This window comes from Pleurodeles waltl, chromosome 1_2 (assembly GCF_031143425.1).
Source record: "Pleurodeles waltl isolate 20211129_DDA chromosome 1_2, aPleWal1.hap1.20221129, whole genome shotgun sequence".
In the NCBI taxonomy this organism is placed as follows: Eukaryota; Metazoa; Chordata; class Amphibia; order Caudata; family Salamandridae; genus Pleurodeles; species Pleurodeles waltl.
The window spans coordinates 1,192,556,622-1,192,700,800 of NC_090437.1; the positions used below are offsets into that span (position 1 = coordinate 1,192,556,622).

General features: G+C 43.4%; 1 protein-coding gene across 1 annotated transcript; it reads right to left on the minus strand.

Annotated features, from left to right (window-relative positions):
- Positions 1-21,720: 21,720 nt before the first annotated feature.
- MSANTD1 (Myb/SANT DNA binding domain containing 1) lies at positions 21,721-107,156 on the minus strand. Its single transcript, XM_069203491.1, has 3 exons — positions 106,721-107,156; positions 61,669-61,953; positions 21,721-25,151 (listed from the first exon to the last, which is right to left on the minus strand). The coding sequence occupies exons 1-3, from the start codon at positions 106,972-106,974 to the stop codon at positions 24,911-24,913; spliced, it is 780 nt and encodes a 259-aa protein (XP_069059592.1). The 5' UTR covers positions 106,975-107,156; the 3' UTR covers positions 21,721-24,910.
- Positions 107,157-144,179: the final 37,023 nt, after the last annotated feature.

A 144,179-nucleotide genomic window follows, 5' to 3' on the forward strand; every position in this document is an offset into this window, starting at 1 on the left:
CAACGGATGCGAGTCGCAAACGGGTCCCATCGCTTTTTGCAAGTCGGAAATTGGCTTTTTGCATCCCATTTCCGATTTTGCACTGTCGCAAATAGCGATTCGTCCCATTTGCGACTCGCAAAACTTTGCTACATCTGGCCCTAGATTACTTATAGGCAGCCCCCCAACCAGTTGTAAGCGTACACTATATATATATATATATATACACATACACACACACACACACACATATATACACAGACACACAATAGCAATCATATATTAGCATAGAAACAACAAGCATTGGCAAGAATTGTAGAAAAAAGTGGTGGCCCTAGGGAAGGGTCAAGTCATAAACAAAATAGTGGAATGCGAAGTGAAGTCCCTCACCCAAAGGTATGGAGTAGTTAGAGGGGAGCTGGGAGAACTCGGGATCCCAAGATGTGAGTACCCTAATGACCCCCAGAGACCAGGAAAGCAGAGGTAAGTACCTGGTTTTCCCAAGGACTAACAAGAGGATTTAGAAAATGGATTCAGAAAATGGATTGTGCAAGAGCAGGACCAGACCAGCTGAGCCCAAAAGTGGATTCTGGAAGAAGAGGACCTGCAAAAGAATGGGACAGAGTCCAGTCCATGATGGAGCTTCCAGTTCGGGCAGGAGCCACTACTCACCCTTTTGTAGATGAAGATCCGGGTGGACAGGGTAAGAAGAAGACCAGCTGAGGAACCCAGGAGCAGCAAAGGAGTCCTTGGAGAAGTGCAGATGGTGTCCCATGCCGGTCGCAGGAGAACCACCAACAAGCCTTGGCAAATGCAAGAGGAGGCAAAAGAAAAGTTGCAAGGCTGAAGAGGACCAGCAAGGTCCAGAAGACTCGACCCTTGGAGGGCAGTCCAGGGTGACCCTCAGAAGTCAGAAGAGTCAGATGAAGCAGTCACAGCCCCCACCGGCAACCCACTGGCAGCAGGCACAGTAAGTTGCAGTAAGGCCCAATCAGCACACCTGGAAAGGAGTCACATGTTGCTGGAGCAGCAGAGAGGAGACTGTCCTTGGAAGGGTGAAGTGCTGGGGGCCAGAGCTACTCAGAGCCTGAAGATCCCTTGGAGCAGGAGACAACAAGCCTTGGTTGCTGCAAGAGTTGCGGTGCACAGGGGTACTGCAAGGAGCGGCAAGGGCTCATTGTCTCCCAAGGAAGTGTGAGCTGGAAAATTAATCTGATCCAGGGCAATTGCAAGCAAAGCCTGTGGCATTAATGGCTTTCCTGTAGACAGCTGTCTATATGCTAGGATGCTCCCAGACTGCAGGCACCCGCTATTTTCCCATAACTGCTTTTCATGTGATAACGCAGCTTCCTGTAGTTCCCTCAGGTGTAACCTTGCTGACTCAGTGTAATGGGGTGTGTCCTTGTCTGTGGTAGTCTTTTCTTCGGCCTCCACAGGTGGAGCAGTCTGAGCCACCAGGACAGGGGCAGGTTGTAAGTCTGATGATACCTTTGGGGGCATACGTCTGGTTGCATCCTTAGCTGCCTGACCCACCAGCGCATTACACTGGGACACAAAATTCTGTCTGTTTGTGTGCACTGCATTTCACAACTGCCACAGCCTGCAGTAGCACCAATGCCTTTATTAGCGCTTCCAAGAGTTCTCTCTGCATCATAGGACTACCATCTAATTTAACCTCACCTACTCCATCTCATGATACTGGAGTGTACAGTGGTTGTTTTGTATGCTGAGTCTCAGTATATTGCAACGATTTTTCCCGCTCCTGACTTAAGGGCCGCTATTAATGCTGTTAGCTCTGCTGCCTGTGCTTAATAGTGTGCGGCCAAGGGTAATTGTTCTATGTCCTGTAGTGTATCCAAGGAGCCATGTCGTTGAGCCCTGACTACCGCTGCCTCATCCCTATTTCTTGGTGAATTGTGGTGGAAAGGGGCACAAAATAGGCAACACTGTCTGGTATGGGGTCCTTTATGCCTTGACTGTGTTCATCCTCCTCAGTGTTTAATACCGGGTATGTGAAGAATGTTGCAGGATTGACCTATGAACCTTCACAATCTTCAAGGACGGTAGTGACAGTATGACCTCATCCTTACACTCTCTGAGTAGTCAGAGTGGTCTTGGCCTTCTGGATTATAGTGAACAGTGCATGTTCTGCATAGAGTGTCATTGATGCCCCCATAACTATAGGTGTGTTTTTCTGTACTGCAAATGATGCAGTGGCCAGGGCTTGTTCAAAGGGATGGTGTCCCTTCTTGATCGAGTCCAGCAGCCCACTGAAGTATGCGATTGGTTTGTGTCCTAGAGGGCATTTCCATGTGAGAATGGCTGTCAGCACTTGACCACTGCAGTGGCAGAATAGGTAGAACTAATCTGGAGTTCCCAGGAAAGGAGCATTTGTTATCTTATCCTTATCAGTTTTTTTTAAGTTTCCCTCATTTCTGGTGTCCAAATTATCTTATCCTCCCTATCTCTTGCCTGTTTGATGGCCGTCAACAATGGTTCTATTAGAGTGCTATAATCGAATACCTATTGTCTCACATAGTTACAGAGGCCCAGAAACCTCTGCATTCCCCTCACCGTTTTGGGCTCTGACATTTGCCAAATGGAGGCTGCTCTTTCAGGTGTTACACATCTGCCAGATGCTGACAGTAATTGTCCTAAATATTAGACTTCTTCCTTGTAGTACTGAATGTTCCCCTTCTCCACTTTATATCCTCTCTGAGCGAGAGTGGGTAGAAGAGATATATCATTATGAACCCACGCCCGCCATATGACCGCCAGTGTTGGCGGTCTGAAGACCGTCATATTATGAATGCTGGCTGCTCTCCGCCACAATTTGGGCGGAAAACTGCCAGCAGCCATACTCGTGTTCGGCGGTCTAGTGGAGGTTGCTCCACCACCACCACCACAAAACCACAACACCACCCGCCGTAAACGCTGTAAACGGCGTGGCGGTGTTGTAAACGGTGTGGCGGTGTTGTGTTGGCAGGGCGCTGGCAGAGGAGCAAGCATCATGGAACCCGTTCCCTCCCGGACGACCACTGCGACCAGCAGGTAAGGTGATCGCCTGAAAGGGGAGGGGGTTGGTGTTGAGTGTTGGCTGCATGAATGGGGGTGTGTGTGTGAATGGAGGAGGGTGGGGAGGTTGTGTATGTTTGTGTGCATGTGTGTGCAAGTGTCTGTGTGAATGTGTGTATGCGGGGGTGGGGTGAGTATGAATGCATGCTTGCAAGGGGTGGGGGGAGTATGAGTGCGTGTATGTGGGGGGGGTGTTGTGGCCGTGTGTGTATGTGTGTATGAATGAGTGAGCATGGATGTGTGCGTGTATGTATGTAAGTATAGTGTGTGCATGCGTGGATCAGAGGGTGTGGAGGGGGATCAATACAGGGACCGGGGGGGCTTCGCTGCTTGGGGGGGGAGTTTGAGGGCCTGTGATGGGGTCAGGGGTGTTGGGGAGTCCTGTTATGGCGACAGGAATTTGAATTCCAGGTGCCAGCATCCTTTCCGCCAGGGATTTAGTGGCGGGGCTTAATTTGACAGATCATGTTTATTGCTCTGTTGAACACACTGGGGGATTTGCAATATCCTTGAGGCAAAGGAGAGTATAAATACTGGGTCCCACGATATGAGAAAACTGTCATATAGTGACTACCTGGGTGGAGAGGAATGCTAAAGAAGGCCTTTTTAAGATCGATAACTGAAAGTACCTGGTGTCCTGCGGGATGTTTGTGAAGGTGGCGGAGGTGTCCGGGACAATTGGGAATTCGGGTAACACAATATTATTCAGTGGGCGCAGGTCTTAAGCCATGCACAATTATTGCCCTTGTCTTTCTAAACCGGATATATAGGGGTGTTATAAGGTGACACTTGAGGGTAAATTACTCCTTGTTGCAGTAACGCCTGTATAGTGGGGGCGATGCCTTCCTCTGCCTCCTTGGACAAGAGGTTTTGTTTTACTCTGGGTAAGATGGCACCTTCCTTCAATGTAATCTGAAATTGAGCAGCAGTACGGATGAAGCCGACATTGTGAGGGCCCACAAGACGTCTGGCACCTGTAACAGATCAGTTTCTTCTACTGAGTCCAAAGCACTGCTTAGTGTGGGCGTTTTGACTGCTAACACAGTTCTTAGTGGCATGTCATCCTGGAAAAGTATAATCCTTTTCTTGGGTCTATCATCAAATAGCTCATCATCCAGTATCTACCTAATCATCTTTCCTGGCTCAAGGAAGATGACACATGCATACAAAGCACCATTATGGTCGCTGGCTGTCAAGGTGCCATAGATGGGTGTTCCAAAGACTCTATCTGCAATATTATCTCTGTTTCTTATAATCCAGGGTCATGTACTTGCTCCCTAAAAAGGAATTCTTTGGCAATTGAACCTTCCTCCCCAGTAGCTCTGGTGTCTCTGCTATGATGGTGTATACTGCTGCAGAAAATGCCTCTACATCAGTGGGTCGTGATCTAGTCTGGTCTTTGCTGGAGGAGTCTACTGTTAGTACCATGACTCTGGAGGATGGAAGTCCAGTTGTGCAGTAAACCATGCTACCGTCTTGCTAAAAATAAATGATAATATTCAATTTTGCCATCAAGTCTCTGCCTAATTTGCCTTATAATAGACTAAGACCCCAGGTCCCCTAAATACCCTTGGGTTTCCTTTGTCTTTTGAACTACGATTAGCACAGTGTTTGTGACATTTTCTCCATGAAAAGTGATTTTTTCTCTCTCTCCTTTTCCCCCTTTTATCCCTTCCTCCCCTCTTGTCCCAGCTTTGTTGCCTTTATTTTCTGACAGTTAAGAGATTCCTGGTAACTGGATATGTTTGATCTAGCACCTTAGTACTTGGATGAATACATTAAAAAGATTCTCGAAGGTCCATCCCTTTTCCCTGAAACAAATGAAGCTCCTTCCTGGGCCAGCTCTAGCTTGGCAGAGCAACTTGAAAAATTTAGAAAGAAATACGTAAGACTGCAATTGATGATATGCATGTTGACAGATTATTTAAAATCAGATACCATCCCTGTAGGCTTACAAGTGAGATGCTTAAATGGATTCAGCTACATTGGTACTACATGTTCTAGACTTTGGATGATGCTGGGCATTGATACAGCAATTGAAGAATCTAAAAAACTTTTATAGGAAATATGGCAAAAGCTCCGAGAGCCCAGTACTGTTGCTGATGCAAAAAATCTCCTAGAAAATATTGAGACACCATATATGCTACTGATAATTTAGACATAGTACCAATCTTCAACCATTCTATGCACCAACTCTCCTCAGTAGAGATCTCCTTTGTCAGCGAGGGACTATCACTTGTACCCACAATTCTTCCCAATTTTTTAGATCTTCAGATGGAATACTACGCTTCTTCCGAAAAATTCTCCTGCAAGCCTTTTTCCAAGACAGCCCTTACCTTCCGAATACTGCAAATACTAACTTTCGTCCACCTTCCACTTTCTCTCCACCATGCAATTCCCTGCCTCCAGAAATACAGACTTTAAAAAAAAATATGGGGCCATATTTATAGGCCCCTAGCGCCACAGGAGCGTCACTTTTAGTGTGGACAGTGTAGCATTTGCCAATTCACAATTGAATCCGAAGAATTCAATTATGGTGACACTAAATATGCCTTATGTGATTTTTCAAATTGTAATAATATGAATGTCTATGCAATTTTCTGTCCTTGCAATCTGATCTACATCGGACAGACAAAAGGCAAAAAAATTGCATATGCATCTGCCAACATAGAAGCCGCCTACAGTGCAAAGTCTCCAACATCCCACCTGTGGACCATTTTATGTCAAATGGGCATACAGATAATGACCTTCGTTGGGAAGTGATCAAAATCCACCACCCAGAAGAGCTGACACTGTCGCACTACTCAGCAAGGAGGAACTTAGATGGATTTTACGTGTTAACAGTTTTCATACTGGACTTAACCACAAGGAAGACTGGTCTGCACTGGTTTAATTTTATGATCAGACTATGATGTTCACGTTAATGATCCTTCAGTGTTATGCAGTTAATATTCCTTCACTGGTACTTGCTGTGATTGTGAATTACATTTATTATTAGCCCCTGCGGGGCCATTTCTCTTCTCCCACTGGCCCCTACATCAGGTCCAGTTCTGTCCTCTTTTATAGCAGCTGGTCAATTGAACAATGTATGGCCCCCTCTTTGGTACCCTGTTCCCTTAGCTCATTTTTGCGCTGCATTACGTCCACTACTTTTTATGAGAATGGTGATTTTTTTGTGGCTGTTTGGTGAAAACCAACCATCACCCCCACTTCCCTTACATGAAAACGGCATTGTGTATGAGGAAGATGGTTTCTGGGTGGCCATCTGGTGACAATTAACCATCACCCCCACCTCCCTTGCACGAAAATGGCACTGTACATGCAATACACAAACCATTGCACTCTGCATGTTTTTTCTCAAATAACGCATGCACAGTTGCCTGACTTATTATATATGGCGTTCCTCGACCTCAATTATTTTGCAATACGGTTGACATTTATATTATGGTATGGGCATCTCCCTTGACTAATTGGTGTCCTGTAAGTTACTTCAACTTATAGGTAGTAACTCATTACTGTTATGCATTCATTATTCAAGCTAGTAGTTACTGTTTTCAATACAACTTGGCAGGTATGTGGTTGTCGTTAGTTGCATTGCCCCAGTATTTAATCCCGTACTTGCACTTTCCCTCGTCCATGCCTGATTGCAGACTAGGACTTGTGGGCCGGGCACCTATTGTTCTATCTGTGAGTACCGCTGACCTTTCCTCAGGGTGATATGCTCCCAATGTATCCCTCTAGGATATTCCCTCTTGCAGGAATATTCACCCGGCTTACACTTTTTGTTATACAGCGGCAAGGTAACTTTTAGCACATTGATTGCATGCTACACTGGTTACGCAGAGCTGTGGATTGCTTAGGCTTCTGCACTCGTCCATTAGTTATAAGTGCATCCTCACCTCTTACTCACCACAGCTATTATTTATTCTGTTTATAGTACGCGTCCTCGCCAGTTTTCGGAGTAGGAGTTGCCTTAATGGTAAGGGGGCCCCTCCCCTGGAGCACAATGCTTGTGATTTCCATGTTTACAGCCGCATTCACCATGGCTAATTCCCCTTGCAGATTCCTCCATTCAGTTTGTGCACTATTCAGCTCTTTGCTTTGTTCTATAGAGCAGCTAGGCAATCCTCGAGGCACGATTTGCAATACTTTGTATTATTGAGAATTGAATCTTTTCCTTTTTGTTATAGATGTATTCTCACCACTCATGCGCCGCAGATAGTACATTCTCTTTCTTTCACTTTGGGAATGCTGAATTTGGATTGCTAGTACTTGGCTTGTATCTCCAGTAAGTGGTTGGCACTATTTCATGTTCTCACTATCCTAGGACATCATATCACTTTCACTTCCTCACATGATTTTGTGTGCTGCACGGTTGCTGTGTCACTTCAGGAGTAACTACAGCACTTCAGAAATTTGGCAACTCTGTTTTACTTACTTATTATATATTTTTACCTCTTTTGCTTTTATTTCGGCTAACTTCTTACCTATTCTTTTGTTTGTTTGTGTCCCCCTCCCCACCCTTTTCCCCCCATATTCCTTTTAGCGTACATATCATTATTCTCAGGAACCATTGTTGGGTCCTGATGATGATCACATGCATTTAGCTCCTAGGCATCAAAACGTCGACAGCTGTACCTTAAGTCATCTAATAATTTGAAATTGGATCTTTGTATGAGTATGGGTACTAATCGGATTTGACACATATTAGTATATTGTATTGCTTCAGTTTCACATGCCTGAGTTTGGCTATTAGTTATTTGTATAACGCCATGATCATCATTCATTATTCACTGTGTGATTTTGTACTGATACTTGCTGAACAATTGGCAATTTATGTTTTTGTATTTTCTGCTCTTTCTTTCTATAGATAGACACTTAATTTAACTTAGTTTCCTTGTGTTTTGACCGTTTCCTAATTTCTTCTGGAAGAACTCTTATTAATAAATATCTTGTACCTTCAGACTGTACATAGAAATCATTGTATTTCTAGTTGTGAATTATAATTCATATTGTACGAATAAGGGACCCCTGTTCCTTCTAGTAGATCAAGTCTCTGCCTACCAAATTCCCTGGGGCAGTTGGGGAGAACAGTAAGCAGCTATCAATATGTCTCACCACTACTTCCATTTCTACAGGTTTGGTAAAAGGAACCCTTTTAAAATCCCTGTGTGTCCACGGATCTGTTAGAAACTGGGAGTCCTCCCGCCTTAATACAGGATTTTGTTGCTCCTATATCTATGAGGAATGCACATCTCTTGTCATTAATGGACACAGTCACAGTGGGTTCCTTATCTACCCTGTGTGTCACTGACAACACTGGACACACAGAAATCCTCTGCAGGCATCCTCATTGTGTGTATTCTCCCTCATGGTTCACCTGGAAAGGATCCCCCCTCCTCACCGCCACCCTTCCTTGTCGAGCTTGGGGTGGGATTTCCATGGAGGGTACTTCATAGCTCTGCTGAGGCAGTCCTTGCTGCGCTTGGAGCATTCTTGGTGAATGCACAATTTGTGGGGGTGTTTGGGGTATATATGTTATCTGTGAATTCGGTTGTGGCTGCACTGTCATATTTTCAGATAGACCATCATTTCTCATTCTTTTAGTTTGCTCATCTCATCTCCTCACATTACGGTCTCTTGTAAGATGCCCACACCTCTGACAATAATAACATGCCTGATTCCTTCTTGGAGGACCCATCCTACCTCTTCCTACTGGTCCTCACCCTTCTCTACTATTTCCTTGTGTCCTTATATCGTCCTGCTGCTGCGCGTACTGTTGTTGGGTGACACCTGAGACCGTTCCTGCAGGTATTGCAGTCATCTGAGCGGCTGCTGCCACTACAGCACCTTCCACTGCTCCCTTCTTTGCTAACTTCTGCTGCATCAACTTGGCTGTAGCTTTCTCTGCTACTTCCTATTTACCTTCTCCTTTTCCTTCTACTTCTTGCAAAAATGTATGATGTCTGCTTGAATTTAGGTCCAGGGCTTGGCTTCCAGTGCCACTACGTTATTGAAAATGTCCTGTATGTCAGAAGGTAATACCTTCTTAACTACATTATAGAACAGCATGGTATTACCTCCTGTTACTTCCTAGTCCAGTCCCACTTCCTGGATCCACTTTCCTTTCATCTTATTGATGTGTTGTGCGGGATCCTCATTCTGTTGCATAGACTCTGCCATGAGTGATCTGATGTGTGGTCTGTCAGGGTACATTTTCCTCAGCTGATCCCACACTACAGATCTGACCAGGTTAAATGGTGATCCATCACACCTGGTCTCAGTGAGTATCACACTTCTAACTCCAGCCTTTTGAAATACTGTGTCTGTTTTGTCTCCTATGAGGGAGATAAGCAGGCTTTTTACATCCCTTATTGCCGGGGTGATGCCTGCAGTTTGCTTTTCAAATGCTCTGATCCATTTCCCTGCTCCTTCTGTGAGCAGTGGCAACTGTTTTCTGAGGTTTTCTTTGTCCCTTTGTGGCCAAGGAACATAATGTGGTACCCCAGGACCCTTACATATCAAAACATCTGATGTAAAGGGGTAGTGGCACATGAAGATAATGCTGTCTGGCGTATTGCTGCCATATACACAGACATTTCCTCATGTAAGGGTAGTCCCAATCAGGATCATCCCCACCATACAGAATGCAGTCTTTAGCATTTGCCATATCATGTGGATCAAAGGACCCCACTGCAGGCCAGGGGCTCATCTGTGGAGCTAACTGCTCAATCCTGTCTACTAAGTTTTCTACAAATGGCATGACGAATGCCAGCTATTCTCTCCTTCAGCGACAGCCTCACTGGGGGTGAGGCCTGTGCTGCGTGAATTTGCTTGTGCACTCATCTGCTGGGTGGGTCTGTTGTGGAAAGTCATTCATCCCCTAACCTCGCTTGATCCCATTCAAGGGTCCGGCTGGCCATGGGTGCTTTGGAATTGCAGCAGCTCAAGCTCTGTAGCTCAGGGCTTTCTGATTCTAGATAGTGCATTGTGCTCTCTTATCATTGTAACAATTGGGCTAGGCAGTCTCCATGTGCCCCTTGGGCAATCTAGATCAATGAGTGGTCTTTCTTTGCAACTGTAAATATGGTGACTTGCTTCTTGGGTATTAAGGAGTTTGCTCATTCTTTTCACTTGCTAGCGAATGTATTCTATCCTGTCTCCTAATTTCCCCCGTCTCCTTTGAGTTTGCTCTGTACATTCATCATCATGCCCCTCTCTCCTGACTTCACTTCTCTCTCTCCTGTCCTCACTGCGTGATAGCCAGTCCTACACACTCTCTGGTGAGACTACTAAACCCTCCCTTTCCTTCTGCCAAGGTGTCCGACTACTTTCAGTCCTTCTTTGTACCTGTTATCGTCCTTGGGATGCAAATTGTCCCGCTGTCTCTGCAGCCCCATGCATATGGTCTCTCTATCCTCCATTCCCTGCATCCCTTCATTGTGGGGTGGACGCTTGTCTCCTAAGTATCTTACCTGAAGTGTCCTTTTTCTGAAGCAACTGTGATGTTGCTAATGAAATATGCGTTTGGTCTTCATTATCCCCTAAACTCTGTTCTTTGCTTTTCTCCTCCGGGGAAAGGTAGGGTCTAGATGCAGGATGAACTGTGCCTCTAATTGCTCTGAAAATTGTGGATCCCCTAACCTGGTTTGCTGTCTAGGAGTGTGTGACGGGTCGGACCGATCTGACCCGCACACCAGTGCGACCGGTGCTGCCGCTGCCTGGGATGACCCGGAAGTGACACCGAGGTCAACCTTTCCTATTGGTTCCGAACTCTATCGCCGGGACCCTGGGAACTTAAAAGGAGAGGTCCCGGAGTTCGAGGGCGGGCGGATGGTCGAAGAGGAAGTTTTCCAGGAGGCGTCAGGAGATCCTATCCAGAAGCTCGCGAGGACCCAGAGGAAGAGAAGATCCTTAGAAGCGTCCCCATCGCGGTCCCAACCTGGGCCGAAGACCGCCGGCCCCGGGAAGCAAATCCCTAGGACCCGCCACGCTTCAGGAGAAGCGTGGCCAAGCCAGGTAAGGGGCTGGGGACGGGTAGGGTTAGGGAGGACGGAAGGGTGGAGGTACACAAAGGGAGAGCACGGGGCGGGAGGTACATTGAAAGAGGTGGGAGGGCAAGAACGGGGGAGCACTGTGAGGGAAACAAACGAGTGACTATTAGGAAGGAAACAGGATTCAGATACCGGCAGAAAGACGAAGGGAGGAATACCCAATTGTACAGAAGACGGCTCCAGAGTCTAACGAAAAGAGAAAGAGAAAAGAGTATAAAGAGAGGAAAAGCGACCAGAAACAAGTGTAAACAGACAGGTCTGAGTAAGGACAGAAGAGAGGAAGTAAGGAAAGAGCAGAACCCAGGGAAAAGGAAGAAAGAGAGAAAGAGCGAGTAAGAAAAGAGAAGAACAGAGCGGAAGACAGGAAAAGGAAAAGAAAGAGCAGAAATCAGGGACTAAGAAAGAGAGAGAGAGAAGAAAGGGAAAAAAGAGCGATTTACTTAAACACTTACCGTGCCTATTCTTCTTCTGTCCCCACATGCTTCCCGAGAGGCCTATGGAGAAAACAGAAAGAAGAAGACGTGATTAGTCCTCCAAGACGGGAAGAGACATCTACCACGGACTTACTCACCATAAAGTGCTCTGTAAAACAAAATAAATCCTACTTACCTATAGACTCAATCAGTCTTGTGTGCTTGATATCGGCCAGCCTACGACAGAGTGCTTGCCCTCTTTGGTTTTGGTATTTGTGGGGTCACCTTGGGGGTTGCGTTGGGGGAGTCTGAAGGGGTTTCAATTTCAGGGTTTTCAATCCTACTGCGGCTTCTTGCAGCTGCACTAATGAGTAGGTGCTGGGCACTGTGGGTGAAGTGCTTGTAGGGTCATAACGAAGTGGGGGAACATAAGGGATACTCAAGGTCTCTTCCTGTGAGGAATCTTTTGAATTTTCACAAAATAGTTTCCATAACGCAAAGGTGGTTTCTCTTTTCTTGAATTTGGCTCCTACATATTTACTTTGAAGGTGCGTGACAACATGCTCAATTGCTTATGTCTTGCGCTTTTGGGTGGCTTCAAACCACTACTGGTTATACTTTTGTAATTTCATTCTGTCACAAGGAAATATCTTCTGCATATTTTGTAAGGGGGTCTCCATGTTCAGGTGTTCTTAATCTTTTACTTTTTACCTTTTCCACTACGAGGTTTCCGTAAGTTTAAAGTGGACACACACAAACTTTCTAGTGGGTAATAATGTCACCTACTTTTTCTAGTGTACTGTTTTTACAAGAAGTTTTCAGTTTTTAGTTCTATCTACCCAGTCTTATGGGTTACATTACAGTTCAATTTTCCATTATATGCAATGTACATCAAAAAACAGTTTGCATATTTATACAATATCTCACAACAACATCACACTGTGGCCACACTTCATTCTACTGCACATGGCTGCCTTCAGTCACTCAACAAACCAAAACGTCAATAAAAATGGCTTGCATACTTTACCCTTATGGCCTTGCTGGTTTACAAGGAAAAAGCAAAAACCACACACAAGTCGCATGTCTTACCCTTACTGCCTTACTGATTCACAAAGAAAAATAAACTGCATGCAAGTCACATGCATTACTCTAACTGCCTTACTAATCCCACAAAGAAAAAACACAAATCACACGCATGTTGCATGCGTTAGTTACCCTTACGGCCTTAATGATTCACAATTAAAAAACACAAATTACACGCAATTCGCATGTGTTACCCTTACAGCCTTACTGATTTACAAAGAAAAAACACAAATAGCACGCAAGTCCTGAGGGTTATCATTATGGCTTTAGTGATTCACAAAGAAAAAACACAAATTGCACGCAAATCGCATGCGTTACCCCTTAATGCATTACTGGTTCGCAAAGAAAAAAAACCACAAATTGCACGCAAGTCACATGCATTACCCTTACGGCCTTACTGATTCAAAAAGAAAAACACAAATCAAACTCAAAGTTACATGCGTTACCCTTATGGCCTTATTGATTCAAAAAGAAAAAAAAAACACAAATTGCACGTAAGTCGCAGGCGTTACCCTTACGGCCTTACTGATTCACAAATAAAAAACATAAATCTTACGTAAGTCACATGAGTTATCCTTACAGATGTACTGATTCACAAAGAAAAAAACACAAATCGCGCACAAGTCGCATGCATTACCCTTAAGGACTTACTGATCCACAAAGAAAAAACACAAATCGCATGCAAGCCGCATGCGTTACCCTTATGGCCTTACTGCTTCACAAACAGAAAAAAAAACAAATCTCACGCAAGTTGCATGCGTTACCTTTACGGCCTTACTGATCCAGAAATAAAAAACACAAATTATACGCAAGTCGCATGCGTTACCCTTACAGCCTTACAGATTCACAAAGAAAAAATACAAATTGCATGCAAGTCGCATGCGTTACACTTCAGCATTACTGATTTACAAACAAAGAAAAACACAAATCGCATGCAAGTCGCATGCATTACCCTTATGCCCTTACTGATTCAGAAATAAAAAACACAAATTGTACGCAAGTCGCATGCCTTACCCTTACAGCCTACTGATTCACAAAGAAAAAATACAAATCGCACACAAGTTGCATGCGTTACCCATATGGCCTTACTGATTCACAAAGAAAAAAAAACATAAATTGCATGCAAATCGCATGCATTACCCTTACAGCCTTACTGATTCCCAAAGAAAAAAACACAAATTGCATGCGCTTAAATTTCAGTTACCTCTGCGTTTAGTATTGCCAAGAAGAGCACCCTTATTTAAAAGAAGAATCGGGGTTCGCTTTGTCCTCACCTTTAAGGGGACGGCGGTTCCCGAAGCCTTTCCAACCCCCTATGCACAGGCAGAACTTCAAATAACTCGGCTTCTCACCTCATCAAGTTTGTGCGCATTGATCTCTCTGCAGCGGGCTGCAGGCACCTTCTTGACTCAGAAATGACCATGCAGACTCTTCTTGGCAGTTCCAAAGACATTATTTACTCTCGCGACGGAGAAAAACACTGCGGACTGCACCTCAGCCCTGCACCGCCTGCCTCCACGTTTTTTCTGAAATGCCTATTCACAGACAGCCTCTTATTTTCAAATTAGTACAACACTTAATTACACGATTAACAAATGATCACTTGCAAGTTTACAGATTAACATTGAAAACAATCAAAACTATGTGACTCCATAACCCCGAATTCCTGAGTTAAGACAATACATCGCTCTTTATTATACATTCAACAATGGTTTATGACTGAGCATTCTTTGACCTATGAATGTGTAGGTGCTCTTTTGAAAATATTATTTATTTGAAGTGTGTGATAACATCATTGTGGGTCTGATACTACAAAGCATTCAGAATTTGGTTTCTTTCCTGCAACATTGTAAATCGCGCACCTGTGTGCTTTGCACTAATTCAATTATGTGCCCAGTATCTAATCAGTCCGTGATCTGTTTGTAGGCACTGAGAGTGTGCCAGGGTATTGTGCGCTAATGAAAATACCTGCAGGTTGGTCAGAGATGAGTTGGCCTTTAACAGATAGCCCTTTCATGTTTCTCACTCCGCTCCATCCTTGAATGAACCTTTCACCTTGCTCCTGTTATTGTGAGGGTTTGGCCTAAACTGCTTTTTGATTGTGAACAGCGGTGTAACCTCTATTAATACTTGATGTTGGGCACTGTTTTCACATTTCATATTCACAGTAATGCGTTTATTTTTCACATTTCCCACCTCAAATGTATTGATGAAAGAGAATCTGTTGAGAGTAATTGTGTTCAAGAGAAGTTAGACCTAGGTCTGCTTTCTCCTCAAGAGTTGGGGAAGAAGGCAGACCATTGGGTCAAGACAAGGGTGACTAAAACGTCCACTGGTGGAGGAGAACACAAAAGGAGGCCAAAAAGCCACCCAAAAAGGACAAGAGGGTAACCAGAACAAAGATAAAAGGAAAGAGCCTTGTAAAGGCCCCCAAAAACCTTCACAAGAGGGTGGACCCAGGTAAAACCTGGGATTCCATAAAGGCTTGGTGCAATGACTGCAAGCCTCATGGACACCGAAATGGCGACCCTAAAAACAAAATGCCTCTTGTGCACCTGCAGTAAATGCAGTGGTAAGTCCCCAGATGGGATTTCAGGTAGGCCCTGACCATGTCAGTGACCCTACTGAGGTAAATCTATTCTCAGAGGGTACAGTAGATGTATATGCCCTTGCTGTCTAGCCCAGTAACCTGGAAAGATACAGACAACAGCCACAGATTATTGGGATTAGGGTTGAAGCACCGTGAGACACTGGTGACAGTGTCACTATAGTAAATGAGCAAAAAGTGTCCTCAGATCAGTACTTGACTGATGAGACATATACAGTCCCCAATGCTGATGATGACGCTAAGGTGCATCCCATGGTCATGGTATCCTTCAAATGGAAAAAAGTTACTGGCCAGAAGAAGGTGATGGTATCGCCTGCAGTACTGGTAAAATGTCTGCTAGGCAATGAACTGGAGTCTTCAGCATGGGCTGAGGTTGAAAGAAAAACACATGCAGCTATGCTGGGTATACCTGAATGGGTGTGCATCAAAACCAGAGCACCAAGCAAAGCCCAGGGTGAAAAAGTGGAACCTGGAATAATGGCCCAACCTACCAAGAGAAATGGCAAGAACTCTGGAAAACCAACTTCTAAACAGATGCCAGATCAGGTCCCCTCTCCTCAGGGAGAAGACCTATCAGGCCGAGACGGAATTGAGCCCAGGAGCTTGTGCCTTACACGGCAGAGCTCTTGGGCCACGGGCAGAGGACCTGTTCCACTCTTGAAGGCCTGAAACAGCAAGCTGCTGATCAGGAGAAAGGAGATATTAGGACCTATTGGGAGGAGGGAACTCTTTTTCTGTGAGGCTAGAGATTCCAAACCTGGTGTCACTAGAAGAGTGGTAGTGCATTAGCAGTTTAGAGAGTTTCTCCTCGCTTTGACCCATGATAACCCCCTAGCTGGGCTTTTTGGCCAGACTAGAGTAGGTTGGTTAACCACTTCTACTGGCCAGGTATGCCCCAGAAGGTGAAGGTGTTTTGTATCTCCTGTGCCACCTGTCAGGCCAGTGGCAAGACAGGTAGCCACCCAAAGGCCCCTTTAATTCCATTTCCAGTGATTTGGGTTCCCTTTGAAAGGGCAGATTTTGACAATGTCGGTTCCCTGGAATCTTCAACTGCATCAGGAAACAGATTCATACTGGTTGTAGTGCATCATGCAACCAGGTAACCTAAAGCAATTCCCCTGAGGACTACTACTGCCCCTGCCTGCAGTAGCTATGGCCCTCACTGGCATCTTTACCAGAGTGGGCTTTCCAAAGGAGGTGGTGTCAGACAGAGGTACAAACTTCATGTCTGGCGACCTGAAACACATGTGGGCTGAATGTGGTGTGACCTATCAGTTCACTACCTCATATCACCACAAAACAACAGCCTTGTTGAGAAATTCAACAAGACACTGAAATGTATGATTGGTGGACTCCCTGAAAAACGCAGGAGATGGGATGTCTTTCTTCCATGCCTGCTTTTTGCTTACAGGGAAGTGCAACAGAAGGGAGTAGGTTTCCCCCCCTTTGAGCCTTTGTTTGGACATCCTGTAGGAGAACCACTTTGTTTTGTAAAGGAGGGATGGGAGAGACCTCTCAGAGAACCTACACAGGATATTGTGGACTATGTACTCGGCCTTTGCTTCAGAATGGCTGAGTACATGGAAAAAGCATCTAACAACCTTGAGGCCAGCCGAGAGCTCCAGAAGCTCTGGTAAGACCAACAGGCTGCACTAGTGGAGTTCCACCCAGGGCAGAAGGTATTGGTTTTGCAGTCTGTGGCTCCTAGGGCCCTACAGGACAAATGGAGAAGACCCTACCCTATCTTAGAGAGAAAAGGGGAAGTCACCTATCTGGTGGACTTTGGCTCTTGCAGGAAACCCAAAAGGGTTATCCATGTCAATCCCCTTAAACCCTATCACGACAGAGCTGAGATGACCATGGTCATGGTCACTGATGAGGGACAGGAAGCTGAACCTCTCCCTGATCTCCTCTGCAGCAGCCCAAAAGATGGCTCAGTGGAAGAAGTGGTCTTTTCAGACACCCTCACATACCAACAGCAGATTGACTGCAAGCAAGTCTTGCAGCAGTATGCTGAACTCTTCTCTTTGACCCCTGGTCAGACTACCTGGTGAACTCATGATGTGGACACTGGGGAAAGTTTACCTGCCAAAAATCAAATCTACAGACAGTCTGATCATGTCAATGGGAACATCAAAGCTGCAGTTAGCAAGATGCTGGAATTGGGAGACACTAAACACTCTGACAGCCTCTTGGCCAGCCCCGCTGCTTTAGTCCCCAAGCCTCATTCCCAGGGTGGAAAGAAAGAAATGAGGTTTTGTGTGAACTATATGAGCGTCAATGCTGTTACCAAAACAAATACACACCCAATTCCTAGGACAGATGAACTGATTGACATGTTAGGGGCAGGCAAATATCTCAGTATTTTGTACCTCACATTAGGGTACTGGCAGATAGTCTGACCCCTGGAACAAAAGTGAAATCAGCATTCTCCACTCTTGATGGGCATTATCAGTTTATTGTTATTCCCTTTGGATTGAAGAATGCTCCTGCCACCTTCCAAAGGTTGGTGAATAAAGTCCTTGCTGGGTTAGAAGACTTCAGTGCAGTATATCTTGATGATATTGCTGTCCTTAGATGCACCTAGCAGGAGCACCTGATACACCGTTGTAAGGTCCTAGATGCTTTGAAAAGTGCAGGCCTCACTATCAAGACAAGCAATTGACAGATAGGGCAGGGCCAGGTTGTATACTTGGGTCACCTTGTAGGTGGAGGCCACGTTCAACCAGTAAAACCCAAGATCCAGACAATTCTGGACTGGGTAACTCCAACAACCTAGACTCAAGTCGGGCCACTCCTTGGATTTACTGGGAACCAGAGCAGGTTCGTGAAAGGATATGACACCATTCTGGCACCTCTCACAGAACTAACCTCCAAAAAGATGCCCAAGAAAGTAAACTGGACAGTGAGCTGTCAAAAGGCCTTTGACACCCTGAAAGAAGCAATGTTCTCAGCACCAGTTCTAAAAGCTCCACATTACACCAATCAGTTCATAGTGCAGAGAGATGCCTCTGAGGAACAGTCCTGTCCCAAATCAATGATGATGGCCATGACCAACCTGTTGCTTTATTTAGCAGGAGGTTACTCCCCAGAAAGCAGCTTTGGAGTGTAATCGAGAGGGAAGCCTTTGCTGTGGTTTGTTCCCTGAAGAAGCTGAGGCCATACTCTCACTTTCTTGTTCAAACTGATCAAAGGCCTCTCAGATGGCTAGTGCAGATGAAAGGTGAAAACCCCAAACTGTTAATGTGGTCCATCTCCCTACAGGGAATGGACTTTCAGTGGAACATACACCTGGGACTGACCACAGCAATGCAGATCGCCTTTCCGGGTTCTTCCACTTAGAGGATGAAGACTCTAAGAAGGAAAGGTAAGTTTCATCCTCCTTTGTTTGGGGGGAGGGGTCACGTAGGAAAGCACCCTTTTTGGCATGTTTAGCCCCTACCTTTTGACTAGATGTAATTTCCACTGAAAGTGCACTGGGTTCCTGCTAACCAGGCCCCCAATGCCAGATCTCTTTTCCCACAACTGCACAGTTGTTTCCCCAATTGACAAAACCTTTAGCACCCTCTGTAAGTCCCTAGTAAATGGTACCCCTGGTACCTATGTCCTGGGTTACTAAACAGGATCCTTAAGGCCTGCAGAATGAACTGTGCAACCCTAAGGAACCCATCACCAAGCATGACAGGCTGCATGTCTTGGTGCAGACCAAAGTGAAAACACAACATGGCACCCAGCCTGTGTGCCATGTCCCCTAACTCTACATGTAATATATGTAAGTCACCCCTCTAACAAGCCTTACAGCCCTAAGGCAGGGTGCATTATATTACACGTGAGGGCATATTTGCATGAGCAGATATGCCCTTGCTATGTCTTTGTTGATTCTCAGACATAGTAAGTGATCAAGGAAGCCATTTTATATACATGTGCTGGACACTGGTCACTATGAGTTCCCAAGCTACATGATAGCTTCACTGAAGATAGGGATATCAAACATCTGGTATTGGCGAACCCACACTGATGCCAGTGTTGGATTTACCACTATATGCAGCCAGAGAACACCTTAGAGTTGTCCTCTGAAAAACTACCAACTAATAGTGTGCTAACCGACTGGTACTGACCAGTTCAACCACCTTAGCCATGTTTTTGACCTTCCAATGTGAGAGCCAGTGCTCTCGGGGTCTAGAGACTAAAGCGTGCCATGGGCAGGGTTGTTCACACCTCCACCAGGCAGGATGGACATTCCAGAACAGGAAGCTTCAAAGGGCTAGCCACCTTTGTAATGCGACCCAGATCTCTCCACATGGCAGATATGACCAACTCCCTTGCCCCCCTTTTTGGCGACTAGACAGGCGGAAAAATTTGTCAGATTAGGAGGTGTGCCCACTTCATGCCAGTCTACCCCTAAGGTGGACAAACTGAAGAGGACACCACTTTTTAAATGTCTCCATCTTGGCTTCAAAGGAATTAGGCCACTACGGTCAAGGTTATGCCCGCTTCCCAACGAAAGTGGTCATAGAAAGGGTGTAATTGCCCTAAAGGTGGGCACCCATTGGCTGCCACCTGGCACTCCCTGTAACACCCCTAAATTGAGGATTTAGGTGGCACCCCTGAACCCCCGGACTCAGATCCTGACAACCTAAGAAGACAAAGGACAAAAAATGAGATGCACCCACAGAAGAGGAGAAGAAGAAGCAGCTGACCTGGTCCAACCCCGCCGGCCTGTCTGCACTCCTCAATGGACTCTGCACAAGAAGATAGCTCATCCTGCAGCTGAGCCTCCAGAAACCCAGGAGAACTGTCTGCCTTAGAAAAAGACTGAAGACCCCAGTGAGCAGTGGACCTGCTCCCCAACCAACTCCAAAGAAAGGACTCTGCAGCCCCCGAAATCACAAAGACCTGACACCTGAAGTCACCACTGCACCTGCCGTCCACAACCCGAGATGAAGTGGGCTACCGGTGCCAACAAGGTTCCCCGGCTGCCCGGAGTCCGAGTCCGTCATGGTTTCATCCCTCCTGGACTTCTTGAAGTCACCTGCAGCCTCTGCACACAGGTCCCCTCTCCCACAGTCTCTGAGGTGAGAGAAACCTGACACCTAGAGCAACCACTGTACCCGTCACTGCCGGCCCGAATTGAAGTGGATCCCTGATGTCAACAACGTCCCCCCCGGCTCTCCTGAGCTTGAGTCCCCTGTGGTTTAACCCCTCCTAGACTCCACAACGACGCTTACAGCCTCAGACCACAGCCCCCCCAAACACGAGTGCTCCAGGTCAAGCAAACCTAATGCCAAAGGACACCCCTGCATCCGTTGCCCTTGGGCTCTGGTGAAGAGGATCAAAGATGCACCAGCTCCCCCGAGGACCCCATGTTTGTGCCTATCTGTTGTTTCTCCCCCACTGGCTCCACAGCCAGCTCCTGCAGCCTAAATCCATGGAAACCAATCCCCATTGAAATATATTGGGCACCTGACACCGAACCGAACCTCTGCACCCCGCTGCCCCAGTGCTGCCCAGAGTGATCTGTTGGTGTGGTCCTGACCCTTTTCCGGTGCTCACCTTAAGTCTACAAGGTTGGTCCTGTGAGTGGTCATAAAGTACTTGTTTGCCGAATGTTTCCCTTCCATAGGTTAGCATTGAAGTGCTCTGAAATTGCACTGTCAATTTTTGAAAATAATTTTTGTCAAAAAAGTGTACTTACCTTATAACAAAGTTCTTGGGTTCAAGGTATATATAAAGAAGTGTTATTTTTCTAAATTGGCCTCTGATGTAACCTTTAAATGTATGTCTCATTTATTGCCTTTGTGAGTACAACAAATGATTTGCACTGCCCTCCGATAAGCAGAACTGCTCGCCCACACTAGTGCTATCTACTTTTGCCTCTGCAAACCAACTGGGGAGCCACTGGACGCTCTGCACAGTGTACTTCTTTTTAGTGCACCATAAAGAGACAGCTTACTACAGCTCCCCATTTCGATTTTTTTCTTGTACAATTTAGTTTAATATCACTGTATTACTTCATCATATGTTCTTTTCTTATAAAACATTGCATACATACTGGCTGGACTAATATCAGTAAGAGGAGGACAGGAAGCTCAGACAGGTTGCACTTCATTCACACGATGGACAAACAGTGTGATGCCATCGAGTTCTATAGGAGAGCATGGGATAAAATTATTTTTTTCTTTAAAACTCTTAATTGTAATGTTTATAAAGAGGCATGTTTAAATATGTGCGACCACGTAATTAATGTTATAGTATTTTAGTAAGGTTAAAAGTCTTTTAAACAAAGTGGATTATTTTTGATATTTTGAATGAATTCAGATGTTGTTTTATGATGCAATGACTACATTCATAACCTGCTAGCTGCTGCTATTTTGACATTTTGCATTGTATTTAAGAAGCTCTCTAATAAAAAACATTATTGTTTGGAGAGTTCTATTATTTGTCTGTTGGCCTATACAAATATATGATGCAGCAAAGATTCTTGAACTTTACAAAACTGGAACTCAACTGACTGGATACTTTACATTTATTTAGTTTACACGCTCCATTTTTCACGGATCATTCTTTCACTTCCTTTCAATCATGGGAAGCTAGAGTCCAGCTCTCCAACAAAAAACATTCAAACTTGGGAAAAGTTTAGACATTAGACAACTGTCATAACAAATACATTAGCAGCATGTAGTCATATTTTATATACCACTGACTGTATTTTAAACCCTGAAACATACAGTATTTCTAAGTAATCCAGGACTTGTCATCATTATGTCTTCCCTAGCTGAAAGTCTAGCTAAAAGTCCTGACCAGAGAACTATTCAAGACTAAAAAAAGGCCAGCAACTTAAATTTTTGGAAAACCACATGACATTGCTTCCAACACCGCATGGGTCTAGAAAAGTAATTATCAAAAGAAAAAATAAATATCGTAGTTCACAAAATGAGCATGCAGAAGAACTGTAGAACATTAACAAACTTAATAACTTCACGGACCTCTCACACTATTTGCAACATGAGTGTTATGGTCCAAATGTACCACACCACTCTGCTATAATACTAAACTTATTTTGTGATTCGGTAAAGCCTTTCCAAGTTGCAAAAAAAGGGCTTACTGACTTATTCCAAATTGCTAGTAAGAGGTGGGTTGGGGGTGAAGAGGGGCATCCACTCTTAACTGAAAATCACACAAAAATGCATCAATGGTTTGTGACCATAGCTACGATTGCAAACCATTGAATAGTCAATACCTCCTCAAAGGAGGTGGTAATCCATGTGTAAAGGGGAAAGTTGTCCTTGTTGGACAGCCTCTCTTTTGGGGATTGTGTCAGGTGGTCTAGAAGGGAGCTGACAGTCGTCCAGAGGAGCACTGCCGGCTATCCTAATGTCCGTGCTACACTAAACATGTTTTTTTTGTTTTTAAACTAGCAACAAACCCTCTAAGGAACATGGGTTGCTTTAGAAATACATCTGTTTCCTGTTTAAGAATGTGAACACAAGGATGGTGGTCTGTTCTTTCTCACAGGCCACCATAAGTGTTTGTAGCTAATCACAGGGGATTGCAAATAGCAACCTGCCAGATTAATATTCACTAGGCAGTTCATTGTACATCTCATGGCACCTTAGGGTTACTTACGGGATTGTTACTTCCGCCAATCTGTGGGTTCAACTCTACGGTAAATGTTTTTGTTCTGACAGACAAATATTCATCTCTAGGCTGTTTTGTCCCCATTCTGCAAATAGAGCTATACCAAAGTATTTACCATAGACAGGGCTAGCAAGTCTCCAGAAGAGGCTACTTGGAGTACTTCGATCCATGGCAGGTTCATCAAAGTAAATGTCCAGTCCACAAATCTGGTTTGCCAGGGGTGACTTCTGAAAAAGAAGCAGGGACCATCATTCTGGTCCCAGAGTCCTGCCAAGCATTTAGGCCGTCCCAAGATGTCCTGAGCCAGCTAGGATCAAACACTGCAGCAGGGGCTGACTGGGGAAAAGATTGAGTGGTCAAGGTCATCCTTCAGGGAACAAGAGGTTCAGGGCACTGTTGTTTAATTTTTTGAGTTTGTACAAGGGCTGATCTTATACCAGCACCTCATGAATCTTAAGGCAGGCAGAGGCTATGACTTTGTCTCTAGACATCAGGGGACCAACAACTTAATCAAATATTAAGTATTGAGTTTTCTATACCTCTCACCCACACTTAGGAGAAATTCAACTTTGTTCAGTAAAGTTAGCCTCTGCCTTTATCCGGCCAGATCCTTCCCCTGCTCAGACTTACACTGTAAAGACACCGATAAATTATTCAACTTTTAAACATATGGAATTGTGAAATTATTTTAATAGTACCCTAGGATATACTTTATGGCTACAATACTTAATGTATAGTGGTGTGTTGTTTATTTTTTATTCAGCTTACTATATTATTAGTTTCTTTTACTAGGACACAAGGCATCCCTATTTTTAGAATTCCTTTTACCTACCAATATTTTATTTTTTAACTATTGTGGACAGTTTTGCAGTAGACCTGTCTAATGGTAGCTTACAGCTGACAAAATTGTGAGCTACGCCATGATTAAATTCCCCCTCCCTGTCTTGATTAGCTGCGTCCAGATGGAGCAAGCACCAGTGTAGCATTGAAAACCTTTATTCTTCCATCCCTGTAACCAATCACTGAAGTCCACACTCCTCAGCAGAACACCTTCAAGCCAAATTCAAACAGCAGGTGTCAGAATACACCACTATTTAGTGGCACTGAGACCAGCTGTCATTCTGTGTAATAACGCATTACCCTGTTAGCTCCATCATAGGTAACCACACGGCAACTGATGGGAAAGATCAGGCAGTACAGCTATTGAAAAAAACAAGCTGGCTGGAGGGCTTAGTGAGCTGAACTCTTGCTGCCGACAAATGTGGTGATTTGAAGGTTACTAATTCAAATCACAGTAAGGTAAACACAACCCTTTGAGGTCGATAAATTGAGTTTCGTAAAGTTGGTCATACTAAGAACTGTTCTAAACATCGCTTAGAAAGAGCAGAATTGTGGAATGTGGCACTATGGAAAGAAAACGTTTTTATTATTATCATTTCGAACATGAAAATAAATGTTATAACTCATCCGTTTCGTTCTGCGTACTCACAAAACGGACCTGTTTCTGCCACTTCCTCCTTAGTGCTGTGACCCAAAGAGTCCTTGCAGCACCGTTCTCATCTTATCAGCGGCATATGGACCAATACACAAACCATATACACAGACACGTAGGAAATGTGTGCATGGCAGTCATGAAATGTAATAACCATTCTACGGAATACATTTACAGGTGACATTCAATCGTTAAAAGAAGATCAGGAGTGAGACTTCTTAGGTGGATCCCATCGTAAAATAGAAAACACACATCCTTGGAGGGCATTGTACAGCATGTATATCCGTGGAGTGCAAGGTAAAGTGCCATAAGTCCATGTCTCTCGTATTCTGAATGCAGACAACCAAACTAGGACAGCAAATCATTAGAGAACCATTCTTAAATTTCCATGGGCAGATCACCATGGGCTGGATGACAAGTCCCACTTTGAGATCCTGTTTCATTTCAATTGGAATGTGCATAAAATGATCACTCCCAGAAGTTTACTTGTTGTAAACAACATCTGCATACACAAATTAAATGTGCCTGTAGTTTGCTATCTCTTACACATTGTCTTTTGCGGCAGGATCTAAGCACTAGACTTGGAGATCATTTTCTCTAAGAGGTTCATCATCCGTTCCTGTAGCTGTAGGCTTTGGACTTGGATGATGTTCTGCTGGTCCAGGACTCGCCGCACCTCTCTGCAGGTCTCTTCCATAGACCTGCTTAATTTTTTTTGCTCCTCCAACATGGCCTCCATTACTTTTAGTTTTTTCTTTTGATAATTTCCGGTTTGTACTTTTCTCTTCTTCACTGGTCTTTCTTCAGGCCTAAAACAAGAACATCAAAATCAACATAGTACTAACTGTATTCAACACTTTTTTAAAGAAAAGCTTGCCTTGATAAACAAATTGTCAACACGTTTTAAAGACGCAGTGGCAACAAAAAATAAGTATAGCCCAATCAATCCTTCCAGCTAACATAACACTGGGCCATCCCTGTGAGGCAGGAACAGCATCCAACCCTTGCTTGCTATGAGACAACATATGAGTTGACTTGCAAGGTGTAGACAAATGGTCTACTTCAAAGGTGTTAGCGCGTCAGAACCTTAATAAGTAAACTTACAAGGAGACGCAATCAGGTCAATGAACCTTTGGACCGCGTTTGGAGACTTCCCAGTACGAAATGCCTTCTTAACACCATTAATCAATAAGTCAATAAACATTTAGTGATAACCAATCAATAACTAATAAACAATCAATAGAAGTCAGTAAACGAACACACCATGACCTCCGGTCATGAATAACCACACTAGTTTTATTGGAGTTAGAATATTTATTTCCCTATTGTTATCAATCTAGTATCAGGTAGATTAATCTCATTAGCAATAAAACACATTAGAATCAATGCATAGATTATGTACGTTCAGATTATGATACATATCATTAATACGAATCAATTTAGCAGAGTCTCATTAGTACATGAATCAACAAAGCAAGAATCCAGTCATTTGTCTATTTGTGTATGATATCAGCGAACACTTATCTAACCACGAATTAGCATTAGCATGTTGGGCTTCATGCAAAACAATTTAGTAACACAAATTTGGAAAAAATCTAACTAAGGTCTCTATCAAAATAACAGTTGGTACCTAGGAAAAAGGGCAAACAGACAATTACAGTCAGCATTGGATAGTTACCAATCCAAATAGATCAGCAGCAGCTTCAGTCTTCGTCCTCAGGACATCAGTCGATTCATCATCAGCAGAGTTAGGACGGGACAAAGTCTTTCGCATTAAAGTAAGCAAGAGTCTCTTTCGAAACGCATAGGATTGCTAGAGGATGGTTTTAACTATGCCAACTAATAGGGTTGCAGAGGATAGTTCTATAAACCAATAACTAAAGAGCATTACAGAGGATGGTTTTAGCTAGTGAGAGGCAAGTGTGGATAAAGAGGATGTTTCTAAATAAAAGAATAACTCAAGGATGAGTTAGAAAATTGAAATGTTGAAGATGCGCTCAAAGTATCTCAAAAACAAAGGTGGGAGAATGTCTCTTGGATAGTGAGTAATAGCAATTGTCTAAAGGCTAATGTTGAATGGATTGTGGTTGTGGTTCTGGTTTATTTCTCTTCATATAATGCAGTTAAATCAAATCTATCAAGTTACTTCTAAATTCCCTATTGGCTAAATTTTGGTGCATCCATATCTCTGTCCAATAATTCATTACCACCTTGCTAAAAACTTTCGACAAGGTACAGTTCCCATGTCACGGATTGGTCCAGTTTATTGACGTCTTTAACGGTTAGAATGTCAGGTAGCAAATGTTACAATTCAGCTCCAGTCAGTGTCTTCATTGTCTTCTCCTAGCACAGTTAACCTTGCACGTGTTACGAATTACATTGTTGCAGACAAGTAGAACATCGCCTTCGAACAAACTGAATCTCATGAGAAAGAATTCTACTACGGTTGCACACACACATAGCTTCTGGAAAAGTACAGCTTCATGTCCTTCAGGAAAAACACAGCATGTTAAATGCATCAGGAATACAATTCAAATATGAGGCCAGGCTGCTAGGCCAAAGCCCTTAGTAAATCAGGCCTTTTATTAGTATGAAGCAACTTCTTAACATGAAAACCTTAGTTATGACATACTACTACAAAATTAATACCATATTGCATAACATTACAACATTAATAAGCATTTTCATCAGTCTTCGTATATATTAGTAACCACTCCCCGTGGGCACATTTCAGATGCGTGCGTTATTTTTCTACATTAAACACATTTTCTATGCAATTTCGTCACACAATATATTAAAGCTTCGTAATAATATTTCTTGTTAAAACATACGCGTCAACAACCCCTCCTCTGATGACTCTAGTCATCACACAAAATCTTCCCCCACAAATTGTATTAACTAAAATTCTGTCACTGCAATTTCTTCTCCTTTGATTTTTCTTTAAAGAATTTCACCCTTTCTTTTTCTTCCCTCCTCATGTCATTTTTCGCCCTTTTAATTTTTAGTCTTTTGCCAACTTTACAAGTCACCTAAATTCCAAATAAACAAACCAAAACAATCAATATTCCCTGTATTAATTTCACCAATATTCCATGCCAAATACTACTAAGCCAATTCCCTACTGATACAAAACCCTTTCCCACTTTCTCCCAATCCCCTGGTTCTTTCAATTCCTTCAAATCTGCGCTATCTCTAGTCAAATTAGTAAGCATGCTCTAAATCTCACTGCTGGTGTCAGGTATGAACGTACAGCAATGACGCTCATTAAGCATTTTTCAAACTCCACCATTCTTCGCTAAAAGAATGTCTAAAGCAAGCCTGTTTTGAAGAGTCATTGCCCTCTCCGCAGCTAGTTCGTAATCCATCAGGAGTATAGCCCCTGAGAAATTTGTCAGCATGTTATCCACAGTAGTAGACAACTTCTGAATCTTCACTGAGTTCAAAATAACTCCCACTGAAGGAATTATTGCCCCAAATATATCTCCCACTACACCAGCAGCGGTCTCTCTTTTCTGTCTAGTATGATGTAATTCAGACAATTTTGGAAACTTCTTTAAATCATCAAGTTCCTAAATCTTTGGGAAAACTATCCCCAAATAACATGTCCCATACCATCCCTTAGGGAGACGGTAGTAAGCATTTAGACCACACATATAATAGACCCCAGGAATAGCCTGATCTTGTCCATTCAACATAAATGTCCATTCACTCTGAAACAAAAATACATGCTCACACTCACTCGTTCCCACAAACACTTTGTCATGGTATGATTTCGGCATAGTTACGCAAAGCTTCCCTATGTGTAAGGCATCTAAAGCTAATTTACCCTGCGCTCTAAGTGTACTAAATACTTCACTCCCCACAAATGCTCGCTGTTGCAATCCTTTTTCTAATTTGCCTTTTAAGGCCCTTCTTCTATCATCTGTGTGATCTAGAAAGCTCTTCTCTACAGGTGTAAGCAAGCATGTCAGGTTATTGCGATGTGCATAAGAAGTTCTAATCACTGAAGTTGGTTCAAAGAATCCCTTAACTAACTTTATACTATAGTATCTAGCTGTTTCACTCAAATCTTCTATTATAGGCACCTAAGAAAACACTAAGGCGGTCATTCTGACCGCGGCGGTCGGCGGTCGCCGCCCGCCAAGCGGTTCCCGCCGAAAGACTGCTCCGCGGTCAAAAGACCGCGGCGGCCATTCCGGCTTTCCCGCTGGGCCGGCGGGCGACCGCCAGAAGACCGCCGGCCGGCCCAGCGGGAAAGCCCCTTCAACAATGAAGCCGGCTCCGAATGGAGCCGGCGGAGTTGCAGGGGTGCAACGGGTGCAGTGGCACCCGTCGCGATTTTCACTGTCTGCAAAGCAGACAGTGAAAATCTTTGTGGGGCCCTGTTAGGGGGCCCCATGGCACCCGTTCCCGCCATCCTGGTTCTGGCGGTGGACACCGCCAGAAACAGGCTGGCGGGAAGGGGGTCAGAATCCCCATGGCGGTGCTGCAAGCAGCGCCGCCATGGCGGATTCCCTGGGCCAGCGGGAAACCGGCGGGAAACCGGCGGCTCCCCTTTTCTGACCGCGGCTTTACCGCCACGGTCAGAATCGCTCAGGAAGCACCGCCAGCCTGTTGGCGGTGCTTCCGCTGCCCTCCGCCATGGCGGTCATGGACCGCCAGGGTCAGAATGATCCCCTAAGTTTAAGTTCGAGTAGAAGTACTGAATCTCCTCCTGGTTATAAAACCCTGTTAGTAGCAGACTACAAGTTATCCCATAAGTAAGTGGCAAACTATGATATGTGATTCCCTGCTGTACAGAAGTAGGAATCTGCGTACATACAAAACAATTCTTCGCATCCATTGTCTCAACATACTCACTCAGCAAAAGATAGAAAACATTTGAGGAAAGCTCCCCTTTAGTATTAGTGCCTTCATGTAAGTATCTCTCATCCAATTCAAACCTCTCCCAAGGTGTTAGTGTAGTAGTATTCTCAGGAACAAAAGCATCATTAATCTTGCTTCCATTCTTCACTGACACACTCACAATCACTACCACAATCAGAATCACACATGCAATGCCTAAGCCAACACTCACACATTTACAACGCCTACCCCCTCTGTTCTCCTACCTAGTATTAGTCATGATCTGTAAAGAATCAGAAAGCGGAGAATTGTTATTAGAACAACCACAAAATGGTCCTTAAACAGACAACTAAGAATACAGCAAAGACAAAACGAGCAAATCTCCTCTTCAGCAATTATTTACAGCCTTCAATCTCACTCCCAGGATCTTTTGTCAAATTCGGTTAGCAGCTTGTCAAAATCAGTTCTAAAAGTCAATTCAGGTTTTCAAACTCTCATTCGGTAAATTCTCACAGTCTCTTTTCTCTAGCTCAACTCTTATCCAAATTATTACTCCAATTCAGTTATTTACTTCTTTCAGGTACCAAAGTATTGACCTGGGACTTCCCTATCAAAAAAGGACAAAATCTCTTCTTGACATTCAGTTGTAGTTGCATATGCCCATTCAGGACCTGTGTATCTTCTGTTCGCTATTCTCTTTCTTTTCAATTTGTGATCAGCTTGCGACTCCCCTTCACTCAGATCTCCTCTTCTTGTGGTGTCCACTTCTTCCTCTATGGCGTCCTCGACAACCACTCTCTTCTCTCTTTGGTTTGATTGTGACTCTGGCCACTTGTCTCCGTTTAGTGTCTCTTTCGACTTTTACCTCCTTTGTGGTGAGCCTGCACCTTCTCCTTGCTCTATGGTGTTTTCACTTGATGGACCTGCAACCTGCTCAGGAGGAGTTCAGAAACCTTCACTCTCTTCCGCCTCAAACCCTTCGCCTTCTGGGTCTGTCAAGCGCTCTTGCTGTCTTTCAGAATCATCTGCTTCTGGGAGAGTCTCCTTCTGACTAGACTCTCCTGCTGCCTCAATTGAGATAGGTTTTCCGTCACCCCCTTGAATCTCTTCACTTTCGTCTCTTAAAGGAGTGACAAAACCGTCCTCAACGGGCTCTTCTTCAGTGTCAGTTCCCCTCTGGACTTCCTCCGGCCCTGAGACTTCCTTTCCAGTTGTTGGTACTCTCAACAACTCAACTTCCTCTTCAGTTGGACACGTCACCTTTTTCGTGTGACTGGCGTGGATCCAGTTCGGAATTCCCGCGCACTTCACAGCTTTGGTAGTCGTGAGTATCACCTGATACGGTCCTTTCCAATGAGGCTCCAGGCACGACTTCCTCATGTGCTTTTTAATGACAATCCAGTCCCCAGCCTTCAGGGTGTGTCCTGGATCATAGATCGGTGGCAGGGTAGTGGCTTACACCTGGTGAGAAAAAGAGCGGACTACATCAGCCAGACCCTTGCAGTAGTCCAACACCATATCATCTGTGATGTTTACTAGAGCATTTGCAGGCAATGCGGGCAGTCTCGTAGCTCGACCCATGAGGATCTCGTGTGGTGACAGTCCTGTTTTCTTGTCAGGTGTATTTCTCATTGACATTAATACTAAGGGCAATGCGTCTGGCCATTTCAAATTCGTAGATGCACACATTTTTGCAATCCTTGACTTCAGGGTACCATTCATCTGCTCCACTAGTCCTGATGCTTCAGGGCGGTAACTACAATGCAACTTCTGCTCAATATTCAATGCTGCACACAGTAATTTAATCACCTCATTGTTGAAGTGACTTCCCCTATCTGATTCTAAAGAGATCGGGAATCCAAAATGTGGGATCAGTTCCCTGAGCAACAGCTTTGCTACTGTGAGACTATCATTCCTACGTGTAGAGTATGCCTCAATCCAATGGCTAAATATGCACACAATCACCGACACGTACTTCAAACCTCCACACACAGGCATCTCAAAATCCATTTGCATTCTGCTAAATGGACCTCCAGCTCTTACAATGTGGCTCAAATTCACCACTGTCCCTTTCCCCGCGTTCATCTGTTGACAGATGACACAACAGTGGCAAACTGCTTCAGCAACCTGTCTAAACTTTGGGTTGAACCAATCAATTTTGAACAACCTGATCATGGCATCCCTCCCAAAGTGTGCCTGACCATGATAAAACCTCGCAAATTGTGACAAAAGGCTGTTCGGCAGATCCATTTTCCCCTCTTCGGAAACCCATAAATCGTCTGGTCTTTGTATGCACTGCATCCTAACCCAAGAACGCTTCTCCTCCTTCCTAACACGCTCCTGCAAAAGTTTTAACTCGTCCAATGTGTCAACCACTCTCAATGCGTACCCTGTACATTACTTGTTTTCTTTTTCAGGTAACAATTCCCATTCATCCTTAAACGATACACAGTTCAATGCGCAAAACCTTGCGACTTGATCCGCATATCCATTTCCCAAAGTCCTGTGACTTCAGATGTGCACTGCATTTTACCACGGCAATTTCTTCAGGTAACTGAATCGCATGCAACAATTCTTTAATTCTTTCACCATTTTTCACTGGCGAACCAGAAGAGATCAGGAAACCTCTCTGTGACCATAGCTGGCCAAAATCATGGACAATTCCAAATCCGTACTGACTATCAGTATAGATAGCGACTCTCATCTGAGCAGCAACATGGCAAGCTCTAGTAAGAGCTACCAGTTCAGCGACTTGGGCTGAGTACATTCCTTGAAGCCAAGACACTTTCAGGATACCAGAAATTGTGCACACAGCGTATCCGGCTCTCAGCACTCCTTCTGAGTGTCTTAGACATGAGCCATCCACGAAAATAACTTGTTCACTTTCTTCCAACCGGGTATCTCTAATATCAGGTCTCGGTTTTGTGCGCAACTCAGTTACCTGGAGACAGTCATGTTCATTTTCAACCTCTGTACTTTCATTTGGAAGCAAAGTGGCTGGGTTCAACAATGTACATCGTTTCAATGTTACATTTAGCGACCCCAAGATGATTGTTTCGTATCTGGACAACCTAGCATTAGTCATATGCTGCGTCTTAGTTCTGGTCAGAAGTATCTCAACTGAGTGAGGGACCATAACTATCAAAGGATGTCCCATCACTATACCTTCACACTGTGTGAGGCTTAGTCCAACTGCTGCAACTGCGCGCAAACAACCCGGTAAGGCTGCTGGGACTGGGTCCAAAGTAGCCAAAAAATATGCTACTGGTCGGTTTACACCTCCATGGACCTGTGTCAAGACAGACAAAGAACATGCATCTTGTTCATGACAAAACAGAATGAAAGGCTTCGTGTAATCAGGCATACCTAAAGCTGGAGCGCTGCACATGCTCTCCCTTAACTCTTTAAATGCCTTCATTTCCCTCTCCCAGAGCTGTATTTTGTCCTGGCTCTTTTTGATCGTCAACCTCTGCAATGGCTTGGAGATGACTGAGAAATTTGGAATCCACTGGCGACAGTAACCTACAATCTCTAGAAACATCCTTATATCTCTCCATGTTGTAGGGGGATTCATCTGTAACACTGCTGTTACTCTTTCACTGGACAATTTCCTCGCCCCTCTCTCAATCTGATGACCCAAATATTTCACTTCTTTCTGACAATACTGCAATTTCTTAGGGGACACTTTATGCCCGTTCTTTCCCAAATGGTTCAGCAAGGCAGTCGAGTCATATTTACACTCATCCCTTGTTTTGGATGCAATTAACAAATCATCAATGTACTGCACTAGGGTCGGTTGGAAAGGTTAGCTCCAATGACTCCAAATTTCTCTTCAGTATCTGACTGAATATGGAAGGTGATTTCGAAAACCCTAGCGGAATTCGACACCAACTGTAGACCTTGTCCAAGAATTTAAAACTGAAAAGAAATTGGCTGTCCTCATGAAGAGGCACAGAAAAGAATGCTTGTGACAGATCGATTACGGTGAACCACTCTTCATCACATGGAATCTGGAACATAATTACAGCTGGATTTGGTCTACCTGGCAGCATTTGACCACTATATCATTGATCTTTCTCAAATCCTGGACAATGCGAACTTTCCCACAGGGCTTTCTCAGTCCCATTATTGGTGAATTACATGGACTGCTCAACACTTCTTTTAAGACTCCCTGTTTCACTAAATCAGCAGTGATTTGCGCAACCTTCATAAGGACATCTTGCACCATATTGTACTGTGGTATCTGAGGGAATACTGCATTAGGCTTCACACTGACTTTGACCGGTTCCACTCCTTTGATCAGTCCTACTTCTTTCCCTGTCCAATCCCACACCTTTTCTTTAACTGTTTCCTGTAAGTCTGAGGGTAGTTCAGCTATTGTGAACATCGGAAAGAAATTAATCAGAGGGTACTCCTCATTTGTTGTCTCATTTTCAGGTTCTGAAACCTGTTCCTCCTCTTCATCATCACTGTTTGTCTGGACCTCAATTCCGTCATTGGAACAGGTGATTGAACACCTTGTTTTGCACAATAAGTCTCTTCCCAGTAGGGATACGGGACTTGAATCACAAACCACAAATCTGTGCAATCCCTGGAAAGTGCCAAGCTCAACTTGAACTTGATCTGTAATTGGATTAGTTAGGAGTTGGTTTGCTACTCCTACTACCTTAACTGTCTGTCCCGAAAGGGGCAGTTTTGGAACCTCTGCTCTTCTGACTGTGGAGCATGTAGCTCCTGTGTCGACCAAGAATGAAACCTTGTGACCCATCACCTTTCCCTGAACATAGGGACAGCTCTGATCCAACTCTAGAGATGCTGCAAGCCTGCACTCCTCTCCATCTGAACTTTCATCCGACCATACATCGTTTATTCCATTCTCACCTCGCAGTGTGTATTGCTGCACTGTGTTATTTTGACTTGCTCTTCGACCTGTGACCTGTTGAGGAAGCATGATCTGTTGCTGTTCCATTGGGGCTAAAGGCAATTGCATTTGCTGTCTAGGTACCATGGGGACCTGCTGTTGCATTTGTCGTAACTGCATTTGTTGTACACCTGGCATTTGTACTTGCTGCATGGGTTGAAAATCTTGCATCTGATTCACATTATTCAGAAAATTTGGGTTTGGACCTCTTAATCTTGGTCCTCTCACATTTTGGAATGAACTGACATCATTGCTTTGTTGACTGACACCTTCCTGCACCATCTTTGGGCACTCCCGCTTCCAGTGTCCAACAATCCCACAAGCATGACAAGGTAATAGTTTCTTCATTCCCTGTACATCATTTTGAACTACTACCGTGTTCAAGTCTGGACTGCGGTTCACCATGCATCCTCGTCCTCTACCTATGACTGGCTGCTGAAACATTCCATTTCCCTGCTGTTGCATCACTTGCTATGGAAAACCTCCCTGCATCCCTGTCTGCGCTGCCTTTATTTGCATCACCATCGCCTTCTCCTTCAGCTTTCTCTGCTTCAACTCAATCTCATCACTACAGTATTTTGCATACTGCAACACCTCATCGATCGGTTTTGCTTGCCAGCAAATCAAATGACTCTAAATCATCTGACTAATTTCCAGTCTCAAACCTTCCACAAATCTGAACACAAAGTGAATCATGTCCTTTGCCTCGATAGTTTCTGTGCCACTATAATGCTTAAACGCCTTTAACAACCTCTCATAATACGTGTGTATTGACTCCTTGGCTTCCTGTGCCGTCCTGTCAATCCTTTGCCAATCAACATTTTTTGGCGAAACTCTCGTTTTCAGAAATTCAATCACTTTACAATAATACTTCATCACCTCAGGAGACGGCGCCCCTGTCTGTTTGTTCCTTGCTGGTTCATCAGTCGGCCAATCAACACTCCTTTTACACTCAATCCACAAGTCAGCTGGAACTATTATCTCGAAGAGAGTGTTCAGGTCTTCCCAGAGACACTTTGCAAGCTTCACAAACCTGTCTGTCTGCTGATACCACTCTACTGGCTTCTCCCTCACTCAAGGGTAATCATTCGTAAATGATAGAATGTGGCCTCTAGTCCACGGCACATGGACAAGCATCCCTCCTGCAGTTTCCCTCATTGGTAACATCTTCACAGGGTTTGCATCCTATGGTGCCTTAACAGTCTGATCTATGTGATCACTTTTCCTCTTGTCTCTTTTCTTCGCCCATCTGCCTTCCCATTTGTCTAAGGCTCCCCAAACTTGTGCACTTTGCAATATCTCTTTGAGGTGCACCTTCATTCCAGCAGACCTCATGTGCTCAAAATATTTTGGCTCAAAGTCCAATCTGTAGCTCCTCTTCAAATGTTTGGTATTCTCTAAATCTATGCCATGCTTGTCGGTCAGGTTCGCCAACCTTTGATGCACCTTGCTCGCTTCTTTCGTTATCTTTGGCACAAATACCTCAACACCGCTTCCGTGTATGACTCTAACCTGTGCACACCCATGTTCCCTTCAACGGGTTCACCTGCCTCCATGCCCAATCTCACATAATTCAGGTATTCTTCTCCCTCTCCTCTCCCTGCTACTACAGGAGTAGTCTGTGGAGTATTGAGTCTGTCCAACCAATCGGTCAACTGCTGCGCAGTTAGGCACTGCAATGAAATATTTCCAGCCTGCATTAAAGGCGTCAGAGGTGCATTTGCGTTCGAAGGTTGCGGTGTCAGTAATCTCGAGCTTGATTGTCTCATAGCACCTGGAGGAACCCCAATCAGACTGAAATCTAATAAGGACCTCGATCCTTCTAATGTCTGTTCTGTAGGAGTCATCCCTTGTATATTTTCTGCAAACCCTCCTCTTGTCGTATTTTGTGTCATTACCCCTTGATCACATACACTAGGCTTCGCCTGCGCATATATAATGGTACAGGTAGACCAACTGTGATAGGCAAAGATATGGCATCTGGTGTCTGTCTATTTCCCAAACTCATTGGAACTTTCACTCCCACATTCTGGTTCATCATCGGCGTCATGTCTGACTGTGCTCCTGTAACCGAAGCGTATCTCGGTACTACTTGCGGCTGCACCTGAGGCACTAAAAGTGGAGTCGGCTCAGTCTGAACCAACCTTGGTCTTGGACACATCGGCTCTGTCGGCACCATCATATTAGTGAGGGTCTCTAAAACCGGCACGTCAGGGTAAATCCTCTGAACCTGCAGTGGTTGGATCACTTGTGTGGTGGGCACACCAAATCTGCTCTGACTTGGAACTGACATCAGGACAGGAGTAACCTGCGCTGAACCCGCTATCGCCGTGTCTTGCATCATTCCTGTAGGACCTTTACTGGTGCTTTGACCATTTGCATCTACCGCATATGGTGGTGGACGCTCATTCAGTAACTGAGTAAGGAACTCATCATCATCCGAGTCTTCCACTGCCATGGAGGACCCTCCGTCACCCCTGCCCCTAGAAGGACTTCTGTTTGCCTTACGAGTAGCTTTTGTCCCTTTGCCTTCAACCTGTGGGGTTATAGCTAGAAACAGCTTAACTCCAGCTATTGTCTCTCTTCTCCAAACTCTCTGTGCACTATCCCACCTAGCCTCCGCTAGTGTCTTCTGTGCTCTCTTCATTCTCCTCTCGAATTTCTGTTGCTGTTGCTGTCTCGCAATCAGCTCCCAAATTGCTAACACCTCAAATTGTGCTGGTCTCGGAGGTGGCTTCAGATCATATAGCACCATCCGTAAATTTTCTAAAATCCTCAAATTGAACGTTCCATTCTCAGGAAACGCCAGGCACCCATCTTTCTCCGTTGCTTTGAACCATTGCTTTAGCCAAAGACACGGCGCAATACCTTTTTCCTCCATTACAATGTAAGCTAGTGTACCTTCTGGTGGTATAACTTCTCCTACGCTCGCTTTAATGTATTCATCTCCCCCTAAAAACGCTCTTCAGAGCTTTGAAAAACGTCATCTTTTCATCTTTGTTTTTATTTACAATCAAATCAGGAAGTGACTTTTATTCCCAGAGTTCCCTTTGCCTACCTTCTCAACCAATTGCCTCTCACGGACGGCTGCCAATCCGTGCGCGACCCTTCTCACTAACCAACCTATCCCAGCGCGGCTCCAATGACGTCACACTCACACGTACTGCGGCTGACAAAGTCTTGCGGCTTGTCCTCCCACTCTCACACACTAATGCGATATATATATTTAAACAAAAAATAATATATATATATATATATATTTTGCAAGCACCAAACCAATATAAAACTCAAATTTGCCAGTTTACTACAGGAAAGGTAACACAATCGCTTCAGAACTTTACAGAGGTTTCGCTTAGCCTCGGCCGCTACTCTCTCCTTCTCAGATCCCGCACTCGCAAGCAAACTTTGACCCGCAAATACTACTCTCGACTTGTCAATGGATTATTGTTCTAGTGCACTTTAGAACTCACCAAATCTCCATCGAAGTTTTCACTCATTCACTTTGACCCAAACTTGACTCATCGATCACGCCCGATCGTCCTACTAAACCGAACAAATTACAACATAAACCAAGTGTCTCATACGCTTATCAATATACTCCGGAGTCTTAGACCACGCAGGGTCCGTACATCATCAACAACCACGTGGACAATTTTTGAGCACAAAGCGCCACACTCACATGAAGTTCGACGACTTCCCTACTCTCATACTGCGGAGTACGCCCACTCCTACTAAAACATCATCATCTGGCATAAACTCTCACAAACCTCACAATTCACCTGCGATTTGCATAAGCTGTGCAAGCGCAAAACCTACTTCATTCACACTAATACTGGAACGCCAAGAACATACTCAAACTCCCTTCAGCAAGCTCAGAGATTCCGGGAAAGTCATTTGGGACTTAGGGAGACATCCTCTCTCCAATTTGCATCATTTAAAAATTATACAAAACCCAATTAATTCGGTACACCTTGCCTACCATCAAACTGTTTTAAGAGCCAAACTCATCCGCATCAAAACTGTCAATTATCACACTGGGGCTTTAAAGGCTAAACATCAACTCTACAGAACCGTGATTTTTCCCATACTGTGGCCCCAAAGGGCCAAACCATCCGCACTGCTACCAAAAACTGTTAGCACTTCAGAACCTTAATAAGTAAACTGACAAGGAGACGCAATCAGGTCAATGAACCTTTGGACCGCGTTTGGAGACTTCCCAGTACGAAATGCCTTCTTAACACCATTAATCAATAAGTCAATAAACATTTAGTGGTAACCAATCAATAACCAATAAACAATCAATAGAAGTCAGTAAACGAACACACCATGAGCTTCGGTCATGAATAACCACACAAGTTTTATTGGAGTTAGAATATTTATTTCCCTATTGTTAACAATCTAGTATCAGGTAGATTAATCTCATTAGCAATAAAACACATTAGAATCAATGCATAGATTATGTACGTTCAGATTATGATACATATTATTAATACGAATCAATTTAGCAGAGTCTCATTAGTACATGAATCAACAAAGCAAGAATCCAGTCATTTGTCTATTTGTGTATGATATCAGGGAACACTTATCTAACCTCGAATTAGCATTAGCATGTTGGGCTTCATGCAAAACAATTTAGTAACACAAATTTGGATAACATGTAACTAAGGTCTCTATCAAAATAGCAGTTGGTACCTAGGAAAAAGGGCAAACAGACAATTACAATCAGCATTGGATAGTTACCAATCCAAATAGATCAGCAGCAGCTTCAGGCTTCGTCCTCAGGACATCAGTCGATTCATCATACGCAGAGTTAGGACGGGGCAAAGTCTTTCGCATTAAAGTAAGCAAGAGTCTCTTTCGAAACGCATAGGATTGCTACAGGATGGTTTTAACTACGCCAACTAATAGGGTTGCAGAGGATAGTTCTCTAAACCAATAACTAAAGAGCATTACAGAGGATGGTTTTAGCTAGTGAGAGGCAAGTGTGGAAAAAGAGGATGGTTCTAAATAAAAGAACAACTCAAGGATGAGTTAGAAAATGGAAATGTTGAAGATCCGCTCAAAGTATCTCAAAAACAAAGGTGGAAGAATGTCTCTTGGATAATGAGTAATAGCAATTGTCTAAAGGCTAATGTTGAATGGATAGTGGTTGTGGTTCTGGTTTATTTCTCTTTGTGTAATGCGGTTAAATCAAATCTATCAAGTTACTTCCAAATTCCCTATTGGCTAAATTTTGGTGCATCCATATATCTGTCCAATAATTCACTACCACCTTGCTAAAAACATTCGACAAGGTACAGTTCCCATGTCACGGATTGGTCCAGTTTATTGACATCTTTAACGGTTGGAATGTCAGGTTGTAAATGTTACAATTCAGCTCCAGTCAGTGTCTTCATTATCTTCTCCTAGCACAGTTAACCTTGCACCTGTTACGAATTACATTGTTGCAGACAAGTAGAACATCGCCTTCGAACAAACTGATTCTCATGAGAAAGAATTCTACTACGGTTGCACACACACATAGCTTCTGGAAAAGTACAGCTTCATGTCCTTCAGGAAAAACACAGCATGTTAAATGCATCAGGAATACAATTCAAATATGAGGCCAGGCTGCTAGGCCAAAGCCCTTAATAAATCAGGCCTTTTATTAGTATGAAGCAACTTCTTAACATGAAAACCTTAATTATGACATACTACTACAAAATTAAAACCATATTGCATAATATTACAACATTAATAAGCATTTTTATCAGTCTTCATATATATTGGTAACCACTCCCCGTGGGCACATTTCAGATGCGTGCGTTATTTTTCTACGTTAAACACATTTTCTATGCAATTTCGTCACACAATATATTAAAGCTTCGTATTAATATTTCTTGTTAAAACATACGTGTGTGAAAGACGCAGTGGCAAAAAAAAATAAGTATAACTCAATCCTTCCAGCTCACATACCACTGGCCATCCCTATGAGACAGGGACAGCATCCAACCCTTGCTTGCTATGAGGCAACATATGAGTTGACTTGCAAGGTGTAGACAAATGGTCTACTTCAAAGGTAGATTTATAAGTGAATACATTTACACATGTAAATTTACTCTACAATTTGTCACAAATTTTTCTTTCTCCTTAATTCAAGAACATCTATAATACTTCTGTACTTTTTCTAGAAATCAATACTATATATAGCTTGTAAAGTGTGGCGTGCACAACTCATCCAACGCTGTGCAAAAGAATATAACTTGGTACAGCAACTCCAAACCATCGCCCCAGAGTCTACAAATGTGATTTTCTTTTGTGTTTCTCACTCACCTTCATTCTGGGAAGTTTACAAAATCTCATCAACATAAAAAAAAATCTTGGTGTTGCATTTGAAAAATGGTCATATAATTTAGTACAATGTAGAATTCAGGGGGTTAAGTAAATTCTCGTTAGCACATGGTTCGGAGTAATTATTAGAGCAACTACAAACACCTATTAAGAATGAAAATAAGGATTCCTGAACACCAGTCCCTTTGTTAGATTTCTCTACCGTGCTACTCCTCCTTCCTATTTGTCTCCGGTTAGGCTTTGGTACATGCTCCAGTTCTGTGTGTGGCTCTGACCTACACCAATATGCCTGATCCCCAGAATGGGGCTCTATAACCCTGCATCTCTCTGCACCAACAATAGGGGACGCAACATTGCAATTTGGAGCAATGTTATTCCCAAGATGGGATCCACTCTTCCCCTTCACTGGCCCCCCAAGTGTGCTCATAGATTGCCCTGACTGGAGGATGATGCTTGTTTTGTACAGATTGATTGGGGTGGGTGGGTAAGGCAGGGGCAGGGTGTAAGGGTTGTTCATATTTACTGTGACTAATGTAATGTTTTTCGTAATACGATGCTCAACGATATTTATTCTGTACTGATCACTCCTGTTCTTGCATAGTTGTATGTAGACTCGACTATGGATTTGGTCCAATAATTTTTTTTTAAAAAAACATATTTTAATACAATGTCATAGGTCAAGCAGATTGCTTAACAGTTTGTGAAACAGTTTATTAATTATGGCATCAATGAACAGTGATTCTCTCTTTGAACTATATGGTTATATAGTTCTTACAGAAGGAACATATTTCTTAAACGTTCAATGGCAGGGTTGGTATTCCACCTAATACAGCTGCAGTATACTTAATCTGTTCGCAGAATGATAGTTGCAAAAATATTCTGTAGGATTCTCAGTGCTTTGAGATCCTCATGATGTAGAAATAAATTCCAATAGTGGAAACTGATATTTATGTAGAAAAGAAGAGTTAGGACAGGAATGTCTCCTGCATTGTATACAAGCAAATTCTTCTGCCATAAGTGCACGATTGCACATGGATTTGTTATCCTGGCTTATTTTGGCCCTCAAAACACCAATAATCTAATGTGTACATAGATGCCTATGGCTGTCCTTGGCAATGTCAGGTCAGCCCCAGGAACTATTCTGTGGAGAGGCAAACCAAGCATGCTCTCAAAGCAGGCAGAGGAGTACTGTCCCTCTCCTGGATGTAGCACATAAAGCGGTGACGGCAATGTACAATGTTGTAAACGCTCATAAAGTGGCAGTGGCAGTGTACCATGTTGTGAACTGTAGTGTGACCAGACTTTTTTTCTGTATCATTGTGTTTAGATACAGACTCCTTTTACTTATTGTTCCACTATTATGTGTATTCCACAACCTTGCACTGAGATCAAGAGCATTAACCTGTTCTGTGCCCAGGACGTAATGGTTACGTCCTGAGGCACAGTGCTGCTGTGCCCAGGACGTAACCATTACGTCCTGGTCACAGAGCCCAGAGGGAGCGCTAGCGCTCCCTCTGTGGGGTTCCCCCCATCCCCCCAAGTCAGGGATGGAAGGGGAAGCCCTTCCCCTTCCACCCCTGACTCCCCCAACCCCCCCTGTGACGTCAGCGCCTTGGACAAGGGTCGCTCCCCTGGAGGGGCAAATTGTATTGAGGCCATTTCTGCCCGCTTTGGGGGCAGATCGGCCGATTTTAGGTCAATCTGCCCCCAAGGGGGACAGAAACCACTAGGCACCAGGGATCTTTTTTTTGCGCCGTCACGCAAGGGGAGCGACCTTGTAGGCAAGGGTCGCTCCCCGGGGGGGGGGGGGGCAAATTTATTTTAGGCCATTTCTGCCCCCCCGGGGGCAGATCGGCCAATTGGTATTAGGCTGATGGGGGGCAGAAACCTCTAGGTGCCAGGGCAAGTTTATTTTTTTGAATTTTTTTGTTTGTTTGTTTTTTTAGGGATGGGGAGCGACCCATTAGGCAAGGGTCGCTCCCCTGGGGAGCAAATTGTATTTAGACCATTTCTGCCCCCCTTGGGGGCAGATTGGCCGATTGTAGGTCAATCTGCCCCCAAGGGGGCAGAAACCACTAGGCACCGGGGATTTTTTTTTTGGCGCCAATGTCACGCAGGGGACAAATTTATTTTAGGCCATTTCTGCCCCCCCTGGGGACGGCTGAGCTAGAGGCCAAAATCCACAGGTAGGCACTGTTTTCTATGAAAAAATGTGATGTGTCCACGTTGTGTTTTGGGCCATTTCCTGTCGCGGGCGCTAGGCCTACCCACACAAGTGAGGTATCATTTTTATCGGGAGACTTGGGGGAACGCTAGGTGGAAGGAAATTTGTGGCTCCTCTCAGATTCCATAACTTTCTGTCACCGAAATGTGAGGAAAATGCGTTTTTGTAGCCAAATTTTGAGGTTTGCAAAGGATTCTGGGTAACAGAACCTGGTCAGAGCCCCACAAGTCACCCCATCTTGGATTCCCCTAGGTCTCTAGTTTTCAAAAATGCACAGGTTTGGTAGGTTTCCCTAGGTGCCGGCTGAGCTAGAGGCCAAAATCTACAGGTAGGCACTTTGCAAAAAACAGCTCTGTTTTCTGTCAAAAAATGGGATGTGCCCACTTTGTGTTTTGGGACATTTCCTGTCGCGGGCGCTAGGACTACCCACACAAGTGAGGTATAATTTTTATCGGGAGACTTGGGGGAACGCTGGGTGGAAGGAAATTTGTGGCTCCTCTCAGATTCCAGAACTTTCTGTCACCGAAATGTGAGGAAAATGTGTTTTTTTAGCCAAATTTTGAGGTTTGCAAAGGATTCTGGGTAGCAGAACCTGGTCAGAGCCCCACAAGTCACCCCATCTTGGATTCCCCTAGGTCTCTAGTTTTCAAAAATGCACAGATTTGGTAGGTTTCCCTAGGTGCCGGCTGAGCTAGAGGCCAAAATCTACAGGTAGGCACTTTGCAAAAAACAGCTCTGTTTTCTGTGATGTGTCCACGTTGTGTTTTGGGGCATATCCTGTCGCGGGCGCTAGGTCTACCCACACAAGTGAGGTATAATTTTTATCGGGAGACTTGGGGGAACATAGAATAGCAAAAGAAGTGTTATTGCCCCTTGTCTTTCTCTACATTTTTCCCTTCCAAATGTAAGACAGTGTGTAAAAAAGACGTCTATTTGAGAAATGCCCTGTAATTCACATGCTAGTATGGGCATCCCGGAATTCAGAGATGTGCAAATAACCACTGCTTCTCAACACCTTATCTTGTGCCCATTTTGGAAATACAAATGTTTTCTTGATAGATATTTTTTACTCTTTATATTTCAGCAAATGAATTGCTGAATACCCGGTATAGAATGAAAACCCACTGCAGGGTGCAGGTCATTTATTGGCTCTGGGTACCTAGAGTTCTTGATGAACCTACAAGCCCTATATATCCCCACAACCAGAAGAGTCCAGCAGACGTAACAGTATATTGCTTTCGAAAATCTGACATTGCAGGAAAAAGTTACAGAGTAAAACGTAGAGAACAATTGATGTTTTTTTCACCTCAATTTCAATATTTTTCTTTTTCAGTTGTTATTTTCTGTAGGAAACCCTTGTAGGATGTACACAAGTTACCCCTTGCTGAATTCAGAATTTTGTCTACTTTTCAGAAATGTTGCGGTTTCTGGGATCCAGCATTGGTTTCTTGCCCATTTCTGTCACTGACTGGAAGGAGGCTGAAAGCAGAAAAAATCGTAAAAATGGGGTATGTCCCAGTAAAATGCCAAAATTGTGTTGTAAAATTGGGTTTTCTGATTCAAGTCTGCCTGTTCCTGAAAGCTGGGAAGCTGGTGATTTTAGCACCGCAAACCCTTTGTTGATGCCCTTTTCAGGGAAAAAACCACAAGCCTTCTTCTGCAGCCCCTTTTTCCAATTTTTTTGAAAAAAACGAAATTTTCACTGTATGTTGGCTAATTTCTTGGCCTCCTTCTGGGGAACCCACAAAGTCTGGGTACCTCTAGAATCCCTAGGATGTTGGAACAAAAGGACGCAAATTTGGCTTGGCTAGCGTATGTGGACAATAGGTTATGAGGGCCTAAGCGCGAACTGCCCCAAATAGCCAAAAAAAGGCTCGGCACTGGAGGGGGAAAAGGCCTGGCAGCGAAGGGGTTAAGGAGAGAGGGAGAGAGAAAGAGTGAGTGAGTGAGAGTGAGAGAGAAAGAGAGACTGAAAAAGAGAGACAGAGAGAGAGAGAGAGAGAATTTGCGTGTGTGTGTGTGTATGTATTTACAGTGACCCTGCAACACAGACATGCTTGTAGGACTCCTTGTCCATGTGTGTGCAAATCTGAGTACCGAAACCAAAGGGATCTATTTGGATGTTGCTGGTTTAGCACAGCACATCATGAAGGGTTTTTATTTTACAGCCATTTTATTGAGTATATTATAGATGTAATTACATCTGTTACACAATTAGATATCATTTACATTTCTACTGTCTGGTACAATATAATGTTTACAGGATGTGTACTATTGATTAACCTATTTGTTTAATCACGTAATTTTTTTTCAGGCTTGTTCTTCATACTTCGGAAATTCAGATATGCAATTATCAAAAACGAAACTAATAAAAAAACAATACAACTCTAAGAGGGCTTTTTGTAAAGATAAATGTATACCTGAGTAAATATACATGTCTGAATTCACTCTTACACTTTATAGTAAATAAATGTATTACTTGTGACTATTTGCCGTTTAAGCCTATACATTTACTACAAAGTGTAGACATACATGTCCCCATTCCATTACACTAGGTGGTGGAGCCACATGTACAAGTGTAAAGTTACTATTAGTAACTTTTCAAATGCAGGCAGAGGTTTACACTACCAGGGCTGAGTTCTCCCTAACGTAAAATATAGAGAAATTGTACGAATATATTAAACTTTAAAAAAACATAGGGACAGTAGTTTTATGTTTAATATTATTGTAAATGAAATATAAAAAATAATTTAAATTAGAACAAAATAACTAAAAATACTACAGCACTATTACCTTAATTTTGAATTAAATATTAAATTAATTTAAATATATTACATTAAAATTATTTTTTGAAAGATTTATTTAAAAGATATACCCACTTAAAGTAAAACATGTATATTTATTATGTAGCAAACATTATTAAGAGTTATGTATACAATTGATTTCAATTAATTTCATTATTTTGCAAAAAGTCACATTCATTTGTTAAATTAGAAAAACGTTAATCAACTAATTATATAATAAAATAATATCCACTTTCTATTTATATATATATTTTAAACATTAAAATACATTTCTGTATATTTTTTACAAGTTAAACAAATTTATTTGTTTGAACATTATTTTCAAAGCGGTGTTATTTTAAGTACCTGCCTCCATTATTTTCTATGGGAGGAAGCCCGCAAATACTGGGTGGCCTCTGCTTGGAGGTTGCACAAATGGAGGGATTAGTCAAGCAAACTCCTGCACTTGTTGGCCACTAAGGGAGGTGGAATCTAGTGTCATACCCCACATAACTGATGGCTTGGGTTGGGTGGTGGACGGCTCCAGGGAGATTGCCTCTCTCTTTGCCACATGTTATGCCACACTCTATGTGGAGTGGGTACACCCCAAAAGGGAAACCACCAACCTCCTGGTCACAAATCTCCCACTGCCCCACCTGAATAGTACTGATCACTATGGAACAAGTATTTACACTTGAAGTGGGGAAAGCTCTAACGGACATAAGTGCCGGGAAAATTCCAGGCCCAAATGACTATTTGGTGGACTATTACCGGAAGACGAGACCCGATATCCTCTCCCCCTTCTGGACCTTTTTAATGAAGCCAGCGCCAAAGGGCACTTCTCTCAAAATATTGATTTAGTCATCCTCGTAGTCTTGCTTAAACCAGGATGCCGCCGTCCCTCTGTGCCCAATATAGGCCCATATTGCTTATTAACACGGGGTATGAACTGTATGCAAATTCCTGGCCAACCACAGGTGTTACCCCAGTTAGTCCACTCAGACCAATGTGGTTTTATTCCCCACTGTAATACAAGGCATTATATCCATTGGGTACACTTGATGTTGACAGATTAAATACGTAAGGGGTGCCACAGCCTTTCTACTGATAGATTTTGAAAAGGCATTCCATACCTTATGTTGGCTGTTCCTGGAGGAAACCCTTACCAAAATGGGGCTAGGACCCATGTTTCAAACCTATATTAAAGTTCTGCATGCTACCTCGCAATCTGAGCCCCGGGGTCGAAAAGACACGAGAAGATAGGTCTCATTGGAACAAAACTCCCTTTGAATATTATGGGCAGAATAGCCTATTTTGAAATGATGATCCTCCAAAGGCTGCTCTACAACCTCCTGAAGTATCCCCTCCATATTCCACAGAACTGATTTAACTCCCTGGCGGACATGGCGTGAAGATTTATTTGGGCACATAAACCACCAAGGGTGGCTTTTGGCAAATGTGTCCCCTCTGTGTATGAGGGTGGGTTAGCAATGGCTGATGTCTGCCTCTACTACTGGGCAACCCGACTAGTGATCATAAATGACTGGTTGCATGTTTGCACAAGGGGTGGGCTGACTCCACATAGCAAGATGAACTGTCCATAATTGACCTGAACCAGGTGGTGGGGATCTTCTACAGAGCACCCATTCCAACTTCTCTCTCAGAAGTGTTTCAAGTGGTCTTCCAAGTTTGATGGACGGGTTGGGACTGTATCCTCACACTTCAGAACCACGTGTGGGAGGGTGGCTGACTGGCACAGGTAGCATCCTTGGAAGGTTTCCAAGGGTGAGACCGTATAGGGCTATTCTGCCTAGGAGATGTTTGAAACATTGGTCACCTTTGGTCCTTCCAGGTCCTCCATGCAGATTTCCACATGCCCGCTCCCCAGTTTTATCGCTACCTACAACCGCGATACATACTCTCGGAATACAAAGGAGACCTGGAAGACATCCCGAAATATAGTCCACTCGAGTGCCGCTTGCTTATGGGCCATATGGAGAAAGGTGAAATCTCCCAGATATACAGAACCCTGGTGAGGATTTGAAGGGTTCCCAAGGAGTCTGGATAATTATGGAGTTGGGTATGTTGGTGGCTAAACATACCCAAATCCATAATTATCACTAAAAGTGAAATAGCTAAGCAGTGGTCGTCTCCAGTAGCCTCGTCGATAACAGTATGAACACATGGTATGAATTGGTGTGCCAAGACGGAAGAGACTATATTTACGGTCCTGGGGTGTTCCCATAAATACGAGAGGGTCTGGAGGAAATGGTGATCTTATCACGGACTGGATTGATAAAACAGGAGGGACACATCAACTGACTGTATAGCCATGGAAGTATGGGATATTGAAAACTTTCACGTACTGATTGTGCATTTCGGCTGAGCGACTGGTTGTGTTGTTTGCAATGGGTATGACGATAAAAATGTTTCTATGAAAAAGGTGCACCATTATAGATTATATAATGCTGTGGCACATATTTTAAAAAAAAATCCCTGTTCCCAATTTCTTTGTGGCATATTTAAAAATAAATGTATAATTTGACTAAGATTCAATAAATCAATTTGTTTATTGTCATCAGCTTTTGCCTTCCAACATAAAATATAAAAATTAAATCCGCATTTAATTGATAACATGATAATCAAAAGTATTCAATAAATCAAAAAATAATTAAATAAAACTTTCCAACACAATGTACACACGTTTATGATATGAAGCCCAGCACCTAGATAAGCAGTTTGCCATTAAATTTCATTAGGAATACAAAAGCTCAGTTTTACTAATCATAAAAACTGTTTGTCTCCTCTTGCATCAAGACTAACAGTTCTAAGGTCAGCTTTGCTTTAATGCTTTAAAATAGTAGCACAGTTATTACTTCCTTATTGGATAACACATTTGCCCATATAACAGCCCTGATACTTGATTTTCGGCCATATTGCCTACAGGTAACAGGACAAACTAAGTACTGTTTCTTCATCTGCTATCAGTTTACAGTGCCAATGCCTCGAACACAGACCAAGTACAATATATCCTAAATAATGGAAGTAACCATCACTTGCATGCCTAGGAGAGCTGGGTATAAATATCAACAAGTGAATCGTTTTCATCCAGTTCTGCAGTCACAGTTATCATTCTTCTTTCCTTCCCTACAACTCCTAACTTAATATTCCCTTGTTGTGAAGATCCGCAATCTAAGGCTTAAATATAAGGAGTGTTTAAATTCCAAGTGGATCAAGTCCAGATACTTCTCAATCCAGAGGTCCATATTATTTACAAGATATCTTTGCTAGCACTCTACCTTCCAGTACTTTAAATACATTGTCCTCTATTTTAAGAGACCAATACCGCTTCTTAATAATTTCAAATGAGTCAGATCCCACTTCAGTGGGGTTAACACTTTAATTTGAGGGAAGTTGTGAGATTTTTAATGTAGCTCAGCCAGTTTTTACCATCCCAGTCTGTGTATGTAGCCACTTCTAAAAATAATTTGAGTTATATTGCAGCATAGGTGTTCCTATGCAAATGTGCCCAATACAGTAAAGGTTTCAGTACAACATGGTCTGCTTTAGTGGAAATTTCAAATTTTATGTATAGAGATACTAATGCGGTTCTTGGGCCCATAAGAAGTTGTTTCTACCACTTGAAGCTTCTTTAAATTAACATATCCCCAAAACTCTGCACCATATAGAGTCATAGCCACCACTTTCTGTTGGTAGGTTTGCAGGATTCTACTCCTAGGTTGGATGCCCATTTTTGTTTGAAGTCAAGTATGGCCTTGAAGATTGTAAAAGACTAGTGAAAGCCTTATCTGTCTGGGTTTTCCACCTTAGCTGATCTTCGAAATGTAAGCCAGATAGTCAAAATGAGATACAGACTATAGAGGGACACCATCGACCCTAGGCTTCCTTCTGAGATGTGGTGACAGTTTAACAACCATGACCTTGGTTTTCATAATGTGTATAGTTAGATCCTTCTTAGCATAGTAACCTGTGAAGCACTCAACTGAACTATGTAATGCATTTTTGGTAGTAGTTAGTATCACAGTGTCTTTTGCATAAAAATGGATTGGAACAATATTCCCTGCAAAAGTTGGCACATTGAGGTCAGCTTTGAGCAATTGGTCAGTCACATCCTTTAGAAACAAGCTGAAAAGAACTGGGGCCAGCACACAGCCTTCCCTGACATCTTGGTAGATCTGGAAGAAATCGCAACACTTACCTTGTGGTCCATAACGAACCTTTGCCTTATTACTAAGGTGTAGTCCAATTATCGCATTCAAAAAGGAGCTATCAATGTCTATCTCATCTAGTGATAGCCATATGTTCTCTTAGCTGATGAGGTCACAAGCCGACATGAGGTCTACAGATGTTTACAGAGGTTGGAAAGGTTCAGACAGTACCTAAGGTCACCACAATCTTGAAGGGTACCAAGATATTCCTTTAGAAATAAGCTGACAAGAACTGGGGCCCGCACACAGCCTTCCCTGAAATCTTGGTTGATCTGGAAGGAATCACTACACTCACCTTGTGGTCCAAAACAGACCTTGGCGAAATTACTAATGTGTAGTCCGAATATTGTATTAAGACAAGGAGCTATCAATGTCCATCTAATCTAGTGATAGCCATATGGTCTCCCGACTGAGGAGGTCAAAAGCTGACTAGAGGTCTATATACGTTTACAGAGAACATAAAGGTTCAGATAGTACTTGAGGTTACAACCATCTTGAAGGTACTCAGACATACGTTATGATGATAACATTGTTTAAAGGTGCATCAATATAGATCAGACAATGCTGCCACCCATGTTTTGAAAATGTTCCTTGTTACCAATTTCTTTGTGGCAGATTTTTTTTAAATGAATGTATAACTTTGCTTTTCACAACTCCAGCTGTCATGACTGTGCTCCCTTTTCTCTGCCACATCATGACCCCCAATTTATGGGTTCCGGGAGAATTTCTTTTTTTTTTGCAGCTGAGCACTGAGTGAGGTAAACACAATTGAGAGGACACAGTGTGGTGAAAGAATACAAGTCATCAACATTGTTATAGTACGAACATGTTGACTTCATTGTCCAAAGCGTTCTCCCCACACTCCACCTCCTAATATGCTAGTGACTTCTCGCCATAAATCCTCTCATATAACATGTGAATCTCAATTATTTTATTTATATTGACAATGTACAGAGAACAAACTGTGTAGGTTGATGACAATGTTCTACCTATCGACTTTATGCCATTTTCCATCTTCTCACAAACTCTGTAACGTACCTTCGCCTATAGGCTTATTTGCATGCGATTCTGGTGGCCATATGGTAGGTTGCTGCTCATGTGCAGTCTTGAGGCATTGTTAAGTCACACTTGCTGCTTGCTATGGAAGGTATTTCATGGCTAATGTCACTGCAAAGACACTTGCGGGGAACTACTATGGATATGCCAATGTAAACAATGTCACATCACAAAAAAGTAATTCTTCAAGCCAGAAATTATTTCAGCTCTGCAAGTCTAAACAATATTGCTTCTGAAAAGGTTCTGAGGAATCTTTTAAACTCTCCTCCTATGAGCTTTACTCTGGGATTCTGGCCTGTCCCTGGAGGATCAGCGATGCACCCACTGGTAGAATTGGTGTAGGTTATGAATTAAGCCCCAATCCATCTCCAAAATATGCTTTAAAATACCCTCCTTATCACAAAATTGGGAAAGGTAATAACAAACAAGGGAAGCTAAATTTCGAAACAAGAGATAATACTCAGAAACAGGGAAGATCGATGGGGAGCCGGAAGAACACCCCCAATTGGACTGACTCAGACGATAGAAAGTACGTTGATACAGGTGTGATGTGAAGGATAGTTTTCAATCCGTTGAATGGAAGATTGGTACATGTGTATAAGTTTATTTTTTGATTAATTAAAATCATTACAATAATTTACAACATAAAAATGATTTTGACTACTGTACAAGTTCATGCATCTCTTATTAGATATAGTCAAAATAACCGAAACTATACCTCTATAAGTAAATAAAAATGAGTTGAAAACAATGAACATCTTACGAACACACTGCTGTAAGCTAGTATAACAAAATCTCACTTTTCACAAATTTAGGTTATCAATCAAAATGAGGCACATGCAAATCATTCACAAAGCCTATGCAATGATTGTTAAAGTGCTTAACAATAATCCTCTGTCCTTTAACTTCTGATCAATTATTATTTGAGAATAGACGTGCAGCTCACTTTTCACAAAACTAGGTTATCCCTTTAAATGAGGCATCCGCAAATCATTCACAAAACCTGTGCAAAAATTGCTAAAGTGCTTAACATTAATTCTCCATCTTTTAACTTCTGTGCAGCTACTTTTAGCAGTAGGACATGTATAAAACATTTATAACACATGTAAAAGAAACTGCTAAGGTGTTGACCATTAATTACATTTCTTAGTACCTTACACATATACCTCTGTATAACAGAATGTCAAAATACATGGTCACTGCAGCTCACTTTTCACAAAACTACGGGCCAGATGTATCAAAGCTTTTTGCATTCCAAACGGTGCGAATGCCCGTTTGCGAATGCAAAAAGCCCTTTCAGAATGTATCAAAGGCATTCTGAATGCAATTTTAAGGAATCGCTAAAATAGCGATTCCTTAAAATTGCGACCCTGTTTAGAGAGTCGCAAATTGCCACTCTCTAAATAAGATATCGCAAATAAGGGATCCTTATTTGCGATTTCTAAAGCACATGTATGAAGCAATTCTTTAATGCGAATTGGGCATTAAGAAATCCCTAATACCACCAAGTTGAACTTGGTAGTAACCATGTGCACATTTAAAAAATGCATTTAAAATGCATTTTTAAAATTTACATGTAAAGCACACATGCCCTTTTGGCATGTGTGCACCTTACATGTTGTTAATAAATGTTTTGGGGTGCAGCAGAGGAGACCTTAGGCCCCCAGCACAATGGACTTTGCATTTCCCAAAATTGCAAATTCCAGTTAGGAATTCGCAATTTGGGACATGCAAAATATTCGCAAATATGTATATAGAATATGTAATAGATGCGAATGGGCGCCGGTATCGCAATTTGCGATTCGGTAATAGCATTTGCGATTTTTAAGAAATCGCTATTACCGAATCGCAAATATGATACATTGCATTTTGAGAATCAGAAATAGCGATTTCCTAAAAATCGCTATTTCCGAATCGCAAAAGGCTTTTTTCATACTTCTGGCCCCAAGTTATCACTCCAGATGAGGCTTGTGCAGATCATTCACAAAAACCAGTACAAAAATTGCTAAAGTGCTTCACATTAATTCACCATCTTTTGACTTCTGTTCAGCTACTGATTATCAGTGGAACATGTATAAAACGTTCATAAAACATTTAAAAGAAACCGTTCAAGTGCTGAACATTAATTAAATCTCTTGGCACATCGAATGGAAGATTGATACATTAATCCTGACTCTTGCTCACATGAAGGAACACTCAGGCAGACAAAACAGGAGACTTAACGGAGTGGTGTACTGCAATGGCATCCTCTACCGAAAAATTACTGCACATGGGAAAAGTGCTAGAATTAATCCACACCAAATTCAATGGATATTTATTTCTTGGGTACAGACCATCTGAGCTGGGTCAGATTCTGTTGATTGCCTAGCTGTTGTGCTTGCTCAAAGCGTATGGTGCTTTGAGGTGATCTAAATGTGATCTAAATATGCATTCTAACAATCAACATGGCACTCTTTCTATCAAATTCCATCACCTTTTTCTCTTTTTAATCTGGAGTTTAACCTGGTAGCTAGTACCCACGAAAAAAGGCCATAAGTCCCAATGTCAATTCTGTTTTTCCAGTTGGCATACCTTTGTAAGAGAATTTAGATTTACCGTTCATCAGCTCTTGTAGCTCAGCTTTTATGGGGAGACCTTCTACTTGCTCCTCTGTGTCTTTTTTTAATACTGGAAGCTGGTCTCGGTTGATAATTTAGTTTCCCAATTTTGAGACTGTAAGTCGCCTTGTAGTAGTGACCCCGTGGTGATTTTTGATGACTATCATAAATTATTGTTGACAACTTTTGATTTTATTGCTCCCAAATAACTAATTTTGGAAATAAGGCACACCAGTCTCCAAACAGGCTAACCAAGGACCTTTAAGAGCTCATGTTTTCGTAATATACAACTGAACACTATTGAAGTCAAAATTACAACCCTCTGACTAAACTGGCATTGCAAAAAGATAACTACATCTATAAGCTGACTGTTAGGAAAGCGAAGCAGGCTCATCATTCCAACAAAATCAGTTATGAAAGGAACTTTGTGGTCCCTCTAGGCTAAAAGACCCTGACATATCAACAGCTAAATATAATCACATTGCTGATTTCCTCCATAACAAGATTGTTTCCATCCAGATTTCGCCGGAAGAACATCGGGCAATGTACCAAGCCTTCTTGTAGTCACTTACTAGACTCCTGGATACATTTTAATCTTCTGAGTCCAGGGGAGTTTAGCAATCTTATACCAGCTAGTAATTCAGGATCTCTATTTTATCCTGTATCCACTCAATCAGTATAAAAGTTTCCTCCTATTATACCCTGGTTGTTCTAGATCGATTGTTAATGTTTCTCTTTTGTGAGGCTATTTCCCTTTTTCTCTAAAAGTGGCCATGGTGACTCCTTTGTTAAAGAAGCCTTTACGCCACCTGGACAAACTGTCCAATTTCCGACCTATTTCTCAACTACCCTTTTTGACTAAGTTGTTGGGGAAAGCAATCTTCATCAGCTCATTTGTTATATCCAGCTCATATGGGTTTTCGTGCTGGTCATTGTACTGAATTGATGGTAGTTTAAGCTTTAGATGACTGTCTCTGTTGTGCTAACGCTAACATCTCTGCCCCCACTCTGGCGTTCGACACAGTGAGTCATAGAATACTGTTGTAAAGACTCCCTGATTTTGGGATCAATGACCGTGCTTTATCCTCGTTCTCTGACCACCTTTCAGATAGATCTTTCCAAGTATTGCTCCAACCTTATTTGTCATGGGTCAGACTTTGTCCATTTGGTATTCTGCATGGTTAAATTTTATCACCACTGCTTTTTAACTTGTACATGACCCCCTTATCCCATCTTATTCAGTCTTATGACCATGTTGGGGCTAAGCGTCTCTTTGCTTGCCTATCCAAAGTTGATCAATGGATGACCTTTACCCACTTGAAATTAAATGGGGACAGATATACAGTGTTCCATAAATTCTTCTCAATTCTGAGACCAGCTTTATTGGCCCCTTTTTTTGTGTACAAAACCAATTCCCGTCGCAGTTGTGAGAAACATAGCCATTCAGCCTGATTCCGCTTCAACACTGACATCTCAGGTCAAGGCCATAGTTAAATCCTGTTTTTTTCAATTGTTTATTCTAAAATCGTGTACTTCACTTTTTTCTTTTTCTCACAAGATTCAGCTGATCAATGCTTCTGTGCCTTCAAGACTGGATTATTTCTATGTGATCTTTTTTTTAAAACATATTTTATTCGTTTTTTCGTTGAGATTCACGAGACGGCCAACATGACCTTTATAATCAATGATTGTATAACAAAAAATACAGTATACAAATAATAGGAAAATAAGGAAAACACAAAATAAGACATACTGTCCCGCCCAACCCACATCCAATGTGATCTTTCTTGACCTCTCCAATTACTTACAAACTTCAGATGGTCCAGACCTTTGCACCAGGACTTTTTCTTGGTCTTTAGCTTAGAATCATATTCCACATGCACTTTTGTCACTTCATGGTTGCTAGTGAAAGATCGAGTAGCTTTTATTAAATCAATGTATTTGGTTCACAGGGCTACGTTCAATTCTAGGTCATTATAATCTTTCAATTGTATGTTTCAATGGTACCAACACTGTCTACTTTGGATATCCTAAGACAAACTACTTCTTTCAGTACCAAAAGGTTGATTAAGGACCGCTGATGTACAGACATTTTTGATGGCGGCTTCCAGAAGATGGACCAGGCTGCCCCGTTCTTCAGACAGGAATTAAATCTATTGAAATTCCATAAAAGTTTAAAAACCTGGTTGTTCACTTTGATTGAAATTGATTTCCTTTTTGGTTTTTGTTATTTTGGCATGTGGTTTTCCCTGTATAGTTCAATGTTATAGACTCTGCAAATATACCTTAACTATTGCACAAGTAAATAAACAGATTTGGTAGCAATTATGGTTGCATAATTGGACCGGCAGAATCAAGAGAAATGAGCAAGAAGGAAATATTTGTGGAAGAACCCCTGTTCATTGTAGAGAGGGCACATAGGTTGCCTCCTCCACATAGCTGCTCAAGACCTGTTGTCATGAGATTACTTAATTACCATGACAGGATACTATGCCACGAATGGCATGAGAGGAGAAGTACAATAATTTCAAGGGACTAAAATATCCTTTTATTGAATTTTACAACCTCTGTGCAAGAGGCAAGAAGAGCTTTTGGAGACTTCAAAAAATAGTTACATACTGGCAGTGTGCAGTAGGTGATCCTTTACCCTGCCAGGCTGAGAGTAAGCTGGGACAGCAGGGCACAAAATTTCACAGCCCATGAGGAGGCTACTACAGGCCTGATTTAAATTTAGGAGGGTCAGTCATACTGCCACATGGACAGAGTAAATTACTCCCTCCCCATGGTAGAGGGGCCACTCACTTGACTTATAAATGATCGCCAAGCAGGTGGTATTTATAAAGGCACTGGCAGGAACCCTGTCAATGCATTTTACTGTCTGCCACAGGGCTGTGTTAGAAGGACACAGCCCTGCAGCAAACTGTATCCTTTTTTTATTTAAAAGAAAAACCCCGAAACTGTATTTTCTTTTTTAAAAGAAAAAAAGTAATGCTCCCCTCACCATGGGAGGCTTCTTCCATGGCAAGGGGAGCATTAGAATGGTTTTACTGTTCTTTGCACCCAACAAATGACTACATGTCCGTTCTTCTAAATTGGGTGGGCTGACCTGTAGCCATTTCTTCAATGGCACTTACTCCCAACGGCCGTTGGAGAAACTTAAGGTCCACCCGCAATTAAAATTGGTGGGCAGACCACTATATTGTCGGGAAGGAAACTCAGTTGCCATTGCAACAGAGTACCCTCTCTGCCAATATATAACGTATCAGAAAAAGAGGAAAAATCCATTAAGAAAGGCAAGACAGTGCTGGCGGAACCCTCCCACTAGGGCTTGGCAGAGTTCAGTGATAATGATTGAGTCTATCGCATAGTTGCACTGGCCTAACTGGCAAAGGACAAGCTATTCATTGATGGTGCTTAATGTTCTTACAATGTATTACCTGTTCCTTTTGGGGTTCTGTTAGCTATACGTGGTCTCAGCATCCAAATGGGACCTAGAACGCTTTCAGCAATGCCCATATATATATATATTTAAAAAAAAACAAAGGTTACAGGGACGTTCTAGTTAGGAAATAAAATGAAAAAACCATGGAAGTTCAGTTAAAAAACACAAAGGTTATAGGGATGTTATAGTTATGCCCACTTTTTAAACATGGAAAACCATAGAAATTCACCTGTTAGAGTTATTTCAAGTAACTTTAACTCACGCCCCCAGCATGCACAGTTTTCTCCCCAATAGTTTTACTGCAAATGTTACAGTAACATTATCACTGATGTTATCAAAGATGTGATGAGCGCTGTAATTTGTGGTGTAATTAGCAGTGCATGGCAAGCGCGTGAGTTATAGTTACCTTATGGCGTGAGTTATAGTTAATGTAACCTTTGTTTTTTTAATTGAATTTCTATGGTGTGAAGCTGCTACCAAGCCACAGAAAACACTCCGGTCTGATGAAGGAAGAGCTGTCAAACATGGCTGTGCGCGCGTCCCACCCCCTGCCCCCCCTCCCCCCCTCCAAAATGTCATAATTAGGCCACGCCCACGGCCAAGATCGGCAAGGGGGCGCGGTCAACATCACCCCCAAAAAGAAAAGTAAATATTTGGATGGGGCCGGAGGGGATGGGATCCCTGGGGCTAGAACGGCCTGGGAGGAGGGGGGGGCGTACCCTAAGGTAACTATAACTCGTGCCCTTGCCATGCACTGCTAATTACCCCAGATATTACAGCACTCATTACAAATTCTATAACGTCATAAAAAATATAAATCAAACATTAGAAGTCAAATGAGTTACAGTTAACTTAGGGCACGAGTTATAGTTACTTGAAAGATCTCTAACTATAACTGCTGTGTTTCTATGGTTTTGTATGAGTAAATTCAGAACTTAACTATAACATCCCTGTAACCTATGTTTTTTCAGCGGATTTCTAAGGTTTTTAAAAATTCTATTTCCTAACTATAACGTCCCAGTAGCCTTTGTTTTTTTCAGTATATATATATATATATATATATATATATATATATATATATATATATATATATTGCACACCATCAGATTGTGCTCCAAAGCGGACCCGCTGCCCAAGGAGTGTGGAGCATTCACCAGCGGAGCACACCTGCAATAATTTCAAATCCACAATGTAAAAATACGCTCACTCAGGGAAAAAAATGCAAGTATTTAATTAAAAAAACAATACATATGTCGTGTACGGCTAATATATGGAAATGTATCTGCTGGGCTTTTGAAGTCATATTTGCCGTAGAGCTCACTGGATTGTTGTCTGATCAATGTGGGTGGAAGGGAACTGGTTCTGGTCACTTAGGTGATATTATACGACATGGGCAACGTCTCCACGGTCATCTCAAAATGATTATAAAGAGTCATAATAATCAGTTATGATGCTTTATAGCTAACAGTAATGCTTGACAGCAAATGCAGCTGAAGTGGGACATACTGACATTAACTTACGAGAAGGGGATTTTTGGTAGTCGACCTGGAGTGATGTTTCTTTGCTGCTCCAGCCCACTTTGCAATTTACCCGTTCTATTCAACACATCTAATGTCACATAAAATACAAATAACGGACCTCATAGACAATTGATTGCTGCAAGCTGTGCTCTCTACATGATTGCCCTACTCCTCAGATAGCAATAACACTGATACTTACACCAACAGGCAATGGTATACCTTGGGGAAACAGGTTAAGCTCAATATACGCATCTGAAGGAATTCCCACTCCTGAATAATCCTGCTACCCTGATTTCTACTGAAGGCATTGTAGTGGACTTCTAGAGACAATATTGATTGACCTGTGTAGAGCATTTATATAAAGGTTCGAATTTCTGTCTCTTGACAAATTCAAAGAAAATTGCACAACTAAACCTCTGGATGTTTTCACCTATTTCAGAATACAACACACTATCAGATCGCAATGCTCCTATTTCCCCAATCAATCCCCTTACCTGATGACTAGGCTAATACCTTTGAAAGAGATCAGAGGCTGAATACATAGGCTATGCAATATGACTATTACTGAAAGAACACACACACATATCCCCATCAAAAGACTTTGAGAGGCAGATATTGTAATCAGTTACCCGAAGACGAATAGTCATTTTCTTGTACCCAGATGATTACTATATCTATAAGTTACAGACCCTTGTAAAAGTAACTAGATTATTTGGCTAGTCTACTAGTGAAATGAGTAACACACAGAGAGGAAACATGCCTCTGCTAGGAATGCTTCAAAGCTGGCACGAAGCAGACTGAACGCAGAGCTAAGGCATACTGAACAACCACAGACAACTAGAAACAAGCAATTGTCCTCATATTGCTAAAGAAACCCTCCAAGTACCATTCAACTATCACCAACTAAAGACCAATCTCCTGTTAACATTCCCAGTCAAGGTCTTACAGAAGATCAACAGACCACTCGCTTCAAACCCAACCAAGGCATGGAAACTGCCCTCATTTCACTGACAGATGACATCTGCATGACTCTACAAGAAGGAGACACGGAGGCCCTCCCCCCAGTTTTTGATACTGTCTCCCACCCCATTCTCATTCAACACCTACACAACATCAGAATCCAAGGACACGCATCAGCACTATGATGGATCTGCTCCTTCTTGACTGGAATGACAGAGTCAGTCAGCTTGACACCGTACACCTCAGATGCCCACGACCTCATTTGGGGAGTTCTGCATCAATCCTCCCAACCCTAGTCAACACATACATGATCGCTCTAGCCAGCATCATCGGCTCTAATGACACCAACATCCTCTCCAGCACCAACACACAACTCATTCTCTCCCTCATGGACAAGACACCCAGTACCTGGAGCAAATTCAATCCCTGCATGACTAAAGTTGCTCACTGGATGAAGAACAACTGTCTGAAGCTGAACAACAGCAAGATCAAAATTGTGATCTTTGGGAAGAGCACTTCACAGTGAGACTCCACCTGGTGGCCAACAGATCGAGGACCAACACCTATCACTCATGTCAAGAACTTCATGATCATCATCAACAGAAAATTTGACACGGCTGCCTGAGTCAACTGCATCACTGTCTCATGCTTTCATACCTTCAAGATGCTGAAGAAGATTGTCAAATGCCTCCCAATCACCACCCAGAAAACCATTAAGCATGCCCTTATCATAAGCAAGCTGGACTACGGGAACACCCTCTATACCAGGATAAACAAAGCACTCACCACAATGCTGTACACCATTCAGAACTCGACGGCCAGTATCACTTTCAACCTCCGATGCCGCACTCACATCACACCACACCTGAAGGAGCTCCACTGGCTCCCCATTCACAAATGAGCACAATTCAAACTCCTGACCCACATTTTCAAGGCATTACATAACACTGGCCCAGCATACATCAACAATTGCATCTGCTTCCACAAATCTTACAGACACCTCTGCTCGTCTACATCCCACACATATGGAAAACCAGATCCAGCAGTCAAGCCTACTCATATATCACCCCTAAAGTATGGAACAACCTGCATCTAAACATAAGATCCTTCCCCCTCACTACTTAAATTCCTCAAGATGCTCAAGACCTGGCTTTTTAAGCAGTCTCACTAGGCCCAAGGTTTGGTTAGATTCACACTTGCTCAAAGCCAAGATACCCTCCCAGGTGAGAGTGCGCTCTTGCAATCCTCATAACTTAACATACGTGGTGAAGACCAGAGCTGGAATAGATTAGAATCAGGCCATGTGGGCCTGGTTGGATTACAGCAACCCCTCTAGATCTCAAAGTAACCCTCAACCCTGCAGCCCAAATTGCAAAGTGGCCGAATGGTCAGTCCAGCAATGGTGATGACAAAGAAACAGAGCTACAATTTGCATATGGAAAGAGAAGAGGCGAGGGTTTGCTTACCATTGGTGTAGACCAACTGTGCTCAAGGAGATGACTGACCTTAACTGTCCCAAGACTGATCACTTGGTATCTGTGCAGAGGCTATGACAGGAAAAGTGTGTGAAGCAGATGCAGAAAGGAAGGAGAAAGTACAATCTGGAAATGGAGTAACTTAAAAGAGCTGTCAGGGGCCAGTTATGTTAAACTGGGATCACTCACAGAATATCAGAAGCACACATATTGTGTGGGGAGAAGGTAAATGCAAATAGGTAAGTATAGATTTAACATTTTTAACTCCATATCTTGAAGATATATAAATCATCATGTAAATATACGTGGAGTTATATATAGTAAAACTGTGCTCATCTATAGAAACATTTAGAATATTTTTGTCCTTGATATTCTTGACACAATATTTTGTCCACACAATATTTTTCCTCTGGTATTTTGTCTGGACACGTACACTGTGTAACTGGTGAGGGTTGGTTCGGTTTAGGTAAGAGAGGGACGGTATATAGAATTCATTCTATACAGACCTTTTAATAAGTGCAGACATTCGATGTCTGCCTTCCTTCCTACCACTCACCACCACACTTAACACTGTAGACTGTAGTTCTTGCGATGAGTTAGCATAACAATGCATATTTCTGTAAAATAGATAAATATAACAAGTAGAATATAAACAAGGGCTTGGTTGCCCTATTGTGGGATGCCTCTTCTAAGAAGAGAAGAATCAATGTTTAAAGAGGATTTTGAGTCATACAATGCACTCTTTCTTGCCGTAGTGAAAAGAAAATGATGCCATAAAATGGAAGATGCATAGAGATCAATACTGTCTGACGCATTTCACACGTCGTATTTTACCCCAATAGTAGAAACTATAATATGTTATAAATAGATACCTGGTTTAATGCACACTGTTGAATATCAGAATACGTTTTTAGAAATGCACGGCATAGGAAGAATATCCATACCTTAGTTTATAAGAGTGTAAGCTGGACGAACTTTCTGAATGTTCATGTTCGAAGCACTCTTCCTTCCCCTCGTATGTGAATTGGTTGTATGGTAAGTACAGGGGAGTTGACTTGGTTGATGGGGACAAAGAAGCCTCAGTCTGAGATGCTGAAGGACCAGCTTGCTGAGCATCATGCATTTTTATATCACTGTTTTCAGGTACCTTTGACAATATTCGATCAATAGTTTTATAATAAGGCCAATCGGCTGGGATTGGGTCGCCATCTGTCAGGCATTTCAATTTCCTGCATCAAAGAGACACAACATAAAATGGATTACAAGATATACAAATCAATTGAACAGAGGTTGGCACTTCTAAATATGCCATGTGTATGCTTATGAGGAAGGTATTGCCTTTTGCCAAAATACTTAAGAGTTTAGCAGTTGCCGGACATATGCCCAAAATAAACTGATGTCCTATGTGTTCCATTTTGGTCCTGATTAAAAGTTGAGGCATAATTTATTGCCCCTCATAAATAACAATATCACAGGGTACGTTATTTATCGGATGCCATACATAACACCTATTATGAGTTTATGGGGAATCACATGCGGATTTCGGTGTTTAATGTACCCAAATCTGCATTGTTGGAAATGGGGTCTCTAGTTGGCAGTCAGTTTGCACCCTGTCCAAGTAGAGACCCTCACTCTAGTCAGGGTAAGGGAGATACACAGCTCAGATAACCTCTGCTCACTCCCTTAGTAGCTTGGCACAAGCAGTCAGGCTTATCTCAGAGGCAATGTGTAAATTATTTGTACAAACACACACAGTAACACAGTGAAAACACAACAAAAGCACTCAACACTAGTTTAGCCAATATCTATATGAGTAAAACAAGACCAAATCAACAAAAATCCAACATACATAAGCAAAGATATGCATTTTCAAAGATTAAACTTCAATATAGCGCTAGAAACACAATAGCTCCAACCTGGGCTATTGCGACATCGTTGATGGAGTCATTCCCAACAATCTGACGCCACTCATGAGGAGGGCGGCACTGATCAAGGAGTCACAGGGACTCCCAAGTACAGTACCTTCGGTAAACGAGGAACCAAGCCGGTGCACGTAGTCAGGAAGGCAAGGCGTCGCTGAATCCGATATGGCGCCAGTTCCTTACTGCGGTGCAGGGGAGGTGATGCGGCATCGGTGCGAGGCGTCGGTTCCTGATGATCCGGCAGGGTAGATGAATACGGCAGGTCAAGGCGCCTTGGGTGACCTCACGGGGTCGCAGTCACACCACGGGGCTACAGGCACTGCGGATGAGTCAGGTGTCACGAACATCAGTGACACAGCACTCAGGACTCATGAAGTCACGGGACGTTAGCGGGCTGCAGCGACGTCCAGTCTGCGATATTCATCGGGGTCACTGCACTCCAGCGGGGAACACGGCTTCGTATTGCAGGCAGTGGCGAGGTGCTGGCAAGTGAAGTCTTTGATGCCCCTGAGAATTCTTAGCAGGAGGCAAGCTCAGTCCAAGCCCTTGGAGAAACTTCACAAGTAGGATTTCAGAAAGCAAAGTCCAGTCCTTTCCCTCTTAAGGCAGAAGCAGCAGCAGCAGGCCAGCACAGCAAAGCAACAGGCAGAGTGGCAGGCCCTCCTCAAACATCAAGCTCTTCTCCTTTACAGAGGTTCATCTTGATCCAGAAGTAATCTGGGGTTTTGAGTCCACTACTCATTTCTGCATTTGAAGTAGGCAAACTTCAAAGGAAAGTCTTTGCAGTGCATAGGACCCTGCCTCTCCCTTGCCAACTTGCATGATAAAGTAAATACAGTTTTTTCCAGTTAAATTTAGGCAGGCTTGACATAACAAATGTTGGGTTATTTAAGACATTCAATAATTATACTTGTGCTTATAATTATCAGATGTGTTAAAAGAAATCAAACTCATATTTCTGTCCGATGCATAAACAGGGGTTTACCCATAGGACGGAATTAACTGCAGTAGCGTAGCGAAACTTGAGGGGGGCCCCTGCAAAGTACATGAAGGGGGTCCCCTCCCCCTTGGACTCAGTCAGGTGCCTGCCATCTGTGTGCAGTGTTCTGTGCTGCGGGGGGCCCCTGGAGCTCGGGCCCCCTTGCACCAAGGGGGTGGCGGGGACCTTTGTTACACCACTGATAAGCCGCCCAATTTATAATCAGACCCTTAGTGAATACTGCCATGTACCAGTCTAAGCAGAGCAGACAGACGTCCGCCAAGTTTGATGTATGTCCCGCATCCACCAAACTTTAAATGATACTTTTGGTCTTGATCTGAACAGAAAGTTTCTTATGGAGAAGACATTCCCTGTATCTAGAAAAATATAGTTTCAGAAATAAACATGTCAGAAATCCATGTGAGTAATCTGTTTCATTGCACTTACGCAGCCAAATGAAAAGAAAACATTATTGTAAGGGTAACCACAATTCTATAATAATGAGCTCAAAGCAGCCTAAATCATTTTTATAAAGTTATACAAAAATATGCAGGGTGTAATAACAATTAAATATTTGTGTTTTGATATCTTTATGCCCTAATATATACATCATGTGCATCTTTGATTGATTGTATTGAAGGTAGGGTTCAAATGTAGATAATTTTCATTTGAATATTTATTGTGTATCAGATACCTCTTTTACAATATAGAAGTAATCGGCCTATTGTTGCACAACTGAGCAGTGACTCCTTCACAGGCTCTTGCACAAGTAAGTTACCAGTTGAGAGATCTAACAAAGGAAAACTGTGCCTTTGAACGAGCACCGCTGCAATGATCCTAACACTGCTTCACCCCCTCTGCTATAGCACATGATATGTATATATGTGCCCGTGCAGACTGATCAAAAGGGAAAAGGTGTCAATGAAGGATGGGCACAATCATACTGAAGCCCTTAGGGACCCTCCCTGGTCACAGAGCCCTTCGTACCAATGGTACCTTTTACAAGGGACATAGCTGTGTGCCAGGGGTGTGCCAATTGTGGAAACAATGGTACAGTTTAGTGGAAGAACACTGATGCTGGAGCCTGGTTAGCAGGATCCCAGCACATAATCAGTCAAGTTAGCATCAATTCCAGTCAAAAAGTGGGAGGAGTAACCATGCCAAAAGGGGCACTTTCCTGCACAACCTCCTCCCAAACGAAATACGGTGAGACTAACCGTTCCCAAGAAAGTCTTCATTGTCTAAGTGGAAAACCTAGAAATACTATCTGCATTGGCAAGGAGAGTCCCAGGTCTATGTTCCACTGTAAAGTCCATTGCCTGTAGGGAGATGGGCCATCTCAAATGTTTAGGGTTCTCACCTTTCATTTGCATTATTCATCTGAGAGGTTTATGGTCAGTTTAACAATAAAGTGAGTACCAAACAGCTTTTTCAGGGACCAAACCACAGCAAAGGCCTCCCTCTTAATGGAACTCCAAAGCTGTTCCCTGGGGAGTAACCTCCTACTAATGAAAGCAACAGGCTGGTCATGGCTATCATTGTTGGTCTGGGAAAGGATGTAGGAGGCTGGTCTAGCTTGTAGTGGGTACCAGAGGTACTTACACCTTGTGCCAGATCCAGTTATCCCTTATTAGTGTAGAAGAGGTGTTTCTAGCAGCTTAGGCTGATAGAAGATAGCTATGGCAAAGCAGCTTAGGCTGAACTAGGAGACATGTAAAGCTCCTACTATACCACTTATATCATATGCACAGTATCATAAGAAAACACAATACATAGAGTTACTAAAAAATAAAGGTACTTTATTTTTATGACAATATGCCAAAAGTATCTCAGTGAGTACCCTCAGTAAGAAGGTAATATATATACACAAGTTATATGTACACAAACCAAAGTTAGGTAAGTAATAGCAAGAAAAGTAATGCAAACAGTGTAGAATTACAATAGATTGCAATAGGAGCACATAGGTATAGGGGCAACACAAACCATATACTCCAAAAGTGGAATGCGAACCACAAATGGACCCCAAACCTATGTGAGCTTGTAGAGGGTCGCTGGGACTGTATGAAAACAGTGAGGGTTAGAAAAATACCCCACCCCAAGACCCTGAAAAGTAGGAGTAAAGTGCACCTACTACCCCCAGAGAGCACAGAAGTCGTGATAGGTGGATTCTGCAGGAAGAACACACACCAGCAGTGCACTGACAACGGATTTCCGGACCTGAGTACCTGTAAGACAAGGGGACCAAGTCCAATAGTCCCGACAGTGTCGAGGGGGGGCAGGAGCCCAGGAAATGCCAGCTGAAGGTGCAAGGAAGCTGCCACCGGTTGGAAGAAGCTTGGAGTTCTGCAAGAAAGAAGAGGACTTGGAACTTCTCCTTTGGAAGACGGATGTCCCACGTCGCGATGAAGCTTGCAGAGGTGTTCCCACGCAGAAAGACTGCAAACAAGCCTTGCTAGCTGCAAGGGTCGCAGTAGAGGTTTTTGGGTGCTGCTGAGGACCAGGAAGGACCAGGATGTCGCCTTTTGGAGGAGGAGACAGAGGGGGCGCTCAGCAACTCAGAGAGCCCTCACAGAAGCAGGCAGCACCCGCAGAAGTACCCCAACAGGCACTTGGAAGAAAAGTGAACCGGAGTCCACGCAAAGTCCCAAAAGGGAATCCCACGACGCCGGAGGACAACTCAGAAGGTTGTGCACTGCAGGACAGAGTGCTGGGGACCCAGGCTTGGCTGTGCACGAAGGAAATCCTGGAAGAGTGCACAGGAGCTGGAGCAGCTGCAAATCACGCAGTACACAGCTTTGCAGTCTAGCGTGGGGAGGCAAGGACTTACCTCCACCAAACTTGGACTGAAGAGTCACTGGACTGTGGGAGTCACTTGGACAGAGTTGCTGTGTTCCAGGGACCACGCTCGTCAGGATGAGAGGGGACCCAGAGGACCAGTGTTGCAGTCTTTTGGTGCCTGCGTTAGCAGGGGGAAGATTCCGTCGACTCACAGGAGATTTCTTCGGAGCTTCTGGTGCAGGGTGAAGGCAGGCTACCCCCAGAGCATGCACCACCTGGAGAAAGCCGGCAGGATTGGGCGCTACAATGTTGCTGGTAGTCGTCTTGCTACTTTGTTGCGGTTTTGCAGGCGTCCTGGAGCAGTCAGCGGTCGATCCTTTGGTAGAAGGTGAAGAGGGAGTTGCAGAGGTACTCTGGTGAGCTCTTGCATTCGTTATCTAAAGAATTCCCCAAAGCAGAGACCCTAAATAGCCAGAAAAGGAGGTCTGGCTACCAAGGAAGGAGGATTGGCTACCAAGAGAGGTAAGAGCCTATCAGAAGGTGCCTCTGACGTCACCTGCTGGCACTGGCCACTCAGAGCAGTCCAGTGTGCCCCCAACACCTCTGTTTCCAAGATGGCAGAGGTCTGGGACACACTGGAGGAGCTCTGGGCACCTCCCCTGGGAGGTACTGGTCAGGGGAGTGGTCACTCCCCTTTCCTTTGTCCAGATTCACGCCAGAGCAGGGCTGGGGGATCCGGTGTAGACTGGCTTATGCAGAGATGGGCAACATCTGTGCCCATCAAAGCATTTCCAGAAGCTGGGGGAGGCTACTCCTCCCCAGCCCTTCACACCTATTTCCAAAGGGAGAGGGTGTAACACCCTCTCCCAGAGGAAATCCTTTGTTCTGCCTTCCTGGGCCAGGGCTGCCTGGACCCCAGGAGGGCAGAAACCTGTCTGAGGGGTTGGCAGCAGCAGCAGCTGCAGTGGAGACCCCGGAAAGGCAGTTTGGCAGTACCCGGGTTCTGTGCTAGAGACCCAGGGGATCATGTTACATGGACATGTTCGGAGTTACCATTGTGACGCTACACATAGGTAGTGACCTATGTATAGTGCACAAGTGTAATGGTGTCCCCGCACTCACAAAGTCTGGGGAATTTGCCCTGACCGATGTGGGGGCACCTTGGCTAGTGCCAGGGTGCCCACACACTAAGTAACTTTGCGCCCAACCTTCACCAGGTTAAGATTAGACATATAGGTGACTTATAAGTTACTTATGTGCAGCGGTAAATAGCTGTGAAATAACGTCCACGTTATTTCACGCAGGCTGCAATGGCAGGCCTGTGTAAGAATTGTCAGAGCTCCCTATGGGTGGCAAAAGAAATGCTGCAGCCCATAGGGATCTCCTGGAACCCCAATACCCTGGGTACCTCAGTACCATATACAAGGGAATTATATGGGTGTACCAGTATGCCAATGTGAATTGGTAAATTTAGTCACTAGCCTGTTAGTGAAAAATTTGGAAAGCAGAGAGAGCATAACCAATGAGGTTCTGGTTAGCAGAGCCTCAGTGAGACAGTTAGGCATCACACAGGGAACACATACAGGGCACATACTTATGAGCACTGTGGCTCTGCCAGGCAGGATCCCAGTGACACATAGACTAAAACAACATATATACAGTGAAATATGGGGGTAACATGCCAAGCAAGATGGTACTTTCCTACACAGGACTGCTCCTATCCCATGTTCAGTGGCTTCTGTCTGCACAATGAACTGCATAGAGTAATCTGGAGCTGTGAGAACTGGTGCTGAGCACATTACCTCCTTCAGGGTGTCAAAGTCCTTTTGACAATTAACAGTCCCGTTTATTTTCTTGTGCATTTGTTTTTAGAGGTCAGTTCTGTGAGGGGGGTCACAATGGATCCATACCCCGTCACAGACCTCTTGTAATAATCAGTCAAGCCAAGGAATGCCCTGACTCGAATCTGGGTTTTTGGAGCTTCCCAGTCCAGAATTGTCTGGATCTTGGGCTGTAAGGGTTGCACTTGGTCTCCACCTGCAAGGTGGCCCAAGTATACAACAGTATGCTGCCCTATCTGGCATTTGGATGCCTTAATAATGTGGTCTGCAGATTGTATAGCCTGCAAAACCTTCCCCAAGTGGACCAGGTGATCCTGCCAGGAGGAGCAAAAGACAGCAATATCATCCAGATATGCTGCACCAAAGGATTCCAAGATAGCAAGGATTCACACACCTTTGGAAGGTGGCAGGGGCATTCTTTAAACCAAAGGGCATTACAGTAAATTGATAATGCCTATCAGGTCTAAAGAATGCAGTCTTTTCTTTTGCTCCTGGTGCCATGTGAATTTGCCAGTATCCTGCAGTCAAGTCAAAGGTACTGAGAAACTTTGCTGCCCCTAATTTGTCTATCAGCTCATCAGCCCTTGGAATAGGGTGAGTATCTTTCTTAGTGACAGAGCTGAGACCTCTGTAGTACAAACAATACCTCTTTTCTTTCTTTCCACTGTGGGGATGAGGTTTGGGGACTAAGGCCATTGAGCTAGCCAGGGACTGTCAGAGGGTTTAATAACCCCTAAATCCAGCATCTTGTTGACTTTAACTTTGATGCTCTCCTTAACTTGATTAGACTGCCAATAGATCTTGGATTTGACAGGCAAGCTGTCTCCCATATCCACACCATGGGTGCACAGGTGTGTCTGCCCAGAGGTTAAGGAGAGAAGCTCTGCATACTGCTGCAAGACTTGCCTGCAGTCAGCCTGCTGTTGGGCAGTGAGCGTGTCTGAGTAGACAACTCCATCAACTGACCAATCTTTAGGGTTGTGTGAGAGGAGGTCAGGGAGAGGTTTACTCTCTGCTTCCTGAGCCACATCAGTAACCATCAGCATGGTTACATAATCCCTGTCACAGAAAAGCTTGAGGTGGTTCACATGGATCCCCCTTATTGGTGTCCTGCTATTGCCCAGGTCTACCAAGTAGGTGACCTCACTTTTCATTTCTAGGATAGGGTAAGGGCCACTCCACTTGTCACTGAAGTGCCTTGGGAGCCATAGGCTGCAGAACCCATACCATCTACCCTTGTTTAAACTCTACCAGTGCAGCCTTTTGGTCATACCACTGCTTCTGGAGCTGTTGGGTGTCCTCACTGTTTTGGATGCTTTTTCCCTGTAGTCTGCCATCCTAGAGTGGAGGCCCAGTACATAGTCCACCACATCCTGCCTAGGCTCGTGGAGAGGTCTCTCCCAACCTTCCTACACATTTGCAGGTGGTCCCCTAAGAGGGTGGCCAAACAGAAGTTCAAAGAGGGAAAGATTACTCCCTTTTGAGGCACCTTTCTGTAGGTGAAAAGCAAGCATGGCAGGCGGACATCTATCTCCTTTTGAGTTTTTCAGGGAGCCCCATGATCATGCCCTTCAATGTCTTGTTGAACCTTTCAAGAAGTCCACTGGTTTGTGGATGGTATGGTGTGGTGAACTTGTAAGCCACCCCACACTCATTCCACGTTTGTTTTAGGTAAGCAGACATGAAGTTGGCACCTGTCAGAAACCACCTCCTTAGGAAACACTACCCTGGTAAAGATACCAATAAGATCTTTGGCTACTACATGATCTGTAGTAGACCTAAGGGGAATTGCTTCAGGGCACTTGGTAGCATGATCCACTACTACCAGTATATACTGGTTTCCTGAGGCTGTGGGTGGTTCAAGTGGACCCACTATGTCCACACCAACTGTTCAAAACCACTGGTAGTGGAATTAGGGGGGGCTTTGGGTGGCCACCTGCCTTACCACTGGCTTAGCAGGTGATACAGGAGCTGCAAAACTCCTTCACCTTTTGCAACATGTTGGGCCAGTACAAATGACTGGCAAGCCTATTCCAAGTTTTAGTTTGGCCCAGATGCCCAGCTAGGGGGATGTATGTGCCAAAGTGAGAATGAATTCCCTAAACTGCTGAGGCATTACCACTCTCCTGTTTGCACCAGGTTTGGGGTCTCTAGCCTCAGTGTAGAGGAGTCCCACCTACCAATAGACCCTGTGGAAGCCACTGACATCTCCCTTCTCCTATGCAGCTGCTTGCTGCCTCAGGCCTTCAAGAGTGGGACAGGTTATCTGTCCCTGGAACAGCTGGTCCCTTGAGGGTCCTCCTGCACCCAAGAGCTCTACCTGATGAGGATCAAGCTCCATGGACTCAGTTCCCTCAGAGCATGTTAAGACTTCTTCCTGAGAAGAGGAGTCTTGTGCTTGTTGCTGTACAGAAGTTGGTCCTCCAGTCTTCCTGCCCTTTCTCTTGGAAGGTTGGGCCATTATTCTAGGCTCCAACACTTCTTTTTCACCCTGTACTTGGCTCTGTGCTCTAGTTTTCATGCACACCATCTCAGGGATTCCAAGCATGGCTGCATGGGTTTTGAGTTCTACCTCAGTTCCTGAGGACTCCAGGTTATTCCCTAGCAGACATTCAAATGGGATTGCAGAAGAGACAACTACCTGTTTCAGGCCAGTAACCCCTCCCCATTCTAAGGTCACCATCGCCATGGGATGGCCTTAGGTACATTGTCAGCATTAGTGACTGGATACGTTTGTCCAGCCAGATACTGTCCTGGGGAAATTAGTTTTTCTGTCACCATGGTGACACTGACACCTGTATTCCTCAGGGCTTCTACCTTAGTCCCATTAACCAAGGGATGCTGCCCGTATTTGTTCATGCTAGGGGGACAGACAGCAAGAGTGGCAACATCTAATCCACCCGGAGAAACTAAAGTAGCGTCAGTGTGAACGGAGAAACTAAAGTAGCGTCAGTGTGAACCCTCTGCTCTGTGCACACTGTTGATCCCACCTGGAGACTAGCTATACCATTGCTAGCTGATACAGTTCTAGGGGGATTCTTTCTGGGACAGGCCAAGTCTCCAGTTTGGAGTTCTGCCTACAGTTGTGACACCAGGCCTTTTTGGGATCAAAGTTTTTTTGAAGACTGTGAAGAGGCTCGGGCCCACCCTCCTGCTCAGGCTGTTGGGGGCCTTTAGACGACTGTTTACTTTTATCTTTAGGTGTCTCGCCACCCTTCCTTTGGGGAAGGATTGTAATTTCTTTCTTTTGGTCACACCCAGTGGAAATCTTGTTACCCTAGTCATGACCCAATGGACTCCCTTTTTTTCCAATTCTTGGTGAGAAATTGGACGTAGGGATACCAGATATTGATGCAACTTGTCATTGAGGCAGTTAGTTAAAAGATATTCTTTCACAAACAAATTATAAAGCCCATCATAGTCATGCACTCCATTGGCAGTTATCCACACATCTAGTGTTTTCACTGAGTAGTCTACAAAATCAACCTAGGACTGGCTCGAGGTTTTGTGAGCCCCCATAACCTAATTCTATACTACGTGTGGTCATAGGATTCAGCATCTACACCAGTCAGTGTGAGAAGCCTATCCCTTCATACCAGTGAACACTTCCCAAAGGGGAGCTCCCCAGTGGGACTTTTTCAATCTTCTTGTTCCACAAGCTTTCTCAAAGGCTGTGAACCACTTGGTGATGTCATCACCTTCCTCATACTTGGGGACAATCCCTTTGGGGATTTTAGGTCTGTCAGAGTGCTCTCTGTCCCCAGGAATTAAATTGCTCCCACAATTAATGGGTACTAGGCCCATTTCTGATCTCTCCCTTTCTATAGTCAGGAGCTGTCTCCCCAGAGGTAATCTTTTGGCCATCCTTGCTAAAAGGAGGTCCTCTTCATTCAGGCTGCCCTCAATGTTCCCAGACAAACTGGACTCCCCCGTAGGAGACCCAGAACCTGTGAGTACTATCCTTGTAGTCAGGGGTACTGGGACCCTGTCCTCCCTAGTTAGGTTAGGAGGGGGTAGTTCATCTTCCTGATCCCTAACTTCTTCCCCATCTGAGGGGAGGTCATCCTCCTCTGTAGGGTGTTCCTTTGTATACTCTGCAAAGAGCTCCTGGAGCTTAGTCTTGGTAGGGCTGGAACCAGTTCTGATTTGTTTCAATCTGCTGAGGGACCTTAACTCTCTCATCCCAAGATGGAGGTAAGAGGTGAGGTTGAACTCCACAAGCATGTCCTCTGAGCTTCTCATTTTGTTACTAAAGTGGGTGATTTCTTGTAGGAAGTAAAACTACTTCTAGCTACTTACCCATAAGTATAGTAACTTTTAAATCTAAAAAGAAATGCTAAAAGGGACATAACCAAGGCCATAGCATGACTTTTAAAAATTTAGAAAATATTGTCAATTCAAAAATCAAGTGAATCTAAAGCCAATTTTGGGACTTAGTCGTGTGATCAGATAATGGCTGAGTAGTCTAGCAAATGCAAAGTCGTAGACCCCACCGCTGATCCACCAATATATTATAACAAGATGAGGTATAGTTTGCACAGAGTCCAGAGGATCCCCAGAGGCTTAACAGAGGCTAAAGTAGATAATACTAATGCTCTCTTTTGTGGTAGTTTGGTAAATTAGTTAGGTTTATCAGATGGTAGTGCAAAGCATTGTTGGTACACACAGAGTCAAGAAATGAGACACATCCTCAATGACTAACTCCAGGCCAATTGTTTTTATAAAGGAAAAATATATTTTATTACTTTATAACTAGAACCAGAAGAACTTTGTTGCAGGTAAGTACAGTTGTAAGTAGGTATCAAGCATATGTATCAAATGTACTTTCTTTGGTTTTAGCAGGTAAAGCAGTTTACAAGTAAGTAGCAATCTTCTATTTCAAATGTTGACTGTGCATTTTTTCATAGGAACCAATGCAGTCCTATGGGAGGAAAAGTATTAGTATGTTTTGAAGGTAAGTACTCGATTTACAGTTCCAGTCTCCAGGGGTTAGGATGTCCACAGGTCAAAGTTTAAGTTGACCCCAGACATTCACATGCAGCAACACAGGGCCAGCCGGGTGCAGAGGTCAAAGTTGGTGTCGGGTTTAGAATGGGACCTTGTGAAGACTGGGGGCACTGAAGAAGATCTGCTGGCAGGTACGTACCCGCGTCCTCGGGGAGCAGACCTGGGGGGTTTAGAGGAGATCCGGGAGGGCCACAGGTCTACACCAAACACACAACCTCAGCGGCACAGGGGCTGCAGGGTGCAAACACAGAACTGGGCGCCCAATTCCTTTCAATAGGGGGACCCGAGGTGTCACAAAAGATGCTACAGGCTGGGTCCAGGGGGTCAGTTCCGAGAAACCAAAGGATGGACAGGTAGGGGAGGCACCCGTTGGATGTTGCTGGACCATCGGTCTGATTCACCAAGGCCAGGGGGCTGCGGGTGCATGATCTCCTTGGGCAAAGGGTATCTTCGTCCAATCCAGTCAGGGTCAAGGGGGTCCTCTTAGTTCAGGCTGCAGGTGTCATTGTGTTGGCCAGGAGGTGTCAACCCAGGGTGGATTCATGGTCGCAATCAGCTGGGGACCTTCTATGTACCATTGGGCCACCTGGACTTGGGTCCTGGGTGTCAGGTGCAAAATGGGCAGGGTTTGCGGATCCGGAGTTCTGGAGTCCTTTTGGTGATTTCTTCTGGACAGGGCCGCTGTCCTCGGGAGTTCTTTGTCCTCTGCTGGATAGGCAGTCCTCTGGGGGTTTGCAGAGGTCGCTGGTCCTGCAGGATGCGTCGGCTTCTTGGAGCAGGGGTCTTTGAAGCTGTAGACAGGCTTGTAGAGCTGGGGGCAAGTTAGTTGTCGTATGGAGTCTTCACTGCTGAGGTCGGCTTAGCAGTCCTTCTTTCTTCTTCTTCTTAAGGTCTCCAGGATTCTGGTGAGTGTGGTTCAGGGAGCCCCTAAGTACTAGATTTAGGGGCAATACAGGGGTCAGAGGGCAGTGGCTAATGGCTACTGTCCCTGAGGGTGGCTACACCTTCCCGTGCCCACTCCCTTTGGGGAGGGAGGCACATTCCTAACACTATTGGTCCCTATCCTCCCAAACAAGATGGAAGATTCTGCAAGGAGGGGGGGGTCACTTTAACTCTGGGCACCTTTGGGGTGGTCCCAGCTGAAGTGAACACTCCTCCTTGTTTTTCGTAATTGTCCCACCAGACTTGCCACCAAAAGTGGGGCTAGGTCCAGGGGACGGGCAGCATCTCCACTTGCTGGAGTGCCCTGGGGCACTGTAACAGGAGGCCTGAGCCTCTCAGGCTCACTGCCAAGTGTTACAGTTCCTGCAAGAGGAGTATGTGAAGCAGCTCTACCTACAGCAGGCTTCGTTTCTGACCGCAAAGAGCACAAAGGCTCTCACCCAATGGGGTCAGAAACGTGTCTGTTTGTGGCAGGCTGGCACAGACTAGTCAGCAGTGCATTAAAGGGCTGGGTAAAATACAGGGGGCATCTTAGATGCCCTCTGTGTGCATTTTACAATAAATCCAGCACTGGCATCAGTGGGAGTTTATTGTGCTGAGAGGTTTGATACCAAACTTCCCAGTCTTCAGTGAATCCATCATGGAGCTGTGGAGTTCGTAATGACAAACTCCCAGCCCAGATACTCAATATGGCCACAGTACACTTACAATGTCTAAGAATGGACTTAGACACTGTAAGGGCAGATTGCTCATGCAGCTATGCCCTCACCTGTGGTATGGTGCACCCTGCCTTAGGGCTGTAAGGCCTGCTAGAGTGGTAACCTACCTATTCCACAGGTGAGGGCATAGCTGCATGAGCAATAAGCCCCTACGGTGTCCCCAGCACATGAACAAAGGCAGTTGCCGCAGAGTAAGGTGTCACCTCCTCTCCCAGGATGGCAACTCAGGGTGTTAGCCCAAAAAGGCGAGCTTGAAATGGGAAGCTGCATTTGTTAGGGAAGTAGCACCAACACCCCTGAGCAGGATACCTTTTATTCCTGCAGAAAAAGTAGAGACATGGTCAAGGAGGGAAAATTAGCTCCCAAATGGTTTTACTATGGGCATGTAGCCCTCTAGTAGCCACACCTCCAGAGTGGGCTACTAAGATCCTTACTTCCGAGGAAGGGTTATGCCAAACTAAAAAGTGGCAAGGATGTGGCACTCTGGGATAGCCAGGGGTAGGTAGGAGAGGACCCAGAAGTCCATTGGCTAGTGACTGTGTGGTCCCCTTAGGGCACTATCCTGGGATAAATATGGCACCCCTGGCACTCTGAGCCCCAGATCACACTGGAATCAGAGAGAGGACCGAAGAAGGACTGCCCAACTGCCCTTGAACCCACACAAAGAGAAGCTACACTGTTGGAAGGACTGCACCTGCTGCACTTTGGGATAACAAAGTTTGGACTGTGCCTGTGGCTCCTGGCTTGGGGAAAAGTTGATTCCCAGCACCAACTTACAGCAATGACTCCAAGTTGGTTGGCTGATCTCTTGGAACCAGCTCCAGGGAGACAAGAGCTGAAGAATCCCAAACCAACAAGCTGGTAGCCACAGCCGAGGTTTTGCTGCCAGCAATCGCCAGGCACTCAAGAGGACAAATTAGAGATCACCTAAAGTTGCACCAGAGTCTGCCTGACCCAGGAGTGATATCCAAGTCCAGAGTTGTCGCACCCAAGGGACACTAACTCCCACCTAGGGATTTCCCCCCAACCACGGTGCAGACTGACCAGTAGCCCAGCACTGGCTGGACTGCTACTGCAAAGTAGAGAACTTTGAGGGACCCCGATCTCTGTGGTTCACCCTACTTCAACGATGGACCGACGAGCAACCACAAAGACACCCACATCCACCTCACCACAACCGAAGCATCCTTTGAGCATCTTTTACCTGCATCCATCAGCATCAGAACTACTTCATTGATGTCTATGGCGGTTGTGCTGTAAAGTTTGGATCTTGCCTTAAAAACGCTCTGGTGGCCAGGTGGCTGTCCAAATTTTCCACTCTGGCCCCCTTGACCTCTGTCCTACCGGAATTGGTCATCGAACACAAGCTGAAGTAGCCAAGCTAACTGTTTTTAAACTTTTCAAAAGTTTCCTAAGTTTTTGTTGACCAATGCTTGTTTGCAGTTGCATTTAAAAATGATAATATCTTCTAAAATCTCAGTCTGAGCCACCCAATAATAGAGTCTAATATCTGCAATACCTAAGCCATTATTGAAGGAAAATTAAATACATTTGTCAAAGGAGAATCTAGGGACACCTCCAGCTCAGAGGTAGCCAGTGATTTTGATTGCAGCATAGTAAGGAACCCCTCAGGGACAGGGAAGGTTTTTTTTTGTAGTATATAAAGGAGCTGGTGTAGGACAATCATGTTAAATATGGCCCCTTGTCCTGTGATGGAAAGTGGTCATTTACTCCATTTGTCCCTGTGAGATCTAATTTTGGTCAGGAGAGCGACCCATTCAGCTCCCAGCCCCTAAGTGGGTTTGTTGAGATATACATCCCAAGATACTTGAATTCCGACTGCACCTTTGGAGCTACTTTCAATCCTCAATAGTCAGGGTGCACCTCACCTTGCTAAGGAACTATCACAGATTTTTCCCAATTAACGTATAATCCTGAGGCTTCCATATCCTAGTATTGAGCATCTGCCTCACGTCGGAAGCGGTTCGATAGCTGAAGCAAATAACAGTGGGAACAGAGGACATCCATAACTCATACCGCGCTGAATGTCAAACAGTCCAGACAACAACCTGTTGACCTGGACTCTTGCTGAAGGAGACAAATATATTAGTTTCTTAGGATCTTCTCTAGCAAGGTGTGTAGCTATGGCCAACACACAGAGTTGAATGCTTTTTCGAAGTCTATTAAAACGAGGATGGATGGAACTCTAAGCTACACCACGTATTCCAAAGCAACCTCCAGCCTCCATATGCAATGTGTGGGTCCTCTCTTAGACATAAAGCTGTTTTGGTCCTAGTGGATCAGACAGCATATCACCATTGCAAACCTATATGCCAGTACTTCTGACATGGTCTTTGCTTCACATTGATCAGGGAAATCAGCTGATAAGAGGCACATTCCACAAGGGGACATCCAGATGTATAATGACCATCGTGACACCTCGCAGGTCCTGCAAGAGAGAGCCCTCCTGGAGGCCCTGTTCAAACATACACTTCATGTGGGGAATAAGGTTCAAGGTGTAAGCTTTAAAGAATTTCATTGGGAAGCTACGGGCCCAGAGTCTTTCCCTACAGGCATGTCCTGAATAGCTGACCTAAACACTTTCTGTTAGAGGGAGATCCAGGGCCTTTCTTTCCTCCTCTGATAATTTATTCAGTGGAAAGTCCTGCAATATGGGCCTTTGATGTTCAAGCTCATCAGGGTCCCTTTTGCCATATAAGGATGTGTTGTACTTGGCAAACACATTAGCAATTCCCAAGCGGTCTGCTATCACACCGGACCTTGGGTCTACTATTTGCGAGCGACCACTCTTGAGCCAGTCAAGCCTAGGTTCTCTCTGACAAACTCTCCTTGTATAAGCTTCCTATGATTCACAAAAGAGACTAATAGCACTAGAGCTAAGGGGTCAGGGTGTCCCTACCCTGGCCCCTTTTGTTTTTTTACATCTTTTTTTCTGGGACTCCGCTGAAGCTGAGTCCCAACATAGCTGCCAACACTTCATTGTTAAAGTGTTGGCAGCCATTCAGATCTCAGCACGAGATCGAGAGGGTTCGCTGAGCTTTTAAGTGCGTATATATACAATTTGGATTTTCTTTAATTTCTCGAAAACTACTGAACGGATTTACACCAAATCACAAAAAGGTTGCTTTCTGGACCACGCCCTAGATTTCTGCTAAATTTGGTGTAATTCCGTCCAAAGGTTTCTTCGCTGTCGCTGTTCAAAATCCCTATGGAAAAATGAATGGGGAAAAAAGCGATTTGGGAACTCCCCTTTTTCTTGGCACCCGCTTGACGTATCACCCTGGAACTTTCCAGGTAACAACTTACATGAGTGGCAAATTGTTTTTGAAAATTTTGTGAAGATTTGTCAACCGGCGTCAAAGATATAGGCAAGTAAAAAAATGCTTTTTCTATAGAAACTAGGTCCTAATTATAAATACGTAGCGGTGACCTCCACTAGGTAATACATATATATATACATATATATATATATATATATATATATATTAAATTAAATGTAAAAATACAAACATAATGAAAAGGCTGAAATCAATTACTCTCCATTCAAATTGGTTAGAGTCAGTGAAGAATATGAAAACTTAACCAAGGACCAATGGGACATTATTACTGTAAAGCAAAGAGAAACAGGAGGTGAAATAAACTAATTCACACAATGAATTGAAACCTCACTGTATTTATCTGGTAAACAACAAAAGCTACTGGTGGGAGGTTTACATAAGCAGGAAAACATCTAAGCCAAACAACATCATCCAGCTGAAAGCACAGTGAACAAAAGAACAACAAAAAGGGGACATGAATAATAAGTGAGTAGATTTTTGAAATCCAAAGATGAAGTGTAGGGAGCTGGGTTCTGGTTGCAGTACCTCCCCCACTTTTAGTCTGGTTTTTAGATGCAACTTCAACTGAAGTACAGTGGGTTCCTGCTAACCATGCTAACCAGGTCCCCGGTGCCAGTGTTCCTTCCCTAAAACCAGACTCCTGGTCACTTGTTTCCCAAGTCACCAGGCCCTTCAGCCCCCTGTAAGTTCCTAGTAAATGGTACCCCTGGTACCTAGGGCATGGGTACCGAAGAGGGCCCCTCAAAGCTGCAGCACACCTTGTGCCACACTGAGGAACCCAGCACCAACCTTATGCAGACTGCTATTGCAGGCTTCAAGAAAAGGAGCTACTAAAATTAAAAATATGGCGTGGCACACACATGTGTGCTATGTCCCCCAAAACACTGCTTGTAATATCTGTAAGTCACCCCTACTGCAAGCCTTCAGCCCTAAAGAAGAGTGCAGAATGTTACAAGTGAGGGTATATATGCATGAGCAAATATGCCTCTACTATGTCTTTATCGATTCTTAAACATAGCGAGTGCAAGGGAAGCCATTTTAAATGCATGTGCTGGACACTGGTCACTACGTGTTCGCCAGCTACATGATGGCTTCTCTGAACCTAGGGATGTTTGGTATCAAATATCTTGTATAAATAAACCCTCACTGTTTCCAGTGATGGATTTATTAATACATACACCCACAGGGCACCTTAGAGGTGTCCTCTGAGAAACCTACCAACTGCTGGTGAGCCCACTGACAGATTCTGGCCAGGTTGCCACCAACAGATGGGAAACTGACCTCCCAAGGGGAGAGCCTCACTCTCGAGAGGTAAGAAACAAAAGCCTGTCCGTGCTGGGGTGTTACCCACCCCTCCCCACAGGATTACCTGCATTCCAAGGCAGGAGCTTCAGAGAAGCTCTCCGCCTTTAGTTTGCAGATCTGGCCTTCCTCAGAGGAAGATGACACCCCCCTGTCTCAGGGCCCATTTGGCACCTGGACAGATGGGAAGATTAGCTATGCTGGAGGCGTGTCACACTTCCAGACTGGGAACACCCCTAGGGTGGCCAGTCTGAAGTGGACACGACTTTAGAAAACCCACATTCTTGCGTGTGGTGGAATTTAGGGACTGTGGACAGGGTGATGCCCACAGGAAGTGGTCATCTAGAGGGTGTAGTGACCCCAAGGGTAAGTAGCCTATTGGCTACTACCCTTCACTCCCCTTAACACCCCCTAAATTGAGTATTTAGGAGAACCTCTGATACCAGATCCTCAGAACTTCTCTTGACACAAAAGGAGAAGTGGACAAGAAGTCTGCTAAACCCAAGAACCGAGGTGCATGACTGACTTGGCACCAACCCTGTCGGCCTGCCTGCTGCACCCAACCATCCAGGAGCAACTGACCAGTCCTGCCACTGCAGCCTCCAAGAAACTGAAAGAGATGCCAATAAGAACTCTCTTGGAGTGGAGGATCTCCCTGCATCCGCAGGGGAGCAGCTCCAGCATCCAAGAAAGAACTGAGGGGACCAGAACTGCCGAAAATGTGATGCCAGACATCACCACTGCACCCAAGCCACCTACCCCATATTGAAGTGGGCCAACGGTGTCAGCATGGTCCCCAGGCCCACCAGAAGAAAAGCCTACCCTGTGCTTGCCCTGTGAACTTCACAATGGCATCTGCAGACTGTTTCTGCAGACCCCCTTGTAAACGCAAGTGACCAGGAGGCAAAACCTGACACCCTAGGACACCCCTGCACCCATCCGACCTGGACCCTGAGAAGGAGAACCAAGGGTGTCCCCACTTCTCCCCACCTTGTGAGACCTCAACCATCCACCCTGGACTCAGAATAGGAGAACCAAGGATGTCTCCAAGTATCCACACGTCATGAGACCTGAGCCCACTTATTGGCTGGGTCGAACTGGACCGCCAGTCCACACCTGCAGAATGTTTCTGCGGGCCCCCCGCTAACAGTGAGGCACTCCAGTGCTGGGGACACACCCCTACACCCGCGTCCTACAGCCCGAGGAGGAGTGGACCGACGGTGCCCCCACGTGCCCAAGGACCTCAAGGGTCAAGCCCCCCTGTGATTTCCCCTGGACTGTCCTTCCAGTCCATCCCTGCAGCAACTTTGTAACCGGACCGATCCCCATAGACTTGAAAGGGACACCCGGCGCCGTAACACACCTCTGCACCCCGACATACTAGAGCTTCCCGAGGTGATCTGTTGGTGTGGCCTTGGACCTTGCCCCAAAATCCCCTTAGGTCCAGGAGTTGGTTCCGTAAGTCATTGTACTCTACCTGGATTGCTATCTTTGTTTTCATCCATAGAATTGCTTTGCAGCTTCTGAAAAATTAAGTGTTGACTTTTGAAAAATGTAAAAATTCATAACTCAAAAAGTACTCACCTGATTCTGGTGATCTTGGTATCTAAATTCATATATTAGTATGTGTTATTTTTATAAACTGGTGTCGGATTTCTGTATTGAGTGAGTGTCTTACTGCATGAGTGTGTGGTTTACATGCTCAGCACTACCCCCTGATATGCCTAACTGCTTGACCACACCACCCAAAAAGAGCATTTGGGATGTCTTTTGTGCCTCTGTGATACCTCTGGGGATTGCTTGGACTCTCTGCACAGTGTACCTCATTTTTGTCCACTATATAAAGAGCCAGCTTCCTACATGAAGTACGTAATCTTGCAAGAAATAGCAACTCAACTACCACCAAATAGTTATACCAGGACCAACCCAAAGATGAATCTTAGTCCCACACCTTTAAAACAGATATTATCAAACAAAAATAAACAATGTCATCCATAGCTATTTAAACTTCCGGGTCCATTATGTGCATGTCTCCTCCGTGAAGGACTGCAAGTCTGAAAATGTTAATCGCAATGAACTTATAGATAACATTCCACTCCTTGTCATTACAGAAACCTAGGTGACCCCCCACCGAGCAGACACACTGATTCTTTACTTAAAAATACTTTCATTATCATGATTGGTCGCTTTAAGGAAACCTCAACTCTAATTCAACTTCATCAACTTCACCATCTATAGATCCAAATGTAATAGCCAAATGAAAGATTAGATCAACCGACCCCACTCTCATCTAAATATTAAAACCATTAATCTAATCTTCCAAAATTTTGACAACTCCTGTGCAAGCAAATGTGACTGCCCAAAGAAGAGAATTTAGGTTTACACACCATTATCCAGCAAAACAGGACACTGTAAGGTCTAGTTTAATGCGGTCAGCAAATTCTCGTAACACTCAGAGATGTAGAAAGCAGAACTAATCTCTGCTGCAATACACCGACTTCTTACTGATCACCTATCTCACTCCCCAAAGAAATACCTAGAATAGGTAAAATCATATTCAAATGTAAAAACATTGAAAGTGAATGCCCTCATCCATGCCACTAACTATACCACCAGTTATAGGTATCATGGACACAATAGTTAGTGGTAGCAACCTGGCCCTCCCTAACCATATTTTTATCTTGGTTCTTCTAGAGCAGTCTACTCCATCCAGTAGCTCATGAGCTACTGGCAGCTCTCCATCTACCAGCAAGTAGCTTCGACTTGTGCAGCCCCTAGCTTATTTAATTAGACGGCTTTGCTTGGTTTAACTAACATATTTATACACAATTTGAAAATGTGTGTATTTTCAGAACTCATGCTGACGTTTGTAGAAAATACTTGAATTTCCCAAAACTATTCAATGCTGATATTTCAATGATATGTTATGTTGCATTGGGAAGACATTGCTAAAATTATTAAGTTGGTAATATGGGCATTGCAGCTATGGCTGTTCGGTGTTACCCATGATGAGGCATTTTTCGACAATACTTCTGATGCACTAAGGTCCTTGCTGGTATTCTTGCAAATGATATCCACTAATGTTTTTTTGTCTGATTTGGTCACTATTAAAACAAATGTGTGGTGTACCGAAGACCACCAGCAGCACCGCGGTGGGGGGCCCGAGCTCCAGGGGTCCCCTTCAGCACAGCAGCTGGCCTGAGTGAGTCTGGAGTGGGGGGGTCCATGTTCTTGGCAAGGGAGGCGTCCAGTTTCATTACGCCACTGCAACAACGATATCTGTTAGCAGCTCAGGATGGCTTCTACTGAACATAAGTAGCTCTTATTAAAGATAAGGTTGGAGACCCCTGATTTAGAGCCTGGGGAATACAATCACCTGGCAGAATTTCCTCCACAATCTTATCCATGTGGTGAAGGAACTACAATCAGTGGATTACATACCAGTAGTTAGAATTTTTTCCAGTGATTGATTTTCAGCTCCTTCTAACCTCTAAATAAGGCTCTTACTCTTCAAAACTGGCCCACAGCCATCACAATGACAGATGTGCCCGTGATTATGTAACTATAATTTCCAGCCACGAAGGGCAGTTTTCCATTTATGGTTGCAGATACTGCAGAAAGCAGAGAGGTGAGACTCAGCCACAGAGATGAGATGAGGCAGGTAATGCATCTAATTTCTGTACCAAGAGTTGTTATGCTAAACTGATGTGTAACAAAATACTAAGTAACTACAGAAGATGTGCCCAAAATGAGTTTTTCATGCAGTGCTCTACCTAAATTTGTTACATTCCTGCTCTTAATGCTTTGACCACATTTCTCTAATTCTGAATTCTGTTACCTCATAACTGGTGCCAAGGTGATGACTGTTGCATCTTCAAGACAACAAGCCATACTTAGAAGTCCACCCGCTTAACTTCATGAGCTACCTGCTGAAAACACTCACTATATCAGGCACAAACTGACAAGTCAAGGGCCCTTTACACATAAAACCGACATTCAGGGAATAACAAGCACTTACAAAATCATTCCCTGACAACAATCTGTGGTTAACTGCCAAGCAAGCTGCAACAAGCCCACAACTTCAAGTTGTATCTTACCCAAAAATACTGATCAGCTCTAATGGCAGCTTGCTATCACATTTGTCCTTCTCTCATGTACAAGCAAGATGGCACACTGCACATATTTACCTGGGCAAATAAATATATAAATACAGCAGGCATAGTAAATGCATGCCATGTAGAAGTTAATTATGTATTCCTACTTGAATCCTTAAACCTCGTCAGTCCTTTGTTTAGTTATTCCAGAAATTACCTACCACCAGAAAGCACCACAGCACTTTGTAAGTATAAAGAGCACCCTTACTGTAGCAGAAGTAACTCCAGCACAAATTGCTGTACATAGAACAATATGGTGAACGGGGTACAGATAAGGATAGAAGGCAGCATTACATGACGAGATGAGAGGGCGGATAGAAACCCAAAGCACACAACGTAACTCCTTGTCGCCCACCTTTTTCCAGTGCCATTTCCAAATGGATGTTTTGGGCGTGGATAGTCAGGGTGTGCATTGTGACTGTTACTCCTTATAGCTGGTGAATTTCAGTGGTTTTCTGCATTTGTGCAACAATAACTTTTTGTAACTGTGTTTTTTGAGTGAATTTTTATGTTTGTTTCATATTAAACTTGTTTTCCAGCTCCTGGTAACCAAAGCCTTTGGCCAAGCGCAACATGGTTTTGTTGAAATGCCTGGACCCCCACTCTTTGCCTTCAGCCAACCCCAATGCGCCCAGCGACTGGCTATGTGCAGTGGGGATTGAGCATATGGCTTGGCCTGTGGCCAGGCCCTGCACCCATTACTCTGCTGTCAACCACTCACGGCTGTACAAGGTCTTTTATCCCTGAGTACCGAGGCTGGGCGCAGGGTGTAGCCAGTATCCGGGTCCAATGCTCTTCCTGCAGCCTAGTGTTCTCAACACCTTTCAACATGATGAAATAAAATTCTGAGAGCTTCTCCAGTCAATCACATTTGTCAAAAAGTTCAAAATGTGATTGACAGGACCAGCAAATTATGAGTCAGAATTTTAAATGGCATCAATATACAGGAACGTTAACCCATCGAAGTCCACCCATCACCTTTGTAAAATGATTGTATCGGTTTTACACTAAGCCAACAAAAGTACACGTTCTGAGTCTAGTTCTACTTTCATGCCACGTTTGATGTAAAGATGTTCCACAGTTTTGGCTGTAGGCATGATCATAAGTTTCCATGGCAACTAAAAAGGGAAAACACTTCTTTTTTTGTCCCCTAACGTTTTTCTCCTCACACAGATCTACATGAAGATCCATCCAGTGTCCCAACCGTTTTATGAAAATGGATGTGTATATATATATATATATGTATATATATATAAATATATATATATTATTAATGAAAACAAAATCCAGGCGGCACTCCAAACAACTGTTGTCTTTAATTCATGCTCTTCAGCAAATTGGTCAACAGAAAAAACTTGCTTTCAATGGCTTGACGGGTTTCAACCAAACGGTCTTCTTCAAAAGCCTCAGTCATTACAAATGCCCCCATTCTTAACCCAGTATGGTATACCCTTCAATTTACTAAACATTGAAGAAATACTAACAAGCTCCTCCTTAAAGAAATTTACATTGGATGTTAAAGTTTTTCCACTATTTCCTACCATGTTCAATCAATCAATTAAAAATTAAATTCATGAAAAAAAAGATACATTTCAATACAATTCTAAACCATTCAACAAAATTACTCAAGCTCCAACTAAGAAAGTTATTCTTGTATCAGAAACAATTTTACTACTCTCTCTAAATTACACAGCCTATGTCAAAATTATCATCCATTTTTTAACATCCCACCTATATGTGCACTTAAATTCTTCTGCCTTATTTTAATTATTCCATCAATTTCATAATTGATTTTTTGTTTAATTATTTCTTTGTTGTCTTATTAACTTTCTGATATTATTAATCATTTCATTTCTTTATTTTTTCTCTTTTCTTTTTCTTCTTTTTTTCATTATTTCTTCAATATTTTCAATGAAGACAGCACTTCATTACTTTCTCTTATGCTACCTGACGGCTTTTGAATAAGAGGAAAGAATATTTCTGTGTCTGGGAATCAGATTAATGCCCCTGTTTTGCTGAGGGAGTAACCGAGGGTCATCCCTGGAATCGACGTGAAAATTTGAATAAGAACGTTACCATTTTCGGAGCTCTTTTGAACTCGACAGGTACACATAACTAAGAGTTAACTCCTGTTTCCACAATGAATTAAGCAATCCGTTCAAGGTTGGAGGTTGCACATATTCTTTTTGATGAAAGCATTTCAAGTACAGGATCAGAGATTAACATTACAGGAGAAACTGCAAGTGAGGGCGTCTTACCGCTAAGACAACAGCTGTGGAATCTGTAAAAACTTTTACAAAAAAGAGATTAATAGGAGTTGGGAGGTTATTTCACTTAACAATTATATAGAGGTGGGTCGGGTCCCACGTGGTCTAAGAATTTTAATAACTCCCACGTATGCAAATCCACATCCCAAACTCTTGGAGGAATGGTCGGCTCCAATGGCATCCATGTGTAAAAACATGCTGGAACTTCTGTCAAAATATGCGACAATAGAACTGACTCAAATTAGTGAGGAGATTAAAATTGCCCGCACTGCCCTGGATAACAACTCAGCGCAGGATGAACTAAAAAACTTTTATAAAGAAATGGAGGTACGACTTACGAAATATGAGGAGGACATAAAGTCAAAAAAGAAAAAGAAATTTTTGAGGGATAAAATTGACTATGCCACAGGTTGTATACTAACTTTCAGCAGAAAGTTTGATGTGGCGAGGAGGGACTTTCGACAAAGAGAGTCCTTGCGGCAACAAGAAATACTTTCATCTGAGTCAAGTGTGGAAAATACCTAGGATATTGAGGAACAACTGGGGACCAGTGGTACTCTGGGACAATCATTTACCACATAGGAGGAATATCGTTTTTTACAACTAAATAAACGCCCGCCAAGGAAACCCACAAGAGGAAGGGGAGAAGGCGGAGACACAAAAAGAACAGGAGAGGGGGAATGGCATCAAGAAAGCGAGAAACCATTTGGGAGAAATACTCGACAAAGCAGGAGAAAGAAATAACGCTTGGAAATAAGCCCACTGTAGTTAACATTTCCTCACTTGTACTTACACAGGATGAACGTACTGTACTGGAACTTGGACTTTCTTTTTGCCCAGTGGCCAACTTTAACTATACTAAAACTTGTATGGATTTGTTCCATTTTGTAAGAAAACTAAAGTTACTGAAAATCTTCACACAACAGACAAATATTCACTCCCTACCGGGTACTGTAAATAACACTGAGGACACGGATGCGTCCTCTGTACTAACTACAGGTGACATTGAGAGATTACAGTCCCTCTATCAATTGGAGACGGGAGGGAGGCCTTGGGATAGAGAGATGGATCTATTGAGAGATATGCAGTTGACAACTAGTGATACAAGTGAGAGTAAGTTTAAGCCCAAATCAAGATGTAATCCCACAACACCCCATGATATTATTGACGCTTTCCATGAGGCAGTGACCTTTGAACTGATGGAAATATGGAAAACCAGTAGGATAAGGTTTGCTAATAATTTAACACTGGGACAGAGAGCTGCCTTGGCTTCACTTAGTAAGGCAACTTCCTTTGTGATCAAACCAGCTGACAAGGGTGGTAATGTGGTATTATGGGATTTGGCTAAATATCAAAAGGAAGCAAAAAGACAATTATCACTCTCAGGATGTTATGAGAAATCAACATTGATAGCCTATCGAACATCAGTGGTTTTATTCCATGACTTGATAATGGAAAATTACAATTTGGGTTTACTGACAGATGATGAGTTAAGATTTCTAATAGTGAAAAAGCTGGTTGCGCCCTGCTTTTATATGTTGCCAAAGATGCATAAGGACATTGATAACCCTCCGAGGAGACCAATAGTGTCAGCAAGGGGTAGTCTTTTGGAAAATGCTTCAATTTATCTTGATCACTTTCTTCGCCCATATGTATTCAATCTGGCATCATATTGTAGAGATAGTAAGGACTTTATCACAAAGATACAGAATATACCATGGAAGGCTGATTACATTAGGGTCACAATAGATGTGGTGTCTCTGTACACGTGTATCCCACATGATTTAGGCATTCAAGCCTGTGAGCACTTTTTTAGGGACAAATCTATAAGAGTTTATGAGCGCTCCAAATTTCTTCTGAAAATTTTGAGATTTTGCCTGGATTTTTTTTTTTCTTATTTGAAGATCAATGGTATAGGCAGATTTTGGGGACTGCGATAGGAAGTTCTTTTGCTCCGAGCTATGCTTACCTTCTTATGGGATGGTGGGAGACAAGATATGTGATGACAGAGGAAAATTAAAAATGGTGCAGACATGTAATTTTTTGGACGAGATTTATTGATGATATCTTTATGATCTGGGATGGCCCGGAGCAAACCCTGAAAGAATTTCTAAATTGGGTTCCTAATGATAATTGCAACCTACAATTTACATATAAACTCCATAGACAAGTCATGGAGTTTCTTGATGTAGAACTGGAAATTGAGAACAATACGTTACAAACTAAATTGTTTAGAAAGAGTACGGCAGGAAAGAGTATTTTACATGCCCGTAGTCACCATCCACCAAGTTTAAAATGAAGCATACCATATGGGGAGCTATTACGAGCTAAAAGAAACTGTAGTACACAAAGGAGTTTCCAGAGTGAACAAAGTGACATGATTAAGAGGTTTCAGTCTAGGGGTTATCCTAATCAGGTAATTTACAAAGCGTGCCAGAAGGTGAACCAAGATCAGAGAGATGCCCTTCTGATTACAAATAAGAAAAGGAAAGAACAGGATAACACCTTGAGATTTATCACAACTTTTAATGCGTACTCACACCAGGTCAGGAAGGTGTTGATGAAATATTGGCATCTAACAAAAGCAGATAGGGTGATTGGTCAAATAGTCACTCCTAACCCACGGTGTACATATAGGAGAAGTAGTTCTTTACAGGACATGTTGGTACACAGTTATCAGATACGAAACCGGGAAACTTTTCTTGGAAAACAACAAGGTTTTTATAGGTGTATGAAATGTAAAGCCTGTAAGAACAGTCCAAACTGTAAAGAGTATGAGTTACCTACAGGAGCGTTAACTAGGATAAAGAAGTTCTTGAATTGCAATACTGAGTATGCTATTTATGTAATCAGATGTCCATGTGGCCTACAATATGTGGGTAGCATGATCTTTCCTTTAAAGAAACGGATTCTGGAACATTGGCGAGCTATTAGAAAGAATGATGTTACATATCCGGTAGCACGTCATTGTAATTTGGTGCATGAAGGAAAGGTCGAGAATATGGTCTTTTTTGGAATTGACAAGGTATTATCAACACCTAGAGGGGGCGACAGGGAACAAACGTTGAGAAGGATGGAATATGAATATATAATTCAATTAAATAGTAAACACCCCTCAACAATGTCTCAACAAGGATGAGAAACTTGGGCTACATTCATGGTTCTGGGGGTGCCTAGAGAATTCTTATATTGTGGCTCCAAGAAGGAAAGTGTTTAGAGTCTAGAAAGAAGCAGATTATTATTTTTTTGAATTTTTAGTGTTTACATTTTTTCAGCCCTACTTACGGTATGATATGTATGTGAATGGCCACTTGGCCAGCATAAGATATTATAAAATATTGAAAATATTGAAGAAATAATGAAAAGAAAAAAAGAAGAAAAAGAAAAAAAGAAAAAAAGGGAAAAAAAGAAGAAAAAAAAAATGAAAATATTCATAATATCAGAAAGTTAATAAGACAAAAAGAAATAATGAAACAAAACAAAAAATCAATTATGAAATTGATGGAATAATTAGAATAAGGCAGAAGAATGTAAGTGCACATATAGGTGGGATGTTAAAAAATGGATGATAATTTTGACATAGGCTGTGTAATTTAGAGAGAGTAGTAAAATTGTTTCTGATACAAGAATAACTTTTTTAGTTGGAGTTTGAGTAATTTTGTTGAATGGTTTAGAATTGTATTGAAATTTATCTTTTTGTTCATGAATTTAATTTTTAATTGATTGATTGAACACGGTAGGCAATAGTGGAAAGACTTTAACATCCAATGTAAATTTCTTTGAGGAGGAGCTTGTTAGTATTTCTTCAATGTTTAGTAAATTGAAGGGTATATCATAATGGGTTAAGAATGGGGGCATTTGTAATGACTGAGGCTTTTGAAGAAGACCGTTTGGTTGAAACGCGTCAAGCCGTTGAAAGCAAGTTTTTTCTGTTGACCAATTTGCTGAAGAGCATGAATTAAAGATGACAGTTGTTTGGAGTGCTGCCTGGATTTTGTTTTCATTAATAATATGATTTACGGGTCCTGTGCCTGTAGCAGTGCACCGACCTCGCTTAGCGGAACCAGGAAGAAAAGCAGGGAGTGTTTGGATGGGTATATATATATATATATATATATATATATATATATATATATAAATATATACATATATATATACATATATATATATATATATATATTTAGGACATAGGAAAAATGTTTTTTGTTTTACCAATAACTTTGGTGCAGTTTAACGAATCATCACAAAGTTTTCAAAACTAGTTTGACACTCATTTCAGCTGCTGTCTGGAACATTTTGGGGAGATTCATCAAGCGGGGCAGAGAAAAAGGCCATTGGGTGGATTTACAACAAATTTGGCAGAAAGCTAGGTCCTGGTCCAGAAAGATCTTTTTTGTAATCTGGTGTAAATCTGTTCTGTAATATTGGCGTTATTAAAGAAAAAACACTTCTGTATAAGATCTAGAGATGTGGATCCAATGCAGTGGATCTGCGGATTCACGCACCCACTGCAATGCCATTATTGGCTGGCCGCAACCTGAGAGGAAAGTTACAGCCACCATTGTGTGCACTTGGTCCCGGAAGGGGGCAGAAATAAAACTTAAAACTGATAGAAGGGATCAGGATAGAGACACCCTGAGCGCATGGGACTGATAGAGGGGTATCTCAGGGACACCTCATGGGCAACATATTGCCTAAAAACATTACATTTGGGGTGCACGAGTATCAGAGGATCCTCTGCAGTGCTCAGCGCAGCACCCATGTGAATCTGCAACGGATCAGTGAATCCAGCCACTACTTAAAAAAATACACCCACTCACACACCCACAAAACCAAACCACTACCACACTCAGTCACAGACCCACACAGTCACTCACACACCCACCCACTCACCCACACACTCACAAACCCACACAACCACTCACACACACAACTAACACAACCATACAGCCACTCAAACACCCACACACAGACCCATAAAACCACTCACACACCCACACACAGACCCACACAGCTACTCATACACCCACTCACAGACCCACAACTACACCCAGTCGCAGACCAATGCAGCCACTCAGAGACTCGGGCTGAAGCTGAAGGTGAGTTGAAGCTGCGCTGTTCCCTCACATCCCAGCGCTCCTGCCTTCCTTTCTGCCTGCCTGCTGCCACAGCTGTGGCTATTGTGGCTGCCTTTGGAAAGGCTGCAGTTACTTTGGAGGGATTTGTAGAGGTTTTTATCCTCCCAATTGCAGGGTTTTCCTATCGATGTCCCTCGGAGGTGGTGAGGGAGCTGCTCGAAGCTGCATGTCCCGGAAACTGGGGAGCTGAGGGGGTGAGGACCTGTGTGGCTACAGTTAAACGGCTGCCATGGCCTTCATCCACACATTTGCTGGTGCTGGGATTTCTATGTGGTGTCTCCTGGGTTAGGCGGCCCCCTTTGGTGCTTGGTTTATTGCCCCAGTCTCAAGACTCAAAGCTCAAGGCTAAAGGATAAAGGATTTAAGGATCGATACCCAGTGCAGGGTGTGTCCGGAGAGAGCCTAATTGCTGCACTACCTGTCCTGCATGTGGAGCGCCAGGAGCGATGTGAGCACAACGTGAGCGAGGCAAAGAATGAAGTAATGTGGAGTAAAAGAAGGCATTGTGCTCAGCTTCAGTCCAAAGGCATTAGCGTTAGTAATGACAATCATATAGACACTTTTCAGTGCTGGTTTCCTGGGATGTTTGGAAACGGCTTTAGCGCCCTGTTCCGTGGGTAGAGTCGGCGGGGTGCGGAAGCGGCCTAGCTAGGTCTGTGGTGCAGCTTGCACTCCTCTGTGTATTCCCCTACCCATAGCTCTTTATTTGAGAATCCATTTTTTACCACAATTTTCACTTCTTTCCTTATTAAACAAGTATAACAGCCCGAAAATTAAGATCAGGCAAATTGATCCTCATGACAGCCTGTAAAAAAACACAAATCTAATCCACTTAGAAACAAGGCAGCTTGTTTGAGCCTGCTGAAAAGCTTGTATTCCATCTTTACCTTTTTTCAAAAAGATAATGTCTTACATGAGGTTAAGCATGCTGACCCTTCATTAAATATGGAGAGTAATCTGGAGGCCCCTAGTACACTTGTAGCTATACTGTCAGGCATAAACCCCGCTCTGACCCTATAGCAGTACCAAACTGTTACAGACTGCAAAATCTGCACCTGAGGAGTTAAGCAACCCCCTTATTGAGGATTTTACCTTACCAGAAGGTGATATCAACTTGGGAAACACCATACCTATGACTTGTGATATACCTATAACACCCGTTGGCTGTTCGCAGTCATCAGGACTAAAACTCTTTAGTAGTACACCATCAGATCAGTCGTCATCGGTTCTATGGACTTCTGCAACACCTGATTTAGAAATACCTGCAAACTTCCAGGTGAATATGTGCTAATCTATGAATCTTTCAAATGCATGGAAAGACTCCTGTCGTCTATTTTAGCACTGTTAGAAAAATCAGTGAATAACTCGGACCACATGGAAGACATTTTGAGCCATATGTACCAACACATTTTCCCATAGACATAGAATGGGTAAAACCCTTTAATACATCTGGCCCTTTGTTAATTTTGAAAGTGCTGATGGGTCCAAAAGAGAAGGGGATGTTCCCTAAGGATGCCCTTCAAATAACTACAAACGAGGCCTGTAGAAAGCTGGGTCTTTTGCATTATGGCTTACTAGCTTGGGCCCCCGAGAACAAAGTACACAAGGGTGTACCCCAATGGCCTCAAGCACTCGAGCAGGGAACACAAGCTGGTAAACCTCAAGTTACATCTGAAGTGGTCCATAGTAAAAATCTGTCAAACACAAAAAGCTATCTCAACTCATTAAAAAACTCTTTGACTCCTGCATGCCAAACTCTGCCATTACTACACCATTGGTGAATGTCTCATGTCCTGGGTAGGCCTTTCCTATTTTTAGACCATTTGATTGGCCCAAAACAAGCTTGGCTGTTTCATCAGTTCCAACTCTCTCCCAAAGAAAAACTAAAGCTAAGAAGCAGAGTGTTAGAAATGGGGTCTCTAGTTAGCAGTCAGTTTACACCCTGTCCAAGTAGGGACCCTCACTTTAGTCAGGGTAAGGGAGTCACACACCCAAGATAACCCCTGCTCACCCCCTTGGTAGCTTGGCATAAGCAGTCAGGCTTATCTCAGAGGCAATGTGTAAAGTATTTACACCAACTAATAGAGTAACACAATGAGAACACCACAAAAGGACTCTGCACCAGTTTAGAAAATAGCCAATATTTATCTAAATCAGGCAAGACCAAAACAAAAACAATCCAACATACACAAAAAAGAGATATCAATGTTTAAAGTAAAAAGAGTCTTTATCCATACAAATCAATGGATGCATTGCTTTAGCACAAAGTACCTGGTATGCGTCAAAGATAAAGCTGCAGAGGCGAGGGTGCATCAGAAAAGCAAGCAATGCGTTGATTGCTGCCTTGCAAGTGAGGCTGTGCGTCAATTCTTTCCCCGCCGGGTAAGCGATGCAGCAATTCTTTCCTCGCAAGGAAGGGATGCGTCGATTTCTGGACAGGCAGCCTTGGGTTTGTGCGGTGATGTTGAAGTTTTGACACCAAAGGTCCGTGTGTGGACTTTTCCAACGCGCTATGCGAAGGGTCCATGTTGAGAGCAGATGCTGCGTTGATTCTCAAACCCTGAGGCAGGCGCTGCGTTGAATTTTCAGCCCCATGACGGGCAATGCGTCAATTTTTCTGACGAGTACACAGAGGTACGTGGCTTTTCCCCCACAGGTTACCAGCTCACACTCCGAGACAGGATGTGGCACCACTTGGCATGTCAGAGTTCTCAGCAAGAGAGCCCAGGTGCTGGCAGATGAAGTCTTTGATGTCCATGAGACTTCTTAACAGGAGGCAAGTTCAGACCAAGCCCGTTGAGAAACTTCACAAGCAGGATACACAGCAAAGTTCAGTCTTTGTCCTCTCTAAGGCAGAAGTAGCAACTGCAGACCAACTCAACAAAGCACACACAGCAAAGGGGCAGTACTCCTCCTTACAGTTCTTCAGCTCTTCTCCTTGGCAGAGGTTCCTTTTGATCCAGAAGTGTTCTAAATATCTGGGGGTTTGGGTATACTACCGATACTCATTTCTGCCTTTGAAGTAGGCAAACTTCAAAGGACAGTCTTTGTAGTGCGCAAGACCCTGCCTCTTTCTTGCCCTGCCCCAGCTACACTCTAGGGGGCTAGAGACTGTATTGTGAGGGATCAGACACAGCCCTTTCAAGTGCAGGTGTTAGTTCCTCCCTCCCACTCTAGCCCAGGAAGACCCATCAGGATATGCAGGACATACCTCAGCTCCCTTTGTGTCACTGTCTAGAGTGAATTCACAAACAGCCCAACTGTCAGATTGATCCAGACGTAGATTCACCAGTCAAGCAGTGGCACGGAATGGTTAAGCAAGAAAATGTCCACTTTCTAAAAGTGCCATATTCAAACAAACAATCTAAAAATCAACTTTACCAAACAAGGTATTTTTAAATTGTGAGTTAGAGACCACAAACGCCGTATCTCTATCTGCTTCCAATGGGAAACTGCATTTAAAGGCAATCCCCATGTTAAACTATGGGAGCGATAGGCCTTGCAATAGTGAAAAACACATTTGGCTGTATTTCACTTTCAGGACATGTACAACACACCTGTACATGCCCTACCTTTTAAATACACTGCACCCTGCCCATGGCGCTACCTAGGGTCTATCATATGGATGCCTTACAAGTACTTAAAGGGAGGTTTGGGCCTGGCAAGTGGGTGCCAGGTTGACATGGCAGTTAGAAATGGAAATGGCAGGTCTGAGACATGTTTATAGGGCTACTCCTGAGGATGGCACAATCAGTGCTGCAGGCCCACGAGTAGCATTTGATTTACAGGCCCTGGGCATACATGGTGCAATATACTAGGGACTTACTAGTAAATCAAATATGCCAATTATGGACACCCAATCATAATCACACTTTTCACAGGGAGCACTTGCACTTTAGCACTGGTCAGTAGTGATAAAGTGTCCAGCGTACCAAAACCAGCAAAAATGAAATCCAGCACACAGCCAAAAATAAAGAAAGTAGAGGCAAAAAGACAGGGGAAACCACACCAAGGAATCCAGGTCTAACACGGAGTTTGAGGAAAAAAAGCAACTGGAGAATATCAAAGAAAAATGCAAGGAAACTCGGCTTTCAAGATGTGGGAGACTCTGGTGGCCCTGTTCCAAAGATAGATTATTGTCCTATAAATCTGCAAGTCAATAGAGAGGATGAATCGCCCGTAGCCAAGCAAATTACCTTAGATGAGGCATCTTTGGAACTGAATCCCAGAACTCACTCTTTTGTTGTTGTTTTAAAAATAACTCCAAATCCCTTGCAATTGAGTGGAAGTACTCTACCATCCTCTCATGTATTTACTCATGTTCCTGTGGACAACTTTTGGTTAGATTTTGATGCATTATTTGACTCTGACGTAACCATGAACTGTTCCTTTTCATTATCCTGCCTTGCAGATATTGCAAATCTGAAGATGATACAAAGTAGTGATATCTCTCTTGTGTATTTATCACACTCTTTTTGAGCACTAAAGACAAGGGTCCAGTTTTATTAAAATATTGTTGTAAATCTGATTCTTCAAAATAGTGTTCTGCTCCTATGAAGCGGTATTGATGTAATCAGAGTTTCTGGAGAACACTTAACGTCTAACTGGTACAATGTTCCCTCAAACCCTGCGTTGTCTTGTAATTATTCTCTACCTTCGCATGACCTAACTTCTAATGACCTTAAAAAATCGAGTGCCTCTGTAGTGATTGGAGGGAGATCAGTGAGACTTTTTGGGTTAATTGTCCCTGGTTTCTCTTCCACTCCAACAGAGAATGAGCACAGGTAATGGTACTGGTTGGCTGGTGCACAAAATGGTACTGGTGCGTTAAGTCATGATTCAAAGCTCCATCATTAGCAATAATATAAGTGGTTTCCTGGAATGCAGCCGGGGCAATGAATTCTCCAGGGAAAATTGAATTCTTAAGTAGCTTAAAAGCAGATATAATCTGCATCCAGGGAACCTGGTGTACATTGGACTTCTTATGTGATGGCTATTTTGTTTTAAGCTGTAATGCTCTCCCTCCCCTCTAAGAAAGGACATACGAAAGGTTGAACAGCCATCTTGCTGAGCAATGAGCTAAATTGGGAGTATAATAGCTTTAAAGACCCTTCTAATCAAATTCAGGTCTTGAAGATTGTTTCCTATGCTGATGGAGGTATGAAAGTTCCACTATTAGTGGTGAATGCCTATATTCCTCAGATAAAAGTTATAATATCATGCTTCTTGATATATTCACCTTCATATAAAAGATGGGGGATAATGAAGGTGAATACCAAGTTTTGGTCGAGTAAAAGGAACCACTGCACATCCAAATATTCCAAATAATGTCCTTTATTCTTCCATATAGTTTATCCGTTGTAACATCCGCAAAAGTGTTCAATGTGAAGACAGCCGACACGTGTTTCGTCGTGATAACGACTTTTTCAAGGCTGTGGAACAATGTTCAAATACAATAGTAAACTAACTCATAGTTCCAATTGTCTTTGTGTGAGGTTATTATCTAACATCCGAAATGTGATAGGCCGAAGTATTTGGCTGTATAGATTACCCGAAAAAAACCTACATGCATTCCATTGCACTCACCAAAGTGTCTGGTGAACACAAAATAAACTGATTGGTGCTCCCCATAAAATAAGATATACTAGGTGAAATAACATATAAAAATGAGTATATATTTGAAATTAAAATGTTCATCATAGGAAGTGCACGCCTATATGTTGACGTGACCGCAAAGAGAGTAGTGCATAGGAGATTAAAGTTTATCTATAAGGACATACCTTACTGATATAACGTATGATACTCAATATATGTCATTTATGTCCACGATCTATTAATCAGAGAGCGGAATCCTTTCGTATGTAAAGAAACTTCATGTTTAGTTCATATGTGCAATTTCGAATTAAATCAATAGTTGCATCCAGACCATAATAAGTCTAAACGTGAGAAAAAAAAGAAAAAAAAAGCGGGAAGAAGAGTTAGAACTAGCACTGGTCAATTGTTTGGAGTAAATGAGAAGAGTCAAATACAGGCATATTCAATGTGAGCAGCGTTCTAGATAAAGCTACTTCTTATGTGGTTGTACTTGGTAATGTTCCTGTGCTTAATTCAAATACTCCAGAAAACTTCATTCAACTAAAGAATAAGGTGGCCCATTGGTTGGGCTTACAATGCCCTGGGAGTCCAAGTAGGTGGGTGGATTAATCATGTACAAAGAGTAAACTGGATTGGCTATGATGTAAAAAGATTTGGAGGGGACTGTGTGGTTATAAATGTTAATAGACTGTCAGCAGCAGGGAAGATCCTTGCGGCTTTAGGGCGAGCGCAAAACACCAGTTCTCCCACTGCAATGTTGGCCCTTCCACTTTTCTGCTTTTTCTACAGGCCTGAGGCACTGGGCCTGGTCCCCTGGCATGCCGTAAAGCCCCAGTCCCAGTAATGGAGTGCCAACACCAAATCCCCTACCATGTGTCCATTTTTATTAGATATGCCCCCTTGAGTTCATTGGATGTTTGTGACTGGCTGGATGAGGACCCAAGTAATCATGTTCAGGTGTCACTAGTACCCACTTTCTCCACAGATGGTGTTTCAAGGTTAGAGATGCTTAAACTAATTAGTTGGAACATTTCTGAACTTTCAGCTAAATTTAGTGATATACCCTGGTTGAATTTTATTTGTAGATTTGAGATTGTCTGTTTACAAGAAACTTGGGCTGTAACTGTTTCTTATTGGAGGGTTATAAGTCGTTCTTTGTTCCGGCCTCCGAGTCCATTTCGGGGAGACCCAAAGTGAAATTAATTATTTTTGTTTCCCTGGCATTGAAAGGTAGAATTGAGGTACTTAATACAGATGCCCCAATCCTCCAGGCCTTGTCATGTTTTTCTGCTGGCTCTATGAAAACAGTGTTGGTGAATTTTTATAACTCCAAATCTGCCATTTCTGATTAATGTAATATTCATATATTGGGTCTTTTCTTGCAAACATTAGATGGCCTCAACAATATGGGGGATCTCATACTTGATGGTGATTGCAATATCCATCTATGTAGGAGCTTTTTGAGAGGGCTTCATTGTACTAACTGTTGCACCCCTTTAGCTGGCCTTCATCTGGAACACTCCCTTCAAGGCACTCTGTTAAAGTGAATTCTAAACTAATTCATTCCGTTTTTTCTTTTGATAAACTTGCTGCCTCTAAAGATTAAGTTTTGTATCCTACGTTTACTGGAAATGATTGATTTTATTTTTGTCTCAGACCCTATTTTTCTTAACATTCAAGATATTAAGATTAGGCAGAGTCCTTTTAGTGACCACAACCCTGTTTGTTCAACCTTTTTTCCGGACTAAGGCTGTTTGTAGGAGTTCGGTAGGGGTTACGAGCTTCCAACATGCAACTAATCAGGGCAGAAGACTCCGATGGTCACCAGTAGTTCTTGAACGCTTCAGTCAATAGCTCTATTGTTGATGTGGACAATGAGTTTGCAATTTGCTTGACTACTAGCTCAGATCCCAAAAGGATCCTGAGGGCCTTTAACTCAATCTCTCATGCTATATGATCTCTATTGGCTGCTATCTTGCCTCAGGAGGGTGTTGTGGATCCAAAATGGTTTAACAGAGGGTGTTCTCAAGTGCTACAACAGTTAAAAGATGCCTTGCACATTAAACCTACGGATTCAGCCCTAATTAAGCCTTGTTGTAAAATATACAAGGCTGAAACTGCGAGACCTAGGAATGTGTTAAGAGAAATAGCATGGGATAACTTATTGGACGCACCTGTGCTCTGATCTAGTGCTAAATGTTTGAGCATTAATAATGATCCATCACTTGAATCAGATGATTCAGCAACTCTTGCCTCACACATTACAGAAGATAGTTGGGTCTCTCATTTTGAGGGACTGTATAGATGTGTTCTCCCGTCGAACTTGGACATAGTTGGATTTTGGAGGGTGGTATTTCGAAGATGTCCTTTATATTGGCTGAAATCAAGAAAAGCATACTGGGCTTGTCCAAGAACAAGGCCCCAGGACTGGATGAATGCTGCCAAACCTATATACTAGAGGCGTGGGCCCCACTCTTGACTCAAATCCTGAATGCCTCAGTTCTGGAGAGTCCTCCTCAGTCATAGGCTACCCCAATTATTGTTCTTGTTTTTAAAAAGCATGATAGGGACATTCCCTAATGCTATAGGCCTATCTTGTTGATAGACTTAGTGGTCAAAGTGGTGGGCGTGTCATCTTGTAGAGGTTAGCTTCCTGGGCTGAGAACTTCAGTATCTTATCTAGTGTACAGTATGGTTTTCAACCAGGGAGATCGACGGTGGATCAATGTCTAAACTTGTACCTGGTCCTAAGTAAACATATGATGCTCGCTCAGGCTCGATAGCCTTCATGGTTCTTACCTCAGCTTTCGATCGGGTCAGTAGAGACAAGTGGTGGCAGTTAATGCTTTCAATTGGGGTGAGGTGGCATAACAAAACTGGAGCCCCTCCGCAAAGAACAGGGAGGGGGGAACCGCAGGACTTACTCAAGACAGGTGCTGTGCTGAGGGGGCCCCCTGGAACTCCGGCCCCCCGCACCACGGGGGCCTTTGTTAGGCAACTGTTGGGGTGGATCGGGACATAGTACTTTTCCTTAGAGGCCTCCATGTTAATACAATGGCTTTTGTGGGAGCATGCCCTTATAGATACAAATGTTGATTGCCCATGTGTTAGGACCCACCCCTGCCTGTATTACTGTATGTAGACGATGCAGTATTAATGGCCAAAATGGCTAGGGGTTTGCAGGCTTTAATGGACTCTTTTGTAGCATGTATGGACGATCTGTAGTTGTAGTTAAATGTCAGCAAATCCTTTATTATGGTTGTGGGCCCCCACTCTACCAAAACAAAATATTTTCAGCTTGGGACACACACATTACCTATGACAAGGGTATTCTCATATTTGGGATTTTTATTTGATGCATCTCTTAGCTGGAGTCTCTGAAAAAAAAGGCTGATTTCCTAGCAGCAAATGCGGCGGTCTTTAATTGTGCATCCAGATTGGGCAGTAGTTTGACAGGGGCCTTATTGCAGGTACATCATGACAAATGCATTTCAAAGATTGCCTGTGTGAGTAAAATATGGGGATACACTGCTTTGGATCAGTTACAGACAGTGTAAAACAATTGTTTAAGACATCTTTTGTGTGTCGCCCAGAGTGCCTCTACTTTTATAGTCCACGAGGATGTGGGAGTTGGTTAGTAGCAGACATATTGACGCTGCACCCCTCTTCTCCTTTGGTTTGACATTTGGTTAAAGAAAGAAACAAAGTTAAATCAGGAGATAGTGAAAGATTGCTTCGCCCTTGATTACTCACTACATATTCCCTGGCTCTAGTACATTAAGAGGACCCTGCAGAGTTAGGTAGGGTTGAGTTGTTTAATGACCTGGAGACCATAGTCAAATCTGATCGTAAGTGGTTTAAAGACAATTTTAGGAGGATGAGGTTTGCTGCTAGGGAGAAAGTTGCCCTTCAGTTGCCTAGGGTGCATAGGTATATTTTGTTGAAGTCTGTTCCTACCATTGAACCCTACCATTTAGTAGTAAAGAGTAATTATGATTGTTTTCTACTTCCAAGGTTTGGGTTGGATGTCCTGGATTTTCTACTGGCCTTTCCTCGGGGAGGCATGATGTTAATTCTCTGGGGGCCTCGTGACAACGTGTCCCCGCTGGATACCCTGCATTTTATTAGGTTTGGCAGTTTTTATGCTGTTCCGAGGAATGCCTATTTAGTGCCAGTGTTGAAACAGGCACAGTTTACCCATGTACGTCCAGCTCTCTTGTTTTTACAATTGTTACCTTTAGACATTATTTTTTATAATTGTGTTTGATTTTTTAAATCTGCCATGATGAATCTCTGTGGCTGTATTACTGGGGTTGGTTTTATTTTACGTATGTGTAATGCTTTTCGTGTTTTTTATTATCGTTTTTTTTTTAAATATACATTTTGTAATATTGTTACGTTTTTATGGTTTGTACATAAACCAAATGATGCTTGTTTGATAATGATGACGATGATGATTGTGATGAAGATGAACACAGAAGGTCCTGGTGAAATTCCACCAAACATTTTTCAGGAAGGAAACACGTGAGGTCAAGGAGTCTCTAAGAGCTTGTGGTTTTGGAATGAGAGCAATATGAACGACAAAGCAAAGGAGGTTGAAAGACACGAATTTGGACAATTTGTGCATGAAAATAAATAGACAATGCAACAAAGGAATGTCCTTGTGGTCTTCTATGAATTAAATAATTGTTGATGCAGTGGACATACATAGAAGATTTAGGGGTAGACTAGTATATGGTGAACTGAACAACTCACAATACACTTCTACCTTGGCACTCTTGGAAAAATAAGCCTGGTTTATGGACTGAATGACTATCAAATTAATTGAGATTCTTGATCCATGCGGTGTGCATTTGCTTAATATTTGGTAATATTTTGTTGTGTGTGAGTCCCACAGGAGTAGAAGCCGGCCTGGCACTTGAGGTCTGATTTTCAAGTATAGTTTTCAAATACTAATCTTGAAGTGGCTTATATCCCTTTTAATGCCTATCACTTAAGTCAAGTCAAGTCCAGCAAGTCAACACAGTAGTTTAAATAACCTAATTATCAAGAATAAAGCTAGGTAATATTCGGTAATATCCGGATAGAACATGCATGTTTGCAGGCTGAGTATACATGCAGCAAATCCACAATAATCTTCGATAAAAGGAATAACAGTAGAATTAGTAACCAATTGGGAATCTATATTACACAGTATAGAGTGTTCAATAATGTTCAAACACGCAGGAGAAGTAAGGCATTTAATAGATACAACTTTGACAATTAAACATGTGGTAGTGAAAGAGACAAAGAGAAAGACACCTATCAAGTGTTGAGGAAAGACTTCAGAGGCATCTAACCAGATATACATAACAAACTAAAAACTTAGCCACTGGTGTTTACTTGTAAGTGTTAGGCCCTTGGATGTGTCTGTACAATAAGACTGGTGAGTGCCGGAATGCACGTAGGACTATATTCATATGTTTCACCATCTTCAAGATTCTACTGAAAATATTAAAGGACAAAAAATCTAGGAGGCATGAAAGTTGAAAAAATATTCACTAACAACTATACTTATGCTTGTATACACAATCCTAGTACTACATAATGTTTAAACATGTTTGTAGTAAAGATGTTGAAAGACGAGACTGCATGTTTCTAAACACATGTGTGCTTCTGTGCGTGGGCATCCATTATGAACATGAGGGACTGTGATTAAAAGCCAATCGTTTAACAAAGGAATGACTCCAGGGTATGCTAGGTAAGTAATGTGATCTATGTCATCCTTGGAACAATTGTAATATATTATGACTGTCACTGCTATGTCAATGATGGTTTGTGTTAACAACCTACTGAAAGGATACACATCATTTTGTGACAATGAGAATTTTAAGTTCCGTCCTAAAGTTCAGAAGATCTGCATAATTTACTCTAGTTTTGCTAATGAACTTCTGTACATGTGGTGGATTGATTCTTATCAGAGTATGTGTCCCACTCATATAAACAAAATGTTCAGATAACATCTGTGTTTATATTGTAATGTCTGGGATACAATTTTGATGGGCTCAGGTATTGGGATACACTGTTATGGGATGGCTTCTTGACAAGATTCTTTATGGAGCCAGGTATCCTCTGGATGTAGCTAAAGGTGGTGCTTCAGCAGGCGTTTTACATGAACTTAAGCACTTTCATATGTGATGATGTCCTGGGGATACTGGTGATAAGCACTAGATAATTTGACATGCACCTTTTACCCTGATGTGTAAAAGGGCTGCATGCATAATACAATGTGGCCAGAATGGTGGAAAGTAAATGACACAAAGGTGATATGTTTAAAAGTGAGAGAAAAGCTAGAAGTGCATCAGGAGAAGATTTAGGTGGAAGAAGTCATGTGAATAAAAAAAGTAAGTCTTAACGATATATGCCTTCTACAAATGTCAATGTGGTACATAATATGTGGTTGTTGAGGTGGAGGATGGAGGAGTATGGATAGAATGGCCACAATGATGCATAGTGTTGGGGTGGAAAAGTCATCCACGTGGTAACGGATGTACACCCTAACCCTGAGTGTCCCAGCTGTACTGATGTTTGGATTCATAATGCTGATTTTTGTTGTCACAGGAAAACATAGATCATGTGTGCGCCATGACATAGGGCCATCTCACAGATTGTGGTCTGGTTGCACCAGGAGGCTACTGCCTTTACCAGGAGTTAAGCAGCACTAGCATGGTGGTAGCAGCATATTGTAATGATCAGGCGTGAGCAGGTCCTTTTTAACCTGTGTCACTCAAGTGAGGCCCACAGGCTCACTCATTTAATGTTCTGCTGCTGTGTGCTTACCTCACCTCTTCACCTACATCACTTTGGTGTGGACTGCCGAGTGGTGCATGATTGGTGTACCTACAACGGATGTGTGTGTGCCTTTTAAGGATACAAAACAGGCATAATGCTGTACTGTGCAGTATATGTTGATTGCATGTGCTAGGTGTACGTGTGCTTGTGAGTGTTACAATACATGAAGGGTGTAATGCTGTGCAGTATCTGTATGTTAAATACATGTGATGGATGTATGTGTGCTGTGAATGGTTCAAGTCCCTGAGTTCCATTTTGGGAGACCTGGGCCTGCATGGTGAAACATGCACAGGACGTAGAGGAATCCCCCCCAGACAGATTTGTGCATTGCTGTAATCCTGTAAGCTGGGTTGGACACACTGGAGAAGGGAGAGCCAGGATCCCCCAGTACACTTTAGAGGGTGCTCTTTGATTCAGAGAGAGGCCACAAGAAAAGGGCCTGGGCACATTTCAGGAAAGAGATGTGGCTGATAAGAGAATCATAAAAGAGTAGGACTGAGGCCCTGGGCTAATCTTTTCATACACATTTCACTGTGGCTGACATTCAGGTGTGAACTCTGGTCACTCCCATGGCGTGTGTTGTGGGGCTATCAGTTTTGGAGTCACAGACTACTCTCAAGAGAAAAAGAGGGCGGAGGAGTGGGCACTTCTAAAGGAAGCACACCCTCAACATAAACCTCAAAGAAACAAACTCTAAATCACATTTGATGTCTGCAAATGGACTATGAGAAGTGGAGCTTGAGACCCCAAAAACTGGTAACCGTCAAGTAGCCTGTTGGGCTGAGTGAGGAGGAGAAGCTCTGCAAGACTTCTGCCTGTGAACAGGACTGAGAGCCAAGGCCAGGGAGTCTCCCAGCTGAGCACCGGTGCCTGCCTGCTCGCCCAGACCAGTGTGCTCTGTGTGAAGAGGAGAGTGCTGGAGGGAGTGAGGTCCAGTGGGGAATCCCATTGAGAGATGTAAGGAGACGGCTGCTGAATCGATCAGGTTGTTTCCCTTATGCAGGAAAAAGTCAGTGACCCCTGAAGGCCAGAGGAGGGACGCCATGAAGTGAGCCGGTGACATAGCTATGCCGAACGGGTCCTTGCCTATGTGCAGGGAGGAGTCCGCGACCCCATATGCCAGAAGGGGCAGCTGCAGAGTGAACTATGATCATCTCTGTGTTGATCGTGCCAGAGCTCTGTGCAGTGAGCGACCAGCGATCCCATAATGCCAGGAGGGACCGCCATGGACAGACTATGTGCGAAGCGGGCCACAGCTCTTGTGCGGTGGTAAACCAGCGAATACGCATGCCACGAGTACCCGCCATGATGGAATCTGCTAGGCCGATCGGAGCTATTGTGCAGTAGAGCTGTGGTGACCACATATCAGTGGGAGTCACCGGGACCAGCAAGAAGTGTGAGGGTCAGGTTCATTGCCAGAGCAGCGAGGCAGCCAGGGGCCACTGCGCATCTACATCAGGACAAAGGATCGTACTACCTTCTCCCACTATGGGATGAACCAAAGACATACCGTGCCAGGAGGAGCCACGAAGAACCTCTGGTTGCTGCAGTTTCACAACAGTGTGTGAGGCACTCGAGGACCTCCGAGGGCAGCCCACCTGGGTCACATGCAATGAACTCACCTGAACCTGCTGCTCTAGCGCCAGTGGAGGGGGAGCACCCCGGAACTCCGGTAGCTCCAATAATGCAGGTAAAAATAAGACTGATTTCGGCTCAGTCAGACCTGGGGAAACTTGCTCAACAGTTAGCTCTTCAGCGTGGAAACACTTTTGACTTTAATACAGAGTTAGACTGGACTCTTGAGACTCGGTCTACTGGTGGGGCTTACCATGGATGTTGCCTATATCAAATAGGGAATAACCATTATCACTAGAGCAAGGAAGTATTGCGACACGGAACTGCCTACGAAACACTAGAGCCTCTACCTCATGGGAACTGTGTAGTTGATTGTGAATGTTGTATTTCTCTTTGTGTTGTTAGTGGTAAAGTAAAATACGTATTTTCTCATAAAGGTGAGGATTTGGCCGGACAATAATTTATTGCTGCTACTGCATGTATTTTGAGTAGTGAGCCTGTATCCACCCCCTCCTGTATCCATCTACCCCCAAGGAAGCCTTGGACTACTCTGACCACGCTATTTCTGAGAGCCAAGTGCTGAAGGGGTATTTGGCTCAGTTGCTCAGGATCCATAGTAGGTCGGACGCAAGGACATTAAAAGTCTCAACCCCCACGGTTGGGCCCAGTAGCTCCTGCTTGCCCCATGGCCGTTTGAAAGTGTGGGTTCGCTACTAATAAACTGAAGCACATGCACCTGTGGCTACCATCCTAGGGATTGTGTAAAAATACACCAGTAAGGGTAACATTGCTGTAAAAAGGTGCCATGTTTACCATTCTAGACCTCCATGCACTTAGAACTCCTACCGAACCACCCATGAATGACGTGTATTACTTGCTTGCAGTTACAAAATGCCAAGTTTACAATGCCCTAATATTTCCTAAACCAGCTTTTTCTTTTACAAAAATACAGATTTTACGCGTCTAGCGTAAGGGTCACATTTAAGATATCCAATTTTAAAGCATCCAGAACGGATGCGAAGCCTAATTGCCTGAAAATTGGATTTGTTAAATTTTCCTCCTCCTACCCCCGCCTTTCTGAGTTTTTACCTACTGCCACGATAAAAGCTACAGCATTCGAGTGCCCTCCCTGATGCCCTCTGACTATTGGAAGAACAGTCGGTGGCAGCAACGCCCCTAGACCCCTTTTGACTCTCCGAGGAGCGCCTCGCCAGTCGGCGCCAAAGCTCGGGAAATCTTAAGCTGGAGGCCGCCGCCATTTCGAGCCTAAACTTTCCCTTTTAAGTCTATTCGAGACAGCCTCTGCAAGGATCTCTGTATTCTGTGAATCCACCCCCACGCTCTCCACCCTCCCCCCCACACACACTCATTCCAAGGTGCAAGGATGTCAGACTTAAATGCACATCCTTCAGAAGCGTGTAGGAGCCCAACACAGAAAACACCTTCTGCGGTAAATTGTGCAGTTAAGGGTGCTGCTGCCTGTGGCATAAACACAACAACCCCACTCTCTTTCGCATTTTTTTTTCTCGGTGTCATACATACGCAAGCCCAGCACTTACAAAAAAATGTATGTGAATATTGTCTTACCTGTACTGAAATGTCATGTTTGTGATTTTAATTTTAATTTCCTCTCCAAGGCGATGCTCTCCTGTCATTTCAAATAGTTTGTTAGCCATTTTCTCGTAAACTTTAGCATTCCTCTTGGTCTGCTTCAATTCGTCAAAATATTCCTCCCAGACGAGCATCAGCCCTCGCATTTCGGCATCAGTCCAGTTTCTGGCCCTCCTGTGCTTTTCATTCTGAGAAGACAGCATGTAACTGGGGATGTCTGCTGCAGCCATCTCTGAGCGACCTGAGAGGGGTTTTAAAAGAGGGCTCTTAATATGACTGCCTTCTGCTTTAGATTTTTTCAGGAGGAGGCAGGCCTGTGTTGCTGAAAGAACTGAATAGCAACAGCACACATGAAACCTTTTTGCAACAGCTTGAGAGCATAAAATGGGGCCTACATCTGACAGGCAGGAATTTAGTTAAAAGCTTTTAAACAGAGAAACGTCATTTCGATGTCACGTTCCCATAGCAACAGAGCAACTGCATAAGCTACAACAACAAAAACCTTTTAACTGAAAGCCAAGGAATCAGGACAAAGTTGACAGGCCATCAATATTAAAGCTTTTAAACACTTAAAGAAAGGTTTCATAGAAAAAGGTCTCTATGGTCTGGCAAGAATCCACTTTTAAGTTCTATTTCTTTTCAGCCCAGCTCTTGCCTTTCAGACAGACAACTTGTTGTGGGGGTGGGGTAGGAGGTAGCTTTTAAGTTGCCCTCCCCGCAGATGTCATATCTGTTTAAAGAGACAATAAGCAATGCATGCAAAAATAATCAGTCTTTTAAATATAGCAACTAAACCCTGATGTACGGTTACAAAAATAATTCATACAGATTATGCCAACACACGAGATTAACGCATTAGATGACACATGCAACATGTTGTATGGGGACATTTATACATTCCCATGTTTTTAATACATTACTTTATTTGTACTGAATAGAGTTACAAACAGCATGACAAAACAACAGAGCTCAGACACAAATATCCAGTCAATACTTGCAGTAATATATCAGGGAATACAAATCACTGCACTGTACATATACCAATCAGTCACCACACATCCAACTGAGCCATAAATAGTGATTCCATGCTGTTATGTAGGGGATGGATCTTCCCAATATGGGTGTTCACCCAGGGGTGTTTGAAAGGTGGATCCTATCACCGACGGCGACAATAGTTGCTTCGTGACACATGGACAAAAATAATAAAATGGCCCCGGAGCCTGACTCTGTGGTTCTTGGCCTGTAACTCACTATTCCGAGCCTGTGTAATTTTTGTTCCTGCACAGTCAAACTAGTTATAGGCCTACTCACAAACCCAACCATTGGCGATGAGGAGTTCCTCGCCCATTCCCCTCGTGCTCTCTATCCCGTTTGTGATGGCCAGCTCTCCTGCCTGTGGGCCGCGGAGCATCTCCTGTTGCTCCGCTGCCTCTACTCTGGTCCTGTTCGAGGTGGCTCAGCTGCTGTGATCCGCGGAGTGTCACCTACTGCTCTGCTGCCTCCACAGTCTCTACTGCAGTCTCCTCCAGTTGCTTTTCCCGCACACCTGCACACCGCGGTGCAAGCACACGTCTGTCTTCGGCAGTAGGAGGAGGTGTGCTCCCCTTGGCCTCCTGACTGCCCGCTGCATGCTGATCCTGCATCCATCGGTCGCCTATGAGAGGTGCCCCTCTGTTTTACACAACATCTTCTGCCCTTTCTCAATGACTTCTTACAGCCATTGACCGCTATGAACACTGAATTTATTACTAATGCATTTTTATATATTATGGGTTAAGAATTTGCATAGGATGTGACTAATATAGAAAATAATTTGCGACTCAGAAAATGTGCCCAGTTGAGTGGCCGCAGTGGCCACCATGTATACGCAACACTTTTATTAAATGAATAATAATATTAATTGAAGTACATGTATTAAGACAATTGTAGTAGTGTGTTATATTAATAATTACATGTTATGTATTTGCTTATTAATTGCAGGCCTTAAGTTAACAAGTTTTGGGCCTAGTCTGCACAGCCTCATATTAAGCTGGAGTTTAATAAAATCGTGGGAATGTATGTCCAGAGAAATCAATTCATGTATTATTCACACTGTGTTGACCAAACCATAGCAGATGTCTTTAACTTTCTCATGAGAACTGCTTGCTAGAATGTCTTGTATTAGTAGTTGTTACACTGTAGAGTTTGATGTGTGAGACAGCGATGCTCCGAGTAGCTAACGATGGATGCACTGACTGGAGTACGGATGGATACAAAAAGGTTACTTGACGAGTCTGACGATTGGAACAGGAGAAGAGGATCCAATCATCGACATGCGAAAGACAGTTTAGTTATATCTTAGATTTGGGTTTTTATTTCTATTGGGATAATTGTAAACGTACATTTTTCTGACCAATGGCGATGTGGGAAGTTCTTTAGATGATTTTAACTTACCCCGACTGCACAGAGTGAGGAGAGGATTATTCTACTCTGAGGAGCTGAACAGTTTCTGATGATTTATTTCTATCTTTAACTTTATTGCTTAAATTTCTAATGCTGAATGTTGATCCCTTAGACATTGCTTCTTAAATGGTTCAGAGATTGCTTAGAGTCCCCTATGTCTGAACCATCCCCTTTCACTGCCCGTTGCTGAAGCTGACCGAACTGATGTTCAACTGACGAAGATAATCGCAGCTTGCTGATCCATATGAGGAGAGGTATAACAAAATGCTATTTGTTCTTGTAGGTTTTGTTCTTTGATTTTAGGTACCAACCGCTATTTTGATAGAGCCCTAGTTAGAGGTTTTTCCAAATTACCTTTGAATAAAAATTGTTTTGCATGAAGTCCAAACATGCTATTCTAATCTGAAGGCTAGTTAGGGAGATCCAGAAATGTTAACAAAGTATTACTAAAAGGAGCTGATATTGTGCATTTGCTGAACCTAGATGTATGCTATTTCTGTGGTGCAATTGTTCTTGCTTTTAATTTGTAGTCTGACTCTTGAATGTTTAACTGTCAATGCGTTAGCTAAATTGAGATTCTTTAGAAGATTTGATCAACCCGTGTTGTTTATGTATGTTTACCACTTGGTTTTGAGACTAATTTACGTGACATTGGCATTGTTAATATAGGGAAATAAACATTCACATTTTTGTATAAAGGTGTGGTTATTGATGGCCAAATGGGTCATGGTGTGTAAAGATTACTGACTCCAAAGATTATTTGATGATGTTTATTGATTATGATGAAGTAATTGCATTGTTATAGACTTATAGTGGAATCACTCTAAGCGTAATCAAAAGGTCCATCGAACTTCTAACGCGTCCCCTTATAAACTAAATAATAAAATACCAAATAAGGACAGACGAGCTCACAGCGCCTCCTGGCCTGCATTCTAGCCTGCCATACAGCTGCCAGGCTCGTCCAACTGGGCATCTCTGCTGCCACCTGCTATTAGTGGGAGAGTTCATCCTGCATACTCTCCATGTGCATGCCTGCCCAACACGGAATTCACTGGGTCTGGCCCGTCTGCACAGAGAAGCAACAACACACAATCCAGCAACCCCGGGACCCGTAGACCACATTGACAGGTCAGAGCACTGGCCTGTGTGCGCTATCTAACTCCATTCTACACCTGCTCCTCCCCCACCTCCATCGTCGGAGGTTGACATCACCAAGAATTTTCACCTAGGGTCAGTGTTGTCACCCTCATGATAGCATCCATATCAGCTCTAGAACTGTTTGTGGTGGTTGGCCCACCACCCACTCAAGCCACGAGATGGAAGGACTGGGTTTAGCAGCTGGAGACCTATTTGTGGCTGTAGGCCTAGAAAATAAATGACTGCGTCTCATGCCATTACACTTGGGAGGTGCAGCCATCCATAAACTGCAGTGTGTTGTCAAGGCTCGCCCTCCATTCACATACAGTATGTAAAAACTGGTTTGAGCCTGTTGCAAATCCAGATTATGAGAGGTTTCAGTGTTACACCAAGCCCCTAGCTACCTGAAGAATCGGTGGGCACTTTCATGCTAGCCTTAAGACGTACCCAGCACCTGTGCTTTACCTGATGCTGATGATGAAAATCGAGCTCAATTTATCCAGGGGTGCTCCTCTGTCAAGAACAGAGAAAACATTCTCCAAGTCCCCGGGATGCCCATGGGTGACATAGTAACGATAGGTCAATCCAGGGAACTCTCAAAAGAGCGTGCAGCACATATAGAGGTGGCTCTGGAATGCCAGGTGAAGACAGAGCCAGTCAATACGGTGGCAGCAGTGAGCACAGACAAAAAGAAACCATGTCCCAAATACAATTTGATTCCCAGAACATTTTACAGATGTGGAGGTTCCTACCCGCACCAAGAACCCTGCCCCGCAAACGGAAAACGGTGTTCGACCTGCAACAAACCCAATCATTTTGCCAAAGTGTGCCTGAGACCCAAGGCAATTAATGTGACGCCGGCTTCCACAATGCCGGATGAGGAGGAAGACATGGATGATGATGACCCTGAAGGAGTTACTTATGTCATCCATGTGCTGCATCCCTGTGGATATCCATGGAGATGCATTCCTAAGTGCAACATCCTACTGGCTGGCCATCAGTTTCCAGCATTAATCGACAATGGAGGTTCAATTAATAGCTTGGCGCAGGACATCCTAAAGACTCTCCCTTTTCAACCAGTTCTACGTCCCAACTCGACCTGGGTTTTTGCAAATGGATCATCAAAACTGCTCCCACTGGCATGTGTCTTCATGACTGAAATCACGCATGAGTCTTACTTGACTCGCCTCAAGGTGTACGTGACTAAAGCTGTCTTTGCAATGCTGTAAAGCTGCCAGACAATAGAAATGTCTTTAACTGTTTGCTTTTGCCTTCATCGTTCACATAGGGAGTGTGGACAATCTGGTGGATGAGTTTGCATCTCTCTTTGAAGGTACAGGGTGTCTCAAAGACCGTCTTATACACCTGCACATTGATGGCTCTATACTACCTGTCACTTGAAGCATCAGAAGGTAGCATTCCACCAGCGCCCGAAGGTAGAAGGTGAGTTGCGTTTGCTAGAACAAGCAGATATTATTGAGAAGGTTGATGGCCCTATGCCTTGGGTGTCTCCGATAGTGGTGGCGCAGAAACCCAAGCAATCAGGGAAGGTCAGAATCTATGTTGATAAATCTTCCCAATCTGGCCATCCGACGAGAAGGACACTTCACACAAGGACATTGTGGCTGAAGTCAGCAGCACCAGGTGGTTCTTCAAAATGGACCTCCATGTAGGGTACCACCAGTTAATGCTTGCTCTGGAATCTAGAGCAATCAGTACCTTTTCCACCCATGTAGTTTTGCAGAGGCACAAGAGCCTCAATTTTGGGTTGTCGAGTGAGACAGAAGTATTTAAGGACACGATCAGAGGAGTTTTCTTGCAGGCATTATCAATGTCAGTGATGATATTTTAGAAAATTCCCCTACACTAGAAGTGCATCTGGCATGCTACGAGCCCCATTCCAACGACTACAAAACAGCGATCTCACGCTCCACAAAGAGAAATGTGCATTCCTTAAGAAGGAGGTGGCATTTTTTCGATACCATTTCTCGGAGGAGAGGGTCATGGCAGATAGTGCAAAAGTCTACGACAACACAGGTGTGCAAAGTTTCTTAGGGATGGTTACCTATTGTAGGTATTACATCCAGAACCTGACTGCCCTCACTGCCTCACTTTGAGAACTGACCAAGGCCAATGCCACATGGAGCTGGGGACCCACCCAGAAAGAAGCTTTTCGGGCAACCAAAAGAGCTTTGTCAGCAGAATCACAGTGGCTTATTTTGACCCAAGCCATGAGTCCAAGCTATCAGTAGATACGAGCCCCCACTGGTTTAGGGGCTGTATTATCCCAAAAACAAACAAATGGTGTTTGGACCCTAGTGACGTTTGCCGGTTGCGCCCTGACTGAGACTGAACAGCGTTTCTCCCACATTGAAAAAGAAGCCATTGCCGTGTACTGGGGTTGCCACCATTTTCACATATACCTGTACGGCCAACCATTCACTGTTCATATGGACAATAAACCACTGGTCCCTCTGTTTAACGGATCCTCCCCTAAACCACCACCATGAATAGAGAAATGGAGTCTTCAACTTTAAGCATACCACTTCTCAGTGGTATATCGCCCTGGATAACAAAATTCTGATGATTATTTATCCTGACCCACGTCTGGTCATACCCCTCCCACTTGGGGCGACAAATGCAAAAACAACCGATGATGGGCAGAATGCAGAACAAATCAAGCATTTACCCTCAGTCACAGATCTGGGTTTAATCCATCAGTTTTTGTGACTGGGGTGAATGTGTGCATAGTTCATCATTCCGACCATCATCTGTTCTTTTTAGGGTGGAGCCTGCGTTGCATGTGTTCGCGCATGCGTTTTGCAGGGAGACTCTTTTGTATTTATAAAAGGGCTCGGAGACCTGTCAACTTCACATCAGTGTTTTTTATTGGTTGGTGGGCTTCCCTAGTAAAATCTGCTTGCTTTCATTAGTCGAAGGCACGCATATAGCATGCCTTTTCCGGTGGCTAGCCCTCCTCCAGCGCAGCGACCAAGTACAGAAAACATGCGAGGCTCGCTGTTTTCCATCGGGCTCATGGACTTTTTTTTCCCTACTTTAAGAGCCCGATCTCGCTTGGCAGAAGTCGAGCGCTTTACGTACTTGATTTCACTTTTTCGGGTTATGTACATAAATGCACTTTTGCCCGATAGGTGAAAAGTCGGGTTAGGAGTTTACAACGCGATCAGCTCTAACATGAGCAAACGCGAGACCCGATGCATTGTAAATGCTTGTTTGCGTTTGTCGCCCCAAGTGGGAAGGGTATGCCCAGACGTGGGTCCCGTGATTACTGCGCCACTGGATTCCAGCTAGCCTAGCTGATAAAGGGTGATATCCCGAAACCAGTCCTAGGATGCTTGTTTCCGGTCCAGGGAGGACCTGGCTTGGCAGTTCGGGCTGGACTGTTTCCATGGGGAACAGTTTCAAGACTGATTTGCATATGGCTGGGTTCAATCTGGGGTGGCGTGGTGAGCAAAAAAACAATGGATTAAACCCAGATCTTTGTGACTGGGGGTGAATGTTTGCATTGTTCAGCATCCTGTCCATCATCTGTTCTTTTTTTCTCTTCTTCTTTTCTTCTGTGCATGAATACAGCAGTGAATTACACCACTCCCCATGTAGTAGAACCCTCAACATTAAGGAATCAAATGGATGAAGCGCAGCATTAGCAACAGGCCCAGAATCACAACATCTCTCAGACAAGACCATACCAAGAGATGAATCTTTCACGCTGGCGATCTAGTGCTAGTCAGAAACGGGCATCCTCAGAGCAAATTCATGCAGCCTTTTGTGGTTGACCCTTGGAAAGTGACATCAGTAAAAGGGACCATGATAACTGCCCAGAAACATTATGAGACTGTCATGAGAAATGTGTATTTCTTCAAGCTATGTCAGCAAACATCTGCCAGGCTGGACGATCACTCACCAACAATTCAAAGGGATGAATTTGAACACAAAGAGCAGTACTCTTTGGCAGGGTGTCCGAAGAGCCCTGTCTCATTTTCCCTGTTGACACCGTCTCAGGAAGCCAATGGACGTCAGTCGTCAGTGACCCCATTTAGTTCCAGCAGTTGTGCAGGTAAGGACAGTTTGAATCCACCTTCTGTTCTTGAGCTCTGCCAGCTGCAAGGAAGACCTGGAGGCAGGGTTGAAACTCCCAGGGGGTAAGGAATTGAGAGATACCACCCCAGACCGCGTTCAATGAAGTCCTCCAGTTTGAAAGATTTTGTGATAAACTTATTTAGGCCCTCATTAGGACGGCCACCAAGACAGGTAAGGTGATCGTCGGATAGGGGGGGGGGGGTTGGGGGGGATGTTGTGTGGTGTGCGTGAATGGGGGTGTGACTGTGAGTGTACAGAGGGGGGATGTGAGTTAACACCGTCCGCCAAGGTTGTAATGAGGACCTTAGTGTTGTGAAAAGTAAAGTTTTGTCTCATCACCATGTTTTTCTCTCTCTGTTTTTCTTTTTGTCTCTTTGTGTCTTCTTGGCCTCTTTCTTTCAGTTGTTATGTTTGTAGGAAAGTAGCCTCTTTCCAGCATGGTTAACCCCACTTTTGGCCTGTTTGTGAGTGTGTGCCAGTGTGTTTTTACTGTGTCAGTGGGACCCTGCTAGCCAGGACCCTAGTGCTCATAGATAAAAACCTGTATGTCAGTATGTTTTTGCCTGTCTCACTGGGATCCTGCTAGCCAGGACCCCAGTGCTCATAGTTTGTGGCCTAATGTGTATGCCTGTGTAATGCCTAACTGTCACTGAGGCTCTGCTAACCAGAACCTCAGTGCTCATGCTTTCCCTGCTTTTAAATTTGTCACTGTAGGCCAGTGACTTCATTTACCAATTTCAATTGGCATACTGGACCCCCCTTGTAGGTCCCTAGTATGTGGTACCTAGATACCTAGGGCATTGGGGTTCCAGGAGATCCATATGGGCTGCAGCATTTCTTTTGCCACCCATAGGGAGCTCAGACAAACCCTTACACAGGACTGCCATTGCAGCCTGCATAAAATAGTGCACACACTATTTCACAGCCATTTTCATTGCACTTAAGTAACTTAGAAGTCACCTAGTGCACTAGCAAAGGTGCCCCCACATAGTTCAGGGCCATTTCCCTGGACTTTGTGAGTGCAGGGACGCCATTATACCTGTGCACTACATATAGGTCAATACCTATATGTAGCTTCACAATGGTAACTCCAAATATGGCCATGTAACATGTCTAAGATCATGGAATTGTCTCCCCATTCCAAATCTGGTTACCATTGTGAAGCTACATATAGGTATTGACCTATATGTAGTGCACGCTCGTAATGGCGTCCCCACACTAAAAAAATGCACTTTTGTCGTAGCCAAGGCTTGTTGGCACCTTCCAACACGAAATCTCATCTGCAACGATCTTCACGCTGTGGGATATATTTTGCATCATGCAGGAATCCGCTGGCATCTTCTGAGGGTGCATTTCTGCAGTCTTCAACTAACTGGGGATTCTTCTTTTGCACCCTCTTCTGGGTTGGCAGGGGTTCCTGTCCTTCCTGGAACTTCTTTCGACTTCTGGACTCAGTCCCCTTCCTTGGCAGGTCTTCAGGTCCAATAATCCAGCAGTTGTCCTTTGCAGACTTGGTTGGCTGCTGCAAAATCCCAAAAATAAGGTGTAGTGTGTCATAAGGAAACTTGCAGTACTTTACTTCTGCTTTTCTGGGCTCTGTGGTGGGGTAATTTACTTACCTATACTGTATTCTTACTTTCCCAGTTATTCTGCACACACTACACTTGTCTAGGGGGGAATTCTTGATTCACATTCCACTTTTTTAGTATATGGTTTGTGTTGCCCCTAGGCCTATTTTCTCCCATTGCATTCTAAAGGATTTCCTACTGTTTGCATTGTTCTATGACTATTTACTTGTCTAATTTGGTGTCTAGTGTATATATTGTGTATAATACTTACCTCCAGAGGAGTATTGTCTCTAAGATATTTTTGGTACTGTGTCACCCAAATAAATACCTTTATTTTTTGTAACACTGAGTATTGTCTTTACTTGTGTATAAGTACTGTGTAACTATAAGTGGTATTGCATGAGCTTTGCATATCTCCTAGTTCAGCCTAAGCTGCTCTGCTATTGCTACATCTATCAGCCTAAGCTGCTAGAACACTACTACTTCACTAATAAGGGATAACTGGACCTGGTATAAGCTGTAAGTACCCAAGGTACCCACTACAAACCAGGCCAGCCTCCTACAATGTTGTAATACCATGCACTGCGTTTTAAGGTGCTCTTTCAAAGTTTTCTCCGATTGCTAATGTATTTTGTGTTTTGACGTTTGGGTAAAGGAAGGAATGTTATATTCGGGATGGATCATCCCAGTATGGGTGATCACCCAGGGATGTTTCAAAGGTGGATCCTATCACCAGCGGCGACAATGATTGCTGCTGTGATGTCATGGACAAAAAGAATAAAAGGTCCCCAGATCCCAACCTTGTGGTCCTTGGCCAGTAACTCTCTATCCCAAGTCTGTGTGTTTTTGTTCCTGCAGCTGACGCGGCCCAACGAGTTAGAGGCCTACTCACAAATCCAACACATGTCAAAGTATTCCCACAAAACTCCTCAAATATTTCAGTATTTACGAGGGTAGCTCCTCGTTTGGTACATAGACACTTCTATTAACAAACAACTCTCTATATTTCTTAGACATTTTTGCTGGAGTGGATCTCCATAGCTTAACCAAGTTTCATTGAGCGAGAAGTAAGACCATGTTTACTCAGTTTTTAGCACCTTCTGGCAAGACCAATTGTAGCCGGTTATCGGCTAACGCGGCTACGGACTCCTCCGACTGGCGCGGACCCCTGCGCCATGAACCCGGATTTCCGGGTTCCGGAGATGGAAAAGGTGAACGACGGACTCCGCGGGGAAGAGGAGATTGAGGACGCGACGGAAGACGCCAGGAGAGTCGAGGAACAGAAGGACGTCTGAGGACAACGCGGAGAAGGAAGGGCTGGGAACTCCAACGTTCCCACCAAGAAAACGAGTCCCGTGGGGAAAGACAGCAGCGAGGAGACGCTCGGTCACCGCCACGTCCCAGGAGGGGCGTGGCTGAACAAGGTACGGTCCTTGTTTATAGGACAAAGTAAAAGAAATACGGGAAACGGGGATGGAGGGGAGGAGCGTGGGACGGAGAGGGAAGGGTTGAGAGGGGAACAGCTGAGAGGACTTGAGAGGGGAGTAGTTGGGGGCAAATGAGAGGTCCAGGAAGGACAGGAAAAACGAACACTAAACCGAAATTCAGGCGTTAGGAAGCTTGGAGATACAAGACACTACTTGGGGAGCACAGAAGGGTGTCTGAGTGAACTGCACCTGATTTCCGCCATTTACACACACGACCGGATCTCTCTCTCTCTCTCTGTATCTCTCTCTCTCTCTTTTTCTCTCTCTCTCTCTCTCTCTCCCTCGCTCTCTCTTCCAGTCTCACTCTTAAGATAGAGATATTCATACACCCTGACTTACCTTCCCCTTTCGTTCCTTTTTTTCCGGTATGCTTGGGAGTCCACCAGGGAATCATCGCCGGTCAAGAAGGGAACCTGGGAGGAACAACAAGAGAGACATTACAGAAAAGAAACGCACCAAGACACCAATTTAATATTATAAAGAACTCTTAAATAAAATTAGCACCTGCACCTACTCGAGTCTCAGAGGCCTTCTTATCACCTAACTCACCCCGTAACAATGGTATCAGAAGTGGGATTTTGAATAGGTGATACAAAGGAGATACAGAACATGGGGGAAAAGAACTGGAGGACATGATTCAGCAACTGGCTGAGGGCCAAAGGCACCTTCAGCTAGTATGGGAGGCACATCAGAGAGGCGAAGGAAGATCGGGAAGCCTTACAAACTGCACTAAAAAGCCAAGCCACCATCATGGCTAATAATCAATTGGTACACGAAACAGCACTACAGAAACTGGCAGATACCATCGCCGCGAGTAAAGTACACCCTAATGTCCTCCAGAAGTTCCAAGACGGGGAGGATCCTGACGCGTTCTTCACGAACTTTGAACACGTGGCCTCCTCTGCACAATGGGCAGAAGAGCGGTGGGGCCAATACATTGCACCACTCTTGACAGGCATTCTGCAAATCGCATATCAAGCCGCCAACCCAGGAGGTACCACACCCTATAAGGACATCAAGCGCAGTATATTAGAAAGGGTAGGCCATGACTCCGAGGGGCATATTTATACTCTGTTTGCGCCGAACGTTCGTCAAAATGTTTGACGTACATTCGGCGCAAACACTGCCCCATATTTATACTTTGACGTCCGACCCCGTGGGCGTCAAAGTTCCACAACATGTGCGTCATTTTTTGGAAGGGGGAACCAGCCTTGCGTTAATTATATGCAAGGTAGGCGTTCCCTTCCAAAAAATTACTTTAAGGCCTGTGCCCCATATTTATACTGTGACGTCATTTTGACGCACAGGAGGGGGCAGGCCTTAAAAAACGGCGCCCAGCCTGATGGGCGCCGTTTTTTAATGCCTGAGTCAGGGCAGGCGTTAAGGGACCTGTGGGCTCAGAAGGAGCCCAGAGGTGCCCTCCCATGCCCCCAGGGACACCCCCTGCCACCCTTGCCCACCCCAGGAGGACACCCAAGGATGGAGGGACCCATCCCTGGGAAGTTAAGGTAAGTTCAGGTAAGTATTTTTTTTCGTATTTTTTTTGTGGCATGGGGGGCCTGATTTGTGCCCCCCTACATGCCACTATGCCCAATGACCATGCCCAGGGGACTTAAGTCCCCTGGGCATGGCCATTGGGCAAGGGGGCATGACTCCTGTCTTTGCTAAGACAGGAGTCATTTCAATGGAGGTTGGGCGTAAAAAAAAAAGGCGCAAATCGGGTTGAGGCCAAAATTTTGCTAACTTAGCTGTAGAGAGATTAAGGAAGGAGCTGTAGTTGAATAAGCCAGCATGAACAGGCACAGCAGATGGCACTGGGGAGCTTGCCTGAAATTTGCAAAGAGCAATCTGGAGGCCAGAACAGGGAGACATCAGCTAACAAATTGGGCCTGCTACCCATGTAAACCAGTTTAGTACACATACAAACCTGCTTCAGATAATTTACATTTAACTCCAAGTACTGGACTTTGTGTTCAGTAGTTCTGGTTTCAATTTGCAGTTTCTCTTGGCACTCAGTGTGATCTTGGACGAGTGCCTGCAATGTAACTTCTTGCAGTAGAGCTGTCATTCTACAGTTAAAAAACACTGCGCTGACTGTGCTGTTTCTGCCAAGTTTGCAGAGGAAAACTAGGCCATATTAACCTAAAGACTAGCCCCCAAGCCACGCTTGCTTTAGTCAGCAAGTCGTGACTCATGACTTAGTGGCATGTCATTGCTATACTGATAAAAGCATGGTCTTAAAAAGCGCAGCATGCACAGAGTTTTTTGCTAAAACTAGCCTAGTGGAAGACATCAGGTATGGGGTACTTGGCAGCTATGCCATTGAAAAAAATAATCTGATCGAGTAATCATGCCATAAACATGTGAACGCAATGATCAGATGAAGCAGACATTTGGTGCAGTTGCTGAATTACTGCGATGGAGGTGTGGCCTTTAGAAAATAGGTTTGTATTTGAAGTGCAATCCTGCTTTGCGAAGAGATTAATGGAATGATATACACAAACAACATGGTAACTCAGAATTAATCAAGAGCGCAATTGTACATTATGAAAGTGTCCCTGTGAAAACCTTCTGTACTGAAGCTTTAGCAGCATTTCTTCTCAAGATAATCAAGCCGAGACACAGCTGACCTTGCTTTTATTTGAGCTATTTTAACATTCAAATTCTATGTGCTCAAAGGAAATATCACATTGTTTTCGGCATTGGTGTAATGTGGCATACATAGCTGTGCCTGTAAAAACAAGGAAAGCACAATGAGTCACACATTTATGAGGTTGCGTTTCTTTAATTTAGGTTGCCAAAATGGAGCTCACTGCACTGTTCTCTAATACCTAAAAGAGAATGCCACCCCGCGCTCAGGCTCCTTTCTCCTATGTCACTTCATGGCTTTACCATATTCATTTGAATCAGAACGTAAGAAAACAAAAAAAGCTAAATAAAATTTTCTCTTCTTAGTTACTGATCCATATTGGTTTGGTAACTAAAAAGAAAAAACAACAATAAACAGCAAGAAAAACAAGCAGTGGTGAGGGGTGTGTGTGCACAGAACAGGCGCCCTCTGAGACTAGCGCCTGACATTTGACCTTGGTCTTAGACTGCTTAACAAATATGTGAATTGCTTTTCGACAAAGAAAAAAGTAGCTCCTAAAACAGGTGCTAAAATGGTCACCAGTGGAGTGATACAGTAATTGGTCCATGCTCTCAGGAATGGCTAAACACAGGAAGAGGCATGACGCATACATGCCATGGACAAATGGGGAGAAAGAATAGGAGAGCAACAATGGAGCTATGGAAATGGGAAGCCTATGGGCAGACTGAAGCTCATAAAGTACATACAACATGTTTTAGAGAGACAGTGGAAGCGCTGTCTAGCCGAGACCTAAAAAGGGGCATGCTAAGCACAGTGCTAGAGACAAGTATAGATGAGAAACTTTTAAATGTCAGAGCCATTTCACCAGCGGGTCAGGGGACAGGCAACGTTTTAGTTTCTTGCAAAGCCTTCAGCAGTGGGGGAGCAGTGTTAGTGGGGTTGGATAATGCTCGGCGATGAGATCTAGAGACAAAGTATTGGATCAATTTGGTGAAGAAGAGATTGAATTAGACTATGTGAATGAAGAGGACGTTTTGGAAGAGGACGTCCAAGTAATTTGTGTGGGAAGGTTACAAGGTGCACAAGAAAGGTTGGGGGCATCTATGAAGGGGCAGTTTTACCTATACACTGGTCAAGAGGCCTGATGTTTTGCAGGGAAAAGTAAACAGAACTGTGAAGTTGGAAAATGGTCAGACAACAGCAAAAATGACAGCAGTAGGGGACAAACACCAGCAAAGGAAGGATAAAGATTAAAACCAGGGTGGCTAAAATTGTAGGGATAAGAGGCCAGATGTTCTATTACAGTTGGAGTTGAAAGATGAAAGGAGGATGCATGTGGGTTTGCAGGACTGAAAGGTCTAATGAGGAGGAGTGGGAATTGGCTAGAAGATTAAAGTACCAGTTAACATTGAGACTTGAGACTTGGGCTTCAGCCTTTCTTATCTACGCAAGTGTCTATTAGGAGAAGTTTTCAGAGCAGACAGTGGCCATATTTAAGTACTTTGACATAATTGGGAATGCCCAAACAATTTGTGGTGGTTTAACATGGCTAAAGTATGAGTTCAAAGCTGGATTGAGGTAGTGTCCTGAAAAGACATGGGGAGATGTGGACAGAGAACTATGGTTTCAATAGATGGCACCCAAACAGATCAGCACCAGCAATGCACACTGCAAGTGATCTGCCAGTGCTCTATGGATGGAAGCTGTAGGGTGGGACAAGGGCTAAATGGAGGCATGCTTTGGGGTTTTAGCAGGGGTTTCTGTAGCAGGAATCCCAGTAAATAAAAAGCACGAATATTCAAAATCTGGGGGAAGCAATCATTTACACAATGTTTGGGACAGATTTCGAGTCTGGGACAGTGGCCCGAAGACAGAGGGTAAGGGCAGCAACAGCCTGGAGGTATGAACGTCTACACTGGTTAAGGTTCAAAGTGGTTCATTGGCAGTGCTTTATTTATGTCAAAGATGCTGCTTTGTTGTTGGAGTGTGTAATTTAAGAGCGGCTCAGAGTAGGGTACCAAGGTCCCAGGGGAAGGTAATTTGCAGGCAATTGGAGATCATCCAAATAATTACCACAGGTGTTAGGGGAAAACTGTTTAAGGAGGTAACAGAAGGTAGAATGGCAGGGCCCTTTCAGTTCTGGCCACTGGAAGATTTCCCATGTAGGTGTTGTTACAAAGAAAGAGCCCGGCATTTTTATGATGATTCACCATTTATCATTGCCAGCAGGGCAGCAGGTGAATGATTAATTGCTAGAGAGGATACAATAGCACAGTGGATGTGACCACGGCGCTGGATGTAGCCTTGTAGAGTCGGGGCAGAATTGGGGCTCTTACCATTTCACCTGGTGGACTTTGCTTTGATTGGCACTTATCTTCAAGGACAGATCTTTGTTGCCAAAGTGTACCCGTGTGCTGTGCTATTTCTTGCAAATTGTTTGAAACATCCAGTATGTGTTTGTAGTAGTGTTTTGTGGCTAGTTCTGGTTATGAATGGATTCCATATTGTTTAGATAATTTCTTGTTTGTGGGCATTGGAGAGACAGATGAATGTGTAAGGCAATGGCCTATCTTCAGAGTTTGGAACATGAATTGCGGGCCTCATTGATGCCAGAGAAGACCGAAGGACCGACTACTACATTGCTGTTTCTAGGTATCAAGTTGGACCCAATAAAATGGAAGCCAAATTGCCACAAGCAAAAATATGGTAATTGGTGACTTTGTTGGAAAAAGCAGGTATGGTGCACAAACAGGAGCTGCTCAAGGTGCACAGATTGTGGTACCATCCTAAATTTGCATGGATAGTTAAAGCCAGCAGAGGGTGTGGCTTTGCTATGCCAGCACCAAAACCACAGAGTGAGTATTTATGCCTGTGTGAGAACAGATTTGAGAGTGTAGCTTTGAACTGTAAGACGCTTTAACTTGCAGACCAAGATTACTTTTCAGGCACAGCACATGCCAAGTATGGATAATAACATAGCTGATTTCTTTGTCTCATGCACAGTGGCAGCAGATGCATAGAAGGCAGTGGCCAGGCAGGAGGTCTGTTCACTAGGGTAATGTGGATGTTGCATTTAGTTGGAAATTCACTGGAGCTCCTTATTAGGACAGCATTCATGGCATACATTCAAGCCAGGAGAGAATTTGCGGCTATGGGTGCTGAGAGGCAAGGTAGTCCAGAGAGTGAGCTGTTAGAGTGGTGAGAAGTTGTAGTATGGTTTATTATGTCTGTGAGTGACGGCCGTGACTTTAGCAGGGAAATTGTCGGGGATAACCTTTTTATGAGAATTATTTTTTGGGGTATGAAACCTCTGAAATGAGATAATCAGTAGGTCAGGTTTCTCAACTAAGAGCTAAAAGAGATTAGGAAGATGGTCGTCTAGTTGTTACATGAGGTATATTAGACCAGCTGCTAAATAAAAGTTGGAAGATTAATGTTACTTTTTTTGTTTTCTTTTAGGTAGCGTGGCGGACCATAGTCAGTGACCGTGACCATTTGCATGATTGGCCATTTTCTGGCTCAGTGGGCAGCAAAACAGGAGGGAAATGACCCTTTGAAAAATGCCTTGCATCAATAACTGATGTTTTTGGTTGAATGGTGGGGTAAGAGTAAACTGAAACAGAGCCAACTATTACTCTGGTTACTGGACATGACATCCTGCAGAGCATGCTCACATCTACTGTTAATTCACTTAAGCGAAAATTATTTCGTTCAACTTTCAAATTTGGCGCTGTTGAAAGAGATGAAGTTTGATTTGGCAAGATGCCTAATTTGTAGTCAGGTACATTTGTAGCATGGACGGACTTAGTACAATGGCGTGCGTCGCAGGGCTCTTAAACATAGTGCGGGGAAAAGGAAAGATGTAAGGTGAATAGAGAGATGCAACGTTTTTGTGATGGAAGGGTTATTGATATTCTTAATCATGGAAGTAGTGCAGGATAACTGTAATTTGTTTAAGCCTAGTGATGGTCATCTTTCTTTTTTAGGGAATGAATATTACTTGTTGGAGCTCCAGGGGTTTTTAGCCAGTAAACTGGCAGTTACGTTATGGTGCTGCTGTTGTTAAGGCAGGGGGAGGGTGTTTTTGGAGGAAATTTGGCTGTTGGAGCAACAGCCTCCTGAGTTAACAATGGGTGTGGCAGGAAAACACTACTGCATTGTTTTGCTGCTGTCTGGAACGACTGTGGAGTAGTAGGGTGGGCGAGTGCAGCTAGAAAAAAAGGGAAGTGCAGGCAAAGACATCAAAGAGCAAGCAGGAAAGCTCTTTAGGGAGAAGGAATAGTGCACGGAAGACAACAGATATGTTGCGTTTTCAACGGATGGTAGCTTGTAGACGCATTGTAGAAAGTTGGCTCTGTATATAATAGCTCAAAGTAAGAGATAGTGTGCACAGAGTCCAAGGGTTCCCCTTAGAGGTAAGATAGTGGCAAAATTAGATAATTCTAATGCTCTATTTTTTGGTAGTGTGGTCGAGCAGTACGCTTATCAGAGGGTAGTGTTAAGCATTTGTTGTACACACACAGGCAATAAATGAGGAACACACACTCAAAGACTTAACTCCAGGCCAATAGTTTTTATATAGAAAAATATATTTTCTTAATTTATTTTTAGAACCACAAGTTCAAGATTTGAAGTAAATAAATAAAATGCAAGGTACTCCACACAGGTAAGTTAGGAACTTTGAATTAGAACAACAGCACACACAGTTTTAGATAAAATGGCAATAAGCTCTTTTAAAAGTGGACACCTCAAAAATCAACAGTTCCTTGGGGAGGTAAGTAATGGTTAGTTTGTCAGGTAAATAAGACACTTACAAGTCTAAGTTCCTGGGCATAGGCAGCCCACCGTTGGGGGTTCAAGGCAAGCCCAAAGTTACTGCACCAGCAGCACAGGGCCGGTCAGGTGCAGAGGTCAAAGAGGTGCCCAAAACACATAGGCGCCTATAAAGAATAGGGGTGCTCTGGTTCAAGTCTTCCAGCAGGTAAGTACCCGCGTCTTCGGAGGGCAGACTAGGGGGGTTTTGTAGAGCACAGGGGGGGGACACAAGTAGGCACACAAAACACACCCTCAGCGGCACAGGGGCGGCCGGGTGCAGTGTGCAAAGCAGGCGTCGTATTTTGTATAGGATTCAATGGAGAGACCCAGGGGTCACTCTAGCGGTGCAGGCAGGGCACAGGGGAGCTTCTGGGCCAGCCACCGACTGGGCTAGGCAGATGGTCGCCTGATGGTCACTCCTGCACTGAGGTTCGGTTCCTTCTGGTCCTGCTGGTGCAGTGCTTGGTCCACGCGTCGGGTTCCTTGTTACAGGCAGTCGCGGTCAGGGGGAGCCTCTGGATTCTCTCTGCATGTGTTGCTGTGGGGGTTCAGGGGGGTTCTCTCGGGCTACTCACGAGGTCGCAGTCGCCTGGGAGTCCCCCCTGTGGTGTTGGTTCTCTGGAGCTCAAGTCGGGGGCGTCTGGTGCAGAGGGTGAAGTCTCGCGCTTCCAGCGGCAAGAGTGAATTCTTTGAAAGTTGCAAGAAAGTCGCAAAATTGTTGCTGTTTTTGAACAGAGCCGCTGTTCACAGGAGTTTCTTGGTCCTTTGGTTCAGGGCAGTCCTCTGAGGCTTCAGAGGTAGCTGGTCCCTGTTGGATGCGTCGCTGTTGCAGTTTTTTTTGAGTCAGGAGACAGGCCGGTAGGGCTGGGGCCAAAGCAGTTGTCGTCTCTGCAGGGCTTTCAGGTCAGCAGTCCTTCTTCTTGGTTCAGGTTCCAGGAATCTTATTTCCTGGGTTCTTGGGTGCCCCTAAATACTAAGGGGGTCATTCTGACAGACCGGCGGTGCCCCGCAGGGCATTCTGACCGCGGCGGTTCGGCCGCGGTCAGACTAGGAAAACCGGCGGTCTCCAATGGCATGGGCACTGCAGGGGCCCCCGTAAGAGGGCCCCACTTTGTATTTCAGTGTCTGCTTTGCAGACACTGAAATACGCGACGGGTGCCACTGCACCCGTCGCACCTTCCCACTCCGCCGGCTCAATTCTGAGCCGGCGTCCTCACGGGAAGGTTGATTTGCCCTGGGCTGGCGGGCGGCCTTTTGGCGGTCGCCCGCCAGCCCAGGGCAAATCCCAAAATACCCTCAGCGGTCTTTCGACCGCGGAGCGGTATTTTGGTGGGGGAAGTCTGGCGGGCGGCCTCCGCCGCCCGCCAGACTTAGAATGACCCCCTAAATCTAGGGGTGTGTTTAGGTCTGGGGGGCAGTAGCCAATGGCTACTGTCCTGGAGTGTGGCTACACCCTATTTGTGCTTCCTCCCTGAGGGGAGGGGGGCACATCCCTAATCCTATTGGGGGAATCCCCCAAACTCAAGATGGAGCATTTCTAAAGGCAGGGGTCACCTCAGCTCAGGACACCTTAGGGGCTGTCGTGACTGGTGGCCGGAGGGGCGGGCATCTCCACTTGCAGGGATGCTCTGGGGTGCAGTAACAAAAGGCATGAGCCTTTGAGGTTCACCACCAGGTGTTACAGTTCCTGCAGGGGGAGGTGAGAAGCACCTCCACCCAGTACAGGATTTGTTCCTGGCCACAGAGTGACCAAGGCACTCTCCCCATGTGGCCAGCAGCTGGTTGTGGCAGGCTGGCAGAAACTGGTCAGCCTAGCACTAGGAGTTGGACTGGTACTCTTGGGACGTCTCTAAGATGCCCTCTAGGTGTATTTCACAATAAATCCCACATTGGCATCAGTGTGCATTTATTGTGCTGAGAAGTTTGATACTGTGTTTGACAAACTCCCAGACCATTTACTCTTTATGGCTACCCTGCACTTACAATGTCTAAGGTTTTGCTTAGACACTGTAGGGGCATGGTGCTTGTGCACATATGCCCTCACCTGTGGTATAGTGCACCCTGCCTTGGGGCTGTAAGGCCTGCTACAGGGGTGACTTACCAATGCCACAGGCAGTATGAGGTTGGCATGGCACTCTGAGGGGAGTGCCATGTTGACTTAGTCATTTTCTCCCCACCAGCACACACAAGTGGAGAGGCAGCGTGCATGTGCTGAGTGAGAGGTCCCCAGGGTGCATAAGCAAAGGTACAGTTTAGAGAAAGAACACTGGTGCTGGGGCCTGGTTAGCAGGGTCGCAGCACACTTTCAATCATAAACAAGACCAAGTGAGGCACACATATGTAAACATATAGGGAAAGGTCCATAAAACAATGTCCTCTCAAAAGAGAAAGAATTAATTGAGATATTTTTCAGACCCAAATTTGTATATGTTATCGCATCATCAGTCTTCCGCCCGTATTGGTAAGGTGTTGGAATCTCAATCCAATAATTAGAAAAGTATCCAGCCGTTCAAACGTTTAGAAAGAATTGCCAACACGTGTTTCGTCCCGATATAGGACTTTTTCAGGGCTAGTTACAAATAATACTAATATTTAAAAGAATGTCAGTGTTGAACCAATATTAAAAGCTATGTCAAATTAGTGCATGATTGATGCATGCATAAAGCATGCAAGTGAATTAGTGTTTAGTAATTGTGTCTGTCCATCTGTGTGAGTCACAGATAATATGTTGATATCCACCAAGTGGAAATTTATATAATATAATTCTGTTAATCTAGCTTCTATATATATTATTTTACGTGCAAGCCCTTATGATTTAATCTAATGAGCAGAAAGTACTGAGGTGAAATATGTAAACAAAACAGAATTAAATTAAACATACCGTCTTAGTGTCTACTCCTTATAAAATGTAAGAAATCGTCACCAGGTCTAATCCATAAAGTTACCTTATATTAGTCATATCAAGATCTCCATAATAGCTCAAAGAGCGCAGTCACCAAGAAAAAGCAAACATGTTTATCATATACATATTAATCAACCAAACAACTTCAAAGTACTATAGACAGCACAGTCCCTCTCTAATAGTGTATATATATCATGTCAAAAACCTCAGAATTAAACATATTCAGAAACGTATAATACGCTACATATATATTTATCCAAACAAATCCCATACCACACAATACTCAATTCTAATGAAGAGTGTTGTACCTGACCAACAGCCAGCCATGCTACTACAAGATATGTTGGTTCGTTATTACTATCATCTTTTTCAATATGCCACTCAAAGAGTTACATGTGCCGATATGTCTGGGTTTTGCCCTTCTAACGTTTGTAATATGACTCAGGTACATAATGACTTATTTAAATTCTTGAGATGAATCAAATTGAAAACATTATTCTTTGAAAACCAGAATAAACAACAGGACAAACAACAGGGTAAGACACCGAATTCATCACTAAGTGATTTTTACGATCAAAGATATCGAGGATATTAAAACTTTACTTTCTCTGGAAAATGTATATGGTAAAAACTCTGACACACTGAGTATACTAGAGCATTTAAGAATTAGGCAATATCTTTCACTGGATAGTGGGTTGAAACCTAGGTCTACTTTTACGCCTATTCTACCTGCGGATAGTGTTATTGATACCTTTGTAAGATTGGTTAAAAATGTCTTATATAAACTAGAAAAGAAAATTAAGGAGGGCAAACTACACCCAAAATACAATATTACCAAAAAGGACGAGAAAGCTCTTAAAAATCTAGGAGAAAATAAAGGATTAGTTATTAAAGAGGCCGATAAGGGCGGTAATATTGTTATTTTAAATAAATCTGATTACAATAATGAAATTAAAAGACAGTTGGCAGACCCTATTTGGTATACGAAATTGAGTCAAAATCCAATTAATCTAATTGTACATAAACTGAATACACTGTTAAAAATGTGGTAGGATCAGTGTCTGATCTAGAATATAAATACATACTAAATATGCATCCGATACCACTGTGTATTTATATATTACCAAAAATTCATAAAAACTGTACCTCGCCCCCTGGAAGACCAATCATTTCAGGGATTGGCTCTCCAACTGAGAAGCTCTCGGAATATATAGATAGTTACTTACAACCAATTCTAAAAAATCTTCCATCGTTTTTACAGGATACTAGAGATGTCCGTACTAAGATAGAAGATGTAGTATGGACACCGGAGATGACATGGGTAACACTTGAAGTTTGTTCACTTTATACATGTATACCCCAAAACAAAGGATTTGAAGCAGTCTGCTTTTTCCTCTCAAATCGATCAGCATCTCATTTAGGACATACGGATATGCTGATCCAAATGATCAAGTTCATTTTGGATAATAATGTGTTTTTACATGAGGATACTTGGTACCGTCAGGCTCCGGGAGTAGCCATGGGATCCCGTTTTTCACCATCATATGAAAAACCTATACATGTTTTTTTTTTTAACAACTCCACATTTGTAATAAAGGTCCCCCACATTTGACAGAACATATATTTTTTGGGGGGAGATATATTGATTATATTTTATTAATTCGGACAGGATCGACACTCCTATTAAAGGAGTTTTATACTTATCTTAATACTAATTACTTCAATTTACAAATGACATACGATTCGAGCGAAAGCTCAATTTGTTTTTTGGACATACAGCTGATGGCTAGGGATAACATAATTCAAACAAGAAATTATTGTAAATAACAGCATGCAATGCATTGTTACATGCAGACAGTTCTCACTCAAGTCACAAATATCAGCTATACCATTTGGGGAAATGACTAGAATAAAAAATAAACTGCAGTGAAACAAATGTATGTGAAATAGAATTAAACAATCTGGAGCATAGATTTGTACAAAGGGGCTCCAATAAGAAAATGATATCAGTGGCCAGACGGAGAATAAATAAAGTATCAAGGGATACACTTTTACTTAAATCAAGAGACCAGAGAGGTCAGTCATCGTCTAATTGTGTTTATTTTTGCACACCCTTGAGCCAAAACAGTAATGACATCTACAAAATACTATGTAAATACTGGAATGTTTTAGGTACAGATGCGACTCTTTCGCGTATTATCCCCCACAGACCAAAGATTATACACAGAAGGGGAAATACAATAAGAAATATTGTTTGTAGTAGCTATTTACCTCCGGTTCCGGATGTTGCAACAACATGGCTACCTACAAACCCCTGTGGTTTCTACAAATGCGGCTGTTGTAATATGTGTAGCATAGCATTAGACAAGACACTTAGCTTCAGCTTTAATGACAGCTATACTTATAAAATCCATACGTTTATAAATTGTAATACTAAATATGTGACATACATTTTGTTATGTGAATGTGGTGAAATATACGTGGGCAGCACAATTCGTCCTCTTAAAGAGAGACTACAGGAGCACATGAGATCACTCAGAAGTAATGATACATTATCTCCTATAGTACTCCATGTCAGTGACAAACACAGCACAGTAGAGATTCCATTAATCAAATTTATGGATATTGCACAAACTAATACCAACCCTAGAGATGGAAATCGTACCCTAGAACTTAGAAAAAATGAGGCCAAATGGATAATTAGATTAAAAGCAATGGAACTAGGCATGAATATGGACAATAAACTATACAATTTTTTGTAAACTTGGCCATAACAGTTGATCTTTGGTACAAAACATGTATTGAGGTAGTATGTATCTTATAGTACAGCTATATGTTACCAAGGTATTGTTACTGATAAGGAGAGATGCGTGTCCAATATAATTAATATATAATTAATATATTATTCTACAATATATACTGAATCAATTGGGAGATTTGCTAAACATTGTACTTCTGCTATACATTATTTTTGTACTTTTCTCTTTTTATTCACCAGTTACTTATGTAGGGGCACACTTAACATAATGAGGATACATACACTATTAGATGCATGTGTTTTTACGTTTAATTAGTGAATTTAAATAATGGATTCTAATACATTAACAGTCCACATTCTATTAACGGATAACACACATTGGTTTTGTGTATAGTACATTCGTTTCGTTTAGACATGTCGGTGAATAACGCGTATTGGTGGCATACAGAATATCTATACCTTACGATCTGGTTATATATTTAGGATCACGTTGTTTAAGATAATCGTTCACGCCTTTTACAATTACGACGATATGGTGAGGTTAGAAGCATGATCAGCACATGCATTTTCATTCCCTCCTAATGTGCTCAGGACGGAAACACATTTATTTACAATTTTTTTTTTCTATGAGCAACAATGTGAGCTGCCTAGGACTGTCCATCATAGAAGTCCCTAGCAAGATTGTTGTCACCAAGCGGAAGAAAATGGGTTCTGCCCATCAAATCCATCCGGATTATTTTGCTTTTTTTTATTTTTTAAAATACTTTTGATGAGCCTAACAACCTGTGACTCACCCACGGTTAGCTCAAGATAAATGGACTGTGCTTGCTTACTGCCAGAGTATGCCTTTTAAGATAAGGCTGCTATAACGCAGCAAGGGTAATTGGCACTTGGCTGGATACACATGAGCATGTGTGAAGGCTGCGCATGGGAAATTCCTGTCATGCGCAGCCCATTAATTGTGCCTGGCACAGAGGGGACTCTGCAGGATTGTATATTGACCTTTGATAGGCCTTATAATGTTAGTGTACATTCATAGGGAAAGTCATTGTGGTTTACTTTCTTGTCTGCGTTAATTTCAAGATGGCGACTACATGGCTAGTTTGTTTCTTACGACGTCTACAATGACGTCAAACTACCAATGGCACATGCGGATTGGACTAATTTGACACAGCTTTTAATATTGGTCCATCATTGACTTTCATTTAAATATTAGTATTATTTGATACTAGCCCTGAAGAAGCCTATATCGGGACGAAACACGTGTTGGCTATTCCCTCTAAACGTTTGGACGGCTGGATACTTTTCTAATTATTGTTTTGCGATTCCAACACCTTACCAATACGGGCGGAAGACTGATGATGCGACAACATGTCACATAAATTTGGGACTGAAAAATATCTCAATTAATTCTTTCTCTTTTGAGAGGACATTGTTTTATGGACTTATCTCTTATCTTTATTTTTTGACCAATACTTTGGACCAATGATCAGAATAAATAATCTGAACAAATAGGATGTTATGTTGAATAAGATTGGTCAAATGAATTTCATATCTTATATTGATTGATGTACTGTCTTGCGAAGATTTTTTAATTGTATTTCATTATAATCTAACAAAGATTTGTGTAATTTTCAATACGTTTACATATGTGTTCCTCACTTGGTCTTGTTTAGCAATAATACTGGCCCTGACACAGGTTCCAGCACACACATATTGGCAACAGATGTGTAGTTAGTGTTAGTAGCACCATATGTAAACATTATACTTTTTGAAATTGTAGGGATGTGCATTCAGGATTGTCATTGTTGCCTTACACTTTCAATCATAACTGGCATCAGCAAAAGGCAAAAAGTCAGGGCATAACCATGCCAAGGAGGCCTTTCCTTGTATGCATGATTGGAGTGGAGGAGGTTCTGGTTTGATTGAGATAGTTTTGCAAATAGGGATGTGGTTTAAGGGAGGCACTGAGTAGGAAAATTTAATGTATTAGTGTCTAACCTACTTTTCCACCAACCAGCTACACTAACAACCAGTCCAATGACCATCTCTAAGGCTAGAACGCACTCCAGAAGTTGTGATGGCAGACACAGGGCATGCAACCTTCCACTTCTTCTAAAAATCCTTGCCAAACCTGCTTTCCCCACCAATCAGATGCACTCAAAACAAGACCATTCATTGTTCTGGAGACCATACGTTATTATACCTGACAGACGTTCCAGTACCTGTCAATCCTCAGAGCTCCACCAATGTTTGTCTGATCCGCTTTTCTTGCTAACCTGCAGGACTCCCTTCTTCAGTGGACCCAAAAGGGCATTCCACCACCAGGATCATGGCAGAGGGTGATGCCAGTTTGGGCCTTTTGGGGCCCAAGAACCTTTGCCCCTCAGAGAGATTTACCATATCCCTCACACATAACATTCCTCTACCCGTTCTCATACTAATACTCCTACACATACCCAGTCTACTCAGTCATGCACACCACACCTGCACATCCCAGTCAGATTCCTCTAACTGCTCAAACATGATTCAACATACTAGGACCTTCAAGGTCAGGTCATAATTTATGGGTAAAATAGGTCTACTCACCATTAAAAAATTAGAGCACTCGTAATGAGCTCTTATAAGGGTAACTCAATAAGCACAACCATGGAACAGAGTGGTCTTTGGTAAATCACTTTGGTGAGAGTGACTATGATTATATTGTTAAAGTAAATCCCTTTATGACAATGTATTGACTTTCAGCCTTGAAAAAGCCTCCGCCTAACAGCCAAGACAAAAGTGAAAACACAACCTGTCATACATCCCTGTGTGCTATGTCCCCTACCACTGCATATGACATATGTAAGTCACACCTACAGAAGTCCTTACAGCCTCATTATATCACGAGGACATATCTGCAGAGCAGATTATGCCCCTGCTATGTCTTTGTCAATTCTTATACATAGTAAGTAGACAGGGAAGCCATTTTAAGTACATGTGCTAGACAATGGTCAATACGAGTTCCCCAGCTACATGATGGCTTTACCGAGACTAGGGATGTTTGGTATCAAACATCTTGTATTAATAAACCCTCATTGATTCCAGTGATGATTTTAATACATGCACCCACAAGGCACCTTAGAGGTGCCCCCTGAAAGCCTACCGCTGCTAGTGTGTTGACTGTCTGGTCTTGACCAGCTCAGCCACCCTAGACACATTTCTGACCTCCTGAGTTGAGGGCCTGCACTCTCAGAGGCCAGGAACAAAGCCTGCTCTGGGCAGAGGTGTTGACGCCACCTCCATGCAGGATGTGCATTCCAGGGCGGGAAGCTTCAAAGGCCCAGACACCTTTGTTATGCGACACAGGTCTCTCCAGATGGTGGACATGACCACCCCCCTGTCCTGACCCCACTTCTTGGCAGCAAGACAAGAAGCTTAGTAAGATTAGGAGGTGTGCCCACATTAAGCCAGACCCACCCCTAAGGTGGACAAGCTGATGTGGACACCACTTTTCAGGTTTCTCCATTTTGTTTTGGACAGAATTAGCATTCAAGGGTCTTGGTTATGCCCACTTCCCACCAGAAATGGTCATTTAGAGGGTGTAGACACCTTAAAAGTAGGCAACCCATTGGCTGCTACCTGTCACTACCCTTAATGCTCATAAATTAAGTATTTAGGTGGCACCACTGAACCCAAGAACTGAGATTTGATGGGTCAAGAGAAGAAGGATGAAGAAGAGTCAGTACCTGGTGAGAACAGCAGAAGAGCAGAGAACTTTTACAGGAATTCACAACTCTGTGAATAGTCACGACAAAGTGATTCATCCTGCAACCTTGAGAGCTACCAAAGCCTCGGGTAGCCGTCCAGCACTTCAAAAACCACCACCAGTCTCCCTTGGAGTAGAGGAGATATTTCCCTTGTATTGTAACATGGCACAGTAAATGAACCACAAAGACAGTTTTTATTGGTATCTTGTGATGTTTACTGAGCACATTTTTTGTTTGTTTCAGTTGGTTTGATAATCAGAAGAAATATAATGTCCCTTTAAACAGAGGGTAGTGAGGGACTTTGGTAATCTATTTAGAGTTTCTTCACTCTTCACAGTTCTTCGGTTTGCTCCCCTCTTTATACTTTCACTCTTCCCTTTTCATTCTGGTAGTCACCCTTGGGAAAAGAGATCCCAAGTAGAGTCCCTATCACCCTCATGACCCTACACCAATTCACCAACATGCTATTCAGCGCAAAGTTTGCCAACTAGGGTGTGTTTGGGACCACAGGGTTTCTGTGCCTATGTTTAATACTTCCCAGTGATAACTGACTCGACTTTCCCACTCCAAGTATTCATACAGACACAAGTAGCCCAATTATTCCCCCAGTGTTAATATCACTCCTGTAAAATGTACATAGACAGTTGTCTAGAGTTACAGCCCTGGCCTCAGTCCGCAGCTGAAGGGACTTCGGCGCCTTTCTTCCCTGGGCTACTGGGGCTGTCTACGGTTTCTCAGTCTCTGGGTCGGGAACTGCTCCTCCTTTTCGCCTGAATTTCCCCATTGACTTCGCTCTGTTGTCTTCTTATCTCGGGAGCTTCTTCCGCGTCACCCTCCTGGGCTCATCGATCCTCTGTGGATCCCTGATGTTCTCTTCTTTGTGATGTCCTCTTCCATACGTAATACACCTCCTCGCTGGTTCAGAGTCCTCTCCTCGCTTTCCTTCCTTCTTCCTGTCTTCTAATCCCTGCTCGACTGATGACATCAGGACGCCACGTGTGAAACTGCAGCACTGGGTCTGAGTCAGAATATTTTCCCTTTTCTGGCTGGTTTCGATGGCCATGTTGGAGGGAGAATTGACCCCCCTCAATCCCCCGAGTAGTCCCGGGTACATGCATTTTATCACCATCCGATATAAGGGGAAATAATAATTTTTGCACATCTGTATTAAGAGTAACCAAGAGAAACAATTGAAATAAAGATCAAACTACCAACATATCAAAGAGTGTGTGAAATTGTTATGGGACAGCATATTAGTGAGAACCCTACGTACCGCTCCTTTATAATACAGAGTGGTATTGGAATTATTTAAACCAAACACTGAACGTCTTTATTGAACTGATATAGGTATACATGAACTAATATTAAGGGTATGACCAAAGAATTCTTGGAAAATCAGCACTCAACAGCTCTTTACATAACCATGAGGATGAGTTGGCCCAACCCCTGTCACATATTTTCACCCTAACAACAACGGTTGAACTGTATCAAGAAAAAGATATAAGCAGGAAGAAGTGGGTTGGGCCTGCGATTCGCTTATCATTTGAGCCCTGATGAAGTTTCAAGAAAGGAATGAAATGCGTTGAGTGGGCTGTCTATTATTTTACTACAATAAGGTGTTTTTTTCATACAACGAATTAAGGTTTGGGCGTGATTTCTTATCCATGAGTGTAACATGCACTGTAATAAAAGTAGGGTGTGGTCCCTCAATTTTGTTTATAGCAGGTACAAATTCTAGAATCCTTTTGCAAAGAATGGCCATCCCCGTCTTTTTTCCCTTGAGGTCCAAACCTGTGTAGGATAATTGGTATGTTGTTCTGATTTCCCTCTTATCTCCTATTGGAGCTTACAGAACCCCTCTGGAATGCACTTCTGAGTTTAAAGAAGACATTTATTGTTATTAATTCCCCACCCACAAGTTCTTGAGAGACGAAATTAGTAGATTGGAAGCACACGTTTAAAAGTAGTTGCAGCAATGAAAGCAAGATATATCAAAGTACTTCTCAGTTGCAACGTACACAGCAAATATAGGTGATTATAATATAACATAACTGCAAAGCAAAGCATAAAAGTCAAAATTCATCACCGTATGGGCAAGGCTACTCAGCTTCATCTTTCTGGGGTCTGCAAGTTGATGACTCCGGTCAACTGCGAGAAAGAGATTCTCTACCCAAATGGGAGACTGGCAACTGACGTCTAGCTCCAGTCTGAAGTCAAGCAGATTCAAATCTAACTCACTGTAGCCCAGAGTCATCCTTAAAAGCAAACTCAGTGTGAGAGCCGAATAACCTTGGAGAGGGGCCAGTTCTCCTGAGCAAATTCGCTCTCAGACTGGATTGCGAGGTAAACACAAAATCTACGTGCTCTTATCAGCTAAGGTCTGGTGTGAAGAAAACAGCTTGGTCCATCTTGTGGAAAAACACAACTTGGAAAAACACAGCCATCTGTAATGTCTCAACTGCAATGTCTAACCCTACGTTAAAGCCAATAGGCAGCTAACCTAAATATCAAATGTAATGTCTAATGTCATGTCAAAGACAATAGGCAGCTAAACTGAATACAGAATGTAATGGCTAACTCCATGTTAAAGCCAATAGGCAGCTAAACTGAACAAAATATACAATGTGCTACTGTTGAACACTGAGCAACTAATATGCGCATTGGTGAAACACAAAGTCATTGGTCAAACACAATTAATAGCATCACATTCCACCCTATGACCAATTAATTTTTATTTCACATACCTCTTATTTCAAACAAAAACAAAAAACAAAAACATCAACACAACAAAAACATTATCAGCAAATCAGATTTGAATGATAAAAGCAATCACTGTAAAGCAATGGAAGTGGATTAACATATTGATCTCATAACCTTTCCCATCAGATACATCTACACCGAAAAGACTGAAACTTATATTGTCTCTAATTCAACAGTGTCTCTAAAACAGCAAGTTGATGTAGCATGAGTTCTACTCATGTAAAGGTGCACGGTCCACCTGAAAGGTTTGCTGGCGAAAGTCAGAGTTCCACACGAAAAAACATAGACAGTTAACTGTTAAGGTTCCTTAGTTCCAGTGGAAGAATGTAATCAAACAAGTTGAACTTGAACTGAAGGCACCATTTGCGCAAAATGGAATCATGGGGCTCGTACTTTACTCAATGAGGATCAGGTTGGGGGTTCGGTCCCTTCCCCGACCCCACACGCACACACCTGAAGGGAGACCACACAGCACACTCAGTGTCAGTGGCGAAACATGGTAGGATCTGCAAAAGAAAAAAGTATGACTTTTCTTGCAAATAACATTTGTCATCTGAAATGTGCCCTTCCTCTATCTTTCCCTGTTTTATAATCAGCAGGACGTTTTTGGGGCCCTTTATTATGATTTCTGCAGGTTTTCGAGGGTCACTTGGGGATTCAACCCACACCTCAGCACTGAGGTTTTTATCTGCTGCACCACAGCTTCCCTTTCCTTGCACTGTCAGAAGGGCTGGGACAGACTCCTTCTTTACCAAACATCCATTCACTGCGCTTTTGACAAGTAGGGCCATTCTGTCTCCAATTTGTAGGAATGAATCAGATTCTTTTCCAGTTATCAGCATAATTTTGATTTCTCCTTGGTAATATGCAGCAATCACTCCCCCTAAAACCTGATCAATTTGCCATATCTGTTCTGGTAACTTTCCTCTCTCCAATTGATCTGTGACTGTTTGTGGGACAGACTGCTCTTGTGCATGCTGACAAATAGGCACAACCACAGTTTTTATCAAATCTAGGGAAATGTACATCTCTCTAATCTCTGCCCACCTGTAAGTGGCTTTTTCTCCCAGATGTCCACATTTCTGGTGCACCCACTTAGCCATCCCCGCAAAGTCAGAATTCTGGGTGGACACTTTAGACTCTGATTTTTTCTCTTTAACATCTGCAAGGCAACTGAACCAGTTATGTACAAGCCATGTGGAAAACCAAACAGCTAAACCATTGGCAGTGAACCAAGAATCAGTGTAAAAACGACACATCTCAAGCAGCTCTCGCTTTAAAGTCTGTCACACATTGTACAACTGTGTTCCTTCTCCTGTGCTAGAAAACAGCTCTTCAGTCAATGAATCATTAGTCAAACAAACATGCTTTTTATCCTCAGGGGACACGAATTCAAATGGTGCACTCAATTTCACTGGTGACTCTTTTACCTGTGGTACTCCCTGCACCTTCTCCTCATCCTGAAAAGGGGCTTGTGACACCTGTTCATGTAGGGCTGCAGTGACTCTAGCCCTGTCTTGCAGGGGCACTCTTTTCTTCCCCTGTTCCTGATTTACATGAAAATCAGTGTTTCCATCTTGCACTGCGCAGAAACCTAAAGTCTGAATTATTTCATTTGCCAAATCACAAGCGCGCAGCTGCTTATATTTTTTCCTAGTGACTTTATACCAAAGTGTTAAGCTTTCACTCAGATGAGGGCTATACTGTTTCCAAAAATCAAACAAGCTAATGAAACTCAGTGTCTCTTGCTTAGTGCAAACAATAAGAAACTCTAAAATCTTTCGTTTTACTTGTGCCAGTAACTGCACATTTTGCGACGGTAGATGATCATTTTTTCTTTGCAGAAGCGGTCTGTCAATAACATTCTGAGCTCTGTTCTCTGTGTTATCAGTTAAGGAATGCACTTTAACTGCCAAAAAACTGAGGGGTATCTTGTTCCATGCCCGGTACACACGGAGGCTCAGGCTGGCTCACAGCTGTCTTAACCCCCTCATTACCGGAATGGGAAAAGCCAGATTCTTCTAAAACAGCAGTTTTATAGATTTCAGCATTATCTTGCATTAATGTGTTCTGGCAAATTTGCTCACGTAAATTCTTATTTTCATGTTCTAACTGCCTACATCTCTCCTGCATTTTTCTGTAAGCAGATAAAAGTATCCAAACCCTTCTGTCAAGAACAAAAGGAACATCATTGCTTTCAAAAGGCACATTTTCTAAATATGCTTTATCACAGCAAGAAAACATGTTTCTCACAGCACCATCAGGCAGTTTAACTTCACATGCATTTTCAAACATGGTCTGCCGTGCTTCTGTAATTCTCTAAAGCACAAAAAACAATTACACTTTTAAACCGTGCACTTAGAAATCTATAATTTGACTCCCAAAACTGACGACTACACCATAATGTTCTGCTTTCCCTCTTATCTCCTATCTGAGCTTACAGAACCTCTCTGGAATGCACTTCTGAGTTTAAAGAAGACATTTATTGTTATTAATTCCCCACCCACAAGTTCTTGAGAGATGAAATTAGTAGATTGGAAGCACACGTTTAAAAGTAGTCGCAGCAATGAAAGCAAGATATATCAAATTACTTCTCAGTTGTAATGTACACAGCAAATATAGGTGATTATAATATAACATAACTGTAAAGCAAAGCATAAAAGTCAAAATTCATCACCTTATAGGCAAGGCGGTAGGGCCTAAACTCAGCTTCATCTTTCTGGGGTCTGCAAGTTGATGACTCCGGTCAACTGCGAGAAAGAGATTTTCTACCGAAACAGGAAACTGGCAACTGACGTCTAGCTCCAGCCTGAAGTCAAGCAGATTCAAATCTAACTCTCTGTAGCCCAGAGTCATCCTTAAAAGCAAACTCAGTGTGAGAGCCGAATAACCTTGGAGAGGGGCCAGTTCTCCTGAGCAAATTCGCTCTCAGACTGGATTGCGAGGTAAACACAAAATCTACGTGCTCTTATCAGCTAAGGTCTGGTGTGAAGAAAACAGCTTGGTCCATCTTGTGGAAAAACACAGACATCTGTAATGTCTCAACTGCAATGTCTAACCCTACGTTAAAGCCAATAGGCAGCTAACCTAAATATCAAATGTAATGTCTAATGTCATGTCAAAGTCAATAGGCAGCTAAACTGAATATCAAAATTAATGTCTAATGTCATGTCAAAGCCAATAGGCAGCTAAATTGAATACAGAATGTAATTGCTAATGCCATGTCAAAGCCAATAGGCAGCTAAACTGAACAAAACATATAGGCCCTCATTCTGACCTTGGCGGGCGGCGGAGGCCGCCCGCCAAAGTCCCGCCGTCAGGTTACCGTTCCGCGGTCGAAAGACCGCGGCGGTAATTCTGACTTTCCCGCTGGGCTGGCGGGCGGTCGCCTTCAGACCGCCAGCCAGCCCAGCGGGAAAGAGGCTTCCACGATGAAGCCGGCTCGGAATCGAGCCGGCGGAGTGGAAGCTGTGCGACGGGTGCAGTTGCACCCGTCGCGTATTTCACTGTCTGCGCAGCAGACAGTGAAATACATGTAGGGGCCCTCTTACGGGGGCCCCTGCAATGCCCATGCCAGTGGCATGGGCACTGCAGGGGCCCCCAGGGGCCCCGCGACCCCCCCTACCGCCATCCGGATCTCGGCGGTCCGACCGCCGGGATCTGGATGGCGGTAGGGGGGGTCGGAATCCCCGCGGCGGTGCAGCAAGCTGCGCCGCCGCGGAGGATTCAATGGGGCGGCGGTACACTGGCGGGACCCCGCCAGTGGTGCCGGTCCGACCGCGGCTTTACCGCCGCGGTCGGAATCCCCATTGGAGCACCGCCGGCCTGTCGGCGGTGCTCCCGCGGTCCTCCGCCCTGGCGGTCAAAGACCGCCAGGGTCAGAATGACCACCATAATGTGCTACTGGTGAACATTGAGCAACTAATATGCGCAGTGATGAAACACAAAGTCATTGGTCAAACACAATTAATAGCATCACATATGTCTAACTAGGAATTCCCTATGTCTCTTTAAAGCAAGTAGGATTCCTGGAGGAAGATTATGTATCAATCTTTATATCGTGGATAATTCCATACAATGTTTTTTTTATTGGGGGAGTTTGATCCTCTGACATTTAGCGAGATGAGTTTGAATGTTCTGCTCTTACACTTCTCTTACATACATGATCATGGAGGCAAATGTGCACGGGTAACATACCATAATGTTCTGCCTCAATTAAACTGGTAACAAACACCCAAGATGTAAACCTGAACAAATGTAGCTCTGCCTCACTTTCTAATGAGGCAAGTTAAATTCCATAGAACACCAGGGCTTCATCCCAAGTGTTCATCCAGTCAGCTAACTTTGTGAGCTGACTTTCCTCCAATAAATGTCTCTCCGGCTCTACTTGTTATTAAGCTCATTAATGATGAAGTTATAGATGTTTTGTTTTATAGGTATGCAGAGTGCCAAAGCGCTACTGGGTACCACTGGTCCTCCTCCTGTCTCATTCCCTCTCATTTAGATGCATTCAGTGAAGCGGGTATAAACACACCCCTCTAATCTTGTTTAGCGTAATGCAGTCCTTCATCTCTGAGGTTTTTCACCAGTCTCCAGACAGTCTTTATTTTCATCTTGAATGCTTGTACCTTTAGCTGTGGTGAAGGGTTACCCCTTTCTTCTGAAACTGTGCTGTGATGATGGGGTGGCATTGGTCTACTATTCTCCTTTGTTATTGGTCTGAAGACCTAGGAGGCTCCTCCTTTTCTTTGGTAACATGATGGTGGCATCTGTAAGAAATTGGATCACTGGTTGAGGGGGGTCAAAACCCACTCAAGCAGCAACCACAATTCTTCTCAGAGTGAAATCACAAGCAAACCCTAAATTAACCTGTGCTCAACTCTTGAGTAGCTTGGCACAGAACAGTCAGGCTTAACTCAGAGGCAACGTGTAAAGTATCTGTGCAACATGTCAAACAGTAACACAGTGAAACACACCACAAAAAGAGCCCACAACAGAATTACATTATCAGGACATGTAAAACTTAAAAGTACATGTCTACTTTTTAAATACAATGTACCCTGCCCTTAGTGGTGACTTATATGTCCTCTGCCCTTAGGGGTGACTTATATGTAGTAATAAGGAAGGTTTGGGCCTGGCAAAAGGTTTGCCTTGTGATTCGTTTAAAGGACTACTTAAGTGAGTGGCACAATCAGTGCTGCAGGCACACTGGAAGCATTTAATTCAAAGGGCCCGGGCAAATGTAGTGCCACTTTACTAGGGACGTACAAGTAAATTAAATATACCAGTTGGGTGTAAGCCAATGTTACCATGTTTAGAGGAGAGAGCACAAGCACTTTAGCACTGGATAGCTGTGGCAAGGTGGATAAAGTCCTAAGGTCTGCAAAACGAGATCGCTGTAAAAGTGAAGGAGGAAGGCAATATATTGGGGAAAGACCACCCTAAGGCTGACAGGTCTAACAGAATCTATTCCTTGGAATTTAAATTGCAGGTCATACGGTTATAACCCTCAATAGCGAATCTGTCTCTTGGAAAGTATATATATATATATATATATATATATATATATATTAACACTCAAAGTGGCGTACTCAGCTGCACCTGACCGCCGGGGGTGCCAGATCGGACACGCGCCACCGCGTCTAAAATATTCACACACCTCCAACAACTCCAAGAAGAGGATTGGCACTCCGAGAGCACTGGCAAATAAGTTTTATTGACGAACTACGGGACGCGTTTCAGCATGAAACCGCCTTTGTCAACCTCGGGGTCGCCATTTTAACACTTGCATTTATACCTCATATTACATCACGTGATTCAAAAGCAAAATATCTAGGCTTCTGACAACTGCACATTGCATCTACTGCATGCAAAAAGTATTTAAGTAATCCTTATATCTTCTATCATATATTTACAACTAATTATTTTTAATAGCTGTTAACCTGACAAATAATTGTCCACCTGGTGAGTAACATCGCATCATACAACGATGATATGTGGTTACATAATCAAATGGAATAAACTTTCAAGGAACATGACAATAAAAATTAAAAAATCAACAATCAAAAAATTTATCAAACAATGTATGTCACCCTCATTGTAAATAACAGTAACAATCTGGTCTTTCAATGAAATTGTGGAGCAACAAGAGACCCCACTATATAATACTCCTGATGTACCCAAAATATAGATGTAATGAATGCACAGTGCCAAATAATGTCTCATGTCTGTACATGTGTGCGAATACTGAACTAGTTGATATGTATTGGCAATTCTTCATGACTATTCAAACCATTCAGTTCTTTAGCATCCAACTTGATAATATATCTGGATTCTAACATGCGTAATTTCAGTTCTCTATTACCACCTCTTATATCATGGGGAATACCATCTATAATGCTGTATCTTATATCTTGCAAATTATCAGCATGATGACGGCGCATGTGACGTGCAACCGGATAAGAATCATCATTATGTTGTATGGCTCTTAAATGCTGTAAAATGCGTTTATATGCTTGTAATTTGGTACTGCCTACATATATTTTAGACCAGCTGCATCTCAGAATATATATCACATATTCACCTTTACAGGTGTAATGGCCCTTCATGGTATGTATAGTTTTCTCTCCTAGCTGTAAAGATTTCATGTTTACTCCGTTTTTGCACGCTTTGCATTTTGCACATTTAAAAAAAAAATCTTGTTGTTTGAACCACCCTGGTTGCATGACGCAAGCCTGATTTCACTTTTAACTAGGATGTCACGTGTAGATTTACTTCTTTTATATGTTATTGAGGGCGCATTAGGTATCGCTTTGCCAATAACTGGATCACTTTGTAATATATGCCAATGCTTGCGCAATATATTCCTAATCTGAAAATGCGCTGCATTATATGTCGTGATAAATCTAACCATATTAGATCTTTCATCTCTATTTTTAAACTTTTGGTCCCTGGAGCCAAACAGAAGTGTATCCCTAGGTAGAGTTTTCACTTTCTTTTTTGCGCTTTCTAAGGTTCTATCTGCATAGCCTCTTGCTTTAAGTCTTGCACTTATTTCAGCTTGGGCATTCTCAATGTACTCATGGGTACTACAAATTTGCTTAGCTCGCAAAATTTCACCAAATGG

Bases quoted from the DNA above. Each gene is read 5' to 3' on its own strand.
- MSANTD1 (XM_069203491.1), bottom strand. From the start codon at position 106,974: ATGGCTGCAGCAGACATCCCCAGTTACATGCTGTCTTCTCAGAATGAA. The intron at 61,954-106,720 runs GTAAGACAATAT...TCTTTGATGCAG, and splicing joins AACATGACATTTCAGTACAG to GAAATTGAAATGCCTGACAG. The intron at 25,152-61,668 runs GTATGGATATTC...TTCTTGTTTTAG, and splicing joins TTACACTCTTATAAACTAAG to GCCTGAAGAAAGACCAGTGA.